This window comes from Dermacentor albipictus, chromosome 9, assembly GCF_038994185.2.
Source record: "Dermacentor albipictus isolate Rhodes 1998 colony chromosome 9, USDA_Dalb.pri_finalv2, whole genome shotgun sequence".
In the NCBI taxonomy this organism is placed as follows: Eukaryota; Metazoa; Arthropoda; class Arachnida; order Ixodida; family Ixodidae; genus Dermacentor; species Dermacentor albipictus.
In genome coordinates, this window is record NC_091829.1 from 31,247,665 (window position 1) to 31,354,030 (window position 106,366).

At 48.0% G+C, this 106,366-nt stretch overlaps 5 protein-coding genes and 1 non-coding gene across 7 annotated transcripts in view; 5 read left to right on the plus strand and 1 right to left on the minus strand.

Moving 5' to 3' along the window:
• Positions 1–2,334: 2,334 nt before the first annotated feature.
• On the minus strand, positions 2,335–2,406 carry TRNAC-GCA (transfer RNA cysteine (anticodon GCA)). The gene has a single exon. It is a non-coding gene; the product is annotated as a tRNA-Cys (tRNA).
• Positions 2,407–6,938: 4,532 nt separating this feature from the next.
• On the plus strand, positions 6,939–32,835 carry mei-9 (DNA repair endonuclease XPF mei-9). The gene is made up of 21 exons (XM_065445243.2): positions 6,939–7,192; positions 7,313–7,409; positions 7,581–7,663; positions 7,793–7,915; positions 8,009–8,066; positions 8,736–8,888; positions 9,732–9,845; positions 11,031–11,179; positions 11,967–12,020; positions 12,576–12,645; positions 13,736–13,814; positions 15,335–15,486; positions 18,026–18,226; positions 20,083–20,262; positions 21,293–21,430; positions 22,723–22,860; positions 24,339–24,425; positions 26,791–26,964; positions 27,463–27,603; positions 29,176–29,277; positions 31,472–32,835. The coding sequence occupies exons 1-21, from the start codon at positions 7,119–7,121 to the stop codon at positions 31,688–31,690; spliced, it is 2,586 nt and encodes an 861-aa protein (XP_065301315.1). The 5' UTR covers positions 6,939–7,118; the 3' UTR covers positions 31,691–32,835.
• Positions 32,836–38,983: 6,148 nt separating this feature from the next.
• Positions 38,984–42,831, plus strand: LOC135912721 (collagen, type I, alpha 1b-like). 2 transcript variants are annotated; one of them, XM_065445242.2, is made up of 2 exons: positions 38,984–39,141; positions 41,763–42,831. In XM_065445242.2, exon 2 carries the CDS (start codon positions 41,815–41,817, stop codon positions 42,766–42,768), a length of 954 nt encoding a protein of 317 aa, XP_065301314.1. In that variant the 5' UTR covers positions 38,984–39,141; positions 41,763–41,814; the 3' UTR covers positions 42,769–42,831. The 2 variants fall into 2 exon arrangements, with proteins under 2 accessions (XP_065301314.1, XP_065301313.1); XM_065445241.1 differs by lacking the exon at positions 38,984–39,141 and adding an exon at positions 40,977–41,135.
• Positions 42,832–47,978: 5,147 nt separating this feature from the next.
• Positions 47,979–66,379, plus strand: LOC135912720 (uncharacterized). Its single transcript, XM_065445240.2, has 3 exons — positions 47,979–48,609; positions 55,231–55,723; positions 66,038–66,379. Exons 1-3 carry the CDS (start codon positions 48,259–48,261, stop codon positions 66,292–66,294), a joined length of 1,101 nt encoding a protein of 366 aa, XP_065301312.1. The 5' UTR covers positions 47,979–48,258; the 3' UTR covers positions 66,295–66,379.
• Positions 66,380–73,324: 6,945 nt separating this feature from the next.
• On the plus strand, positions 73,325–87,448 carry LOC135912719 (uncharacterized). Its single transcript, XM_065445239.1, has 4 exons — positions 73,325–73,488; positions 78,697–80,236; positions 83,963–84,461; positions 87,257–87,448. Exons 2-4 carry the CDS (start codon positions 78,731–78,733, stop codon positions 87,283–87,285), a joined length of 2,034 nt encoding a protein of 677 aa, XP_065301311.1. The 5' UTR covers positions 73,325–73,488; positions 78,697–78,730; the 3' UTR covers positions 87,286–87,448.
• Positions 87,449–92,892: 5,444 nt separating this feature from the next.
• Positions 92,893–106,366, plus strand: part of LOC135912718 (uncharacterized) — a 16,692-nt gene continuing 3,218 nt past the window's right edge. Inside the window, exons 1-4 of the mRNA XM_065445238.2 lie at positions 92,893–93,067; positions 96,313–97,555; positions 101,678–101,985; positions 105,121–105,239. Of these exons, the coding sequence (XP_065301310.1) occupies positions 96,353–97,555; positions 101,678–101,985; positions 105,121–105,239 (1,630 nt within the window). The 5' untranslated portion in view covers positions 92,893–93,067; positions 96,313–96,352. The remainder of the gene's footprint in view (positions 93,068–96,312; positions 97,556–101,677; positions 101,986–105,120; positions 105,240–106,366) is intronic.

Here is a 106,366-nt window from a genome sequence, read left to right on the forward strand (position 1 = left end):
TAACTCACCACACATTAGCTCACACAGATGCAGCTCAGATAATTTCCTCCACCTTAATTTCGTATCAAACCAGCTGAAGCGAATTGTCACATTCCAGCTCAGGAAGGCCTTTAGTACACGTGTCGGTTTTTTTTTTTTTTGCTGAGTCTCCTACTTTGACAGCCATGTGCTTCACCTGTTAAAAAGAAACAAGAAAAAATACAGCTATAAAGATCAACTGGAATCCAGTTAGCATTGAAAGTTTTGCAACCAGATGATGTTGGTAATAGAGAAGTGCTAATTGGCTCCTAGTTTTAACCACGTACGGTTCTTTAAAACTGTCATAAACAGTTAAAGCAAAATCCTACAGCATGTCATGAATAAGACTTCGTGCCATAACTAACATCAATATCAGTTTCTATCTTGTAACTACAGCACACTGTTTGGTAGCTCACGCAAGCAAGAATACGAGCGAAAAACGCTTAAAAGATTTGTGACATCGTGACGTACACTCGATTCTAAGCTACATTGTCGCACGTCCTCTTTCAATGTCCAGTTATTATCAACAATGTGTTGCCCCTAGAATCCATTACTATGTCCTGCTGTGGAAAGCTTCTGTGGCGCCCGTGAGCACGTTGTCGGGCTCCACGGCAAAGCTGTGATCACTCTGGATGATGTCAACAGTATCGTCCACATCGCTAAATTCCTGCGCACCGCCACAAATGCCGCCACAAGGCCGAGCGAAAGGTTCGGAGGTGGTTCGGGAACTTCCACTGGCTGAAAGAATGTGGAAGCAACACCAGGAAGATTCCCTGCTTTAATATGAGACGGTTGGCAGTCACTCTCGACATAGAAGCCATGATGTTGACGCGACTGTAGAGTACTGGTCAATTGTGTTTCTCGTAATTCGGATTCACACTAGCCAGTAAACCGACGTATGCGTGTTGTTTACGCGAGCGACATTGAGAGCATAGCACTCGACTGCACTTTAAAAGCGGCAGGCTAACGCTACGAACGTGGAGGAATGCAAAATGGAACGATAACTTACTTTCGTGCTTGCTTTCCATGTAGCGCTTCCCGCCAAGCGTAAGCTCTAAAGAATGTGAAAAGCAAGGCTATCGCACCTGTGTCCGCAGGCCAGACTGATCAAAAACAGTCGTAAAACGACAACACTTACCTTCGATTGGAACGCAGACCGGCTTCATGAGCCCAACTTCGAAAACACTATTTCAAAAAGCGCGCGACACAGACACGGAGGACACGGGATGAAGATACGAAACCATGGACAAAGCAGCCATAGCCGCCTTGCCTAGAGTGTACCAGAATTTGCAGTACATAAGGGATACAATAAAATCAAAAGAAGAAGCTATCCGGAATGTAAGTACTAATAATAAACCTTTTTTATTGTTTTTGCCTCCCTATTTAGTATTAGTTATGTAATAATAGAGAGAGAACTGAAATCGAAACTGCTCGCCGCTTCTCCGTGAACTTGGCAAGTAGAGAGTGGTAGAAAGTATATGCACGCAGGTCTGTCACACGGACGGTTTCAAGCCCCTGTAATGTTTATCTACGCTGAACGTTTTCATGCGCCATCAGAACGTATAAGTACGTTGAACCAGTTTCGTGCGCAAGATCGAGGTATATATAAATGTGGGAATAAACGACCAACGTAGCCTATCGCACGATATTATTTAACGTATTGCGCTTACTAATGAATTAACGCCCGAACGGCGGGAAGATTTATATGCAAAATCACAGCAAATAAGTGACATTTTGTGTTCTCGCCTCCGTAATGCATGCAATTTTTGCAGGGTTAGGCAAGCTTAATTTGAGAGCGAATGAGGGCACGTCGTGCGTGTACTGGGATGGCACATAAGAATTCGTTTTAAACACTGATCGCTCAAAATTTGCGTGATTTCATAAAGACAACGGAAATAAGCAATATGCATTGATATGACTATATATATATATATTGCATGCAGCTGCCGATTCATATACTATTCTGGGACGTTCATAATTCATTGAACATCCGGCCGTTCCCTGAAGTCTATGAAACATCCATATGACTTCCTTTTTTTTTTCTGACTTGGGACTTTAGAACTTGCTTGGGATGTCCTTAGGACATTTGGTGTTGTCTGACTGACACACACACACACACACACACACACACACACACACACACACACACACACACACACACACACACACACACACACACACACACACCAAGGAAGGCGGTTCCAGTTCAGACTTGTTCTCTGAATAAAAGAGAAATATTAGCACTAGCATAGCCATTCCCGACCTTTCACTCTCATCGCAGAACATAGAATAAAAAAAATGCAAAGAAAAAAAAAGAGGGGGCACCCGGGTTTGAACCGGGGACCTCTCGATCTGCAGTCGAATGCTCTACCACTGAGCTATACCCCCAAGTGCGAATATGTCGGTTTAAATAACATCTTTCTAGTCGGGAGCTTTCCTCTTGCATTCCTTTTTTTTATATGTGAGGGTAGTTTGAACCAACAGCTTACCACAACGGTCATCCACTGACGAGCTCGGCCACTAAGTTTGCTGCCGTAAATAATAGGCAGTCCCGCACTACCATGTCCGGCACGTTGAACCTCCGTAGCTGACGCCGCGAATCGTTACAGCCCCAAAATGTGTCCTAAAACTCCTAATTACACAGTCATCTTACAAATGATAATAAGTTTGTTGATCAGTGATTAGCGATAATTAATTAGCGCATTCACGGACGTGGTGGTGGTGGTGGTAACAGTGTAGTAGTTGGTTATTGATCTAGAAAGAACCGCTTTTTTTCTTTTTTTGCAGAGCAAGTTAAGGCGCGCTATTGAAGAAGAAGAAGAAACTTTAATAAAGAATAGTCCGGCAGTGCTTGCTGTGGTGGCCTCAGGTGACGGCTCGAAGTCCTTGGACTCGAGCGGCATCTTCGGCTTGCCGGACGGCCCAGAGCTGGTCTGCCAGCTCTGAACTTCTGATAGCCGCCTCCCAGCGGCGGCGACGCCTACGGAGAAGGTCCCCGGCGGCTCCCGCATCCGGGGCGGCGTCGGGAAGAAGCGAGCTCGAGCCTTCTCCCACCCTGGCAACGGCCGCGATTATGGACGCTATTGAAAAGGGCTCGCTAGAAATGAAATCGCCCCCCCGCCCTCGCTCCCCATTCACCTCCAAGGAGCAGCAACAGCACAGAAGACGCAAGCAGTCGAAGCAGCACATATATGCTTTGGAAGCGTTTCGAAGAAGTCGCATAGCTTTCTCGCGAACTCTTGCCCGGATCGCATGCGTGTGTGTACAATAAAAAGAAAAGGTTACCCCTTTGAGGCGTAGCTTGTCACCAAACAATTATCACCATTCTTGCTTACCTTCGCTACTTTCCCAGTCGAGAATGTCACATTGACAACGCCTAGCTATGCTGTTTGTGACCTGAAAAATACCGGGTGCGCAGCGGTAAAAAAGGAAAGAATGTGGTACGGAAAAACAGATTTAATATATTGTTAGGGGGACAAGATAAGCCTCAAACAGCCGGTGCAAACTTTTCTTAGTGTGCATGGGTCCACTGACCCAATTTGAATTAATTCGTCGGGAAGCGTCTGGATATCCTTGCTGCTCGAGATGCGAGATGCAACATATATATAGGATTGGTATTTGAATTTTGCTAACATAAATACTTTGTTATACCACTGAACACACTGCTGCATGTCCCAGCGCGGATGCATCAAATCGTCCCTTGTCGATGAGGCTATAACTCCATACGATCCGGCGGGCACGTGGAGTGGTGCGAGCCAATGGGGCCCTGAACTAAGGGCTCCACCCTACGAGGAAGTCACCCCATCTCATTACAAATAAATGTTTTCTCTCTTTCTCTCTCCCTCCATACGAAGATGACCCGATTGCCTTAGTGTATACTCATGGACACGAAATTTTGAAACGAACTACCACATTTCCTCGTTTTCTTGCAGAAACCCTCACGGCGGTTCTGAATTTCAAACTGCGATGATAGACGAATAAGCATCTTTTAGCGATTGAAGCACATATTAACATTCTCAAAATACACACGGACACGAGGCGCCCGGCGACGATGCATTGTGCGCGGCATCCGCCTCGATCCTTAATTAATCTCCGCTGCTGTGAAAAATACGAATGGGACAGAGAGAATAGAAGCAGAGACGCCGCTTGTTGTGGTGCGTCTAAACCCCGTATTCGGAAATGCTTATATTGACTTGAAGCTCGCACTTGACTTGATATAAATGACGCCTGGTGCGAACGCGTCCAGAACGCTCAATGCCTTTCCTTTGGTGCGTTCACGACAGACGACATTCCAATCAAGTCAAGTTAAGCATGGGCTTCAAGTTAAGATGCATTTCTGAATACGGGGGGTAAGTGGAAATTAGCACTAAAACACTGCAATGCGAGCTAATGCACGAATGATGTCAAGGAGCAAACTTTAAGACATGCTCCTAGAACAGTCGTTCTTTTGGAACGCGTGCCTTCATCGGGCGTTCCAGAGCGATGGAACGCTGCCACAAACGCGCGAGCCCGCGCTTCGGGATTAGCATGGGCATTAGGTACGTAGTACATACATACGTCACCCGCGAGCCGGCGCCATCACAAAACGTTGCTGCGCGCTAGCGTCTGCACGCAGACAGCCGACGCTGGAGATCAAGCAGACGACGAAGACGACAAGCAAGCGGACGCTGCATGCCCGGTGTCGCCGGCTTCAGCAGAGGCGGCCGACTGAGGTCTTCCGGCTAACGAAGGGTTCACCGAGTTGCCGCCCAGTACAGGAGCGGCCATGTTGCGGATAGCGTTCCTGGCATGCCTGTGCCTCCAACAATTGCCTTCGTCCCACGCCGACGAGGTAGTGCTGGTGTCGCAAGCCCCGCCCGCAGCTGCGGTGGACAACCTCAACGGCACACTCAGTGCCGAAGTGCTCGCAGCCGCAGCGCTCGCCGGAGTCAACATCACCATTATCAACGGCACGGCCTACGAAGAGTACGAGGTGCCCGACTTCGCGTCGCTGAATGGCGGCAACAACGACTCGTTGGCCGCCATGCTGCCACCGGAGCCCGCCTTGTCTGGCGACAAACAAGGCGCACAACAGCCTTCGACATCTACTGCCGACGCCGTGGCTGATGCGGCAAAGGCAAACGCTGAAAATGTTCCAGTGATCGCGACAGAAGCGCCAGCCGTCGCGGCACCAGCAGACGCAGCTTCGCGTGCGCCCCTGGCCAAGTCCGACGACACCACCAGCGTTGCTACGACCACAGCGTCGACGACGCCAAGAGCGGAGGCCACGTCACTCACGACCGCCGAGACCACGATCACGACCTCGAGCGGCCCTGCAACGGTGAGGGTCGAACTGGGCCGCCTTTCGGTCTATCCGGTGCCTGCGGTCATCGAGAACTCCGGAGGCGTGGAACTGTTCTGCAGCGCGGGCTACCACGACTCGGCGAGCATCGTGTGGACCCTCAACGACGAGCCGCTCGAAGACGTCGTCCAGCGCTCGGTCATCTCGGGGCGCAAGGACTTCTTCCTCAAGTCGTTGCGCATCCAGGTGGACCGACTGGAGACGCTACCGGCGCCCGCCGGCAAGTACGTCTTCGAGTGCGTCGCCAGCGTCGACGGCAACCTGCTCAAGGAGCGGGTCGAGATCGACTCGCCGTACGGCGACTTCTGCCGAAACGACTCGGAGTGCGCGTCGCGCAACGCCGTCTGCGGCAGTTCGCTTGCTTGTCGCTGCGACGGCGGCCATCCCGTGCACCTCAACTCGTCTCACATCACGTGCCGGGCGGCCGCGCACCTTGGCTGGCCGTGCAGTTACGACGAGCAGTGCTCCTACGCCGCGAACAACTCGCACTGCGGCAGCAAGGGCGAGTGCGACTGCGTCGAGACGTTCAAGATTGAGACATCGCCGCTGGGCAACATCGTTTGCGCGCCCCGCAAGACGGTCAGCGGGCCTTGCAACACGGACATCGACTGCAAGGACATTGGAGCCAAGTGCAGCCCTTCGGGTACCTGCCAGTGCCCGCCTGGGACACTCGAGAACAACGGACGCTGCGTCGGGAAGCCGGCGGCCCCAGAAGGCCTGAACCTGTCCGCCCTCGTTGGCGCAGCCGCCACGACAGGCGGAACGAACGTCACTGCTGCCACCACAGCGACCGGCGCGTCGTCCGCCGCTGCAAACGTGAGCGACGCTCCGCCCGACTCCAAAAAGCCGAACTTGCCCGTGCGTATCTTGAAGGTGCGAGAGTTTCCCCGTGGGGCGCCGGTCAAGGAGCGTCCGAATGACACGATGGACACCCGGGCGCAGAGCCTCGACGGCGGCGTCGTGAAGGTCGACGTGCCCATGCACGAGAACGACACCACGCTTGGCAGCCAACGCATGCTGACAGCCGGCGGCTACAGGCCTTTGTGCAAGCACTCGGCGGTCATTCTGACTGCTGCCACACTTGCGTTCTCTGCGTTGATTATGCCATCGTTGTGAGGTTGCGCCGAGTCAGTAACGAGTCTTTCCTTGCCGGCATGCATTGAGTGTCTTTGCGTAGAATAAAGTTCTTGTGTTCCATAGAGGGTACGTGGACTCGTTTAGTGACGTGGCAGTACATGTGTAGTGAGGTCATTATCGCTATAAATTGCGAGGCAGATCCTGCATGCGAGAGCAGCGGCTGTGGCAAGAGTGCAAGGAACGTAGCCCACGATGCATAAAAATACTGACTTCTGAGAAGATAAAATAAGCTATGAAATCGCACATTACAAACAAATCTTCATGTTGCCTCGAATATTAATCTAAAAATAATTAAATATGCGCCAGCAATTACTGTGAATTCATGCCGCACGCGTCGTTTCTTGTAACGCCGTTAGCACACGGTAGCGCCGAGTCGGGTCGGCTTTGATCGAAGCTTTGCCTGGCCTTGCCTTGGCTTAAGCAAATAACTGGCTTGACGGCTTGACTTGGCTTCTGGACCAACATGGCGCCGTCCTGAGCGTCTGTCGCTCTTGTGCAGACATGCTGTAGCGCCGGTGTTTGTACGCTTAATTTCGTGATCAGGAAGCTACTAAATACTGCGATCACAATTCAAGTAACTGGCTTCTTCCGTGCACTGATAGTGAATTTATTTTCTGACACGATGTCTCTGCTCGAGTTTGAAACTCAAATGTTCTTGGACCTTCACAACGAAGACGGTCTGGTTATATTAGCTAAGTAAGCTGTCACTTTCTGTCATGTTCCTTGCCTGCTATGCGTTTTGCAACGAACGGTGAACGCTCAAGTTTTGCGCTTCTGTGGCTTTAGTGTAATGACATATTGCCATTATTTACGCAGGGGCCTTGGTATAGAGCGATTGCTGCTAAGTTTGATGAAAGTTCACAACGACCCCGGAAATCTTGTTTTAATATTGGGAACGACAGCCGAAGAAGAGGTAAGTGCCCGCGTTTATTCACTTTTGCAAAAGTTAGGTTGCCAGTGAACATCGTCTTGGTAAGTACTACCGTCGCTTGCGCTTCATGTTAGCACATAACCGCAATGGGCAGACACCAGCTAGCAGATTGCTGTAATGACGTAAATTTATTCTGCTTTCATTTTTTTTCAGGAATTTTTCATCAGCCAACTCCAAGCGGACAATGTAAACCCGCTCCCAAAATCGATAACTGCTGATTGCGGTACAAAGGAGAGGTAAGCAGAAACATCTCGTCTTCACAATAATGATCTTACGTTCTTAATGGCAACCAGTGAACGGTTCTTGGAGCTGAGTAGATGAGACGTCTCGATTCCACATTGAAATGAACCATGTTTTGTCTGCAGAACTGATGTGTACTTAGCTGGAGGTGTCCTTTTCGTTACGTCACGGATTCTTGTTGTCGATATGCTTATGGAGCGAGTCCCCATCGACCTCATCACAGGCATCATAGTGTATCGAGCTCACAAGTGAGTATTTCGTGTCAATTTTATTCGTACTGCTATCACATTAGGGTTCAATAATGCGAGTTCATTGAATATTTAAAAAAAAATCTATTTCAGGACGCTGGAATCGTGTCAGGAAGCCTTCATTTTAAGACTGTATCGACAGAAAAACAAGGTATGTGCTTCTTGAAAAAAAAAAAAAGTGTATCTGTTGTATGTGCTTATTGTGGGCATGAATATTTAGCCTTACTGTCTTTTGCTCTAGCACCAAATGTTGCATAATACTTTTCTTTCTATATATACAGATGAGAGAGAGAAGAATTAGAGGGACCGAAGGGCTCGATTTTTTTGTTAGTGACAATGATGTAATGCCAACTCACAATAAAGCCAAGACTAGGTTTCGTTGTCTGTTGATATCATATGGTTGTCAATATGTAAATAAGTTCTGGGAATCTCTGTAATTCTGCTTCAAGGCTGTCACGCAGAAAAGATGTTCGCCCAGCTCTCTACAGTGGATGTAATGAAAGCAAATCTCAGGGAGTCTCTTGAAATGCAATACATTGGGTTTCCTGTTCTTGCTTCTTCAGGAATTTCTTGTTTCCCTTTCTTGCACTGCGTTGGCAGATAGTTGGACGGCACATTTGCTATTCGCAAGAGCCCCCTTTGAACATAACTGATTTGCCCACAGAATTGAGTTGGTTTCTTTGTGGCTTCATTCAGTGTTTTAATACGTGCTTTATCTCCTCTGGGAATCACTAAAACATGGATGGGTGGTGGCTTATTCTGGATGGCTTGCAGAATGCTTCCTGAATTTTAAGCATTCGTAAACTTTGTTGCTTTGCAGAAAGGATTCGTGAAGGGACTCTCTGACAGTGCTATGGCATTCACCCATGGCTTCTCACAAGTGCAACGCATGATGAGGAATCTCTTTGTCAAGAAGTTGTTTCTGTGGCCAAGGTTCCAAGCCGACGTTATTGCATCCCTAGAGAAGAGAAAGGTGTTTTCTTTTATACAACATTAGAATGCTTTTTGAGAAAAATTGGGTTTTGTTGCTTTATCTTAGTATAGTGAATGTAATGCAACAGAGTGTAACATGAAATTGCCAAGTGCAGTACACTTTTATGTTGGAAGAGCTTTCAGTTTTATGATGGCTGTAATATCAATTCCTAGAAAGCAGGTGCCTGGTATGGCGCCACTTAAGCTAATGTTATCAGTATGGTAGACTTGCCAATAAGTGACAATAAGGAGAGGTGTAGCTATGGCCTAATGTTGGAAACACAACAATTTAAAGCTTATTTCTCTTCCTCTAGCAAAAATGTGCACATTTTTGCCAGCTGATGACTGTGCCAGAACAATTGGTTTGTAGACATCATGTTTGTCTATCCAGTCAACTCTGTCGCAGTGCTTTCAGTTTGACAGCAAAGAAGGCTATATTGTAGAGGAAAAAAAAAAAACAACTTGCTGAAATAAATAAGGTGCTTTTCTGTATTCCTTATTGCGATTCATAACCAGTAGCTTCATATGCTGTGTTCCAAGATGCGTGATGTAAACAAAATTTTGATGTCTCTACTTGTTCATGAATGCACACATCCCCTTTCTCATGTGACCTTGGTTACTTACTTTTCGTTGCATACCTAAATTTGTGTGCCTTAGCGTAAAATTTTCTATGGGGAATTTTGTTCTGATTCATGCTGTGAATGAGTGGTGTGCATCCTGCTTTTGTTTACTGCTAGTCGATCTTCTGTCAAATGTGAGTCTGACTTTGTACATGTTTGAGGGCTGCGCAAGCTCTACACAGTGAACTGTGACAAAAGGTTTCTTTTTGTTTCCACCTACGCAGCCAGAAGTTGTGGAGATCCGCGTTGGCATGACTCCTGCAATGAACATTATCCAGATGGCTATTCTGGATATTATTGCCAGCTGTGTCCGAGAAATAAAGAAATGCAATCCTTCGGTACGGTATGCATATGAGCTGCTTTAGTCAATTTCCAGAAATCAGTCCACTGCACATAAAATGTCTAAATTTGTAAATGAAGCAGTCTCATAGATGTTCGAAGACCTTGTCCTTTTACTCGCATAGGCGTCAGTTCTTTTTTCATATGCACACAACTGTTGAAATGTTACAGCTAACCATTAAGCATGGCTTTTGCAAAAGTTTCCAAATATGTCAATTTTTTATATTTTTTTGCTAAAATGCCAGCAAGATGCCATTGTTTAGTGCTCTGTGTGGAAATGATAGAGTGCCCGTGTTGTCAAATGTGTTGCATCTCAAAGCTCTGCCGCCAGAGCCATTGTATATGCAACTTATAAGTGCTGTGCGCTGCAACTGTTAGTTTTGCTAGAGTTGTGATGATAGTGCATGTACTTTGTGATGTTATCGCTCACTGCACTTAAGTTTTCTGATTTGAGGTGTCAAAATTATGGTGTAGAAGATGCTTACTGTAGATTGCTGCAATTTTTCAATTTCTGTGCTGGAAGTAATAATCATGTGTGAGAACATATAGCACTCAGAATTCTATGTGACACTGTTCTGTGCAGCATAGCTTGTCTAGTCGTTGCTGTTACATTATACAGTTGAACCTCAATAAATCAACACGTATACAACAAAATTATTGGCTGTAATGAAGTAAATCTAAAATAATTTTTTGGCCGATATACATGCATACGCTTATAATGAATATTGGTTGCACTGAAGGTATTTTCATGTGAGATGCGACTTCGTTATAACAACATTTCTGTAAAGGCACTTTACATCGTTTTATCTTGAATTTTTTCGGATTTCTGAGGCTATTGTTTTCATGCACATAGAAGACACCAGAACTGTTGGGTAAACAAGAACTGAAATTTGGACGAGTTTGGAATAATTCATACTTGACTTAAAGCGCAAAATATGAGGACATAAGAAGGAAGGCCAGACAGTATGAGCACTACTTCAAGCTAAAGTTTATTCTCGGAAAAACATGCCTATTTATTAGTCGACACAGATGAAAAGCAAAGTACATCATTGGTTGTAAAATTTAGCCGTGACATGGTGCTTTAAGTCAAGTATGAACATTGGGTATGTTTTGATCGCATTGTCTCCGAACATCTGCCATTATGCAAATCTACCTGTTTTGCTTGTACGCCATGTTTTTTGCAGCTTGACATGGAAGACATGACTGTGGAGAACACCATTGCAAGGTCGTTTGAAAAGATAATCAAGTTTCAACTTGATCCTGTCTGGCATCAGATTGGCCCGAAAACGAAGCGCCTGGTTTCTGACATCAAGACTCTCCGCACACTGCTACTGTGAGTTAGCAGCTCGTAAATCTGCACTGCTAACTTTGGCAAGGACTTTGGCTGTGCTTAGCATCAACTGAGAACATGTGCAGACATTTATCTAACTGTGCTGTACTTTATGGTGCGAGTTGTACAAACCTGACCATGGAGGTTACTGAACAAGCTTAAGCTTGTAAGGAAGCCAAGGACTACACTTTGAACCATGGAAAAGAAAATGACGGGCTTATTGTTAAGAGATAGAAAAAAATGTAGCAAGAGTTAGAGGTTGAATGCTGTGGGTAATATCCTAGTTAGGATTGTGATGAAAGGGTGTTGGGCAGGCCGCGGAATGTGTGAAGCAGGTAACCGTGGCAGATGTGGAAAAGGAGCTGTGAAAATCGAAACGATGGCAGGCGGAAGCACGTTAGGAGAGTCTTCATAAGAGGAGTAAAGCGCTAGCATTGGGAGCGTGAAATTTAGAGGGCATCCAACAATGGCAAGTGTGAGGTAGCAAAGCTGAAGGAAATGCTAAAAACTAAGGTTCAATGTGAAGGAACACGGGAATGCCGATTGACGACAAATTTGAGCTACCTATAGTACTAAACTGAGGCTGAGAATCTTTAAGCTCGGGGTGTTCAGTCTACTGCACGGAATTCAACTAGATTGTCTCAGCCTGTCCCTGTCTGAAGTTAATATGCTGACGAAACCACCTGAAATGCCCTAACTACCTCGCATTCGAAGTGTGTTTGCAATTCATTGCCACAATGGCAGGAAGGAGGCTTGGTGACCTTTTACATTGAAACTGAAATTTTTGCAGGTATTTGACACAACATGATTGTGTGACATTCTACAGCCTTGTCAAATCAATACAGTGAGTAGAACCTTTTGCTGCTTTTATGAAGGCAGTTACAATTAGCAACCTGTTCATTGCATTTGTCAAGCACTTACCATCTACTATGTAATTTTGCTTTTAATTACAGTTTGCTGTATTTTTTTGCATTGTTTAATAGTTATGTCATTGAAAACCAAATAATCTTATAGTGTGCTATCTTGCATTATTTCTTTTGCATGAAACTGTGGCAGCCTGATCACTGTGCAACCTTAGTGCCGACTACGCTGATGTGATGATGCTGATGATGCTGATGCGCATATCGGTGGTATGTCACATGACAACCACCTTGACAGCCTGCCTTCCATCTTCATGCCCAAAACTGCACTGCACTTTTAAATTGGTTGCACTAAAGAATATTTTGTTGTTTCATCAACTGCCTCGAAATTCAAGCGTTGTAGTGTAGTTATACCGTGTCGACAGTTATCCATTGAGATGGAAAGAAAAAAAAACATATAGATTTTTTATAAGGTGCAGCTCTCATGCTGATCAGTTTACTTACATGTATTTTGATTTTCGTGTATTTGTGATTTTCAGTGACAGTGCTGCAGCCACGACGCAAGTGTCTGACTGGCTTTTCTTGGATGCAGCAGAGACGTTGTATGTGGTAAGTCACATCGTGCTTTCTTCATTTATCCCCATCGATGGCAGTCACATTCTGATGAGGTCGCAATGCAAGAAGGCTCATAAACCTATAGTTAGGTGCACATAGAATGGTCAAACTTAGTCCTGAACCTCTAGTTATAGCATATTTCATAGCCTAATGTGTTGATATGAAATGTAGTATCCCATCAGTCAATGTCCTAATTTAGTTATTTCTTGTTTGGATGTTACATTCTCTCACAGCACTATAACTTGAGTGGCGACCTTGAAAAATAAAGGAAAAAGAGGTGTCAACAGAAATCAGTTGTTACCATATCATATCTTTGTTTCTACATATGTATGTCATTTAGTGTCCCCTTGTATATTCTACATATATGTATTAGCACGGCTGTATTCCTGCTTGCAACTAGGCTCCTTGCGACAAGGCTTTGGTTTGAAGCCTCACTGTAATTGTAGGGTCTCCTATATAGAAGCTGTAGAATTGGCGATTGCGCTGTGAATTCTGGGAATGCAGGAGGAAGTGGGGGAGATGTCAAAAACATTGAATAGGTGAAGAAAAACCTAAATACGTGTTTGTTAGCGTACGGTGTCAGCATATACCATGTAACATCACCGTGTTCAGTACTGATTCATGCCAGATTAGGATTATGCAGACAGATAATGTGAACATTGTTGGAAGTCTCCTAGAGATTCTTATTACTTCCGGTTTGCTGACTTGTGTCCACCTGGAAGTATTATGACATTTTTACTTCGTTAAACAAAGCTGTGATGCAGGCTAGCTGGTTTACAGTAAACACGTCATGAAATTTGGCAGCCAGTCTAGGACTCACGTCTTACATAAAGTGTGACTTTCTTAACATATTTGAAGTACTTTGGAGAATTCACTTGAAGTGCGTTGCATGCACTGCCTTGGAAAAAACAATGAGACAGTGCTGTGTCTGTCTCCTTCTTTGTCTGGTTTCCCATCATTTGCGCTGTTTTAATATCCCAAGGATGAAGTGATTTTCTGCGAACCTTGAGTACAGACACAGACGAGGGAGGGTTATTGTCATTGTGTTGCGTAAATCTATGTGCACTGTATCTTAACATTGCAGCAAGCAAAAGCCAGAGTATACGGCTCGGAAAAGCGGCCACGCAAGGATGACCAAAAGTCGAAAAGCACTGACAAAAAAGGTGAGCCTTAAGGCCTTTTTTTTCTGTCTTTGCTAAGAAAAACTGAAAGCAAGCTCTTACGCTTGAAAGAATGAACTTATAACTGGCACTTGCGGGCGTATTGTTGTCTTAGAAATGAGGCATTTGGCAACGTCACACTGGGGACAACAACATGGGGCAACTGTGGTGAGCAGGAAATGTGCATGCACATTAAAACCTCACCAGGTTTGGAAATTGCAGACAGACAGGCACAGTGCAGAGATCGTGCACTGACAATCACGTGTGCAAAGTATCAGACTGCCCTACGGTGTGTGAGCAGCTCAAGTTCAAAGGAAAGCCCGGATTCTCTTCCTCTCAGGGACCTAGCTTCCTGCTGGAGAATCGAGGTCACACGCTATAAATGCCTCTATGTAAGATGTGCTGCCTGCGATGTCACCAATTATAACATGTGACTTTTATAAATCGTTCAAGGCAGACCGCATAAACTGCCATTGTATGTGAGCTGCGCTGCAGGAAATGAAGGAAAGGTGAAATAAAAAGGAGTCAGTGCTTGTGATGGGAACGTGATGCGGTTCCTCGGCTTCGGTGTGGGAGAAGACAGGGAAGGAATTTTGCTTGTACGTAGATGCTAGTCAAGGCAGAGGGAGAGAGTGTGCATGTTGGCAATGAAGCTTGCCCCCTTGGCAGATTGGGGACGCAACATTTCAATTCCTTCGATCTCCTCTAACAATAAACCTGTTTGAAAAATTCTTGCAGTAAAATTACCCCTAGATGGCATGATGGCATTTTGTAGAAGTTCCAGTGTATAACCAAACTTTCAGGTAGTGTTTGGCGAGAGGCCCTTTAAAGAAGGCAGAGGTTCAGAGGAAGATGGAGACGAAGTGTGTCATGTTCACTTTTGATTGCGATTAGGCCTGATCCAGATCGAGCTTGATTGGGATTGAGTGCTGCTACATGGTTGCTCTCGATCGTGACTTTGCTTGATCTGGATACAGATAATTGCGATCCATGCATCACTATCGCGCTCCTCGATAGTGATTGTAGGCTGACGGCCATGTAGTTCTGAGAGTTGCAGATGATCGGCAGATGATAATAGCCTTACCCACAATACTAAACAAAATAATATTTTCTTAAAAATTAAAGGAACTTTACATTACAATTTTTACAGCATATCAGACAAATTTCATAAGTGCTTTGAATCCACTAACAAGATCTGGTGCACTCAAGCTCTTTCCATTGAACTGTGTGACAGTGATCATTGTTGATCATGATCAAGGAACTCGATCCAGATAGGGCTTGACTGCGATCGAAAGTCGCTGTGTGACACTGGTATAGCAGTGGCTGAACTTTGGAAGCCTCAGGGGAAACCTCAAAAGAAGCTGCCAAGGAAAGCAGTTATTTCCATGAAAAAGCCAAGTCCCCTTGTAGAAACGTTGGCTTCGTGTTTAGGCTTCCTTTGTTCAGCAATGGTGTTGTATAGTTTTGAAGAAGTAAACATGGGCACTGAGCGACTGGGAATAGTAAATTAAACCACCTTGCAGTGGACCCATCTTTCCAACCAGAGCACAGCCCGAAATGGGCTGCACTCTCTGAACTCTTGGCCGAGACAAGACAAGAGAACAAGGAGCGCGGAGACCTCAACACTGTTTTGATTGTGGCTGAGGATGACCGGACGTGTGGTCAGCTCTCAGAGGCAAGGTTTCCATTGTCATTATTGTCAGCTTCTTGATTAACCACAGCCCACGTTTATTAAATGCTTCTTAGCTGCTTCTCGAAAAGCTGTTGAGTTTGGAATTGCTATGGTAATATATTATTGTGGTAATGACGTAGCAGATGTGTTTTGAAACATTCAGTTGCAATTCAGCAGTTTTCACTGCATAACTTATTTTGTTTGGGTTATTTGTGCTTGTTTCGTGGAATTGCTATGGTAATATATTATTGTGGTAATGACGTAGCAGATGTGTTTTGACACATTCAGTTGCAATTCAGCACTTTCCACTGCATAACTTATTTTGTTGTTTGGGTTATTTGTGCTTGTTTGTGCTTTCTGTGAAATTGTGCACCGGGGCACTGCGATAGTCTGGATAAAATGAATGCAAAACACTAGCTTGGGCAGCAAATTGTGCATGAGGGAACCTACTCAGGCTCGTTGTTTCGGCAAGGTTAATTGTTTCACTGCACCAGATGTTCATGCTGTTGAACAGTATGGTTGAAGAGTTGAGCAGTTTGCATACCTTCTGCACATATCAAGCGAATATTCTAATAATACAAGTATACTTGCTAGGTCCTTTTACACTTATTTTTAATGGGCATAAAGGGATAAAAACTAAGCGGCAGATTGGGCTTGGTAATTGGTGATTTATGATTGTGCTATCTGTGTATCTTTCTTTTACATTGTGCCCTTGTGTGTGCCATCTTGTTTTATTTGGTAAAAAAGGCTGAAAGTGTTGAGCCCTATCCACATACCTTTCCAATTTACATGACAGTGCTTTCAGTGGAGGACGCTCTGAAAATGGAGTCTTGATTGAAATAAAGTTTTGTCTCTCTCTCTTTTCCAAAGTCCTTTAGTGTTCATCTTTAAGGAACTATACCATGTTGTGTGTACTTAAATATTCGCTGCCATACTTGGTTGATAATATGTATAGTACTACAAACATCAGTCCTTTTAATTAAGGAGTCAGAGATCTTCTTTTTTCTTTTCAAATCTTTGTTCTTTGAGTTAGAAAGCTGAAAACTTGTAAATATGTAGCTTTATGTGCTTATTTTTAATATAAGGTATATTTTTATTTATCTTGTGTGGTTCTAATTTTACACAAGTTCTCATTATTTAATTCTCTGAAAAGATTTGCGAGATATCAGTTCCTCATATCTCGTTAAACAGGGCGTCAACGGCGTCCACACGATTAATAGAATCTAATAAGCCCAACGTTACTTGTCACTCAGTCTACCCAAGAATAAAAGTCGTGAGACTTCGAAGTTGGCACTCAGATCAATCTTTCGTATTTAATTTTTTTGCTGTGCACAAAAATAGTTTGGGCAAGAGCCAATACATTTGAGGTTACATCAGTTCAGCACAATGGTTCACAATGTCTGTGGCATTCCGCTGCTGAGCTCAAATTTGTGGGTTCGGTTACCAGCCACTGTGACCACATTCTGATGGGATCAAAATGTAAGAACACTCGGGAATTTAGATTTAGGTGCACGTTAAAAAACCCCGGGTGTTTGAAATTCATTAGAGCCCTCAGCCACAGTATCTCTCATATCCAGATCTCTTGTTATAAGTCCAACCTCATAACTTAATTAAAATAATAATTCATGCGTGTCTTGCTCTATTGTAATTTCAGCAGGGGTGTATGAGTATCAATATTTTCGAATGCGAATCGAACATGAATACTTAGCTTTATCTCTAATTGAATATCGAATAATGATATGCACATGAATTTATTAGTAAGTTGGGCTGGTTTGTTATGCTGGAACATAGCAACTGCATTGACAATGTTAAAAACTAGACTAGTAAGCCGATATACTTAAACATCGTGTATCTGGCTCATGCTAATTTGGAAAATTTAGTAATTCCCTCTAGCTGTCCTTACTAGCCTGTGCCTTATTGTACCGCAATAAATGCCCGTAAACGCAACGACATTTGACCGTGCGCTAGTGGTCACTCATCGCGCTTTGTGTCGAGCAATAAGCTCAAAATTAGGGGTGGCTCTGGAAAAAAAAAAAAAAAATTGCATACTCGCGGTTCGCAAACCCGTGTGCCCCTTGCTACTGAGGCTCGCTTTGCCGCAAAGTTTAGACGTTTAGTGGCCAAGCGTGCTTTACAGGCGAAATTTTGCTAGCAGCACGAAATCGCAAAATTTAGCGCAAAATCGCCACAATATTCATAGATTAGATAAAAAAACAAATGCTGAGAACCGTGTTTTCTCCCGCACAGCCAGCAATACATTCGATTTGATTCAAATATTTGTATCCAACCGTATATTCAAACATTTCTGAATATTTATTTTTGAAACCGAATACGAATTTGAAGAATATGATATTCGACAATATTGGAACTTTTTGCCATATTCGCACACCCCTAAATTTCAGTACTTATTCACTTCCTATTACGTAATTTCAAAATTTTGTGTGCATTGCCAGTTCAAAGTGCTTTATGCTCAGTGTAAACATTGTTACTTCTTACACTGAAGGAATTTGATTTATGTTAAAATTTTCTTTTTATTTTACAGTACCTTTGCTCCGGTGCCGATTCTGTACTTTACAACCTCTACCGCAAGGCTGTTGGGGACAAAGACGGCATACAGCTTCCACCCCTGGGCCGCGGTGATGACGACGACCACGAAGGGCCTGGAAAGCGGAGGAAGAAGACAAAGAACTCATCACATGGACTGAGCGAAGAGAAAAAGAAAGGAAATCAAGACTCAGAAATGGTATTGCCCGAGGGGCCACTCTTGTTTCTGTCTTGAAAGCATAGGTGCGGCAAGGGCCTTCTGCCATGCCACAATATTCGTGTGGCGACACCTAATGACAAATTTCATTACAGTTTTAGTCTCACACGAGTAGGAGCTATGCGTGTGCAAACATCTTTTGGGCTCAAACTGCCCAAGTGCACAGTGTAGAAAGCCTCCTCACGTTTTATAGATGCATGCTAAATTTAGGCACTTGTTTTGTGTGCCCTATATATTTGACAGGCTCCAAAATGCTGCTCAGTTTTACTAAACGGGCATTAATTTCATTTCACAAGAACACTGATAGGAAACAACAGTAACGAAGAATGCTGTGAAGTGATTGCACATCAAAGTAATGCAAAGGTGCAGTATGCAGACCGAACGAAAGCATGGCTCACCCTTCTGGCTTGTCTTGGAAAAACTTGGCTGCACTAGCATTAATTCAAACTTTTGCATATGCAAGACTGTAATTGTTCAAGATGTGTGGTGTGCGACACGTGTGGAGTTTTTGCATTGGCAGCATGTGCACAGATTCTGCACGCATGAAACTATTGGTTGATCTGGAGCAGCTACCTCAGTGCATGAGTGATTGCTTGGATCACAATTGGATTACAGATATCCAAATCTGCCAGAAAAAGACAAAGTGCTCTGTGTTGGATCACAGCAAAAATTATGAATTGCAGCTGGTACCTAATTTCCTTCTTATGATATTCCTTTAGTTCATGTATTTTAAAACTTGCAGTTAAATTTGTGCCTCATGGTGTGCCAAAGAGAGATCATGTACAGTGAAGTTTGATATTGTGCCACTCGTGAGATTATCGACAGCGGAGGAAATTGACCCAGAATGATCTGTGAAAAGCAAATTACCGACCATGGGACACACAAAAAAGGAGAAAAAACAACCCTGCTCCAGATGAACCAGTGAAGTTAAATATATAGCCAGAGTGATAGATTACACTGTTGAAAATCTAACAGTGGGCCAGCATCACCAAGAAAGTTGCAGTTAAGATGTCAGATTTCTTGGAAACAGTGTTCTCATGATTGACTGTGATGCCAGCATGCACAATCATTATATTTTCACAATTTATCAATAGTCTTTAGCGGGTATTTCATGCCAAGATAGAGTCTCTAAGAAAATTGCATTTAAAGGTGTCAGATTTCTTCAAAAACCATCGTCTTATGATTGACACACCAGCGGGTACATTCACTATTTTGTCACCACTTAATAGTCGTTATGTAGACCTCTTAATGATTCGAGTAGTATTAGCACGTATATCTGCTCTGCATGTTTATTCTGGGAGAAAAACCTTATTCATATTTTTTTTTATGTTGACAACCCACTGCGTGTTGCTGCATGTAATATTTGTAACTGTAGTCCGTTAACATTGGCATCAAACGTTTTTGGCATGTGGTTCCACAAGAAAGCCTACTTGTAGTCCAGGTTTAGGTTGCAGCAAGCAAAACAATGCAACACTATGCTGGTTGCATAGATTTGTGCAGATAGCAAAACAGAAATCCAGGTTGTGTGCCCAGACTCTGGAAGTATTCTGCTTCTCCTCAGATACCGTGTTCCGTAAGCTTTCGACGTCAACTGTACATATGGCATAGCATACCTTGCGTGGATTTAGTATGGACAAAAATTGTTGCTGTAGCACAGATTGAAAAAGAAAATTCTCATCACTACTTTGACAGTATATAATATAAATAAAAGCTCTCTGAATGCCACACAGGCCATTCATGACGTGAGCTGCTGCTGAGTTATTAGTCATTGCATGGAAACAGCGCAAACCTTGTAAGGTTGCACAACACTTTGTTTTGCCATTTTTTGCATCATAAAGGAAGGATCTGACATGACGGAAACAGAGACTGAGGGAATGGAATCGCCACCCGCCTTTCCCAACACGATTTTCCACCCGCTAAAGTCTCCAGAATTCGCTCTGCAGCAGTTGCTTCACTCTGTTGAGCCAAAGTACATCATCCTGTACGATGTCAATATTGCGACGGTGAGAGAAATTGAGGTGAGTTAGTGCAGTAGAAAACGGTTTGACGGTTCGTCATTGTTCTCGATTACTCCAATGAGATGGGGCATTTTAGCATACCTGCCAACTCTCCTGAATTCTTCATAAACTTTATGAATTTACAAACACTGCATCAAGTTTTATGAAAAATTATTTCTGTCTGTGGGAATGTATTGCATGTTGGTCGCCATACCTTCTATTGCAAGTTTTGTGGTGGTGAAAAGATGCAATATGGGTACTTGCTTCAAGCAAGTTTATGCAAACAAGTTCTTGAAGTAGGTGAAATTAGCAACTGCTATAGAATAGTAAGCTGTTGGGCTAGTTGGTTTGACATGATTTTTGCAAAGGATAGTGCAGAAGCGATGTGGAAAGAAGGAGTGTCTTTCCTCACCAGATCTCCTTTTTCTGCAACACTTATGCGCTCCACTTTGCAAAAATTATGGCAACTGCTAAGTTGCTGAGAAGGTCACATTGATCTAGAAACAGTCACGTTTGTGTCCAAGATGTGTGCTCACGGCTAAAAAAAAAAAGTGCATGAAATCGCCGTTTCCCTTCCCTGCTGCCACAGAATTTTACAAATTGTATGTTCACAGTTTGGCAGGTGGGGTTTTAGTCATGTTCTTTGGCACTCTCTTTGTTGAGGAGTTGCTTCTAGAAAAACATATCTCTAATTGAGTGCTTTCAAGCAGATACCGAGAGTGCCTGGTTATGACTTTCTTTTTTTGTGAAGTAGGGCTGGAGATTTAAAGAAATGTTCAAGAATAACACGGTAACATTTAGCCATGATAAGATAGGATGGACTGCAAGGTTGTAAGTTTGATTTCTGGTTGTGGTGTCCTTCGAGATGTGAGGGCATGATACAATTGAAAAAAAAGTGCCCCTTTGAGATGTCAGCCTTATCATTGGTAGAATGCATATAAGCATGTATGTATGAGATTTTTGGAGTCTCGTAGTCAAACAGGACTAAGGCTGAGGAAGATAAAAAAGCATATATAAACATGTATATTCGAGGCATGCTTGTTCATTGCAGATGTACCAGGCCACCAGAGCGAAGGAAGTGCTACGCGTGTACTTCCTTATGTATGAGGATTCTATAGATGAGCAACGCTACCTCACTTCTCTTCGCCGAGAGAAGGATGCCTTCGAATTTCTCATCAAAGAAAAAAGTGTAAGTGCGTGAGCTTCTATTACTCGGGGTAGAGTCAGTGAAGTGTGTGCCTAGATAATGGGAAGCAGCTGAGGGCTTAAAATTATCGCTGTGGAAATGCAGGTATTAATGAAGGACATAGTTTTTAAACTTATAATCAGTAGTACAGCAATCGAGGGGTGAGTGAGTGAGTGAGTGAAACAACTTTATTTGGTCCGCTATAGACGTAAGCAAACTCAACGTCACCTGGCTAGGCCCACTCGGGGACCATCAGGTGAAACCTGACAGCCCTCTTGCGAGCCCTCTGGAGTGCCAGGATTTGAGAGGTCTGATCCTGGGCCCTAATTAGCTTCATCATTTCCTCTTGGTCGAAAGGGGGACCGGCAGAGGTGCAGCCCCACAGGACATGTTCGAAGTCCACATAATCACCACACAGGGGGCAGTCCGGGCTTGGGAATCCAGCAGTAGAAAATTCTCACTGTATTTACACACCAGAAATCCCACATGCTTCTGTCTTTTCAGTAACTCACTCTATCCTTCTAGGCCGAAAATAACTTCTCCATTCGGATGTGTATGCTTTAATCTACCCGTGTGACCGCACCCTTCCCCATGATCCTTTTAGCGTGAAGGAAGTCTCTCCCTAGAGACTGTAGGCTGGGGCAGCCCATATACTTTAAGCCTGAACTCCCATACCTGAATACCCTTTGAGCCGTACAAAGTGTTCCATTCTAGCATGTACAGCAGATGTCCAATATGCATTCATCTCACTCTGCCCGTGAAGGACAACTACATTGTAAATTGTAAACAAACTCTGCCAAGTTATGAAATGATAAAGCAGACAGTCATAAATGTTGGCTCATGAAGAATAAGTTCGACAAGCCACTGCTTTGAGTCTTACATCAGAAGGGTTTTAATTGCCCGTTAATCACGCAGGGTGGGTAGGTAAGCTATGGCATTTGTGTGCTCTGTAAACTTTTGCAGGGGAAAGCAGTATCTCTGGCCTCCTTGTGTTGCGAAATTCATGTTTTGCTTCGAAAGAGGGTTATCAACAGTGGTTTAGAAAATTACGGTGGTTTAGCTGAGTGGGCTGTGGTGTTCTGCTGCTTGAGGATGAGGTCAAAGGTTCGATTCCCAACCATGGTGCCCACATACTTATGGGGTTAAACACAAAAACGCTCATGTACGTATATTTAGCTGCACAACAGAAAACCTCAGGTGGCTGAAATTAACCTGAGGCCCCCCACAATGGTGTCTCTTATCGCATGTGCATTACTGTGGGACTTTGAACCCTGTGATTCGGCTTGATTTTGCAGATAATGGTGATACCAGAGGAGCAAGACGGGAAAGGAGAGTACCACCCTGACCTGGTGGATGACGTTGGAAAGTCGAATGAGCCAGCCAGCTCGCGGAAGGCGGGTGGCGCAGTTGTCCCCGTGTCAACATCCCGCAGGGTAGGTTTCTGCAGCGGGTCGGAAAGTCACACAACTAGCATTGCTCAAAGGATAGGAGTGCTTGGTGATGCCCTTGGGTGTTTAATTTCTGAAGTGTTTCCTGATAGTCATGTTTTTATTGGGGTCTCTAGATATTTCGGAATCTCTCTCACTATTGCCATAGTTCTTCGATACTTTTCTTAACTTTTCTTGCTGAAAAGATCCTTGCTACGTGAAGATGCCATCAAATCATTGATGTCAGACTGACTTTGATATAGTGTGGGTGTGAAATTCGAATAAGTGGAACTTCAGCCTTAATTTTCTCTTTTAATAATCAATCGTTCTTTCGCTGAAAAAACATAGTTTTGAAACAGTGAGCCATGGCTGTGTGTTCCTCTGTAGCATGTCTTAAGGCCAGTCCAGTCTTAAGTGAAATACTACATACCCTAAAATACCGTGGAAGCGCCCACCCTACTTTCACTGAAATTGGGTTATTCGGGATATGATTGCTTGTCCGGTCGAAGCAGTAAAAACCAAGGTTCCGGCCAACGTAAATCTTTGAGGCAGAGCTACGGTGGCTGCGGAATCGAAGAAAGCATGCTTATTTTCAAATGGTAAATGATGGGGTACACTGGCGCCTTACTCATCGTCACCAAACACAGCGAACGACTCTTCCGAGTCGGTGCAGAATAGGAGGTCAATGCATTCGTCGCTGACCCTCATGCAAATTGAACAGACCTGCGTGAATAGCGACTTCGTGCACGCTTTATCAAGTTGTGTCTCAAGAAAGCCTTGTGGCTAATAGGTTTTCTTTCAAGGACTGTTCGTTGTCACTCTGCATTGTCTTCACCCCCATCGATCTTTCCCTTTCCACTGCAAGGAAGTGAATATTCCCATCATCGCCCCTAGTGGTCTCATAGCGACTGTAGTGCGGTGAATATTTCCGCTGATGCTGGCACTTTGGAGGGGATGGGCGCCTAACACATAATTTTCAGAATTGTGCAGTTTTGGAAGTGTTAATACTGTGCACTTGTGCGAAACTTGGCACTTCCGCGGTATTTTATGGTATGTGCTTCACCTGGCTACTGTGCACACGAGCTGTGGCTACAAGCCACAGCTCATGAGTTCCTGCTTAAAAAGAGAGTGAAAGGAGGTTTATTTAACTAAACGAAAAAGGTCGGCCTGATCTAAAACTACTTGAGCCTCTATAGGGTCCTTCACAACCAAGAGTCTAGTAGCATGTTGCTCACTAGTTCTAAGTAGAGTGCGGATAGCTACTGAGAGGAATGTAGTATCATGCCACAAGAAAGCAATGCGGCAATTACTGCATCATACGAGGAAGTGTAGGAACACAGCTGGTAGGGACAGGGACATGATTCGAGATATTGTTGCTCGTGGAACTAAAAAATTCTGCCATGCAGTTGTCTGGTACTTGTGACCATATTGTAATGCAGTTTTGTGTGTCCGTGTTTCTCAGGTGTTTTTGTTTTCTCTTCTAGGTCATTGTGGATTTACGAGAGTTCCGCAGTGAACTGCCTTCTCTCATTCACAGGCGAGGAATCAGTGTTCAGCCAGTCACCATAGAGGTAATGCAGGACTGCTTCTGCAGCAGCAATCTGCATGAATTTGTTCGTGGCTTCCTTGCACACACTGAAAAGTCTTAAATTGATTCAGATGTACATTTAACCCTCGATATAAAAAACTTCACTGTAATGAAATTCTTTATATAACAAAGTATTTTGCTGTTTATAACTTCTTGTCCATAGAACGCCATGTATTTGGAACCTCAATAACAATGAAGTGTGTTTACACACTATTTCAATATAACTAAATTTGACTAGTGCCACGAAAGAATACCGAGAAAGTAATTGAAAGCTTCCGCAGAGGGTGAAATGGTTGAATTACAAGTGGCCATGCACCATGTTTTAGAGATAACCTGCCGCGTGTGCAAAGTGTGACCATGCCTTGACGGCATGGAATCATGTGCACTGCAGATTGTGTAATCTCGAGTTTCAGAGACTCGTTGAAGTGAGACACAGGGGAAGTAATAACTCCTCGCTGCCGCCGCTTTTTATGATAGTGTCATCCTACTACCGGCGACACTACTAGCTGCGGAGGTGGAGTGGACGCGAAAGCGTGGCAGGCTTCGCTTCGCACTATTGATGTGAAGATATCGTCGACACGGCATGAAACCCTAACCTTTGTTGCCGATTCTTTTTTCTCATGCAAGCTTGCTTTTACAATTGCCCAATAATTGAAAAATATTGTGGCCTCTTCCATCTAAGAAAAATTTGTAGGCAACTGTACTTATTTGCATAAAAAGTCAAATTTCAGTGTAACGAGATTTCAATATGAAGAAGCAAATTGTTGATTTTCCTGACTTCATTATATTGAACCTATAACTGTACTTTAAAACTAGTAAAACATTTAGTATTCTACATTGAAGATACTTAGGGCAAAAGCTCATTCCCCACATAAACTTCCCGCCATAATTGAATGCGACTGTGAGCAGTTGTATGTTACCAAATGAATAAACATCTGTTCCACACGTTCATTTCACTAATCTGTGAAACTCAACCATACCATTGGCCTTCTAAAAGATGAGGCCATCAAAAATTATGCACCTAATGAAAAAATTGATCACCGTCATCTGCTTTACATGCCATCTTCCATGTTGCACCATTCCCTGCAAGGTTTTTGAGACAAGGGGATAACCATGGAAACTGTATGTTGTCAGTAGTACCAGGTATACTGTGACACTGCTTGAACCTCACTGTAGACCTGCAGATTAGGCTACATTGTTATTGTGCGGTACACCTCCCCTGCCCCCCCCCCCCCCACACACACACAAAAGAAAGGTGGGCTGCGTTTTGGAAGACTTAACAGTATTCTTTTCTTTTCTTTCGTGAAATAAAAAAAAATGTGTGGTATGTGTTAATGTTAAAGGCATAGAGGCACAGAGAAGATGGCCCAGTTTTTCTAGTACCCACAAATTTTTGCAGAATTTCTGAAGGATCAGCTATTTTTCAGGGGTATCTCATTCCTTGTGTAACATTGCAAACTCTTATTTGCCCCATATGTATGACGTATAGAAATATGTATTTCAAAGGCAGTCACGAACAATAGCTAAAGTCCCCCATGTCAGCCTTTTTTCAAAAGGCAGGTCATGACAACATGGGCAGCACTGTCACCTGCTGCAGCCTTCCTAAACCAGTTCAGCATTGGACCCTTGTGATAGTAAAGTGCAAGAATATTTGCAATGCTGCATGTTTTTCACCTTGTTTCTTTGCACATGTTTTAAGATCAATTTCTTAAGAAGCAATTTGACAGTTGATACTTTGCAAAACTTGGCTGTTGCAATAGGAGCAGTTAGCAGGAATATGACTGCATTTGTTTATTTAACGAAAGCAGTGCAGATGCATTCAGGAACTTGAGTTACTAGCCTGCTTCCTTAGTTTATGCGGAAGTCAGCACTTTAACACGATCACTGTGGTGTGTCTCATGGATGGGTTATGGTCATCATTCTCCCAGTGCAGTTGTGCAAGGCTTTCCTGTAGCGCGCAAGCTACAGCTTTGCTAGAAATCAACAGAGGGGAGAGAAGATCTCGTTACTCCTGGTTGGACACATTATGGCAGCAGCGTTCTGGAACTTGAGAAAGTCTCAAAGGAGTACGGTTCCTCAGTGTCTCCACTGGTCAATCACAACACGCCAAAGCGATGTGACTCATTAGTGGGTCATGACATACAGGAATCGGGATTTCAAAACGTGCTTTCATAGCGAATGTTAAGAATGTTGAGAGTATATTCTTTGACACTCCTTCTTCATGGGGCATTTGGAAGTTCTTGTCGAAGTGTTTGTGAGTTTTTGTGCAGCACATTTGAGTGCCTGTACACAGGTATTATTAAGCCATATTGATTTGGTATCAACATTGCCTTTCCATTTCATCTTAGGTTGGTGATTATATTTTGACACCGGAGATCTGCGTTGAACGCAAGAGCCTCAATGATCTTATCGGGTCCCTGAACAACGGGCGTCTGTATAACCAAGCACAGGCAATGTGCCGTTACTACAAGCGTCCCGTTCTCCTTATCGAGTTCAATCAGAATCAGCCTTTCTGCCTTCAGGTGAGTTAGCTGGAGATTTATCATATCATTCTAAATGCTTAATTGATGAACACTGGTAGGTTCTTTAAAAGAAATGGCTCTTTTGCTCGGCTCTTTGCTGTTTTACAAGAACATTTTGCAGGATTTCACGTGTGCATTATATACAATAAGGTCATTGCAATAACTGTGTTGACGCCTTGCTACCTCAATGAAAAGCTGCGCATCTATCCGATGGGCTTATTTACGGTATAGCTCCAGCTGTGGTGGGGAAGCTGTGAATGGGATTGTAATATGATGTCCATGACATTGCAGGAATACTTCTTATACTTAATTAATTGTCATCATTATTAACTGAAACAGGTGCACTGTAAAGCACATTTTGCACGCTCCACTGGTGTGTCTTTATGTGTACCAGAGTTAATGCACTGAAAGTGAAGGCCTTAAATGAAAACAAAGCATATTGTATATTGCTTGCACCACGGGAAGAAAGGCTGACAATGCTGCATCCTTGGACTGCAGGGCAAGCACTTGCCATCGTCAGAGTCGACCTCGCAAAATTTCGTCTCGAAACTGATCCTGTTGACGATGCACTTCCCCCGCTTGCGTCTGCTCTGGTGTCAGAGCCCATATGCCACAGCCGAGATCTTTGACATTCTGAAGGTGAGAGAACTAGGGGTTCTTAATTCCCACACTAGGATTCATTTCCTCCTCAATTATGGAAGGAAGTCTGTGAAAAGGGACTTCCCACATGCATCAAACATGTGTATACTTTGTGGTGGCATTACATGGTAGACCTAACTGATCAGTATGCTTGATATAGCTGAAAGTTGAAAACTGAATTGGATTGTCTAAAACCTGAGTACACCAAAGATTCGTGCATCAATAATTTCTGCTTGCAAGGAACTGCTTTCTTCAGGTTCCATTTGTCCACTTTAGTGATCTTTTAATACACATCTTTGCTGTTACAAAGAAATCCTTAGAGATAAAATGTGCCTATCATCAGCATATGATGGATAGGCTATAAAACTGAGTGCTCAGGTTTATGTGTCCATAGCATTAGTAGAAGAAAGTATGACACGAAAGATGATATAAAGATATAAAGGTTGTTACAAGATTGATGGCAAAAACAAAAGAAATTAGAACTTGTGCATTTTCTTTTTACTGAACTCAATGTGGGTAAGGGACCATAAATACAAGGTACATCAAATCATCTGCTGGAACAACTACATGATATGTTCCTTTCTTCTTAAATTGTTCTCAAACTGGCATGCAGTTTCAACACATGAACTAGCCGCTAGGCAGAGAATAATTTGCTTCCTTACATAGTAAATTGTAACAGATTTGCATTTTACTTTCCACTTCGCTTCATGCACCATTGCGATGTTATTTGTGCTATGCATTACTTGCTGCATTCATCTCGCTTGCACTGTGGTCTTGTACACATATTCCAACTGCAAGCTGTCAAGTTGCATGGTACGCTGTAAGGTGCAAGGAAGCAAACTACTCGCAGGACAGGGGCCATGTTCTTGATCAGACCCATTCAGTTATGTCACTTTAGTCGATTTGCTAGGTCGGCACAAGCGTATGTGATGAATTCAATGGAACACCTCCCATCAGTGCTAATTTGATGTTGCATAGTTCTGGAGTACACACCTACGGGGCAGAAACCTGGAGGCTTACGAAAAGGGTTCTACTTAAATTGAGGGCTACGCAACGAGCTAGGGAAAGAAGAATGATGGGTGTAACGTTAAAGGATAAAAAAAGAGCAGATTGGGTGAGGGAACAAACGCGAGTTAATGACATCTTAGTTGAAATCAAGAAAAAGAAATGGGCATGGGCAGGACATGTAATGAGGAGGGAAGATAACCAATGGTCATTAAGGGTTATGGACTGGATTCCAAGGTAAGGGAAGCGTTGCAGGGGGTGGCAGAAAGTTAGATGGGCGGATGAGATTAAGAAGTTTGCAGGGACGACATGGCCATAATTAGCACATGACCAGGGTAGTTGGAGAAGTATGGGAGAGGTCTTTGCCCTGCAGTGGGCGTAACCAGGATGATGATGATGATGATGAGTTCTGGAGTGCATAGAGGGGATGGCCATGTAGTGTGAGACATTGCACTGGAGAATACGTCAAATGAAAGTGAAAGTGTCCCCAAAGGTTATTGGTTGATCAGGGATACACAAACAAATAAATGTGGCTGACTGTTGAGGTCCTTGTGTTTCTTTTGCCAGCACGGGAAGGAGGAACCGACTGTGGCAGAGGCACAAGCAGTGACGGAAAAGGAGCTTCAGGACAGCGGCAAGTCAAGTGACAAGTACAACCCTGCTCCACAGGTATGTAGCACTGTTGCCTTTTGCATGCTGCTGCATTCGCAGCTTAAAGTGATAGGCAGATATGTAGGTAAAAATATGCATAGGTACATAGACAGATAGATTTACTGGTTGGTTAGACTTATATGTTGCTCAGTGCCACTCAAGTGACCATTTAATATTGTTTCGGGGCAAAATAAACGTTGAACACGGCGCAAGCGGGCCATTCCGGCTGACGCGATAGTGGACTACGTCACTGCGAGCGCTTCTTGACATTGGCTCGATGCGAGAATTGCATACACAGTGGCCGAACGCGGCGATTAGCAGAATGGCACTGCGTTGAATATGTCTGCCTTGTCGGTACAAAGTTTTGGGTTCACAGGTCTACTTGAAATGATAATGCAATGTGGACCAACGGAACTGCAACAAAAGCAGTGCGTGTCTCGTCAATTGCGAAAGCATGTGCGAAGGTCGGGTTGATTAGCCGGCGATAAGCATGCAGGTTGCGTTGGATACATAGCTGTCAATTTAACCTACAGCTGTGATCTCAGGACCGATAACTTATAAGCTGCCCATATGAGCTGCAAACATTCTGCAATGGCCTGTAGCGCAGCTTGCATTCGCCAGCGTTGAATTTTCGTCACAGTCACACACCCTTGGCCGTTGGCGACTAAAGTTACAGCTTGGCGCTGAATCGACACAGATCTATCTGCAGCAGTCACATACAACTTGGAAAGCCGATAAACCATTTCACAAACGAAAACAAGTGGACGGGATTGCAAAAAAGTTGTACACACCGTACGGCGGCTTCTTGTTCCTGATGCCGTTTGTAGATGTACATCTGTATTTTCTTGTAATTTCGAGCAACCCATCACAAGACTAGCTTTGGATTTACACGGCCGGCGTGGAAGTGTCTCGAGGATGTCTATAGTCATTTGCAGTAATCGCTTATTGCGTGCCGCTCATTGCCCGATGTAGGGCTGCTAACTTGAGGAAAATTTCCCTGATTTAGGTCACTTTTCTGGTTTACGTGGGAATAAGGGAAATCTTCCAAGCTTTAGGGAAATCTTATACTCCGTATTTAGCAGGAATTTTGTAGGTAATCTACATTTTTTTTTTCCTGAGATAACATTGAATAATAGAGGCTATAGCTACGTTTGGATTATTCCCTCCAGCTGTATGGCAGTTTGTGGGGCATTCATCTGGTAACACTGGAGCACTCAAACGTTTTTCTGCAAAAATGTTGGCACGCAAGAAAGGAGCGTATTGCACTAACAAGTGAAACCCCGTCTTTGGCTTAGATAAAATGCAGCTCATCAGAACATGGTACTGCTTTAATAACTTTATGAGCACTTTTTACTATAGTAGTCAACCTAAAACAAAATGTGCATAAAGTGCTAATAAAGTTATTAAAGGTGTACCATGTTCTGATGGGGCGCATTTTATCTACGCCAAAAATGGGGTTTCATTTATTAGTTTGGATCTCCAGGTAACACTTCACCTCGCCAGATTTGCTTTGGCCACAATTTTAGCCAGAAGCAACAATTTTTGCAAAATTTACGTGAGGCTTAAAGGTTATATATTTATGTTTCTCATCATAAAAATGGAAGTGATGAAGAAAACCACGAATATTTAGTATACATTATTATTTGGGCAAGTGAAGGAAATTTCGGCAGAAATAGGGAAATTTCAGTCGTCTGGTAAGGAAATGCTCACTTTCCATGTTATCAGCCCTGGCTTGATGACAGTACCACATTTGCATGTTCCTGCATAAGAAATGCCTTGGGCATCACCGCTGACGTGCTAGGAGATGTCATAAGTGACTAGTGGCCATCCCCGAACGAGAATCCTGACAGTTCACGTGTGGTTTTTGTGTCTGATGATGAACAAGTGCATTGATTTAATAATTTGTATGTTCTGTAGTTAACTGCATAGAATAGTTCTTTTTATCAGTTTTATTCATCTCAAAACCAGGGGTCAACCTATTCCAGTTCTTACAGTATTCCAACTGGTCAATACTAATCAGAAGCCTTCCACACAATGGCACCTCTCATAGCTTGTATGTTCAGTAGCTTTTGAACATTATTTGCAATCAATTAGTCAATCAGTCTTGTAGTTCGTGTCTGGTATGGTACAGCCTAACTTGCTTTTCCACCAAAAGAAGCTTTTGACTGCAATACCAGCTACAATGCCTAAAGCTATTTACATTTGTTTCCAGGATTTCTTGCTTCATCTGCCTGGGGTCGGCTTGAAGAACTACACCGCACTGATGCGCAAATTCACAAGTCTTGCAGACATGTTCAAGGCTTCAGAGGAAGAGTTGTCATCGGCAATGGGGAACGCAGCCCAAGCCAAGGCCCTTTGGGACGCCATACACAAACCCATTGAGCAAAACCCACAGAAACCAGTGCCCCAGCGGAAGTTCCGGAAGAAGTAGCCCCGGCTTTCTATTTAAGTGTGTACATAGTGTATATATAGGATGGCTGGTGAAGTTGCGCAATGCATGTTCAAGTGGCCTTAGGTACTGGTTGTATCAAAATGGCATTGCTGCTGAATGTTGAAAAAGCTTCTGCTGAGTGGGACACAACATGTTGAATGTTCATAATGTGCATATGCATGTAGCCGTCACATTGGCTTAGCTCTCATGGAGCCAGCATTGCGACTCCATACCATCTCCACAGTGTGTGTTGCTTGCCTTTTGACATTTACAATCAACTTAATTACGGTGGGACCACTGTGAAAGGGAACACTTGACTTGCATTTAGGACCTTAAAAGGACACTATAAAAGAAAAACATTAGACTGATAAAGTGTTCTTTAAAAACTCTCCCTTGATTAATTTTGCAGTAAGGGGTTGTAAAATTTGCTTATGGAACATTCAACTGGTTCCTACAGTGCTCCAACACAGTTTGCAGTGATGCAGAGCTCTCTCGAGGTTGGAGCAAGAGGAAGCTTGCCCTGAGCCAAATGTTCAGCTGCTCTCATAGCAACCAGAAGAGCCATGTGATTAGGATTATGCCGGATCTTGGTTGGGCTCCCAGCTCAAACGTGAGAGCTCCTCTGAAGCACTCTGCGCTGGAGTGCAACGCTCTGAACAAGAATTTCTCTCAGCTGAATGTAAATGGCATTGTGAGAGCGCTCGAAAGTGACCAGTCGAATGTGCCACAAGGGCAGAACTGAAGATTGAAATTTAAAAGAGAAACTCCAGCACTGCTACATCAGTTTGAGGTCAAGGATGTCAATGCATTTTCCTGTACTGGGGCTGTTGTGGCAATGTGAAAGTTCTTGGAATTTGCAAAATTCGATCTCTGGCTGTTTTAGAACAGTGTACATAGTTCGTCTATACTGATAAAAAACAAGTTAATGAAGCTGAGTAGACGGCATCAAAATCCATGTCCTCACGGCAACCTGGTATGGGAACTTTAGAAGTCTTCTCTTACCAGGACCAGCCTAGACATAGCAATGCATCTTTGTAAGTGGACCTGTTTACTGGTGCAGCTATGGATTCTTTAACAGGCATCTTCACCTGGGCTTCATTTCTTAGCCATGTGAATAAAGAACTTCCTGTGAAGCTTTGTTCTTGGATATTTGCATGGCCAAATCAATACAATTAACCAGAACTGTCATCGCTACTGTTGTCATTGTGTCCGGACTGCCTTCCTTTTTGCCTCAGTGATAGTGTTAAATGTACATGGAGGATCAGCTGACGAACAAGTTCTCTCAGCTCTGCTACAGCAGCATGTCAGGATGTCGACGCTGGAAAGTAGGAGTGATTTGGGGCTTGTTACTTGATGGTATTGGGTCCAGCAAAATTACTAGCACTCTGAACGATAAAAAAAAAAAAGAGGCTCATTGTGTAACAACAAAATGGTAAGGAGAACTGACAATTCTGAGCTTATCTCAGTGATTGCTAGCTGAGAAGCGAGGACACAGAAATAGGCAAGTTTGTTCTTTAGACCAAAATTTAGGCATCTTAGAGGTTTGTTGCACCGAAAGGGTACGTAACAAATGTACTCTGTAGGAGTGTGTATTTCACATTTTACATTCTTGAGCACACATCCCTGGCACAAGAACGGGGGCCTATGTAGTGCAGCGTTATTGTTAGACGGGTGGCGTGGGGGGGGGGGGGGGAGGTTCTCATTTCCTTGTGCAGCATACTTTGCTGCATAGCATAAATAACACGACTCTGTCATGCGTCAGGATTGCCGTCATGGCATATGTAGGGTGGGATAAGGAGGGTGGGGCGGGGGGGGGGGGGGGCGGCGACAGGAAAGGACCCCTTTCTGGATCCACCAGTTGTAAACGAAAGTAGAGGTTTACGAAAGCTCAAGAGTTTCAGTGCGCAAATAAAGGTGCGAATTTGCAAAGCGGTCTGCCTTTAAAAACGGCTCGTAACTAGTTAGTGCCTTGGCTGCTATGTTGCGGTGATGTGGTTGGTATGCCAAACTGGCGCCGAGATGCTGTATCTATTAAATTTAGGCAAAATTGTGAGCATTTCATAAAACTATCTTTTGGACTCGGAAACTCGTGCCTGAAGCGAGCTTTCACCACCTCCCCTAAATGAAACCCCCAACATCGTCTGAATGCCAGGCGGCAAGGAACGGTGTGTTCCCAGGACTAAAGAGGTAACAGCGACGCCTCGGAATGATTGGAGTCCCCGAGAATGGGGAGCGACGATTCCAAGACGGTCACTTTCTCTGCAAGCGTCGACGCGCGCGTCATTTAGCAGCTAAAGTTGCAGCCTGCTCCGCACGTAGATGTGCTACTCGGCAGAAAGGACGCAGCGAACAAAGCACAGCGCCGCAGTCGTGAAATTCGCGCTATCCGACGGTTACCGTTCAGATTGTGGTTGGAAAAAAAAAAGAAAAGACGCTCTACGATGACAACCGAAAAGAGCTTTGAATGTCCAGGTAGAAGCAAAAAATTTGGGCTCACGCGCGTGCCAGAACCATGATCTGATTATGAGCCACGCTGTAGTGAGCATCATCATCATCAGTCTGGTTACGCCCACTGCAGGGCAAAGGCCTCTCCCATACTTCTCCAACTACCCCGGTAATGTACTAATTGTGGCCATGTTGTCCCTGCAAACTTCTTAATCTCATCCGCCCACCTAACTTTCTGCCGCCTTCTGCTACGCTTCCCTTCCCTTGGAATCCAGTCCGTAACCCTTAATGAGTATCGGTTATCTTCCCTCCTCATTACATGTCCTGCCCATGCCCATTTCTTTTTCTTGATTTCAACTAAGATATTTAACTCGCGTTTGTTCCCTCACCCAATCTGCTCTTTTCTTATCCCTTAACGTTACGCCCATCATTCTTCTTTCCATAGCTCGTTGCGTCGTTCTCAATTTAAGTAGAACCCTTTTCGTAAGTCTCCAGGTTTCTGCCCCGCACGTGAGTACTGGTAAGACACAGGGAGCAACTCGGGATTAATTTTGACCACCTGGTTCCCACGTGGGAGCGGCCCGCTTCGTGGAGATTCACGATCTGCAGGACTTCATTAAAGTTTTACCACACCATATCATACCATACCATACCATGCCATACCATACCATACCACACCATACCATACCATACCATACCATACCATACCATACCACACCGTACCATACTTGGGGTTGTTTAACGTGCACCTAAATATAGATACACGAGAGATTTTTTTTCTTCATTCTGCCCCCATCGAAATATGCGGCCGCCGCGGCGGAATCGAACCTGAAACCTTGAGCTCAGCAGTGCAACACCACAGCCACCGCGGCAAGCTACCGCGGCGAGTGCTGAGGTAGGCTGGCGCCACGTTGCATTAATTACGTCGTGCGGTCCATAGATAAGTTGCAATGTAACGGACGACAGTGTGAAAATCGCCCGTGACTTGGTATGCGTGCCTTTGAGTCGTTAACTGAAATCTTCGGAGTTGATTGCGGTAAGTCACGCGCGCCACCTCCGTGTTTGATTTCTATACGACTACGTCACATCAGCACGCTACTGCTATCATCACCTCGCGCGTGCAGGTGGATGGATCTGCTTCCCTGAGCAAAAGTAAACGGACTCGGGGACTCCGCAATAAAGCCTATTTTCTTCTCTCTCCTATGCGAATGCAGCTTGAAATTAACGACTGCAGTTTAAACCTTGGCGTTGCAACCTTTTCAAGTAGTGGCTGCATCAATTTCAGTTTGTGCGTCTGAATTACTATGAAATTAAGTTTTTTTTCCCCGGAGAGTCTGCAGTGGGGTCAGTATACAACTCGTATGGTGTATGTACATGGCAGTGATCGATTGAGCGCTGGCCTCAAAATAAAGGGGAACCACGGGGCCGTTTCCGACCTTTATTAAGCAATCTTGGTATATTTTTTTTACTTCATTTTATACATACGTTGTCTGAGATGAAAAGAGTAAAGGCAGATTAACTCCGCCTGACTGAAGTCCTTCGGCCCATACAAAGACCCGCGCTCGATCTTTCTGTCTCTTCTTGCGTGGTGTTCTGTTACCGATTTTTTTTTTTTTGGATTTAGCAATTCTCATGCATTTCTCAGTATCTAGCAGTGAGTAAGTAAATACATTTTTTTTACGTTTAGGGCAATAGCAACAATCACACAAGTGTAACGAATGAAGCATCAGCGTCGTGTTAGACAGTTCAAATATCAATATATACAAAATAAAAAAAATAGAAATAAACTAGCGCATGCCACACAGTGCACCACCGTTCATGACCAACAGACTACTCACCCGAGAGGTAAGCAGGATTATATTCGACACGAAAGAAAACAGCAAACGACAGCTAACCTTTACTTGTTACCATATTTATTAATAGTTAATAAGGAAGCTTAGTGCATGCCGCACGCGCGCTAACAATTCCAATGCGCATACCAGTGAAACTAACGGAAAGCGGGCTTCGCCGCACAAGAAATCTAATTGCAAGGTAGCCAGCTTTCAGTACCGGTTTTCCTTGCGATACGCGTTCTGGGAGAGCTCTTGAAGGTTTCTGTTGGTAAATGTCAAATAAAATTGCAGAATTGCTTCTGACCTAAATAAAAAAAAATGAGCGAGATGTTCCTTGACAAAGCTCAAATCAATCACACCAATATTTGTCCTACCTGAACGGCAAGCCTCAGATTTTCCTGTTGTTGAATTTTCGTGTTTAGTTTTCGTTTGCACATGACTCCTTGTAAGGGAAGCGAAAGATGAGAACAAATGCTGAGGCATAGGACCCAGCACTTACGTTCCACATGGCATGCTTATCAGAAAAGTATGCATCTGTTGAAGATAAAATGGGGGTTGAGGCACTCACTCACTCACTCACTCACTCACTCACTCACTCACTCACTCACTCACTCACTCACTCACTCACTCACTCACTCACTCACTCACTCACTCACTCACTCACTCACTCACTCACTCACTCACTCACTCACTCACTCACTCACTCACTCACTCACTCACTCACTCACTCACTCACTCACTCACTCACTCACTCACTCACTCACTCACTCACTCACTCACTCACTCACTCACTCACTCACTCACTCACTCACTCACTCACTCACTCACTCACTCACTCACTCACTCACTCACTCACTCACTCACTCACTCACTCACTCACTCACTCACTCACTCACTCACTCACTCACTCACTCACTCACTCACTCACTCACTCACTCACTCACTCACTCACTCACTCACTCACTCACTCACTCACTCACTCACTCACTCACTCACTCACTCACTCACTCACTCACTCACTCACTCACTCACTCACTCACTCACTCACTCACTCACTCACTCACTCACTCACTCACTCACTCACTCACTCACTCACTCACTCACTCACTCACTCACTCACTCACTCACTCACTCACTCACTCACTCACTCACTCACTCACTCACTCACTCACTCACTCACTCACTCACTCACTCACTCACTCACTCACTCACTCACTTCGCTTGCACCTCCTCTCAAGGAGGTGCAAGCGAACAAGCGAATTTGGTTGTTGTCCTGCAACCGATTATTTAATGCATTGTCTTACCAGCACCGTTAAATTAAGTTAATTAAATGGACAACGGGAAAGATGCCGTTAGCTTAGCGGCAGTGAGGTAAGATCAGTGCATAAGAAAAAAAAAGGGGGTGGGAAAGGCGGGGGTGATGACATGAACGTTCAGGTCAACAACATAAGACATGCAAGATAGTCTCGCACAGTCACATGTACCAGTCACTGAAAGTAAGCCACTATGCTGAAAATTACAGTCGTCGGCCGATTTCAAGAAGTCTAAGAGGACGTCTTAAACTGCGGCCTTCCTATCCATGTTTCCCCGCGATAGAATGGTCTCATAGACATCCTGGGCAATTCTTCTGCAATCGATATGTCACTTGGCTACTTATGTGAGGATGCGTATGTACAATTCTGTAGCCATGTTCTCGCCATTATTCGTTTTGCAGCAACTATTTCCGGCCCTTCAAACCAAATCGAAATGATGTTGGCAATCGTCGTCGATCTTATAGGATCCTTGTCCCCAGCTTCGTTCACCTGCCGAGCTTGGTGCGCAGGATGCAGGGGCTTCACAATATTCAATCGGAACTAAGACAAGGTGAGAGAGCATCTGGGGTTCATTGCAATGTACAATAAGGGCACTTGAGAATCCGATCGGATTGACACATGGACGCAGGAGTATTTTGAAACTGTGTTCGTCGTCGTCGTTGCCTTCTCTAAATTTCGGCACACCCATCGACTACGAGCCAACAACAACAACAACCGACTGCGAGCTGCTCTTTGGCCACTTCAGACCTTTGCGCCAATAAACTCCAATCATCATAACAGACTGCAAGGTCTGTTCTTCAAGCCAAAGGCGCCAAAACACAGCGCGTGGCTATCGCAGTGCATTGCTGAGCGCGAGGTTGAGGGTTCATTCCCACCTACGGCGGCCACATTCTGACGGGTACGGAATGAAAAGAAAAAGAAGAATAATAAAAAGAAAAGAAACCGCTCGTGTGCCGTGCACTGGGTGAACGTTAGAGATCCCCCAAACCCCCAGGTGGTCAAAATTAATCGGGAGCCCTCGCCCCAGTGTACGGCGTCCGTCATAATCGACTGTGCCGATTTCCGGACATTAAACCCTATAATTGATGCTTCTTTGAAAGCTCGATGACCACATTAGCAAAGAACAAAGAGTAAGAAAACGAAACTTTCTTCTTCTTTCTTTTTTCTTCACAAAAGTGACCAGATGGTTGCAACAAGAAGCGGTGGATGCAAACAGTGGGGTACGAGACACCGGAACTCCTTGGCAGGCAGTTTGAAGCGGAGTTTGAAATGAACTCGATCAACGTCTGTCCGTTTGTTGTTGTTGTCATGAGTGGCCGTGGAACATACCCACAGTGGGGGATTGGCCACGAATCGGGTGAGTGAGTGAGTGAAGAAACTTTGTTGTTAATGCCTGCAGAACGGTTAGCCTTCCCCTGTTAGGGAGGCGTTACCGTGACGCGGCCATGACGTCTTCGCGGCGTGTGGCGCCTCTACTTCGGCCGCGGCCGCACTATTCCCTTCGGTCGACCGCGCCTGCCCCTCTTTTGGGGTGGCAGCCTCCCTCCGGTTTCGCTCGCTCGTTGCCTTTCGAGGGCCGCCGAGATCTGCTGGAAGGCCTGGGTTTGGACATCTTGGTCATAGCACCTCGTTGCGGCTAGTTAAATTGGGCGACCTTCGGGAAATACAATCGGTCGTCGTCTTTTTCTTTCTTTTCGCAGCTTCACGCCTACAGCAGTGTCAGCCCCAGCGCGGGCGCCTCGCGAGCTCCATCACGAGCTTCGCTCGCGATCCTGCCACGGGCCGCCGCCGTCGACGAGGCACGGTCGACCGTTCCAGAGCAGCCTCCAGGGGACCGCCCATCGCCCAGGAGCCTCGCCTTGTGAGTGGGCCGTCTCATTTCTACGTTTGTTCCGCTCCGCGTAGGGTTCGGCTGCACGCGCACGACGCGGCCAGAACGAGCGCGCTTTCAGCAGTTTGAGCTCCCGAAACCACCCGGTCGAATCGGCATACCGAGGTCGAAACAAATGGCAAATCAGTTCTGCGGAATCACCGCAAGATGGACGAAGCGTTCGAGAAAGGCAAGATTGTCACCCACCCGAAGGTTCCCTCTGTAACTTCGTGCTAAATTCGGGTGGATGATAATTTCACCTTTCGTCGAAACGATAAGTTGACGTGACTGTCCCGTTTCGGTCACCGCCGATTGGCTAGAGCTGTATCAGCGAGAAGGGATACACTGACTGGGGGTCGCGTGCCTCCTTCTTGATGGTACCCGAGCCCAGCCAATCAGCACTTAAGCAGCTGAAATGTACACGTCCAATCGGCGGACACATATTACAGAATACCCCCCCCCCCCCCCCCTTTCTTTGTGGTCACAGCTATCGATGATACAGAACTCTAGCATCCAGAATCACGATTAGAAGAAAACGTTCAATTTGCGAGTTGCATTCGTCGAAGTCCAGGGCTTTCGGTATCGGCTCGTTCGCGGCCCTGGCGTTAGCTGCTGCGATTGGTCACCCTACCTTCCTTGCTTAGGAAGAGCTTTGCGAATCGGAGTGTCCAGAGTCCGTGCTCGTAAAGTTTACCGCAAGAGAGATTGGTCTGCGAGTGGCCGTTGCCTTGGCTACCGTCTCGTCGGCTGTCGCGATCGCTTGCCGTCACTTGCCGGCGACCGTTTGTTCAATTACTGGTTTCAGAACTACTGCTGAAGAAGTTTCAGAAGAAGAGTTTCAGAAGAGCTTGTTATTATGCGAAGCATACTAGCCGCACAACCACGCTCTTCCTTGCTGCGCCGCGCGCGGCCGCGTAGCTACCATATGACGTCATAACAGCTGAAAAAGCGGAGGCTCAACTTGTGCGCTCGCTTGCGGCCGCGTAGCTACATAGCCGGGTCTCAGCTCGTGCGCTCGCCTGCATGAGTTGTTTCTTCGTCTAGCCGAACCAAATATAGCCAAGCAACAGCAGTTCACCAGGCTAAACAGTGGTTCAACAACTAAAATAACGGCTAGTATGCTTCGCATCCTGGGCTTAACCTTAGCTAAGCCACAGCCATTTTTTTTTCGAGACCTCTTATCGCTTTGTATCGATCCTGTGATCCCTTTCACTCATTATATTAAGGCTGTGAAAAAACCGTATCGCTGTGATAAAACCGACAAAAGCGACGCAATGATCTATGGAAAGAAGAATGGTAGGTGTAACGTTAAGGGATAAGAAAAGAGCAGATTGGGTGAGGGAACAAACGCGAGTTAATGACATCTTAGTTGAAATCAAGAAAAAGAAATGGGCATGGACAGGACATGTGATGAGGAGGGAAGATAACCGATGGTCATTAAGGGTTACGGACTGGATTCCAAGGGAAGGGAAGCGTAGCAGGGGGCGGCAGAAAGTTAGGTGGGCGGATGAGATTAAGAAGTTTGCAGGGACGACATGGCCACAATTAGTACACATGACCGGGGTAGTTGGAGAAGTATGGGAGAGGCCTTTGCCCTGCAGTGGGCGTAACCAGGCTGCTGCTGCTGATGACGAAAACCGTAAACTACGGCGCGCATCTGTCCCGCCTTTCGCCCGCAAGTGCGCGAGAGGAAACGCGCGTCATCACTGTCATCGTCATCATCGTCACGACATACTTCGTCATTGTCGTCTTCCACTTGGGAGCCGAGGGCGCGGCACGCGGTCGCGCGCCTCGAGCCACCGGCAGGCACGCCCGCCCGTGAACCGCGTGGTCTCGCGCTGCAACGTCCGCTGCGCCGACCAGTCCGAACACTGCCATTGGAGCGGACGGTCGCGTTCGGCGATGCCTCCGACCCTATAGCTTGGGCCCAGCTGTCCTTCGGGAGGCTGGTTGCTTAGGCTTCCTAGGGTTCCCCTTCCATCCGGGTGAGCCTGCTTCGGCGTCCTTCGCCTCCTTACGCCTTGACGTTTTCCAGGGTTCGATCCTGCGACTGGACCGCCGCTAGCGTGGACCTCGCCGTCGGTTAGGCGTAGCGCGCGCGTTCGAACGCTCGCTCCCTCCTAAGCCTAACCAGCCTTCTAGCTAGGCGCTCTTTCTGCAGCCTTCCCTCGACGACTGCCTTTGCCATCCGTTTTCGACTGTGGTCTTTTGCCATCGCTAGAGCATGTAGCGGTCAATTTTAGTTTGCAATTTTCCAGCTCGCGTGCGTCCTTGAGGCTCAGCCAGCCCCCTAGGTAGCCCGATGCCTTTTACCTTCGCGACATCGGGCAGGCATCCCTTTTTTTCTCTCCCTTTGCGATAACTTTTAATTTCATTGCTATGACTCTTCGTCTTCTTTGCCACCAGTGGCCACATTGTCTGGGCGCAGTGCCTGGGTCGCACATGAGACTGCTTCTAGGTGAACGTGTAGCGAGTTGTACCACATGGCTCATAGCCGTTTTCACTGTTCAAGCACCCTTCTTATTTCACATAGTATGCATTATTCCTTGTAGGCCCAACAGTTTTTCAATATTTCCCTTGGCTCACTTGCGCCTGTTTTCCTGTGTGCGCAGCCGCCGCTGAGGCGATCCCTTTCATCGCCGCGGCCGCCTCCCATTCGCCACCATGCCCGAGGAAGAGGACGATGATGCGAAGAAGGGAAAGAAGAAGGGCGGCTCCAAGGGCAAGAAAGGCAAGAAGGGCGGCTCCAAGGACAAGAAAGGCAAGAAAGGCGGCTCCAAGGACAAGAAAGGCAAGAAAGGCAAGTCTCCAAAGGGCAAGAAAGGCAAGTCGCCCAAGAAAGATTCTGAGGGAGATGGCTCCGCGACCGAAGATGGAGGAGGATCCGGAGGAGGATCCGACGCTGGATCTTCGCCCAAGGCTTCTCCGGGCGCAGCCGCCGGTGGTGCTGCCCCGGCCGCGGGGGCCGGTGGCGGCGGGGCTCCCGGTGCGCCTGGCGCCGTGCAGCCGATGAAGATGGGCGGCTACTACAGCGAGGCACACTCCATGTACGATGACGGCTACGACGACGACTTCTACGTGGACATCACCTGCTACCCGCCGCGGAGAGGCGGTGGCCAGGCCCCGTCCCAGGCTGGCGGATTCGGCGGATACGACGACCCCTACGGCTACGGCCGCTGGGCCCCGCCGAGGCCCATGCAGATGCCCATGGGCATGGGCATGTGGGGAGGCATGCAGACCCGAGACGTGGGTCAGCAGATGGGCCCGCAGACCACCACCCTGCCGCCCGGGTCGCCGCCGATGGCCTTCAAGACGCCTTCGACTACCGTGGTTGTCAACATGAGCGGCGAGAGGATCAACCGCAGCGGGTCCCGGCCCATGTCCCCAATGATGGGCATGGGTGGCATGGGCATGGGTGGCATGGGCGGAATGGGAATGGGTATGGGCGGCATGAGCATGGCCAACATGTCTCCCGCGATGCCCGGCAACAAGTCGCCCATCGTTATGTCGCAGCCGCTGACCGGGACCGGACTGACGCCCCAGATGCAGCAGCTGCTGCTGCGAGGAATGCCCGGATACACGGCCACGGTTGTCCTCATCCTGGTGCCAAACCCTTGAAGAAAGGACCCTCGGCGGCTCGAGTCATTGTCCGAGCAGCAATAAATTCGCTCTGCGCTGCCATGGGTTTTGCTCGGTATTCTTCCCTTGCAGCACGTCCGAAAAGCACGCTTACAGCAGTGCTGTTGCGACGTAGTCGGGTCTTAACATAGCACCTAGTTATGCGCGCTATTTGCAGGAGCTGTGACGGTGCCGGTAAAACTGGCTTTTCACCCGTTTAAAGCGTCAAGTACGCGAAGCTGCGATAAGGAACAGGTGTAGGATTCGCACGTGCGCCTTTGTGTGTGCCCGTGTAAAGAAGGTGGCAACATAAATGTAAAGCGTCGCTTCAGTTCTCTGCCGAAACATTTGTCTATTGCCTACTGCCAGGTTCTTGCCCTCCCCCCCCCCCCCCCCCTCCGTTCAAGTGTATACGTCCAGGCCGGAACTTGGGAGCAGGAGCAGTGTAACTGGGCACTGCGCTCCCAAACAGTATTGCAGAGCTCCTACGTCGTTCCGTCGTAACTGGCTCGCCGATGATGGTGATCGTCCCATACACTGGCAGTTACCAAGCGTCGAGCGCCAGCACAGCCGGCCAAGCTGAAAGCCTCTCGGTGGTCGGCATTTTGCGTGTCCGTCAGTGAACAAAAATTATCATCATCAGCAATGGCTCGTATCTCCTTGGGCGAGCAGAAAAAATGGAACGGCTCATCCCCCTCGTAATGCAGAGGTTATACAAGCACTCGGGCAAAGTGAACCGAACAGTGCGTACATTCATTGGAATCGCGCACACAACGTACAGAACAAGGTATGTTTCAATACCGAGCAAGCTGAAAACGTGCATGTATCGTCTTCAGCAATGGCTCATACCCCCGCAAGCAAGTTAAAAAATAAACAGAAGGACGCTTAAGCTTCGCCTTTCAAAGTGGAACACGATAGCATTTAAAAATCCCCGACTGCTTCTCACGCTTCCCGGTGACTGCCGCTTATAATATAACCGTAATGTTTACCTGGAAACGCTGGCGGCTAACGCTATGCACGAAGGCGAGCTTTCTGAGGCGCGCCGCTCCTACCAAGCTGACCTCAAGCGGCAGCTGGAAAAAGGGCGTAATACCTCCGCAACGTGATAGAACATTACGTACACGAGTAATGACTTTCGCACTGTCGTCTTGAATAAGACTGCCTCAGTGCGTTGAAGGCCTCCTTATCCAGGAAGTGCTCCATTCGCGCGGCTTGTCGCAGTCAACCTGGACCCATTTTCACCACCCGAGCTGAATAAAAACCCGGGGAAAAAGGGTTTGCGTTTGAGTTTCCGCGTAGCAGAATTATCTTTTCGCGTGTGTTCGAACTACGTTCCGACGCTATCGTGCGTTGGAGGTTGTGTGTAAGTCGTGCTCTACGAATTTTTATTACGCACGTTGTACTTTAAGGACACCAACACTCTTTCACGTCAACGTGGGAATGTGCAGAACACGGAGAAGAACGCCAAACAAACGGCACGTGCACCTATCGAGCGGGTGCCGCTGCTGTCTAGCCCGGCCCTAGCTGGAAGATCGGCCACGACTGATCCAACGAGCTGAAGGCCCCAAGGCCCCTGCCAGTGGGGCCTTGGAATGAGGCGCAACGTGGAGGGCCTGAATGGATCGGGATTTGGATTGGATTGGAGCCAACTTTATTTATGCCCGCATTTGGGCGCGCGCGCGCCCCGACGAGGGCCTACGTCATCCTCGAAGTCGCCGTTACTCGGCGCGGGTCTCCGCTCGCCGTTGCCGGCTCGCTGGGTCCGTGCCTTTCGAGCGCCTCGAGGACCTGCTGGATGGCCCAGAGCTGATCGTCTCGGTCGTAGCTCTTCGCGGCTGCCTCGAGCCGCGGTGGGAGCGTTCTTGATTTTGCTTCTTCTGGATTTTATGCGTAGCATATTGCAATCACTCAGTTCAGCTCTTGGGCGCGGCCGCGCAGCCACCATTGAGGGTGCCATTGTTCATTGCTGCGCGTCTCATATGTGGGTCTATTCTCCTTTAAGTTTGCTATGTTTGTTATTAAGTTGCTTCTATTTTTATGCGTTGCATATTGCAATCACTCAGTTCAGCCCTTGGGCGCGGCCGGGCAGCCACCATTGACCTTTAGCGCAACCACGTGACGTGACGTCACGACAGCCGGAGGAAAAGCTGGGCCCCAACTCGCGCAATATGCAACGCATTCTTGGCTTAACCAAGCTAAGCCTGGCCATTTTTAACGTAGTCCCACAAGATGTGCTTGTAGTCTGCGGTCTCCCTCCGGGACCGCAGACTTCACGGGACGATTTTTCTCGCACGGACATCGTCGTCGCCGACGCCGGCGCCTGACTTTCTGCGACATATGGGGCACTTTGCGTTGAAGTGACATGACTCGTACCCCCGTGAGTAAGCAAGGAATGCAATGGCTCGTATCCCCGTAAGGCAGAGAGCACGAGCGCTCAGCAAAGTGAAGTGAACAGTGCATACATTGATTGAAATCGCCCATACAACACACGGAACAGCGCACGTTTCAATAAAGAACAAGCACAAAACAGGTATCCGAACCATCAAAAAGTTTGGTCAGTTTAGCGTACGATAAAGCGGATGAAGGCGACAGCCAGCGCGCCCACGAGACATTCATTAAATTACTTTGACATTCTCATTCGAATGCGCTATTACTTATTACTGCTTGTTTCCTCCCACCAAAGTTCGTGGGTTCCAGTGCCTGAATCAACAATACGTTGATTAACTGCGCCTTAATTAACACTAAAGGCCGTGTGTTCGATTCTCAATTTTTGTGCCACTGAATTTCCCGGACGGTCAAGTTTTCGACCCGTGAGCCATCTAAGGCTTTCGCCTTAATAAAGCATTGCATATTTCTCTCGGCAGTTGTAGTGGTGGTTTTGCGACAGCTTCGGTGGACACCCGCTTTCGCAGGATGACGAGGCACTTCTTTAGGCATGCAGTTATCCGAGAACAGCATTCCGGATGCTGAATCGCGTCAAATGACGCAAATGTTGACCAATGCGGATATGAAAAAAAACTGCGTTGTAGCTGATATCGACTTGTTCGTACACCAATTTGCACCGACTGTAGATGGTTTTTCTGCCCTACGCGGAAACCGCAAGGGTGGATGGATATAGAAATAATTTCACAGTATCCAGCAGTATATGTATTATACCAGTACTGCTGTAGTAGCTGGAAAGCTTCGCTGGACAAAATTCGTTTCGTAAGTAGTACCGGATACCGGTAGAACCAGCAATATGCCGATGTCCAGCAGTACCCTGTAAAAAAAAAGAAGGAAAACTCGCACGACTCCTATCCGATGATCTCATAGGAACATATTGGGATCCCATTTAATAACCTGAGTGACCCCATATATCATATTGGACAATCCATCGAAGAAAAGAAGAACGAGACCAAGTCAAGCTACTGACTGCCCGACTCTTGGCCAATCCCCGCGAGTGGGTAAGCGCCAAACTCATCAAGGACATCATCATCATCGTCATCTGTATATTGTTAATTCCCTTGCTTCTTATACGCCTAATTTAAACACCCGATTCATGGCGAATACCGCGCTGTGGGTATGCGCCACAGTCACTCAGTTCAATAACAATTTTCTTTCTGGGATCCTTCCCAAATCTTGGGACTGATTATGATTTCGCGGTAACCCATAACCCTACATACACTGGACATGGGACTACTGTCCTTATGGTGTCTTTATATAGCGTACCCAACATGTGCACGTGGTACAATTAGGTACGAGGCATACGGAATGTTTCGATGCAATTAACATTTTTAGCGTACTTAAGGCACATCCCGATTTCTGTTTATCAAACCGTTGTCTCACCAACTTGGGTCACTGGGCAGTCTATCGTCTAATGGGTAGAGCGTTCGGCTGCAGTGCTGAGAGCACCGGGCTCGAAACCAACCGTCGAATAAACTCGGGTCACTGGATCATGCCTCAATGAACACTCAATGAACACTCAATGGGAAAGGAACTCTGGCTGAATACACGCATGGCTTCATACTTAACGCGTCTCCACGCCGGCAATGCGGTGAGTCTCTGCGCTGCCCCAACGCCAATCGCATGAACGTCGACATTTATCCTGAGATGAGTACTGCTGGAATTTTTCTATAATGCTAATACCAGAAACGCAAGCGCTGAAAAACATAGACATATAGATAGTACCGACCATATATACATGTTTCTTTCTTCCACAGGGACATTGCGCAAGGCTTATGCGCAGAAAAATGACTAGCAAAATGGCGTCACATAAATGCATGCAGTCCTGTTTAGATGTGCGACTCCTGTGGGTGCGAGGAAACCATCGAGCACCTATTGCGTACCTGCCCTCACTACGACGTACGACGCCACTCTCTGCAGGCAACTTTGCACCGAATGGACTCAAGACCATTCAGCGAGTCAAGGATACTCTGACCGTGGCCACACCCGTCACTGGCACGAAAAGCGATTCGTGCACTAGTACAATACTTGAAGTGCACCGGCTTAAGAGACCGTTTATGGTGTCCCTCCCACACGCACTCTGTGCTTACACCCTCCCTTTCTTCCCCTCTTTCCATTCCCCTTTCTCCCACCCCCAATGTAGGGTAGCAAACCGGGTGCTCGTCTGGTTGACCTCCCTGCCTTCCCTGTCCTTGCTCTTTCTCTCTTGACACATTATCAACTTGCTCGGCGGGCCTTTCCGCTACCACACCCTAAACTTAATAGACCACAATCGTCGGCGTTTCGCATGCTTCAAACGGGGTCATTTCCCTCCAGGGGCAGATTCAGTCACTTCGCGCCTAATGTAGAACCCCGCTGTCCAGACTGTGGGGAGGCGTACTGCTCCTTGTCCCATATGCTCTGGCAATGCCCTGCGTTACGCAGCTCATCGCTAACCACTCTAACCGACTGGGAGGCAGCCCTTAAGAGCGGCGACCGCTCAGAGCAACTACGGGCTGTCCAGAGGGCCTGCGACAGGGCGGAGGACCACGATCTTCCGACCCCGACATGGGTGCGGCCCGCGACGGCTACGGGGACTCCCTGAAAAGGGAGGTACCCTAACGCCGGTTCCTCAGGACCATTAATAAAGTTCTTTGTCTGTTTGTCTGTCTCTCTCTCAGTAACAGCAGAGCACCAGAGCCACAGCTCCGAAAACCACCTCAGGAGACTGTTGCAGGCCGAGAGCGGTGTCCCAAAGGGGACGACGACGACGAAGTGAAGCGAGCGGCGATTCGACAGCGTGCAGCACGTGCACAGACGACGCACCCAGATTGGAACAAGATTCGCTGAAGGTCGGACGGCGGATCCGAGGTTCCGTTCCACTGACGCCCCGGGCAGCAGATCCGCAGCGGTAGTCGAGAAGCGGACCCCCACCGCACGCTTTCTCCGAGACCGCGCCGCCGGACACTCCTGCCGCCGGGTCCTCGCGCAAGACCAAGCAAAAAAAGATCGCGGGGAGCGGCTACAGGTGAAGCGTCGTAACGCGCAAGTTCTCCCCCAGGCCCGACCATGCAGAACCAGGTGGCCGCCCAGCATAGCGGACCAACGCCTGCGGGCTCGCCTACGCCTTCGCCCGGAAGCGTGCCGTTCGGCCGCGCCCCTTCCACCACCGTCGTTGTGAACCTGAGCCGGGAGAGGTTGAACCGGGGCGGGGCCCGGCCCATCTTCCCGTCCGTCAGTGCGCTGCAGAACATGCAGCGCATGCAGCAGCAGGGCATGCTCGGCATGGGGCAGCAGCAGCAGCAGCAGCAGCAGCAGCAGCCGAACCTAGCCCAGCTGCAGCAGGCCGCTCTGCTTCAGCAGGCCGGAGGTCTCGGCGGGCAGCAGGCCTCCCTGGGCGCCTTGCTTTCGGGTTTGCAGGTAACTTTTCAATCGCACGACGGTTCTTAGCTGCCCCAGTTGGTTCATACTTTTCCCCAATTCAGCCGATACTTTTTCTATTTTGAAGTAGTTCCGCAATTATGGTGTTTGGGCTGCTGAGCACGAGGTCGCGGGATCGAATCCCGGCCACGGCGGCCGCATTTCGATGGGGGCGAAATGCGAAAACACCCGTGTACTTAGATTTAGGTGCACGTTAAAGAACCCCAGGTGGTCAAAATTTCCGGAGTCCTCCACTACGGCGTGCCTCATAATCAGAAAGTGGTTTTGGCACGCAAAACCCCAAATATTATTATTAGTTCCGCAATGTGTGGTCTTCTTTCGTGCATCGTTCCCCCCCCCCCTCTCCCAAACAGACTGCCCGCAGAGTTCAGGAAAATATCAGCTGGGTTGACCTGAAATTTTCGTACGAAGCCAGTAGACGGCAAAGCACGCAGAAGGGGCAGAGGGAATGAGCTTATAAAAACTCAGGGCCCTGCCACTCTGTGAAGGATGACCAGCGAAGCTGTGTATGTGGGCCCCTTAATGACGAACCGGCGCCTCCGCCGCGGGTCGGCCCGGCATTGCACTACCTTTGGGATCGGCCCACGTATGGGGAGTGCTTAACGCCTGCGTCACCTCCGCCGCGGGTCGGCCCGGTATTGCACCATCTTCGGGATCGGCCCACGTATGAAAAATTGTTGGCCTAAGCGCGGAAGCGATCCGCCAGATCCTAGCCATAGACATCTTCGCTGTAATTGTACTCGTCCAATAATTCTCATACGCCTGTCGCGGTGGCTACGTGGCCATGACGTTCTGTCCCTGAGGTCACCTTTTAAGCCCACGTAGCAAGCCAGCCGGGAGACAATGCTTTGAGAAAAGGATTCGGCTTAGTCTCGTCAAAGGCAACTCCTCATGCCGTAACGTTAGCTCCAGGCTGAGGCTTTCCTTGTCCGGCTAGTGTTTTTTCATCTCCATCTGCTTGAGAACCCTTTGCCTTGTTCGAACTTTTCAGCCGAGAAGTTTCAAGTTAATTATAACAAAGTGTGAAGAAGAAGACGCGCCTCGCGGCACAGCCGCATCGCCAACGCGCGGCTCGTCTCGGCTCGCGCTGTTGATTGCTGGCGTCCGTTTGGACAGTGCTTCGGGCTGCTTCGCCGTTCCCGGTTGCTGTGCCGTTACATTAGGAGCCGCCAATAAACCTTTTCTCAATTGGTGGAGGTGCTGGGACTCAAACCCCGTCGCTTGAAACCCTGGAGCTGAGATCACGAACGCTACCACCCGCCATGACCGACAGCTCCTCCCAAACGGCGCCGACGCCACAGTCCGTCACCTGCACCGGCGTTCCACGACAACGGGACCCCAAGGTCTTCAGCGGTGCAGACGACGAAGACGTTGAAGACTGGTTTGCGTCGTATGAACGAGTGAGCGCACACAACAAGTGGGATGATCCCGCAAAGTTAACTCACGTCATCTTTTATCTGGCTGGTGTTGCCCAACTGTGGTTTCACAACCACGAAAGTGACGTGCCCACATGGTCAGTCTTCAAGACAACCTTTACGGAAGTGTTCGGCCGACCCGCTGTTCGCAAGCTCCGTGCCGAACAGCGCTTGCGCGCCCGAGCACAGCAGACGGCGGAAACGTTCACAAGCTACATCGAAGACGTCGTGGACCTTTGTAAACGAGTCAACGCCGCAATGCCCGAAGCTGAGCGAATTCGCCATATACTGAAAGGCATCGATGACGGCGCATTCCAGATGCTCCTAGCCAGGAATCCGCGCACTGTGTCTGAAGTTGTCAGCCTGTGCCAAAGTTACGATGAGTTGAGGAAGCAACGCGCTTCGACTCGGCGTCCTTTGGGAAGCGACGACTTGTTGGCGAGCCTTGACAACATGTACGACCCATCCTCATTCTTTCAGCGGGTCAAGGACTTTGTGCGTGAGGAAGTTGCCCGCCAACTTTCTTTAGTCCCCTTCACTCAGGAGCCCACCTCCCGTCTTCCAAACACGCTCCGCACCCTCATTTCTGAAGAGGTCGCCCAAGTTGTCCCTTCCGCACCACATCAGCCGCCTGCAGCCGTGAATCTCAACTCTACGCGGGCAGTGCAGCCTGTCGCCACGCCTATCACCTATGCGCAGCCAGTCCTGCCTGTGGCCGCGCCTCTTACGTACGCCCAGGCAGTACGCAGGCCTCCACCGGCGTCTTTCACGACCCAGTCCCAACCGCTGCCACCGGAAGCCCATGCTACATCTTGGACCGCACCGCGAGCTAATCCTTGGCGGACACCTGACAACCGACCCATCTGTTATTCTTGCTGCACTCCCGGACACGTCGCCCGATATTGCCGCCGTCGTCCTCACGCGTTCGGCGACGCCTCGCGGCCCTTCCAGTACGGCAGCCAGCCATTTCGCCAATACGCCGCTCCTTCCCCCCAATCGTATGCTCGTGCTGACATCCCAGAATTTCCTTCGCGTCGCTCGCCATCCCCTCGCCGACGCTCGCTCTCCCCAATGCGTCGGCGACCCGCACCACCTGACCAGGAAAACTGAACGTCGCAGTTCAAGAGGCAAGAACTGCGCCCCATTCGAACTGTCAAAGTCCTCGCGCCTCTCCTGCTAACGTGGTCGAAATTTGTGTAGAAGGTGTTCCTACATTCGCTCTTGTGGATACCGGCGCAGCCGTTTCTGTGATAGCCGCCAAACTGTGCCGTTCGCTGCGCAAGGTGACCACGCCGCTTTCTGGACTGTCGCTTCGTACGGCAAGCGCGCAGCCCGTCACTCCGCACGCAGCCTGTACTGTACGTGTGCTTATTCACGGCATTGTTTACATCGTCGAGTGTATTGTTCTTCCCACCTGCTCGCATGACGTCATCCTCGGATGGGACTTCTTATCCAGTCATAAAGCCGTGATCGACTGCGCACGCGCCGAAGTCGAATTTTCCCCTTGTGACGCACCCTTGGACGAAGATTGCGACCGCCCTTCTAAACTTACCGTGCGCGAGGACACAGATATTCCACCTGGCTCCTTCGCCCTCGTCCCCGTCTTTTGCGATGCCATCGCTGATGCAACGGTCCTCTTCACGCCGTCCGACGTCTTCATGAGCCGTAAATCTCTCCCACTACCCTTCGCGACGCTTGACATGGCTGGCGGCTGCGGCAATTTCTACTTTTACAATCCCCTCTGTGCGCCTCTTACGTTGCTCGTTGGTGAATGCCTTGGCTTCGTGGAACTCCTCGACTCTTCGTCTTTGGTTGACGTCCCTGGAGACTCTTTTGACGTCGACCCCGGCCAAGCATCTTCGATGTCCGCGCTTGAAGAAACGTCCAGGGTTGCGTTCTCGCATGCCATCGCCGATACCCTTACACCTGCCGAACGCGCCGACCTTCTTGATCTCCTGCACAAATTTAGAAGTTCATTCGACGTTTCACAACCTCACCTGGGCCGCACGTCGGAAGTGCAGCACTACATTGACACCGGTTCACATCAGCCGTTACGTCAACGACCATATCGCGTCTCTGCCGAAGAGCGTCGTGTCATTACCACCCAAGTCGAAGATATGCTGCGCCGTGATGTTATTCAACCTTCGCACAGTCCCTGGGCATCTCCTGTCGTTCTCGTTCGCAAGAAGGACGGGTCTATTCGCTTTTGCGTCGACTACCGTCGGTTAAACAAGGTAACGCGCAAAGACGTCTATCCTTTGCCGCGCATCGATGACGCCCTCGACAGTCTTCAGGGCGCAGAATTTTTCTCGTCCCTTGACTTACGTTCAGGGTACTGGCAGGTCCCCATGGCGGCGGCCGATCGCCAGAAAACCGCGTTCATCACACCTGACGGTTTATATGAATTTAAGGTGATGCCTTTCGGGCTTTGTAACGCCCCTGCCACCTTTGAACGACTCATGGACAACACGCTGCGTGGCCTCAAGTGGTCTATATGTCTGTGTTACCTCGACGATGTCGTGGTTTTCTCGCCTGATTTTCCTACTCACCTGCTCCGCCTTAGACAAGTTTTGACCTGTCTAACGAACGCTGGCCTTCAACTCAACCTCAAGAAGTGCCGCTTCGCCGCGCGAGAGCTCACCATTTTAGGCCACGTTGTGTCCAAGCACGGCGTTCTACCCGATCCTGCAAAACTTCGAGCAGTCGCTGAGTTTCCGAAGCCTCAGACCATCAAAGAACTTCGAAGCTTCGTGGGCCTATGCTCATATTTCCGGCGCTTTGTTCGAAATTTCGCATCGATCATGGCGCCATTGACTCAGCTTCTACGCGGTGACGCCGCCCTCTCCTGCTGGTCCCCTGCATGTGACTCCGCCTTTGCTACGCTGCGTCGTCTTCTCATCTCCCCACCTATTCTTCGCCATTTTGACCCGTCAGCTGCAACTGAAGTACATACAGATGCCAGCGGGGTCGGTCTCGGCGCCGTACTCGCCCAACGAAAGGCGGGCTCCCCCGAATATGTAGTCGCCTATGCGAGTCGCACACTGACGAAGCCTGAGGCCAATTACAGCGTGACCGAAAAAGAGTGCTTGGCTTTAGTATGGGCACTTGGCAAGTTCCGACCATATCTGTACGGGCGCCCATTCGACTTGGTCACAGATCACCATGCGCTTTGTTGGCTCGCCAACTTGAAAGATCCCACTGGCCGCCTAGCCCGTTGGGCACTACGCATCCAGGAGTACGATATTCGCGTCGTCTACCGCAGTGGACGCACACACTCCGACGCAGATGCCTTGTCTCGTTCACCTTTACCTCCAGACTCGACCTGCGCAACAACTTCCGCACATTCCGTGTCATCTCTCGACATGGACTCCTTTGCAACCGCACAACGTCGTGACCCGTGGGTCGCTTCTCTTTTCGACTATCTTTCTGGATCGTCGACCATCCCTGTATCCCGAACCCTCCGACGCCAAGCCGTTCATTTTGCCATTCGTGACCAGCTGCTGCACCGACGCAATTACACTCCTGATGGTCGTCGGTGGCTTCTGGTGGTTCCCCGCAGCTTACGGTCTCAAATATGTGCCGCTTTCCACAACGATCCGCAGTGTGGCCATGCCGGGGTCTTCAAGACGTACGAACGAATTCGCCACCGCTACTACTGGCGCGGCATGTACAATTTTGTACACAAGTTTGTTCGGTGCTGTCTTGACTGTCAACGCCGCAAATCGCCGCCTTTACGCCCATCTGGTGCCTTGCAGCCGCTCCCGTGCCCTGCCACACCCTTCGATCGCGTCGGCATCGACCTATACGGCCCGCTTCCTATGACACCAGACGGCAATCGGTGGATCGTCGTTGCTATTGATCATTTGACACGCTACGCCGAAACTGCTGCTTTACCAAGTGCTACAGCGCGGGATGTAGCCTCTTTCGTCCTACATCGCTTCGTGCTTCGACACGGCGCACCTCGGGAACTCCTCAGCGATCGAGGTCGCGCCTTCCTCTCCGAAGTCGTCGAAAGTTTGCTTTCGGAATGCCATATTATTCATCGGACAAGCACGGCATACCATCCACAGACTAACGGGCTCACAGAGCGATTTAACCGCACACTTGGTGATATGCTCTCTATGTACGTGGCGTCTGATCATGGTAACTGGGACCGCATCCTTCCATTCATCACGTTCGCGTACAACACCGCGATCCAGGCCACTACGGGATTTTCCCCTTTCTTCCTCCTGTATGGCCGCGAGCCTACGCATACCATCGACACGCTCCTTCCATACCGTCCTGACGCCTCCGAGTGTCTACCTGTTTCCGACGTCGCCCGACAAGCCGAAGAATGCCGCCAGCTAGCGCGCTCCTTTACGGCAGAGCAACAGCAGCGCCAGAAAGAAAACCGCCTCGACACGCATCCAAGCACGACCTACGCTCCAGGCGTTCTTGTGTGGTTGTCGGTCCCTTTCCAAACGCCGGGGCTTTCCTCGAAACTCGTCCCAAAATTCGAAGGGCCTTACCGAGTCTTGGAGCAAACATCCCCGGCGAATTTTGTCATTGAGCCCCTGTCACCACCTGAAGACTTGCGCCGGCGTGGACGCGACATTGTCCACGTCTCTCGTCTCAAGCCCTACCACGACCCTCTGCCTCCCGATTCTTAAGGCGCCAGGATGGCTCTTTCTGTCCGGGGGGAGATTGTGAAGAAGAAGACGCGCCTCGCGGCACAGCCGCATCGCCAACGCGCGGCTCGTCTCGGCTCGCGCTGTTGATTGCTGGCGTCCGTTTGGACAGTGCTTCGGGCTGCTTCGCCGTTCCCGGTTGCTGTGCCGTTACATTAGGAGCCGCCAATAAACCTTTTCTCAAAAGAAATATAAGTTTTCACTAAGAGTGACGTGAACTCAAGGAAAAAAAAAACTGACTAAGCTATACTGCACATCGCCTTTACCTGTTTGTGGTACGGGCGCCCTCTTTTAATCCGAGCATACTTTCTAACAACTCTTTCCGAGAAGCGCTGGGTGAGGTCGTTTAATGGTGGTGACCCTGTGGGTTTGCGATGTGCTGTGTGATGGGAACTGAACTGTTGGACCAATGACCGTATTTTGTAACTTGGAGAAATCGTGATTGGTTCCGAGTACTGTGCAATGGTGCGTCGTTCGTCTGATGTCTACCGTTTTTGTTCTTCAATTTGCCACGGCAGGGATCGCTGGGTAGCCTACAGGGTTTCCAAGGGCTCCAGCAACCCATCAGCGGCATGCAACAGAGCTCACCTACTCTCATGGGACAAGCCACGATAGGAATGCCTCCCGGAAACATGTCCCTCGGCCTCAATCTCGGCATGGGAATGCAACAGGGGCAGCAGCAACAGCAGCAGCAGTACAACAACCTTCTGGCGCAGCAACAGGCAGCCGCCAACCTGCTGGGAAATCAGCGGTCCAGTTTGCTGGGCGTACAGCAGTCCAACGTGCTCGGTCAGCAGTCCAGCTTGCTGGCCGCTCTGCAGAATCAGCAGCAGAACCGCATGCTGGCACAGCAGGGCTCGGGCCAGCTGCTGGGCATGGGTCAGCTGGGCGGTTCCAGCCAGATGGGAATGATGAACACGCTGACCGGATCGGTGTCGTCCAACCCGCAGTTGGGACTGCTCAGCGCCAGCCTCATGTCCAGCAGCCCTCAAATTTCGCAGCAAAAGTCACGTGAGTACACACCGTGCAGTATTTGTTGCGCGAGTGTACAGGCCGATAACGGCGTCCGGGACCTTGTCTGTGCGTTGGCGTTGATTAGGCATAAGAGAGAAAGGAAATGAGCATGGAGGAAGGAATTTGTGGAGATCATTCGAAGCCAAGCGTATGGGCCCAACACGCGATGACATCAGAGCGCAGGGTGGGTTTTAGTGTTTCCACTCTGCACGCAGAGCTCCGACACGGCATCCGAATAAGTGCGCATCGATTAAAAACTACCAGGAACTAAACACTCCCTGGCAATATGCCCAGTCTTGGAGGTCACCTGTTGGGCCGGTTCCGCGAGCGAAAAAGCGAAAGGAAGGGATTCACGGAGAGTTGACTTGCAGTGGCCGTCTGCGTGATGCGGTGCTCTGTCCTATTGTTTATTTCCTTTCCGCATGCACCTCTTCGGTCCAGGGTGCTCGGCAGCGACGAGTTTAGTAACTTCGCGATACCATTCGACTTGTTGCGACCGTGCCCACACAGAGAGCGCTGCTGAGAACCAGTCTAGCCACTTTCACATAGCTAAACACGCAGTTACGTTTTTGACTCCTAGCTTGCACGTTTGGATTGACAAATGCGATCGCATCACAAATTCGTCAAAGTACCGAGAAAGGTGGACCGTGTCTCCATTTGCGAACCTATACGCTGGGGAGCAAAACATATTTGTTACATAATTGGAGAAGCGAAATCTTTATGTGATTTGCGAAATTGGCTAGGCGTACAAATGCAGGACGCACTTAAGTTGCTCAGCCTACAGGTATCTGCACCACGTGAGCGAGGAAGCATCGCATAACTCATTTCTAGCATCAAGTAAGAAGCGGGACTTATTAATATAATTACTCAACCTTGCTTAGGCGCTCTTCATGCCACCGGCAGTAACGGCATCAAAAACACAGAGAAGATAATGAAACGCAGAAACACCGAGCAAGAACACTTTTGCTCCCTCGTAATAGTGAGTCCATCGACAACTGCCGCTCACGAATCCAACCGTGTTATGGACCCGTGCGTTAAACTCTCTGTCGAGGCTGTCTCAGCGCCATTTTGAAGTCATTACCGAAAGAACGTGTGAGGAAAGTAAATAGCTCGAGACTACGGCGCCCGGAGCTGCATTTCTCCTCACCTTGTGAGGGGAAACGCAGTCCCGGAAATCCGCAAGCTAAGGCGCCTGTACATGAAGCGTGCTGTCTCCGAGAAACGTCTTTTACTTAACTCACTCCCATGTCAGAATGAAGGCTGGTTGCAGGGGGTGTATTGAGCTAGGGGACGGGACGAAGGAGACGCAACACGCCGCTGTAATATAGACCGAAGCAGGCACGTACCCAGGATTTTTTTTCGGGGGGGGGGCCCACCACCTCCATTATCATCATCATCATCATCGTCGTCGTCATCATCATCATCGTCATCACCACCACAATCATCATCATCATCATCAGCCTGTTTTATGTCCACTGCAGGACGAAGGCCTCTCCCTGCGATCTCCAATTACCCCTGTCCTGCGCCAACCGATTCCAACTAGCGCCCGCGAATTTCCTAATTTCATCGCTCCACCTAGTGTTTTGTCGTCCTCGATTGTGTTTCCCTTCTCTTGGTACCCATTCTGTAACCCTAATGGTCCAATGGTTATCTAACCGGAGCATTAAATAACCTGCCCAGCTACATTTTTTCCTCTTGATGTCAATTAGAATATCGTCTATAGCCGTTCGATCTCTGATCCAAACCACTCTCTTTCTCTCTTAACGTTATGCCTAGCAATCTTCGTTCGATCGCTCTTTGCGTGGTCCTTAACTTGTTCTCAAGTCTCTGCCCCATATGCACTGGCAAAATGCACTGGGAAATGCACTGGCAAATGCATTGGCACTGGACATTTTGCACTGGCAAAATGCACTGATTGCACACCTTACTTTTCAATAATAATGGTAAGCTTCCAGTCAGGAGCTGGAAATGTCTGCCGTATGTGATCCAACCTATTTTATTCTTTCGTGAATTTCCTTCTCATGATCAGGGTTCCCTCTGATTAATTGACCTAGGTAAACGTACTCCTTCACAGTCTCTAGTGGCCGACTGGCCATCCTGATCTCTTGTTCCTTTGCCCGGCTATTTATCATTATCTTCATCTTCTGCATAATAATATTCAACCCCACTCTTACACTCTCTCTGTTAAGGTCACCAATCATTTGTTGTAACTCGTCTGCATTGTTGTTGAATAGAACAATGTCATCAGCAAACCGAAGGTTGCTCAGATATTTGCCGTCGATCTTTACTCCTAAGCCTTCCCAGTTTAATAGCTTGAATTCTTCTAAGCACGCAGAAAATAGCTTTGGAGAAATGTCTCCCTGTCTGACCCTTTTCTCTATAGGTATCTCACTGCTTTTCTTGTGTAGAATAAGGTAGCTGTAGAACCTCGTAGATATTCTAACGCGAAAGACGAGTCATTAAGACGAGAAACTATTTACAGATTATACCGACAACAACGGTTGCAGCTGTTGTTGTTGTTGTTGTCCTGAGTGGCCGTGGCACATACCCACAGTGGGGGATTGGCCAAGAATCGGGCGGTTTAATTAGGTGCCTAAAATAATAATGATAACAAGGGAGTTAACAATTTGGGCGTGTGAGTTTAAAAGTAAACGTTTTGTGCTTGGAGAAAAAAAGGAAATAATCATATGAAAACCGGGTATAAGATAATAATAATAATAACAATAATAATTAATAAAAGATAAGAAATAAAAGAAAGCTATGGTTGGGAAGGAGAACGATCAATCTAACATGGAAATCGATTAGTTTCGATGAGGTAATTTTGGATCGCCAAGCAAACATTTCTGTGGCTGAACCCAACAATGGAGAGATAGGATAGTGCCTGTGATCCTATCTCCAAAAGATAGGATCACAGGCACTGATAAAGTCAGACCAATAGAGCGAAGCGGGATTTCGAGTAGTCGTTTTCTTATAATAGAAAAACGTCTGCAAGAAAACAAGAAATGATCGATTGTCTCCGCTTCGCCACAGAATGAGCATAATGGGGAGGGGACCAGACCAGACCTGTGGAGGTAGAAGTTCAATGCAGGTATACGGCAGCGCAGCTTCGTGATGGACACTTCAATTTTCCGTGTTCGGCAAAAATTTCTGTTCCAAGGGTGCAGGAGATGTCCGTAATCCACAGAGTTAGTAATTGCGGAGCCTGATATTGACTGTATAATGATACTCCTGCGAAATCTAGCTGCAGTTACATAAGCAGTCAAAGGGCAGCAAGGAATGATGATGATGAAGCAACATTTGCTGGGCCCGAAATAAATCGGTGGTGCACGCAGGCACCAGACGGGGTGGTTCCCTAGTTACGGGACCCATATGTTTCCAGCAGCTCCTGGCCCCTGTCCGTCAGTGCGAGCTGAATCGGTAGGGCGGGGCTGGATAACAAGGTCTCCCATCGCTCAAGGGGTTGGGGTTTGGGGGTGTTGGTGGGAAGGGGAGGAGGGGGGGTCTTGAGCTCTGTGCACTCTGCCAAGACGTGCGGCAGGGTGCCCTTTTCTCTTCTGCAAAAAGGACAGAGCATATCGTATTCCGCAGGGTACATGCGGTTCATGAGTACGGGGTGCGCAAGCGATCCCGCCTGCGCTCGACGCAGGATCGTCTGTTGTTGCCTGGTGAGTTTGGGGTGCGGTTCTGGCAGTCTGCACCTTTCCTCTCGGTACATCCGGGTAATGTCCCGAAAGCTGGTAACCGGGTGCGGTAGCTCTTCCGGCTCGTGCTCGGCCCGGATCGACATTTCTCGGGCATGGTAGTCGGCGATGGTGTTGCCTGCTACCTGCGAGTGAGCCGGGACCCACACGAGCTCTATGGCTCTTCCCGGAGGCTTGTGCTTGGCTAGAATGGCTCGGGCCGCGGAGGAGATTACCCCCCCTGCGGAAGCTTCTGTAGGCTGTCTTTGAGTCGGTGACTACGGTGTCCACGCTCGGCTGTGCGAGTGCGAGGGCCACGGCCGCTTCTTCGGCAACTGCGGGGTCTGTTGTCTTCAGGGACGCGCTGACGATCAGCCTGTCTTTTGATGTAACCACCACCGCGGCACGGTCACTGTGTTTTCGGAGCGAGGCGTCCGCGTAGAGGACCCTGGGGTTCTCTTCCAGTTTCCGGGCTAGTGCTTTAGCTCGCGCGGTGCGCCTCTCGTCGTCCTTGCCCGGCGTCATGTTCCGGGGAAGGGGTTTTGTCTGAATGATCGTTTTCCAGTCTTCCGGAAGGGCCATCTTGATGGGTACTGGCTCGATCTGCCATCCTATTTTGCGTAGGAGGGCTCGTCCGTGCACCGTGTGACTGAGCCGGATTCTCTGATTAGAGAGGTGGGCTTCGATGAGCTCCTCCACAGTGTTGTGGGCGCCCATGTCTAGCAGTTTTTGAGTGGACGAGTAAATAGGCATGCCCAGTGCTTGTTTCGTTGCCTTACGAAGCATCGTGTTTAGGGTGTCCCTATTCGCCTTCGTCAGCTGGAGATACGGCGCGGCGTAGGTAACCCGCGACACGACGAACGCGCGTACCAGGCGCATGGCATCGTCCTCTTTAAGTCCTCGGTTTCTGTTAGATACCCTCCGAATCATACCAAGTATCTGTTCGGTTGAAGTCTTGATTTTTGTGATGGCGGCCTGTGCCTTTCCGTCGCTCTGAAGTAGTAGGCCGAGAATCCTAATCTGCTGTGTTGGCTTGATCGTAGTTCCGGCGATGGTGATAGTCACGTTCGGCGGCAGCTCCTTCTTGGATTTTCCCGGTTGGATCATGAGCAGCTCTGATTTCTGGGGAGCGCAGCTCAGTCCAGCACGACTTTGCGTACTCGTGCACGGTCGTTGCCGCCCGCTGCAAGACTTCCTCCATCCAAGCATCGGATCCGGCTCGGGCCGTCCACACCGTAATATCGTCGGCGTAGAACGCGTGGTCCACGCCTTCAATTTGCTTGAGTAGATCGGCCAGGGGCAGCAGGGCCAGATTGAAGAGTAGGGGCGACAAGACCGATCCCTGAGGGGTGCCCCTATCGCCGAGTTCGACAGGGTCCGACTTCTCTTCCCCTATCCTGATGGTCGCCGTTCGGTTCGACAGAAAATCTTTTATGTAGCCAAATGTCTTTCGGCCACACCGGGTTTTGTTCAGATTCTGCAACACGCTCGCGTGGGACACGTTGTCAAATGCTCCCTTCAGGTCGAGAGCGAGTATCCCGCGCGGCGCGTGCCTCGTTGCCGGCTTGACGACCAGTTCGTGGAGTTGGAGCATCACGTCTTGGGTGCTGAGATGTTGCCTGAAGCCGTACATCGTCTCTGGCATCTGATCCGTTTCTTCGAGGTGCTTCTGTAGCCGGCGAAGGACCATGCGCTCCATCACCTTCCCCACGCAGGATGTGAGGGAGATGGGCCGCATGTTGTCTATCGTGAGGGCCTTTCCGGGCTTTGGAATGAAGCGGACCTCGGCGTCCTTGCATTCCTTCGGCAACTGCGAGCTCTCCCAGGCTTCGTTAATGTGCTCTAGGAGGCCGCTGGCCGCTGTACCGCTCATGTTACCGAGTAATTTGTAAGTTATGGCGTCCCTGCCGGGTGCACTTCTCTTGTTACTGTCATCTATCGCTGTCCACAGTTCCGTCATGGTAAACGGCCGGTCCAGTTCTTCGTTGGCGGGTCCTTCGTACCTCTCGGGCACCGGGTACTGGCCCTTCTCTGTCTTTAAGTACTTGGCCTTCAGGTCTTCCAGGAGCCTGCGGCCGTCTCCCTTGTACGTGTTCAATACTTTGGTGAGGTTGCGATTGGTCGCAGTTTTGCTACTCAGCGGGTCGATCAGATGCCTCAAGAGACACCACGTCTTCCACGTCGAGAGCTTGCCCTGCAGGCCGTCGCAGGTCTTCAGCCAATTTTCCTTACATAGTTTGGCCGCGTGCTCGGCGATCTGTTTGTTCAAGACTGCTATGCGCTTGGCCAGTTTTCTGTTGTGTCTCTGACGTTTCCACCGCCGCGTTAACGAGTGCCGGGCCGCCCACATGTGGGTCAGTCTGGCGTCCACGTACGGTGTCTGCGACGTCGTTGCGATTTCTTGGGTAAATTTATCGAGGGCCTTCTTCTGGTCCCTCGCCCATTCGGTGTAGGTCCTTTGTGTTTCAGCTTGTCCCGATTCTTCCTCGGACGCCTCTTGTTCTTGGGTAAACTTTCGCATCTTGTCCCAATCTGTGATCCGCGCCGTCCCCAGCACAGCCCGGTATCGGAAGCCTCGGATTGTAATGCCGATCACGCTGTGGTCAGACCCCAGGTCAACTTCTTCGCTTCTCCAGGAGACGTCTAGCGTGCCTGATAACCATGACAGGTCTGGCGTGGTGTCCCTCGCGGCACTGTTGCCTCTTCTGGCATCGAAGAATCGGGCCACTTATCGATGCCTTGGCTAGAGAGTCTGCAATTTCATTAATGATTAGTCCTTTATGGCCGGGCACCCAAATCAAACGCACGCTTCTCAAGTAACCAGGTACCAATGATTGAAATGTCCTCATCACGCGAGAATCACTAGAAGCAGTAAGGGATGAGCACAATGATAAAGAATCAGTAACTATCACGGCTGACGTAATTGATGGTCCTAATTTGCGTAATGCCAGCACCACGGCCATGAATTCGGCTAAAAAAATCGGCATGAAATCTGGCAGCCGAAGAGAAAATGTCCAATCGAGAATCGGGGAAAATATTCCTACACCTGACTTTTCTTCACATTTTGAAGCATCTGTAGCAATTACAACGTTTGTTTGAAGGTTTTTCAGGTGATCTTGTAATATACCGTCTAGAATACCGTGTGGCAGTAATTTTGCATTATTAGGAAAGATGTCATCAAATTGAATATCCGTGGCAACAGCTCTGTCGGTAATAGGAAGAACATCGCATATGCGCACGCCCAAAGAGTCAAGTAATTTTTGCACGAATATAATTTGCGGGTTATGTAGTCGCGGCCAGATGACACCGAAAAGCAACGCAGGTTGTGAAATAAAGATTATTTGGGAATGACGCAGTGGTGATTCGTAAATCCTTAAGAACGTCTGCACCGTGAAAAGCCGGAACCTGCACGAAAGTGGCGGAACACGGGATTCTAGATAAAGAATAGCGCTGACCGGTTAGGTTCACAGCGCGAGCCCAGCTCGTTCTTCCTTCTCTTTTCTGGAGTGATGGCGCCTAAGCGCCTCGTTCAAACAAACAGATACCTCACGCATGTAGCAATATTTTCCAAGCTTTTTACATAAGCGTTCTGTACTCCTCGATTACGTAGTGCCTCTAAGATTGCTGGTATCTCTACTGAATCAAATGCCTTTTCGTAATCTATATAAGCCACATAGAGAGGCTTTTGTACTCTGCAGATTTTGCGATAACCTGGTTGATGAGATGGATGTGATCCATTGTAATGTATCTCTTCCTGAACCTAGCCTGTTCCCTTCGTTGACAAAATCCAGTGTTAACCTTATTCTATTGGAGATTACTTTGGTAAATATTTTATATAATACTGGGAGCAAGGTAATGGTCCCATAATTGTTCAATTCTTTAGCGTCTCCTTTTTTTGTGGATTAGTATAATGTCTGCATTCTTCCAGTTTTCTGGGACCCTTGCAGTCGATAGACACTTCGTATAAAGAGCCGCCAGTTTTCCAAGCATTATGTCTCCTCCATCTTTGATTAAATCGACTGTTATTCCACCTTATCCTGCCGCTCTTCATCGTTTCATGTCTTGCAGGGCCCTTCTGACCTCATCGCTAGTTATAGGAGAGTTTCTGTATCCTGTTCATTACTGTTTCTAAGTGAACTATCGTGACTCCTCTGGGTACTGTATACAGGTCAGCTTAGAATTTTTCCGCTGCTTTTACTATATCTTCGAGATTTCTGATGATATTATCCTTCTTATCTTTTAGTGCATACATCATGGTTTGTCCTATTCCAGGTTTCTTTTTTACTGATTTGAAGCTGCGTTCATTTTTTACGGCTTCTTCAGTCTTTCTCATGTTATAGTTTCAAATATCAGTTATTTTTGCCTTGTTGATCAGTTTTGACAGTTCCGCGAATTGCGTAACGCTGTGCGGCCGCCAGTCTCATATAACCGCGTAGAGCGCAGGACTCTGCCATTCTAGACGTACTGCGCTCACTGCGAAAGGTTAGAAAAACACCCGCATAAGCACAGCACAGAAGTGGCTACGTGAGGCGGTTCGACCGATAGCTGTAGAAGCGTCATTCAAAACAAGTAATCGTTCTCCACTTCCGGCGGCCTTTTCTCTACTTCCTTTTTAAATAAAAAGATGTTGATCCATAAATATTCTCATAAACAACGGCTAACTTTTTATTATTCGCTTTTGCTTGCAGCTTGGTTGTTGCCTTGGCTCTCCCTTAGTAGATCGCTTAATTTCTCAACTCCTTGCGATTTTTGTTTCCAGTTGCCAATTTTGCACGAAAGGTGCTATACAGTTAGGGAAAAACAGGAATTTAAGAATGTGTGAGGAGTGGTGGCGTGGGTGGGGAGGGGGGGGGGGTATGCCACTTGATTTCGGGGGGGGCCCGGGCCCCCCCGGGCCCCCCCCCTGGGTACGTGCCTGGACCGAAGCCTTACTTTGGTATGCCTCTCAATAAGCATTGACAACAGTGTAACAGATAACGAGGGATGGGCAGAAAGACAGATGCGTTCTTGCCTTTAAACGTGTGGCATGGGCTAGAAAAAACACTGCCAGCAAAGGCGCTGGCTGGTGTCAAGGCAACACAGGGAGGCAAACAGCGCTCAGGACAGAGGCAGGTAACGTACGCAAAACACCGTGTCTGTATTTCTAATTGTGTTTCGATCGTACTATATCCGTAGTATATTTTATTTTTAGAAACTATTGGCCGTTATGTTATTTATTTACATTGTTGTATTACAATGTATTGAGTGTACAATTAAGTGTTCATTACTACTTGCGTGATATCGCTGGGTACCAAGCCTTGTTGAGATATTGGGTAACGAAGCAGCGGATAGATGCGCATCAATGGCAGCGTACAAAAACATTCAAAATACAGCACTTCCATACAAAGACAGTGTCAATGCGATTCGGAAGGCCTTGACGTCAGTATGGCAACGAGATCGGGACAATTGTTTAAGCAACAAGCTACGTCTAATTAAACCCGTAATTGGCTAGCGGAAATCATGCAGTCACCAGCAACGGTTCTACGAGGTGATCTTGTGTCGACTTCGAATTGGACACACACATATGACGCACAATTTCCTTCTCCGAAAAGAAAACCCGCAAACTTGAGAAAAATGCAACGAAGTTCTTGCAGTCATGCACATCCTAATAACATGTCCACACATCGACACACTGAGACGGAGGTTTTTACACAGCCTGTATAATTTGCAAGCTCCATTACACCCAGCCCTATTACTAGCAGATGATCCCTTAGTGCCATTTGCCAACCTGTTCGACTTTTTAGAAAAAAAGCTGGTTATTTACGCCAACTATAGTGTAATGCAGGTTTACCTGCTCTAACGTTCCGTTTTATTTTGTCTTGTGACTGGCGCAGCATGGCCTTAGTTGCCTTTGTGCCATTAAACCCAAACTAACTAACTAACTAACTAACTAACTAACTAACTAACTAACTAACTAACTAACTAACTAACTAACTAACTAACTAACTAACTAACTAACTAACTAACTAACTAACTAACTAACTAACTAACTAACTAACTAACTAACTAACTAACTAACTAACTAACTAACTAACTAACTAACTAACTAACTAACCAGCTAACTAACTAACTAACTAACTAACTAACTAACTAACTAACTAACTAACTAACTAACTAACTGACTGACTGACTGACTGACTGACTGACTGACTGACTGACTGACTGACTGACTGACTGACTGACTGACTGACTGACTAACTAACTAACTAACTAACTAACAATATCGCTTGACTTGAGGAACCCCAGGAACCGAAATTAGGGGTGTGTGAAAATTTCCAGGAGGGGAGGGGGGGAGGGTGGGGGGCGTCGAGCAAGAGTGGTAGTCACGTTTTTCTTTATTTGTGTCGTTGAATGTGTCGCGTAGCACTAGCACCACTTATGGCTCCAAATCTCCGTGACAAAAATTACGTAATGCAATGTTAACCTTACGTGATTAACCCGGCCACCTTTGCTCAACCGTTTTTCCCTTCGGTTCTGCACGCACTTACGGCTCCAAATCTCCGTTACAGAAATTACGTAACGCAATGTTAACCTTACGTGATTAATCCGGCCACCTTTGCTCAACGGCTTTTCCCTTCGGTTCTGCGCGCAGAAAGCACCTTCAACGCCCTCATGCCGGCGTCCCGCGCGTCGAAGCCCCTGCTCCAGGCCATGGAGACCCTGCAGGGTGGGGCGCCGGGCGTCCAGGGCATTTCGGGTTCGCCCGCGCTCGTCGGCACGCCGGCGCCCATCGTCATGTCGCAGCCCATCACCAACGCCGGGCTCGCGCCGCAGATGCAGCACCTGCTGCTCAAGGGCCTGCCCGGTTACACCTCCACCCTGGTCCTCATCCTGGTGCCCCAAGATTAGCGAAGCGATCCGCCGTCCGCCGCGCGCAAACCCCCACCTTTCTGCAGAACCAGCGGCAATAAATTCTCGCACGAACTTTCCGCGACCTGTTTATTTATTTATTTATTTATTTATTTATTTACTTATTGGTACCTCAAATACCCCATTTGGGGTTTTACATGAGGGGTGGGCCATATTTAGATCATATTTTCAAGGAATGCCTTGAACGAGGAATGACTGGAGTGGTGCACCGCTTCAGCAGATAGATGATTCCAGTCTTTCGCTGTTTGAACGAAGAAAGAGTTAAGATGAGCGGAGGTGCGAGCTGGAGGGAGATAAACAGCCTTTGAATGGCTATGACGGGATGAAGTGCGATGCGCAGGCGTGACGTCGGTCTGATGACGTAGTGAGTTATAAAATTTGTAAATTTGGACCCACCCTATACTGTCTTTACCTATATACGTTTACACCGCGGCTTCTCACTCGACCCGACAGAGGCCGGGTCGAGTTAGAAGTTCGGGCTCGGACCCACCCGATTCGACTCGACAGCGTTCACACGAACGTCGTACCTGAAGCGTATAGAGATTGTTGCCAATAGGCTGCGTCCGGTTAAAGGCCGCGAACCAGCGACCTGATCTGGCCGCGTTTACACGCGCGCAAATCGATCGGGTTGGGCCAACCTATACACCGTGCGGTCTGGGTGGCCGAGCCTGACTCGACACCTTCGCTCAGCGTGAGCGACTACGCGAGCGCGACAGACAAACCTGAGCGGGCTCGATCGTTTTTTTCTTTCCGGTTCCTGTAAACGCCCTGCATAGTCAATTGAAAAAAATTGACTCGACAACTTCAAACGGGGTCGTTATTCACCCCGGTGCTGATGAGGCACGTGTGTCCAAGTGTTTATGAAAGTGATCTGTGTTGTGTGTGCCGAAAGGAAAGAGCCACTGCAGCTCACATCCTTTGGGACTGTGCTAAGAATCCGCATGAAGCTGCAACAATAACAACGATCCAGCCGCGGCTCGAGGCTGCAACGAGATGCTATGACCAAGATGTACAAACCCAGGCCGTCCAGCAGATCTCGGCGGCCCTCGAAAGGCAACGACCGAGCGAAACCGGAGGGAGGCTGCCACCCCAAAAGAGGGGCAGGCGCGGTCGACCAAACGGAATAGTGCGGCCGCGGCCGAAGTAGAGGCGCCACACGCCGCGAAGACGTCATGGCTGCGTCACTGTAACGCCTCCCTAACAGGGGAAGGCTAACCGTTCTGCAGGCGTTCACAACAAAGTTTCGTCACTCACTCACTCGCCATCCCGGCCTTGAGAAAGAGGATGTCCAGCGATGATGATGATGAAAAACTTTATTTATCCCTCTTTAAAGGGAAGGGGGCAATGAAATAGAGGGTGGGGGGAGGAACTACTTGAAGTAGGCCTCCTTTATCCTCTCAGCCCCACTCCAGGATGGCCTCCTGAAAATGTGGGCCCGGAGCTGCAGCGCGTTAGAGTAATGGTAGCGATCCTATTTTAGAGTGATTGTACTAATGGAAGTAACTAATGGCATCACGCCGGCGCCCATAGCGGTGCTGCAAAAACATTGAAATCAGTTGCTAAGCTGGTTATCTTATATAGGAAAGGCTATAGGGACGTCACTCCCCACGTCGCAACCTGTCATCGCCGTGGCAGCTTGCGCGACAATTATCTTTACGGGGAAACGTATGCGGGGAGCGCTGCTTGCTTCGAATTGTTATCAGGAGAGTCTTATCATCTTTAATCGAGCCTTCTACTGGTACAATATACGCACAATTATTTGACCTTAGAGTGTCCGTTATCAATTACGTGGTTCGGGTGCTCGCCTTGAGCTTGTTCTTTTTTGAAGCGTATACTGTTCTGTATGCTGTATGCATGATTCCGAAGAATGTATGCACTGTTCACATTGCTGAGTGCTTGTAGCCTCTGCCTTATAGGGGTACGAGCTATAGCATGTTTGCTTGCTTACGGGGGTATGAACCATTGCTCTGCAGCTGTGCACTGCCACTCGGATCGGCCCACCATTGTTTTATGTCGACGTTACGCGAAGAAGAAATCCCGGGTTCCTGGCCATAGATAGCTTCGCTGTGAAATCTATAGCGTGTCAAAAAACGCTACTATGAGCTTTGCGCGGTATATTAACAGCGCTTAAACCCGAATGCCAAGGTAGGTATCAATCTCTGCGCATCAAAAACCTTTGGCATTGCGGAACTGCGAACAAAAGCGGACTGCTGGTATTTCCTTTTGCGACAATAATTCATTGTAATTTGTTACCGAAGGCTTTCCCACCCTGTAGTTGTGTATGCTTACGCAAGGACTAGGCACAAAGTCACAACGTCGTTCGGAGGCTGGTATTGCGCAATTAAGGAATTTCTTTCGATTTATTCTATTCGTTATTACTGTTATTCCCCCTCTCCTCTCATTGTGCTATCGCACGCTCCTTGGCGAATCTCCCACTGTGGTAGATTCATTATTCATCATCATCAGCAGCATTATCACAATCATCATCATAATCATAATCATAATCCACCATCACGAGTACGACCGGATAAACCCAGTGATGACGTAGGAGTGCCGCTAGAGGCCACTGACGAAGCGTGAGAACGAAAAAAACATTTGACCTTATCCAGGTCCTATTAAAGATAAAGTTTAAACCAATTCACGCACTTTCTTTTCTATTCTTGTGTTTTACCAACACTTGGAGCACTGCGCTACGTTTCAGTAAACACGAAAAGATCGCTTGACACCTCTCTGGAAAACTTCGACAAGGGCTCAGCTGATTTCGCCGAAATAATATTTCCTGCCAGATGTCGCACTCGGACTGTTTGCAGTCCACTGTCCGGATAAGGCCCATTCCGCGCTCTGCAACTCTCTCTCTCTCTCTCTCCTTCTTTCTACTCAAGAGAAAAAAAAGTTTGTTGTTTGCGAGTGGGCCGCAATGTCACTGTTGCCATACTTCATTACATTCGGTGAGCCCGCACGACTAACTTGAACGTCTGCATGCAACACTCACGAACAGCGCCGAGTGGTTTGATAGACGAAGCCGAGCGAGAACTCATTATGTTTCTTAATCTCATTTATCTCGTGCGGGCGCATCGGTTTGCAGGCGGAGGCGGTGCTTAATTGACTGTCGCGCGGAAGGTCTGCTTCACCTGTGCACGCAACGAGCCCGATATCAATCCACGTATTGCGTGCTACTGGCGCTTCTTTGGAGCGGTAATAATGAAGGACAAAAAAAAAAGAATAGATGCTGGGGCTCAGTCGAACACACACACACACACACACACACACACACACACACACACACACACACACACACACACACACACACACACACACACACACACACACACACACACACACACACACACACACACACACACACACACACACACCAGTGCTCTTTGGCTCTTTGTCTCTTTGGTTTTCGTTTTTGTACTGGGATCGGTCGACGAAGCTGTCCCCGAGCATACTTGCTTTGTCAGTTTCCTGCTATGGACAGGTTTTGCGTGTAAGACGGGTACAAGACTGCATGTGTCAGTGAGCAAGTCTCTGAACTATTATTTACAGACGGCTTCCATGTGGTCTTCCAATCTATTCTCTTTTTTTCTATAATTGTCTCAAAACAATCGAACCTTCCTTTTTCTCAAATGCCAAGTCTTTCGCAGCATACATGCCATCACTGCTTGTGGAGGCTCCTTTTCTTCAATGTGTGTTAATTATTATCGCAGGTATTGCTCTGGTCTCATACGGCGCGCCGCCACCAAGTAAGCCCTTCAAACACGTTTGCTTAACTGGGATTTCCTTTGTTGTGGACACCATGGGGCGCGATAACGTAAAACTATTCTAAACTGTTTGTATTTAACTTCTGCAGTCAGCCCTTCCCGATTGGTGCAGCATTATTTAGGTCAACCCAACTTCGCCTGTCATTCGCGCGAAGTTACGAAAAAACCTCCACAACTCCCCATCTAATATGACGTGTACACACTGACTATGAATGATTAGACCAAACAAACGAAAAAACACTTGAAACACAAGAACCTCCCCCCCCCCCCCCCTGCACTATATCTCCTTATATATAAGCACGTTCTTTAACAGTATTAAACAGTTGGTAGATTGCGCTGCGTCCGTCCACGTCCTGTCCTTCCTTAATATCGTGTTTGTAAAACTGAGCGCAATATAACCATGAACGTTCACCAACTAGCCCCCTTCATTGCTTTACTTTTTCCTATCCTATAATGAAAGCAGTGGCAGTATGACGTGGTCGAGTCTTTTCGGCACGTTCACGACATCCCTCTGACAGCTCTCCTTCGCTGAGGATCAGTTTAGGCGGTATGCGTAATCTTCCGTTGCCCGCCGACGCAATTTTAGACCAGCCACCGCAAGCTAAGCATTGGGAAAGGGGCCAATCACAGACGCCGACACCAGCCCTCCTCCTCCGGTTATCTATATTTTATCTGCGCTATGTCGGCCCCACCGATACCCTTTCCACTTCTGCGCGCTCCTCGCCTCTTGTCAGCCATTTAGATAGGAAATTAGATAGGAAATTAGATAGGAATTAGATAGGAATTAGGACTACCCAACAGGGTAGTCGAGCTTATTCGCTTTGAAAGCAAACAAAGGGGACCTCCTAGAAACGAGGATAACGTTTGATAGGGCGATTAAAACGACGCTTCGAGTCACCACCCGATGCTTGCATCGGCGGTTATACGTAAGTTTGACGTCAGGAGAATATAATAAAAACTGATTGAAATAGTTCAGCGCTGTAGGGCCCCAGGACTCGCATTCACAGAACTTTACGTTTGAGAGTGAACTTTGGCATTGGCTGCCCAGCATCCGGATTGGCTGGAATTCGCTCTAACTAATGGTTTCAGCGCAAGACCGTTTCGTGAAGGGGGGGGGGGGAGGGCCTTGTACGTAAGTACTGTTTGCCCAATGAGCGGCCGTATTCGCTGATATGGCCAATTTTGCGATTAGCTGGAAAGATATCTAAGGAACAGTAGTATCTACAGAACGTTCTTGGGTGGGAAACCGTTGTAGTTTTACGTTGTAGGGCTCCAAGGCCCGCTTTCACAAAGCTTCTCGTTCGCAAGTGAACTTTGCCACTGGCTGTCCAGAATCAGGATTGGCTGGAATTTACCCTAACGAACAATCCCTGCGTAAGACCATAGTGTGAATACGGGCCTTGGCACGTAAGTGCTGCTTGCCCAGAGGGCCAGCCGCCTTCGTTAATGTGTCCAGTTTTAAGATTAGCTGGAAAAAAAGCCCCTATGAACAGTTTTAGCGTAAGAACTTTCTTGCGGTGTGAAAACCTGCCCTCGCAACGGGTAATCGCAGGTGGTACTTGGGTAAGAGAAGTTTTGCGAATACTGACCAAGTTTTTAAAGAATGTAGCGTCTTACCGTGGCGTTATTATATTGTTTCTTGAGGGAGCTGGGGGGGGGGGGGGAGGCTAGGGAATTACGCCACAAATTGTAACTCTAATAGCGGCACAAAAAGTACTTTTTACGTTAGCATCATTTTACTGGCCAACTACCCATCGCGGGTACATATGATGATGATGATGATGATGATGATGATGATGATGATGATGATGATGATGAAGCCTCAATCAATGGCACAAACCCACTATGGGGGATAGGCCACAAATCGGGTGGTAATATGATTGAATAAATAAAAGAATTTGGTTAATAAATAACTAACACAAAAAAGTAAAATAAATATATAATCCTAGATTAAAAATAAATTGTGAATACATGAGTAAGGCTAGTGATCAATGAATACAATTGCAAGCCTTGCGTTGATAGGAATACTTAAACAAAGAGAGAGAATAATAATAATAATAATAATAATAATAATAATAATAATAATAATAATAATAATAATAATAATAATAATAATAATAATAATAATAATAATAATAATAATAATAATAATAATAATAATAATAATAAAACATAAACTCAAACTTGAGTAAGCTAAATTTTTGAATAATAATACTAGAAGGCATAGAGTTTCTCACTATAACACCTAGAGGGTAATCTGGCGCCACCGTCTATGGGAGTTTCTTAAGGGGGCACCGTGCCGTCATGGGAATGACGGGATATGTGTCTGCAAGGCTCGTGTTGGCTGGTGTTGTAAAAGGCTTCGTCTAAAACGTGGATATGGCTACGCGAATAACGCGTTCTCAAAGTAAAATCTTCATAATATGTTTCCATTCACGCATATTACATCTTTACTCACCCACGATGCATGACCAAGTGAAGAAAAGCCAGAACAGACGACCAACTGTTTCAAAGCGAGCGCGAACCTTGTCGTCTGTCCTCCAACTTTAGCGGCCCGCTGATACTTTTTACGTAATATGTACTCATACACACAATAACAAGTTCTCATAATTAAACAAAACATGTTTTCGCGTAATAATAAAGCTAAAACAACTTTTCACGTGCTGTTCTAGTAGAAAATAAATCATTGTGACAGACGGAACGGTGCTTGCCAAGCGCGTCTTCAAGGTGTCCTGTCTCTACGAGCACGATGCCAATCCGAATCCACAATATACCGGCATTCCCATGCATACCACAGCGCAGCAGCGCCAGAGTTCCCTCTAGGTAATGTAGTGAGAAACTCTATGCTAGAAGGATTTAAACTGTGCATTTGTGCTTTTACTTTTTGAATTTCCTAGACTGAAGTAGAAGTAAATAAATTGTGGAAACTAACAACTATTAACAAGGCATTCTTTTTGTCCCACATAGAAAGTTATAAATGACTAGGCAAACGTTCCTGTGGCTGTAGCCCAATACTGTTGCTCCAAGGGAGAGAATGGCAGTGCTGTTTAAAGGCAATCCTAAATTTTGAAGTGGGATTTCTAGACATAGTTTTCGATGAGCAGAAAATCGCCGACAGGATCATAAAAAGTGATCTATAGATTCCGGTTCATTGCAGAGGTAGCATAGAGGGGATACCGCCAGACCACACCTGTGCAAGTAAAAATTAAGTGTTGGAATAAGCATAGACGAGAGAAGAAGAAGCGTCTCGCGCTAAGCTCAGGCGGAAGGAAGGGGTCAATCACCGTGCCTCCAAGTGCGAGAGAAAAATTCACCTCCGGCGTATCAACGACGCGACGCGTCATGACCTAACGGTGGACCCACGGTCCGGGCCAGGGGAGACCAGCACGGGACTCGCTTCACAAATCGGGTCAGTCTATCCGTCGTTTGCATACGATGAACTGTTGCATGGCGACTACACGGCGCTCGCCTGACTATAAGCTCATTACATTTGAGACAACCAGCCAAATCAAGAGATGTGAGGGCTAGTGGAACATCGACCGCAGGCAGGAGAGAAAACAACGTAAAATTTCGAATAGAAACAGCGAAATCGCTCAGTTATTCTGCGGTTCAGGCGTAGCGGCAAATCGACGGGCTTGATCAGAACTTCGACGTGCAAGGCCCAGTTTGTCGCAGGCGAAGACGGGGTGTACTTTGTGCGTAATTAATTCAGCATTTTTTTTGCCACCAGCTTAGGAGCTCTGGAAAGCGGTGCCCGCGGTGCAGTAGGCGTTCGTTGTCACGTGGTACGTGCCGCCACTTTTGGGGCCCGTTGTGACAAAGAAGCTGCCATGCCAGAATTTGTCTATGTGTAAAGTCTTAAAGAAATACAGCTTTAACCGACTCAGGTGTCGAGTCTACAACTTACAGCTCCAACTCACCATTACAAAAATATCGTCGCAATTTTTTAAAGTGCACCTGATAATATATCCGAAGCTGACAAAAGTGACGTATTGTACAGCTCTGCGAAATATAAACCACTAATTTTATGGTAGGGTGTTTATAAAACATTGGTAAACATTGTAATAATTTCTCGTGAGTCGTAAATTTATAGGTTAAGTTTATCCGCATTAGATGCGCTAGTAGATGCAGTTTACAGAACCGCGATGTCAATTTTCGTTGCAGAGTTGTTGGATTTGTAAACTTCGTGCTTTTTATTATTCTTTTTTTTTGGAGTTGCCAAATTTCGTCAATTTTCGTAAAGCATTTGAGGTCCTAAGTCAAGAATATGCTTCCCGCAGTTGCTAGAATTTAACAATTTCGCTAAAATTCGACAAATTTTGTTTAAATCCGTCAAGTGGTTTTCTCACGAGGGACATCATTTTCTTTTTTGTCATTTACAGACGTTAGAATGCGACAATCGGAGTTTGCCACGAGCTAAAGCTTCCTCTTAACACAGGGTCCCGGTAGTCGGCAGTGTTTTGAGTGTTACGCCTGGTTTCTCCATTTGAGTTGACTACAGGGACAATCGTGCCGCAACTGGCAATATTTTAGACAAGTTCGCTGGACCTGTCAATACCGGGCGTCTTTAGAAAAAAAGAAAATCGTACGATTCACAAAAATTACAGCTTTCGTTTTGAACAATTCACAAACCGGGTGTTTGCAAACCATACATCATTTTTTTTTTTCAAATCGTGTCTGCCAGATGACCCGTCGAAGGTGGCCCTGCGGTGTGTCCTGCGTTGGTCCTTAGGTGGTCCCCACATGGTCAAAATTAATCCGAAGTCCCCCATTGCGGCGTGCCTCATAATCAAATTGTGGCACGTAAAAACCCAGATTGAATTAATTAATTCTGTGGCAGATAGCGTAATTCTAGCAATTGAGCTGAATTGTTCAAGGAGGTGGACGTGCACGAGAAATCTAAATTCACAATGTAATAATGACCAAAAAATTTACTAATTAACATTCGCATTAATTACTTCACGACGCGTATTGCAATTTGCGAACTGCAGCCGGTGCGTTTCGCAAGGCGTATCCACATAGAAGACATTTTAAGAACGACACCAGCTTCGATATGTTCGTTCGCAGATTGTGTGACGAAATACAGGGGGCGTTCCAGTTACTTCTTGCTTTCAATGCATGAAATGGCGGTCTTGTTGGAGAAGTAACTGGAACATTAGTGAATAATTAGCGGTCGTACCACGGCGCATATGTCAAAGCATGTGCGATCCATGGAATCCGTTCCAGGGGGATATGCCTCGCAGGCTCATCGGCTGTAGCTCTTAACTATGAATATGTGCCATAAGATCATTAATTTTAAAGTTAATCAGAAATTTTAATTAGTATTTATGGATATGGATTTACTGTGCGCTATCTGCCACCGGCGATTTTCCAACACTCTGCATAATAATAATAATAATAATAATAATAATAATAATAATAATAATAATAATAATAATAATAATAATAATAATAAGCTTTATTTTCATCAAAACGATGGAGGGACTGTGGGCAAAAGCTGCTGAACAGCTTGACTAGGGCCCACAGTCCCCTCTACAAGGCAGTACAGGAGCATACATGATACATACAGAAATCTAACAAAAGACAAACGCAAAATTGATTCGATTTAATGCATTACAAGGAAATCAATATTAAAATTGTTCAAAGGCATAAAATACCACATGGCGCAGTTCGCGAACTGTAGTACGACCTAAGTCAATTCCACATTTATTCAGATTACTAAGAAGTTTAGGCAAAATATACGACAGTGTACCCATAAAATAGTCAGCACGGGGAGTGACCAACTTCCAGTATTCAGACTGACGTATAGTATAGGATGTGAGCTTTATTTCCAGCTTGGCTAGGCTGCGATAGAAATTTCGATTTTCTTTTAATTTGCACCTAAAGGCAACAATCGGTCTATAGCTGTATAATTTCCAGACAGGCATTATATCTGCTTTAATGAACAAAGTCTGTGTATGAGCATTGTAGGTGACATCAAAAAGACCCAGTATAACTCATACCTTATGCTATTCACTGCATGCTTAGAAGTATTCAAGCTATTAGACGGGGGAAGGCTAAGGAGTGCAATCAACGGCGAATATCTCAGCAGCCTTCGGTTTGCAGGTGACGTTGTCCTGTTCAGCAACACTGGGGATAAATTACAACACATGATTGAAGAGCTTAACCTAGAAAGTGTAAGAGTAAAAATTGTGGGGTTTTACGTGCCAAAATCACTTTCTGATTATGAGGCACGCCGTAGTGGAGGACTCCGGAAATTTCGACCACCTGGGGTTCTTTAACGTGTACCTAAATCTAAGTACACGGGTGTTTTCGCATTTCGCCCCCATTGAAATGCGGCCGCCGTGGCCGGGATTCGATCCCGCGACCTCGTGCTCAAGTGTAAGAGTAGTGTTGAAGTATAATATACAGAAGACAAAGATCATGTTCAATAGCCTGGCAAAGGAACAAAAACTCATGATCCCCAGCCAGCCTCCAGAATACGTGCACCGGAGTACATTTATCTATGTCATTTACTCGCAGGAGACCCTGATCACGAGAAAGAAATTTGCAGAAGAATAAAAATGGGTTGGAGTGCATACGGAAGGTATTATCAAATCCTGACTGGGAGCTTATCACTCTTGTTGAAAAGAAAATTTTACAATAATTTCATTCTATCTGTGCTAACATATGGGGCAGGAACTTGGAGGGTAACGAAGCATCTCGAGAACAAGTTAAGGACCGCGCAATACGCCATGGTATGAAAAATGTTAGGCGTAGTGTTAAGAGACGGGAAGAGAGCGGCGTGGATCAGGGAGCAAACAGCGATATCCGATATTCCAGTGGACATTAGGAGAAAAAATAAAGGAGCTGGACAGGCCGTGTAATGCGCAGGGCAGATAATCCATGGAACATCAACGTTACGGGATGGTTGCCAAGGGAAGGGAAGCAGAGACAAGGACGGCAGAAAATTAGTTGCGGCGATGAAATCGGGAAATTTGCAGGCGCAAGTTGGAATCAGATAGCGCTAGGCGGAGGTAACTGGAGATCGCTGGGAGAGGCCTTCGTCCTGCAGTGTACATAAATATAGTCTGATGATGATAATGATAGTACGTTGTGCCCAGAAAGTCATCTCGTTTCTGCTGGCAGCGCGCATCCTTTTGTTGAATGCACGGAGCGACCAGTGAAATACAGTTTTCAAATTGCGAACTTTCAGAAGTGAGTTAGAGCTGAAAGACATTCACTATTCACGACCCAGGGTTACGAAACCAATAAATTGCGGTTTCATGTTCATGGGACACATATCATCATCATCATCAGCCTGGTTACGCCCACTGCAGGGCAAAGGCCTCTGCCATACTTCTCCAAAAACCCCGGTCATGTACTAATTGTGGCCATGCCGTCCCTGCAAACTTCTTAATCTCATCCGCCCACCTAACTTTCTGCCGCCCCCTGCTACGCTTCCCTTCCCTTGGAATCCAGTCCGTAACCCTTAATGACCATCGGTTGTCTTCCCTCCTCATCACATCTCCTGCCCATGCCCATTTCTTTTTCTTGATTTCAACTAAGATGTCATTAACTCGCGTTTGTTCCCTCACCCAATCTGCTCTTTTCTTATCCCTTAACGTTACACCTATCATTCTTCTTTCCATAACTCGTTGCGTCGTCCTCAATTTGAGTAGAACCATTTTCGTAAGCCTCCAGGTTTCTGCCCCGTAGGTGAGTACTGGTAAGACGCAGCTATTATACACTTTTCTCTTGAGGTATAATGGCAACCTGCTGTTCATGATCTGAGAATGCCTGCCAAACGCACCCCAGCCCATTCTTATCCTTCTGATTATTTCCATCTCATGATCCGGATCCGCCGTCACTACCTGCCCTAAGTAGATGTATTCCATTACCACTTCCAGTGCCTCGCTACCTATTGTAAATTGCTGGATGAGGATGATGAGGATAAGGATGAGTGATACTGAGCGCAGGCATGGTTCGTTTAGTAGCGACCTATGTGCAGACCTGCGCTTGAGAAGCTGATTTCTTATGAATGGGCACTGCGAGCATCTCTCTTGAAACGGGGTAATGGCGGATGCCACCAAGCCTGTCAATTTTTTTCCTTTATCTGCGCCTATTACTGGCCTTAGTTACCCACGTTTGTGGTTAAAAAAATAATTGGTCACGAAATAATTTTATTTCCCCAAAATCTATTGTCCCCAACTTTGCGCCACTAATACTGCAGTTGTCGTCTTCTATTCTCCACCTCAGATTAACTAAGCCTTTTTATCCCTAAATTCCATTGCTTCGGACATGCTTAATATCCCCTTATTGACCACTGGATATTGCGACATGCCGACACCCGCGATATCTCCACATGCTGCGCAAGGACCACCGTAGTTGGCAAACTCTTTCCTCCCATCTTTTTTCTCCAGTTTCTATGATAGATGATCATTTATTGGCATTCCCTTTGAAACGGGCGGTGACAAACAGTCACCTAGCCTGCTCGAGTTAATCAGGTACGCTATAAGTGATGTTCATTCTAGCATTTTTGCTTAATCTTCTTTTCTCTCCCCTCAAAACTTCTCCATCTACCTTGAACCATTACCTATGATTGCAACCGATCCAATCTTTCCCTCCTCCTTAACAGCGCCTCCTAGAGGAAGAGCGGCGAAGTATACAGCATGCCGGAGGAAGAGGAAGACGACGACAAAAAGGCCAAGGGCAAGAAAGACGACAAGAAGGCCAGCAAAGGTAAAAAGGATGGCAAGAAAGGAGGCAAAGACAAGGGAGGAAAGGACGCCAAAGACAAGGGTGGCAAGGACAAAGGAGGAAGCAAAGGCGGAAGCGTCAAAGCGAGCGGCGCCGAAGTGGGTGGCAACAAGGACAAGAAAGAAAAACACCCCAGCAACAAAGAGTCGATCAAGAGTCCCCCGCAGAAATGGGAAAAGGAACCCAAGCTGGGACCCAGCAAAGAGTCGATCAAGAGTCCCCCGCAGAAATGGGAAAAGGAACCCAAGCTGGGACCCAGCAAAGAGTCGATCAAGAGTCCCCCAGAGAAATGGGAAAAGGAACACAAGCTGGGACCCGAGAAGGACAAGCCATCAGAGAAGGGAGGCGAGAAGCCGGCGGAAGGAGCCAAGGATGACAAGGCCAAGTTTGCCGCGATATTCAAAGCCGCGGAGGAGGCCAGTAAGAAGAGTAGCGGCGCAATTCCGTCGGCTTCGAAGGAGAAAGCGGGCAAGCCCGAAGGCGCCGAGAAGGCTGAGAAGTCTTCCATCAAGAGCGCCGCGTCCGTGGAGAAGACCCTGACGGAGACATCGAAGACCGAGACGAGCGACAAGTCGTCCGTGCGCTCCGACATCAAGAGCGAAGTATCCGAGGTGGCGTTAGACCTCAAGAAGAAACCGTCCGTCAAGGCCCCCAAGGCAGACGAGCAGGCTGCCTCGATGACCGTGGTTCGAACGCTGACGGCCCGGGGTCCGGTGTACGCCGAGCACCACTACGACGACGAGACGGACTACGACGACGGGAGCCGGAACTACATCGAGATCCAGATGTTCGGCCGTCGACACTCGGCAAGCCACGTCGACCCGTCGTCGCAGGGGGGACAGGCCTGGAACCAGTGCCACTACGACGCGGCGCAGCAGCCGGTCTCCGAAGCCCTCGCCGCCCAGAGGACGACCGTCTCGTACGCCGGCTACGGCTCCGACGCGGGACACGTGCAAGCCGGCAGCCGCTGGACGTCCAACCAGCAGTTCTTCTCCGGCGCCGATCCCGGAGGCGAGCAACGCGCTGACTACGGCGACCTCACCGTGTCCGTGTGGCAGGCGCCTCCGCAGCAGCAGAGCGACTTCTGCCGCGACGTGGCGGGCGTGCCGCACACGACTCAGTACACTTCGCCCAGGGAACTCAGAGCAGCTGCTCGCCTGGAGGCGGCGAGGAACGCGATGGACGCGGCGAGGAATGCGATGATCGCGCACAAGCTCAGGGAAATGCAGCAGGGTCTGGCGGTGCCGCTGCCGGACGACGCGGTGACCACGGAGCGCGTAATTTACGAAGTGACGCACGGTCGACCGAGTAGCCCGGAGTCGCCGGCGACACCGCCGTACCACGCTTCCAGCGGGCCCCTCGTCGTACGCAGTAGCCAGTTCTACGGTGCGCCCGGCGTCAGCCAGGCCATTGTTCGAGTAAGATAAGCTTCCGTCCTTCTGCACCTCTGTTAGTTGCGATCGCGGAACCAAGCGACTCGCCGGGATACGCGCACGAGGAAGCGCAAGAAGCGAGAAATCAGGCGGCGTCAGGGTAACAGGCCCCGAGCCATGCCTTCACCATACAGAAGCCGCGTAATCAAATCGTGGTTTCGGCACGGCAAATCACCCAGAATTCAATTCGATTCAATTCGACGATTCAGAAGTACGCTCGTTGTGTTGCTGCTTTTTTTGGCAGTGATGGCCTGGCCCTATACGCAGAAATGACCTACTTTCTGAAAAATAGATGCACGTATACGTCACGGTGTCCCCAGTACTGAGTTGAGGTTGTCAGCGTTCGCACAGACACTAATCGAAGCTTCAAAAAAACTGGCGTCAGAGTGTGAGACTTTTATGAAGAAGAAACATTAGTTCGAGCTCTTAAGCTGTGATTTATCTTATTGAAATAGGCATTTATACAAAATAGAAATACTTGCATTAGGCAACCAGGGGACCGAGCTGAATTAAATTTGCCGCATATAAAATAAAATATAAAGTTCGAAGTGACTGTGCAGGGCAGTCATATTGTTTAGAACGCCAAATATTATTAAAAATGCTTAACATTGACACAATTAAAAGAATGAAAAGACCAAGCCATAAGTTTCTTCTTGCGCTATGTACGAAAAGACAGGGACAGTAAAACAGGAACAAACTAATGGTGCGCAAATTCACAACATTCGTTTCTCATTCTTTTCCTGTCTCCGTCTTTTCATGCACAGCACAAGAAGAAAGTCTGAACAGCCACGAAGTAGCCGATTCCATCGCCTTTTAGAACATGTCATAAGGTTCGTAATAAAAACAAACGTTCATCTATTTGAGCAAATAAATTGAAAAGCGTGTTTTTTTGAGAACTTAAGCGAAGGTATGAACTTTTTTACGTGATTAAAAAAAATTAAAAAAAATTATTGATGTATTTCGTCGCGATATACGGTGTATCAGTTTTGCTCTCTCTAAAGCGTCATACTAGAAGGGTTTTACAAAATAATGTCTGTTTTGATTGCGGCATTAGACTTATAAACTTAACATTCCGGTTCAAAGGCGTACTGTTATTTTTGCCAGTTTCTGTAGGAATGTTGAAAGCCTAAATAGAGCGTCTGCCCCCAAGAGTTGCATGAACGTGTTGCGTTTCCTAATGCAAATTATTTTATTCAAGTAAGTTCACTTTTGATGATTCGAGAGCAAATATCTGTATTTAATAACGAAAAGGACCAGCATGCACGCAATGCTTCCAACTACAGACGCGAAACAAAGCCAGTTTTTTTGTGAGCACAATAAGATTAGGAAAAGGATCAACAAAAACAGGAGACAGCTGCGGTGCTGCTTGCGCGGTACGGTCTTCTTTTTAACGCGATAGCGTTAAGGAGCTCGTGTCGCAGAAAAGCCGATGTCGTCGGCGTCGGGTGTCGGCGTCGGCGGCGTTGACCGTGAGCGATAAATCACGGCAGGCGCTTCATAAATAAAAAGCAACTTCCAAGATTGGCCCGGTGGGAATCGAACCCAGGTCTCCGGAGTGTGAGACGGAGACGCTACCACTCAGCCACGAGTTCGATGCTTCCAAGCGGTGCAAACGCGCCTCTAGTGAATGCGGTGTTGCCTTCGAAACGAGCCGTGGAAAGTTATACTGCGGTGTATATCGGTAATTATGAACATGTAACGTACAGAAGTCACAATTACACGAGTTGCGAAGTGCGTTTCCGCTGCATTACTTCTGCGCTTTCCGCACACGCAGAGCCATCTTGCGGCAAACACAGAAGACCCCCTCCTCTCAATGTACGGCGCTGCCCCGACAGGAGGCGCGCCGCGCGCGCATTGGGACCGCTGCCAGGCGCGTCGCGGGACTCCCTCTCCCCTGACGACGCTTCGCCGTGCTTCCGGTTTAGATTACTATCTATCTCTCTGCCCGTGCCGATCACGACGTTTGGCTGGCGTAGATCGTTTCCCCTCCGAGACACCGAGTTCTTTGGTTCGTTTCGTTCGCTCAGGCGCACGTTTCGTTGCCGCGCCAAACGCTGCGTTGCTCGACGCTCACCGCGTGATAGGTGGGCGCTAAGTCCGATGCGGGGCGCATCGTAAGTGATTGCTGTGCCGTAGCGCATTGTCTTATACCCCTTGGCGGGTCGACGGGAACGCTGTCGCGTCCCACTCTTGAAGGCGAAGCTTAAGCGTCCTCCAATTTTTCCTTGCGTCCCTTAACTGTGTCAGCAAATATTGCGAGTTCCGCAGCATATAGAGGTAGTCAAATTTGACATGGAATCTCGCATTATGGCATGATTCATAGACTTAGAATGAAATGATGTGGGGCAATCAATCAATCAATCAATCAATCAATCAATCAATCAATCAATCAATCAATCAATCAATCAATCAATCAATCAATCAATGAATCGATCTATCGATCGATCAATCTGTTTTCAACACACCTATCCTCTTTACTGACTGTGCAACTCTTCCAACTTCACGAAACATCCGTTATGTTTAGAGTGGCAGTAAGTTGAGCAAGATGGACCGCTTGGCGTTGCCTTTCCTTGAGCATGCGCGGTAGACAGCGTTGGTGTGCACTCTTGCCTTTCAGTTACATGCATCCGTTGCGTTTCCGTGCGAAGGAGGTGGCTGGGCTTAATTAAAGCTGTTTAACCAGCTTTCTTGCCTTTCGTGCCTCGCAAGAGTGTTGCAAAGTATCTAATTCACTTCAGTTCGCTTAGCCCGGCAGTGTTCAGGCCTCCCTCCATATCTTTATGGAAAAATAAACTTGATTTGCTTAACTAATTAATTCGCGGCACACATCGCAATTTCCCAAACCTTCCCGAACGTTGTCGCCGACTCTGCAGCGAAATATTCTCGCCTAACATTTCGTCCACTATAACGCGGAGCGTGTGATGAAAAACGTGGCCTCCTAACGGCGGAGACCAATGAGAGCGGCTCCTTCGGTGACGTGCGAGCGGTAAACAGCTGTCATGCGGACCCGCCCCACCGCTCGATGCGTACTCGTGTCTGGTCTCAGCCGGACCGCTCGTTTCGTACTTTCGCCGAACGACTGCCTCGCTCGCTGCAAACCGCGCATTCACCCGCCACGTACAAAAAAAAAATGGCTGTGGCTTAGCTAAGGTTAAGCCCACGATGCGAAGCATACTAGCCTTTATTTTAACGCGACAGCGTTAAGGAGCTCGTGTCGCAGAAAAGCCGGTGTCGTCGGCGTCGGCTCAGGCGTGCGGCGCTTGCTCAGGCGCACATTTCGTTGTCGCGCCGAACGCTGCGTTGCTCGACGCTCACCGCGTCCGATGCGGGGCGCGTAGTCGCTGCGCCGTAGCAAAGCCACCTAGAAACAGTCTCTGTAGCACGCCGCAACCTTCGCTTCTCATTCCAACGAGCAGCTCTGTCTCCAGGAGGCATCTCACCTCGTGAGTGTCTAGAAGAGGCAAGCGCAGCTGCTTATATACCGCCGCGACGCCGCGAGCGACGGCGCGAGTTGGAGCCCCGTTTCTCCTCTGTCGTGACGTCACGGTGTCACGTGGTCAGCCTTGAAGGCGACGCCGCGAGCGACGGCGCGAGTTGGAGCCCCGTTTCTCCTCTGTCGTGACGTCACGGTGTCACGTGGTATTGAAGGCGACACCGCCGCGCCTGAGGAGCTGGGTTGAGCTCTAGTAATATGCTTCGCATAAAACGCAGCACGAGACGCGGCAGTCGAGCGCCACGCGCCTCCAGACCGCGAGCCCCCCACTGCAAGTGCGCGCCGACAGCAGCCACGGCGCCATCTACAGCGCGGCCCCCGGCCCGAGCTCGATGCACGGAAGCTCGCACGGCTTCCGCGGCCCAGCCGCGGCCCAGCCCGTGTCGCTCCGATTGAGCAAGAGCGTCGGCGGCGTCGAGCCCCTGCAGGCCAAGGCGGCGGACATCATCAGGCAGCAGGCGAGCATCATCGAGCGCCAGTCGAACATCATCAACCGGCAGTCGAGCATCATCGAGCAGCAGCTGAACCTGGTGGACGCCACGCTCAGAGGGGGCGTGGCATCCGCGGGCGGCGCCCAGCACCGGGAGGCGTACCACGTGACGCAGGTCGTGCCGCAGGAGTTCGGCGTGCCGGCGCTTCCCGGGGCGCAGGCGGAGGGCGACGCGTACGACGACGACGAGATGATCGTCAACGTCGAGGTCGTCGAGACGAATCGAAGTCAGTTCGCAGGCGTTTCTTTCCCCAAACTCAATCGAAGTCAGTTTGCCAGGAGTTTCTTTCACCGAACTCAATCGAAGTCAGCTTGCCAGTAGTTCTTTCACCGAACTCAATCGAAGTCAGTTTGCCAGGAGTTTCTTTCACCAAACTCAATCAAAGTCAGTTTGCCAGGAGTTTCTTTCACCAAACTCAATCAAAGTCAGTTTGCCAGGAGTTTCTTTCACCAAACTCAATCAAAGTCAGTTTGCCAGGAGTTTCTTTCACCAAACTCAATCAAAGTCAGTTTGCCAGGAGTTTCTTTCACCGAACTCAATCGAAGTCAGTTTGCCAGGAGTTTCTTTCCCCAAACTCAATCTAAGTCAGTTTGCCAGGAGTTTCTTTCCCCAACCTCAATCGAAGTCAGTTTGCCAGGAGTTACTTTCACCGAACTCAATCGAAGTCAGTTTGCCAGGAGTTTGTTTCCCCAAACTCAATCGAAGTCAGTGTGCCAGGAGTTTCTTTCACCGAACTCAATCGAAGTCAGTTAGCCAGGAGTTTCTTTCACCGAACTCAATCGAAGTCAGTTTGCCAGGAGTTTCTTTCACCGAACTCAGTCTACGAACCCCGCGTTGCAAAACGTTCTCCAGCGAACGTGACACGTACCTATCGTGATTAGCATTAATTTCTAATGTCGTTCTTTTTGAAACGAGGTGGCGGCAAGTAGTCACCTAGCATGCGTGAGCTGATAATCACCGCCATCAGCCTAGTTTTCTTTAATATGTCTAATGCAAGGCGAAGACCATTCCCAGCAATCTACAATTACCCCCTGACTTGTGCTAGCTGATTCCAAATTATGCCTGCAAATTTCCTAACTTCACACACCACCTAATTCTCTGACATCCTCGACTGCGCTTCCCTACTTGTGACAGACACTCTGCGACTCTAGTTGATCACTGGTTGTCTGGCCTAAGTCATTAGTCTAAATTGCCTGCCCAACTCCATTTTTCTCCTTTTGAGCCCTACATCCGCGCTAGTTGATACGGCAAGATCCTCTAATAGAATAACACATAATAATAATAATAATAATAATAATAATAATAATATTTGGGGTTTTACGTGCCAAAACCACTTTCTGATTATGAGGCACGCCGTAGTGGAGGACTCCGGAAATTTTGACCACCTGGGGTTCTTTAACGTGCACCTAAATCTAAGCACACGGGTGTTTTCGCATTTCGCCCCCATCGAAATGCGGCCGCCGTGGCCGGGATTCGATCCCGCGACCTCGTGCTCAGCAGCCCAACACCATAGCCACTGAGCAACCACGGCGGGTGGAAGAATAACACATACGACGGGACAATCGAGTGGAAAGAAGCACACACATCGCGCTAAAACATCATCGCGTTTTACGATTGGATAATTCTTCTTACAGAATCTCTAAAAATCGCATCAGGTGGTACAATTATACTCATAGAGCTGGATTACTCGAGCAGGTGGACATTGCTTGCACGAGGTAACATAATTAACAAAAGTAATCAAATTTAGTTTTTAGCTAAATAAATTGGGGCACACATCGCAATTTCCCGAATGTTCCCGAATGTTGCCGCCAATTCTACAGCGAAATATTCTCGTGTAATATTTCGTCTAATGTAACGCGGAGTGTGAGATGAAAGAAGCAAGCTGCAAAGGGCGGAACCCAATGAGAACTGCCCCTTCAGTGACGTGCGAGCGGGAAACCGGTGTCATGTGGACCCATATAGTTTCTCACTACATTACCTAGAGGGAAATCTGGCGCTGCTGCGCTGTGGTATGCATGGGAATGCCGGTATATTGTGACTTCGGATTGGCATCGTTCTCGTAGAGAGAGGACACCTTGAAGACGCGCTTGGCAAGTACCGTTCCGTCTGTCACACGGATTCATTCTCTACTAAAACAGCACGTGAAAAGCTGTTTTAGCTTTATTATTACGCGAAAACATGTTTTGTTTAATTATGAGAACTTGTTATTGTGTGTACGACTACATGTTACGTAAGAAGTATCAGTGGGCCGCTAAAGTTGGAAGACAGACAAGGTTCGCGCTCGCTTTGAAACAGTTGGTCATCGGTTCTTGCTTTTCTTCGCTTGGTCATGCATCGTGTGTGAGTAAAGATGTAATATGCGTGAATGGAAACATTTTATGAAGATTTTACTTTGAGAACGCGTTATTTGCGTAGCCATATCCACGTTTTAGACGAAGCCTCTTACAACACCAGCCAACACGAGCTTCGCAGACACATATACCGTCATTCCCATGACGGCACGGTGCCCCCTTAAGGAACTCCCATAGACGGTGGCGCCAGATTACCCTCTAGGTGTTATAGTGAGAAACTCTATGTGCGGACCCGCCCGACCGCTCGATGCGTACTCGTATCTGGTCTCAACCGGACCGCTCGTTTCGTACTATCGTCTGCTCGCGTCTGGTCTCGCTCGCGCTTGTTTTGTTTGCTTGGTTTGGTCTCGTTCGCGCTTGTTTCGATTGCCATGGTTTGCGATTGTATTGTAATCTGATTGTATGCTCAACGCGATTTGTGTAGTACTTTCTGGAAGGGCACCAGCGATTACACTGGAACCTTCGACGAGTCGTGTTTAAAAGCGGATGTGCTTGACCGCAGATAAGATTTTCGACTGCCGCCAACTCTGCTACATGTCTCTCTCTCTCTCAAATTCTTTGCCTCAGTATGTCGTGAAATGAAAACACGTGTAGATCGGCGCTCAAATTTCGCCATAGGGAGTATTGTAATCGTCGGTGATCTGTTTTCTTTTTGACGCTGTTCTTCCAGTGTCCAGGAACCCTTGGAACCGTCGCTAATGACGCCGGCAGGAGCGTAGGGTTCCACGCACCTATCCCCATCCCTGCACCGGTGTTGGCGCTTCGGAACAAACGAAGCAGCCCGTTCACTCGCTCTTCACGAGCATCATGTTGCAGTTTTTTTTTATTGCGTTCGAATAAAAATTCGCTTCATACAATGTGTCCTGGTGAGTCGGTGCACCTCTCAACCACACGCTGAACGCCAGAAAAGGTCGGACTGTGAACGAGGAATCGCTTTGGCTGGACTAGAAAAAAAGTTTGCACCTTTGGGCGAGAAACGAGCAAGACGAGAACGCTGAAGCAACATTTCCTGCCGCAGACGCTAAGCAGTGAAGGTTTAAAGCGAAGATTTATTCTGCTCTTATTCTTCTTCACTTTGAGTGAACGGCTGTTTGGTTTGATCGAACTCGGCCGATTCCGGAGGCAGTGTATAAAATGCAGTGACGGAGTGGGCCGATTCTGAGACCGGCGCACGTTGCCTGTCCGCTGGAGGGCTTTCGTGTGGTTTGAAACACTGGGCTGGTTAAGGAGGCAGCGCTACGTCACTGCATGGACTGGCTGTACAGGGAAATTGTCGATCATTACAAAGCCGAAAGAAGAATCTTTACGCCTCCGCATCGATCTCTCTCTCTGGAGGACGCTCGCATTTGGCGGCGCCTCCAGGGAAACAATAATACATCACCACATTGCATCTACTTAACACAGACGAGGGACTATAACGACGCCCTCTGCAAAATTTGTAAGCAAAAAGGTACGCTAGACCGTTTAATATGGGAGTGTGCTGGCTCCCCAGGGGGCAAAGGAAAACATTGACAGTAGAGAAGCCTGGGAGGCCTTGCTCCAGAGCGAGGCTGAGGACGACCTGCGTCGAGCAATCCGCCTGGCCGTTGAGGCCGTGAAGACTCACCGTCCTCAACGCGTGGGGACTGCTTCGTCCTCCCCCCTACCTACGTGTAGATTAAGAGGCGGGCACCCCAGCTCGGTGGAATAATAAAGTTTTCAATCAATCAATCAATCAATCAATCAATCAATCAATCAATCAATCAATCAATCAATCAATCAATCAATCAATCAATGCCTGAGAGCATTAGCCAATAGATGTTCTCGGTGTGCTCACCAGTGTACTCTAGCAGGTTTATTGCGAAGCTATTGCTTGACACTGACAGTCATGCTCCGATAATATCTGCGCTTTTTTTTTTAAATACATTCTGCCCATTTGGTCAGTTGCAGCTTCCACACAGCCCGTGAGCTTAGCCACGCCCTTCTGCCTCGTTGGAGTAAACCGAAGTAGATGGTGTTGCAGTATAGATTTCAAAACAAAAATTGAGCTTTGTCTTTGCTAGTTGAGTAATGAGCGGAGCAGATAGTGATGGTCTATTTCCTAGGGAAGGGACACGATAGCGTGACAACATAGTAGATGGGGCTGTGAGATTAGGAAACCTCCCTCATAGGATAGGTTTGACTAACGCAGACGAGGTAGTCGAAGGTGCCTTCGAGAGAGCTTTTTTTGTGTGTGAATTCCAGGTAGTGAACTTTAATCTGCTAGTGATAATGATGATAATAAGACACTAGTCGACTACATTGAGAAAATTTCATGCCTCACTTGCCAACAAATTCAGTGACGAGACAAGGAACTGGATTAGAATGCCGAATTAGGGGAAGTGGTTAAAGAGTTAGGAAAGGTAAAATAGTCCTGCACGCGAATGTGGAACGTAACCACAAGGGAAACGCTTACCAGTATCTCCCTGCGAATTTTTGCAGAGATGATTCGATTATTCAGTGTTCCTGGCGGCTTCCAGCGAGGATAAATTTGACTTCACTCTGCCATCTGCCACCCTTCTGATAAGCTCATATATACAGTATGTTTTGTTTTAGCTGCACCATTTTTTTGAAAAAATTTCCAGTGGCAAATAGCATAATTCTAACCCTTGATATAGATTACTCGATAAGGCGGCCATTACCTCTGCGAGAAATACAAATTCCTAATTGAATAACTAAGATAATTACGCCAATGAACTTCGTAATGAATTACTTTACGACACATATCTCAATCTACGAACTGTAACTACTGAGCTTGCAAGTCATATCGACTTGGAACGAATTCTGAAGATGGCGCTGGTTTCGAGATATGCGACGTCAAATTTGCGGTAAATATGCGCTGTTGTTCCACTTACTTTTTAAAGAAAACGTTGTTTTACGCATACAAGCACAAAAGTAACTGGAACGCCAATGAATTTCGTCGGACACATTAAGAAATATCCCGAAGCTGGTGGATCCTCAGAATTCAATTCTAAATGGATATGCCTGGTGAACTCGCCGGCTACAATTAGGATATTTAAATATGTACCTAAAGTAATTATTTATAAAGGTAATTAGCATCATCACGTTAAATTCTCACTTAAGCATCTTGATTTCTCGTAGAAGAAATTACCACCTCATCGAGTAATTTAAATCAAGGGATACAATTGTGCTGACAGCCATGGGCAATCTAAGAACAAAAACTGGCGCAGCTAAAAAACAAAAAACAAAAAAACAAAAAACAAGAGACAGCTTGTATATAGCAGATTCGATCACACCGGGAAGACGCTGGTTCCATGCTCGTTTCAGGGCCCAGGATACATTTTTTCTTTAAATGCGAAGCCTTGTTTTTGAGAAATCCGCATGGTTTCCCTATGTAGCTCATTACTGACAATTCTGGGTCCTTGGCACTTCCTAATAGTACTACTTAACCTAACGTTAACAGTACGGGCCACGATACAATTTCTACACTACACCAGACTCGACTCAATACTGCGACTCAAGTATGCTGCTGTGTTAACGACTTGCATTCACAGAACCTCTATTCTTGTCATCGTCATCGTCATAATTTAATTTTTTACATAGAGTTACTATACTAACTATACTATACTAACTCTATGATTTTTTCACTCTAGATGAGGCCCGGAACGGAAGGCATCGGGAAAAAGACGATTTTCTCGACCGCGCGTCTCGGCTTATTGTGATCCGGGTTGCCTCCGAGTACGCGTGTACGGTCTTTAACGTAACTCGATCCTTCTTTAGCTCTGGGACTAGATTTTCATGTTGTTGACGATGCAGCCGATAGCAGGCCCGCAGGCTAACGTGCCAACCTGTATATCGCCACCGTCTTTGAAAACGATGATGATTATGATGTTCACTTAAATCTTCATCAAAGAACGTAGCCGCACCTTATGCCCTTTTATTTTTGAAAGCGAATCTACATTTAAGAACCCTGCCGTACTTTGCCGACTGTGGCTGGTGCTGGTGTCGTTGTTTTGGCGAATAGCTCACACGCGGGTCAACACTCATATAAGGCATTGAATTACAGCTAGCTGTCCATACTACTTCCAGATGTGTGCCGGAGGCTGGCTCTGTTATCAAAGAAAAATGCGTAATGAAACAACAAAGGGTACCTAAATATAATCGCGGCAACAAATACAAGCTTTCGAGCGCACTATTCCTTCGATAAAGCAAAGCTTTTTTTTTGTCTTCTTTCTCGTTGATTGGCGTTGGCCGGGTTTCTCGTCCGGAAGAGTAGGCCGATCTTGGACGCATTTCCCGCTGATCGTGTATTTGAAAACTGGGCCGATCCCGCAGGCTCAGCGTAATCCACGTCCGTGGGACGCGAGTCACGTGAGCTGCTCCTTGCCAATGAGGCACGTATACTTGTTATGCAGCGAAATGGGGTGCAGATGATAACCAGTTTTACCGCGCCGAGGCTTTGCATAAGTTACAGCACGTGATTAGATCCGCCAAACTTTCTTTATTCCAAAGCATTGTTGTCGAAGGTAGACCTTTCTTACAGCGAAGCTGTATACCTCTAACGTCCAAGGAAATTTTCGTGTCGCTGTGGTAAGCAAAAAAAAAAAGACTCCCCGTACGTCGGCCGATTCCGAAGATAGTGCAATGCCGGGCCGATCCGCGGCGGAGGTGAAGCAGGCGTTAGACACTCCCCGTACGTGGGCCGATCACGAAGATAGTGCAATGCCGGGCCGACCCGCGGCGGACGTGAAGCAGGCGTTGAGGGGCCCACATACGCAGCTTCGCTGGTCATCCTTCTTCACAGAGTGGAGGGGCACTGAGATATTTTTCTGCCGAGTATATGCAAGTTTTCGTGGGCCCGATGCTGAAGTCCGTGCACTCTAGCACAGCGTCACAAGTAGTGACCCAGGACTGCACTGGGAGCGCACAGCTGCTATCAAACACCCAGATAGCGGTCAATGTGAACTTCAGACGTGGTAGAAAGCCGATGAAACAACGTGCAATCACTTATCGCTCGACACGCCCGTCCTCGGATTCTAGGCACTGCGAGTCTGGGTTCTTTTACAAGTGTGCACTGACGTCAGCAATGACGCACATTGGGCTTGCTCCGCCCTAACCAGTGAAACCACCAATGAATGACGTCACAGGTGAAGACACTGTCGAAGCAACAGTCAGTGGACCAATGTGCGTTGAGTAAAGTATGCCAAGTGATGTGCATATGTGTAATTGTAAAGCTGTCTCTTACAAAGCAAACGTCATTAGACATTAAATCTTCAGAAGCTGTGGTGTACGTTTTGCTTCAGCAAATTACGGCGGTTCGTGAATGCCCTTCTACTACCAAAGAACAGTGCCTCGCTTTAAGTAGCCCTCAAATGGTGTTGTTGCTGCCAAATCTTTAATCTCCCATATGATGAACTCAATGTCGTTCTTTCACCATGTCATATTATATACGTTTCTCGAAGCCACCCGATTCTTGCCAACTCCTCGCCCCCCCCCCCCCCCCCCCACCCTTACGGGTATGTGCCGCAAAACTGTCGATCGTCGTCGTTGTTGTCCTGAATGATTGTGTCGACTAATTAATTTCCTAACGCACCCGATTTCTCGCCTAAAAACAAAGGTTACGGCGCTAAGCAGATGAGGACGAATTGAGTCACAAACGACACGTACGTCTCACTTCTCTTCTCAGCGCCGTAACCTTTGTTTTTAAGCCATGAACCAACTAGCTCAGCAAGAGGTTTTGTTAAACTGATTCCTGGCCACTTGTCTATAGTGGGTATGGGTCACTGTTGGAAACAAACAAACAAACAAACAAACAAACAAACAAACAAACAAACAAACAAACAAACAAACAAACAAACAAACAAACAAACAAACAAACAAACAAACAAACAAACAAACAAACAAACAAACAAACAAACAAACAAACAAACAAACAAACAAACAAACAAACAAACAAACAAGCAAACAAACAAACAAACAAACAAGACCTGCCGTGGTTGCTCAGTGGCTATGGTGCTGGGCTGCTGAGCACTAGGTCGCGGTATCGAATCCCGGCCGCGGCGGCCGCATTTCGGTGGGGGCGAAATACTAAAACACCGGTGTACCTTAGATTTAGGTGCACGTTAAAGAACCCCCAGCTGGTCGAAATTTCCGGAATCCTCCACTACGGCGTGCCTCACAATCAGAAAGTGGTTTCGGCACGTAAAACCCCGGAATTTAAATTTTACAAGCAAAACGATTGAGGCGACTACCCACCGTTGGTCGACTGGCCATGAATCAAGCGGTTAAGCTGGGCGGCAAGCGAGGAAGAGGAGGAAGCGGTGGCTGTTCGCGCGCTTCCTGCGCGTGTCCGAGCCACGCAGGGCGCGCCCGGCCCGTGCCGTATTCGGACGAACGCGACCGCCGTCCAGGTCAGCGGGGCCCACGCAGGTCAGCAGGCACCCAGGCCCCCGCCGACTTCGACCACAGCCTCCGGTAGGAACCCCCCGCCCGCTCGCCCGAGGTAAGCCATCGCCGGCTTGATAGGACGCGGCCAGTGACGGCTAAAGGGCCGCTACCGCGTAGCCCTACTCGCTGTCTTCGCCCGCAGACACGGGTCCAGGTTCCGTAGACGTTGCTGCGTGCTTTGCCAAAGCGTTTGAAGCCGCTCTTCTCTTATCCACATCGTTTCGAAGTTGGCGCAGCCGCTGTTCTTGCGTAATGAAGCGCTGTGCGTTGGAAGCTTTCACCACGCATCTGACCAATCGAGCAGATTACATTCAGTTCACGGTTGAGATGGGAGACTGACCAGAAATTGCGTTTTTTTGGACGTATTGGTGAAAAGGAGCCCATGATGCGCTTTCTTTCAACGCTTCCAGAAAGAGTACCCACACCGGCCGCTACCTGAATTTGTCTGTACACCCTGGCTCTCTGAAGAGGTCAGTAGTTGCCTCCCCGTTGGGCCGTGCGAGCCGCAAGCGCACGAAACCTGCAGACTGAAATTCCGTCGTGCAGACGGACCGGGAAGATCTTTCGGCGAGCGGTTACCCCCCCTGCGTTCATGAATGCTGTAGAGCACCGTTTGTTCAACCCTTTCCAAGCTGACACAGCCCGTCCAAAGAAACGCGCTTCCATTCCTTACGTGGCCGGCATAAACGAGACCTTATCACGCGTGCTGCGTAAATAGACAGTTTTAGTTACACGTACGTAGAGGCTTTGCGTACGTAGAGCTCCTTCAGGAAGCGCGTGTCCGACGAACGTGTCAGCAGTGCGCATGCGTAGAACGTAGCGGGCGCACGCGCGTCTCACGGACGTACGTGAGATTCAATTCTTTGCGTGCGTTTCTTGCGCACGTAGACAGCTTCGCGCGGGAGTTCCGCAAGGTCACGAACAAGCGATAGCGGGCCGCGCGAGCGCAGACGGCTCGCATCGAAACACGGCGACAGGGTTGAATTGGCTACCGCCGTGTTCACATTTCCCGATAGATGGAGCTACGGGGTCCCTCTTGGCGTGCGTCGCGTACGTGTAGCTAAAAGCGTTTCAGATGGCGTGCACGTAAGGTACGTGGGCTTTTCACGTTTGCGTACGTGAAGCCTCTGCGTACGTGTAACTAAAACTGTCTACTGTCTAATATGACGCTTAGGTGGCTCACGTTCCTGTGCGCGAGCTGAGGAATGCACTCGTTAGTGGGAAGGACAAGCTACCGAAGGAAGCCTTTCCTGGCGTTGTTTACAAGATAGCCTGTGCGGATTGCGATTGCGTCTACACAGGGGAGACGGGCAGCCTTAAACAGCAGCTGCGCCAACATCAAAACGATGTGGATAAGAGTGCTTTCAAATGCTCTGGCAGAGCAGGCAGCAACGACTGCGCACAATACTGACTGGATAAAATCTAGCCTAATCAGCTAGGAAAGAAACTGCAACTCACGTCTGTACCTAGAGTCTCTTGAGATACAATCTCGGAACACACGCTTAATCTAAACGAAGGAACCCTGCCCCGTCTTACGCGTGGTGCTTGCGCCACATGCTAAAACCTTTGTAAACAGGCGCTTACCTTTTTCACCCCATTGGGAAAAAGACTTCCGTATGGAAGCTGAAACGTCTTGTCTTTTAAATAAGCTTACTTGGTCGGTGTACATCTTTCTGCGTCAAAAATGGACTTACCAACTTTTCGGCGAAAAGAAAAATATTAACACGGCCCAGAAGTTAAACTATCGTGAAGGGTGGTTGTGACGTCATAAACATCATGTGCGTTGGATTAGAAAGCAAACTTTAAATGAAGCATGTTTGGCCCTAATTTTCTCAGGAAATTGTCACCTTTCTTTTCTCTACCGAAGAAAAAAAGCTAATTCTTTCAGAAGATTAACTGTATTAGTGAAAAATACGGGTGTTATATGCTATGTATACGTTGACGCATGTGTATATTTCGACGTAAGCGTTCAAGATAGCCTTAACAAAATAGCCTCCATACGCGCTTACGTCAAAGGCGGGTGTATTGAACATGGGCGAGGCGCTCGTCCGTTCGCACCTTTCTGCAGCTGTTATCATAGACCGACGACAAGAGGTCACGTTACCTAGCGATGTGACTCTGCTCTCACTTAGTTTCTAAATGGAGACGAGTTCTTTTTTTAGGCTAACGCGGCAACCACATGAAGCGTACTTCATGTGGTTGCAAAGGGCATCTACCGCGCCTCGTCGGTGATCGCTTTGTGCCGCTGTAACACAATATCCTCTTGCTCGTACTCAGGAGCGCTGAATCAATTTCGACAATTGTCTTGGTGCGGAGAGCGCCCGGCCTACATAGGGACTACGCCGCTGTCGCACCAAAAGCGCGCGCGGCGCGTGGCTATCACTTCAAGCGCCAACCACATGCGCGCGTTTTTCACGTGCTTCCACTCTAACGAAAGCGAGGTAGCAGCATCGCTATCGGAGAATAGACTTCATATATCCCGGAAGGCTTTCGGAGGTTTAACGTGCGGCCATATAAATGCCCCCGTCTAGGTCTGAATAACATTTCTTTCCGCCCATGCACCTCTTGCAGCAACGACATGTACGCGTGCGGTGACGCGCTTCCACTCTAATGAAAGCGAGGTAGCAGCATCGCTATCGGAGAATAGACTTCATATATCCCGGAAGGCTTTCGGTGCTCTAACGTGCGGCCATGTAAATGCCCCCGTCTAGGTCTGAATAACATTGGTTTCCGCCCATGCACCTCTTGCAGCAAGGACATGTACGCGTGCGGTGACGCATGGAAAGAGCGTGCATATGGTTAGTCGCAATGCGATGAAGTTGAAGAGCGACTGAATGGGGTTGGAGGAGCGGTAATGCAATGTTTCGGCCTTCTCTACTTCAATCGAGTTCGCATCAACCACCTGCTATTCTCAACTATAACTAGCACGTATCTGTCATATTTGTCGCTTCAGGTCAATGCACCTACTCGACGCCTCCCGACGTCCGGTCTTGAAGTTAGCATTACAGGTGCTTTAAGTTGTGTCGCTCTCGGCGCTTACGTGTCGTTCTGACATTTTTGTCCTTGTTCTATGCGGAGGTTTGTAGCCGCAACGAGGTATTGCACGTGACTGTAGCTTGATAGAGAGACCCCGGCAAACGCAGTTCAACCTTGTTAACAACGTGGGCACAACCGCCACACAAATTTAGATGCTGCCTTGTTGCGATAGTGGCAGAAATTCCGCACGACTACTGCTTTAGAACTGCTTGGACCGGCGAAATATTGAAAACTGTCCATGGCTCCTCTTGATTTATTTCCCAGGTGTGATTAGCTCGGCGAGCGTCTAAATCGATCCCTGAGCATGCCAGAGGAGGAAGACGACGACGAAAAAAAAGGAAAGGACAAGAAGGGAGGCAAGGACGATAAGAAAGACGACAAGAAGGACAAGAAAGGGGGCAAGGACGACAAGAAAGACAAAGACAAGGGAGGCAAGGACAAGGGAGGAAAAGAGAAGAGCCCCAAGAGCCCTAAGACCCCCAAGAGTGCGGGCAAGGGATCTGCGAAGGGATCGGTGAAGGGCTCTCCCAAGTCCGACAAGTGCGTCGAAGAGTCTTCGGACAAGAAGACCGAGAAATCTGAAAGGTCCGACAAATCCGAGAAAAGCGAGCGCGCCGAGAGACCAGACAGGCCGAGAGAAAAACACCAGAGGCCGGCGCTGGGCCCGTACAAGGCGCCGCCCCCGTCGGAAACCATGCTTCGGGCAATGGCCGAGCCGGGACCGGTGTACGCCGAACGGTTCTACAACGACGAGTACGAAGACGAACAGCAGGGCCGAAACTACGTCGAGGTGCAGATGTACCAAAGGCGATCCGGCACCAACATCAGCGAGGCCGAAGGAGGAGGGCACTGCATGGGCGGCGGAGCCCGCGGCCAGACCTTCTACGTGGACGTTCCACCTCCGCGGCCGCCGAGGCCGCCCGCGTTCGACGAGTACTACGTGGACGAGCAGCCGCCGCCGCCGCCTCCCAGACGCGAGCGATCCGAGCGACTGGAGCGACGACCAAGCATGACTCAACAGTCCGTCTTCTACGACGAAAGCGGCGGCACCCTGCTACGCCAGCGCCAGGACGCCTACTTCGACTACCCGGAGCCCGTCGGCCCGGCGGGGTCCGTGCCGCGGCTGGAACCGCCGCCGCAGTCGCGGCGTCCCATCGTGCTTCCGCCCACGACCGTGGTGGTCAACCTGAGCGAGTCCGGCGCCCCTCCCCCTCCGGCCGTCGGACCGCCGGCGCAACCCGGGGGTTACGAGAGGCAGCTGGCCACGGGGGCCTCCATGAGGTCCCGCGAGGAGTTCCGCAACCAGCAGTCCGACATGCGCGTCCGCAACGCGCCCATGTCGACGCAGCTGACGCAGCAGCTGCGCGACATCGCCATGCAGTACCAGAGGCCCTTCGACGAAAACGTGGTCTCCTCCACCGAGCGCGTCATCTACGAGGTCATCCGCAAGATGGAGTCCACGTCTTCGGAGACCAGCGAGGAGCGCCCACCGGGAACGATAGTGCGGGTGAGGCCGATGGGGGGCTGCATTTAGAGGTGTTCGAATATTCCAACTGCGAATGCGAATCTAACGGGATAGGAATCGAGTCGGGTGAGCGCTGTTCCAAATGATTGATTCGGCTGCAGGAGAACCGATAACAGAAATCAGATAACGGAAAGCAATTGGTTGCTCAGTCAAAAGCTCCTGAATTGACCCTATGTACTTTTGTCAATGGCAACGCATGCATGCATTTAATAATGTAAATAAGTGTGGCAATTCTACAAGCGAACTTCCCGGAGGATTAATTTGTCATTGTTTGCATTTGGCTCTGTTTAAAAAGATACAATAGTCGATGATCGGAGGTAAGTTTTCCCAAATATACGTATTCGATTCGATTCGTACATTTGGCTTTTTGAACGCCCCTCGCCGCAATATGTAATGCTTCTTGTTTTTCTTTCCGATCGTCGACCTCGTTTTGCGTCAAACTGCTGTCGACATAGAGGCAGCGCCTGTTCTTCGTTATAGCCAATCTGCCCATGTTATGCTCGGGTACCTGTCTCTTCTACTGGTCGTTTCAGAGAAGTATGTGAGGAACATAAACATTGCGAGGTCTGCAAATTAAAAGCGGGACTCTAGCGATAACATTGCTATGACACCTTGCTTATCACCGCGATAAAGCTTGAATGCTGTCTCGCTATCTTGCGTGACCTTTGTCGGAGCGTTGAGATGTCCGAAGATGCAAATAAACAAGTGCTCAGATATGATCCAAATGGCGCTTATGACCTCATGGCACCGCGATGCCACAAAACAGGGCTTCATTCTTAGGCATAACAGGTATTCAATCTTCGGCAAAACAGGTGGCATGCTCGCGTCCTCTAGTCTTTTGACCTTTCGATTCAGCTTGGATACGCTAGTCACGGTGTTTCACGCTCGTACGAGCTAAATAATGGCGAGCTTACGTCGCTCATACCTCAGACACACGGACACTACAAAGGCCTTCGGACTTAGGGGACATCTACTGGAGTAGCATTCACGCGAGACGAGGCATGACAAAGGGATATTTACTTTTCGGCGAATGTCCCTTGGGGAAGCGGAGGTAATCCAAACAACTTAACGGCCTAAAGGGGTAATTCCGCCTCCCTCCTCACCTCACCCCCCCCTCCTCCCTCTGTGCTCGGCCCTTCTGAAACACAAAACTTAACGAAACACAATGCGCCTTGTTAATCATTTCAGTGCTTGCTAAAACAATCTTATAGCTAGAAGTGACGCAGTATGACCAGATATTTTTTACGTTTCATCAGTTAAAAAAAATTAGTGCCATGCATTTTGCTTCTTTGCTTACCGAAAACATAGAGAGACCGCGCAATACCGTGTGTCGGCGGCGAAACTCCTTTCGATAAGGGGTCCTTCACTGTAAAAGAAAGATCCTTACCTCGAAGGCCTTTAGTTCGTATGTGTCGGGGGTATAAGTGACGATTCTGGCCCCAAGTGCCGATCTTCTAGTGATCTCGCTTAGCTCTTGAAAGGGGCATGGTTTACGACGTGAGTTACAGTCGTGGACCGTGGGAGACCGTTATAAGCAGGACCAGTCCTCGTTCGCCTGAGCGAACGCCTTGTCATCACTCTGTTGAGTTTTACCTGAAGGCAAGTTGATATTGGCTTCTAGCGCGAAGTGAAACACGGACACAGAAAGGAGCAGACAGGACGAGCGCTAACTCTCAACTAAATTTTTATTGAAACGAAGAACATATATATAGGTGATTGCAAAAACCGTAGCATCAGAACATGACAATGTAAAAGCATCAGTTAAACATGTCAGTGGGTAAGGAAGTCAAAGAACAAAAAAAACAAAAATTATTTCAGATTAGTACACGTATTGCGAAGGTACTGGAATTCGCAATCTAACAGAGACAACGAAGCATGACTGACACAAGTGTCTCCTAATCTTTTTATGTGGAAAGCCTCGATAATTTCCCTCGTGGTTTGGCATCTGTGTCTAGAAAGAATTTTTGTGTCTTTAAAGAAAGGCTTGCATCCACAATCGAAACAATGTGCGGCTAAATGTGATGCGTTAGGGTTGTTTAGTGAATGTTTGTGTTCTTTTAGTCTAATGTTAATGCATCTACCACTCTGTCCAATGTAAGCTTTCCCACATTCGAGTGGAATCTGATAAACTATGCCCGTGCTGCAAGGCACTAAAGGGGACACATGTTTAACTCCGCAATCATCTTTTCTTTTTTTGCCTTCCTGTTCAAGTCTCCTATTTATCAAAGGGCACATGCTAGCCAACTTTCGTGGGGCCGAGAAAACGGTACTGACGTCATACCTATTGGCCACATTCCTTAGACCATGTGATAATCTATGAACGTAGGGTACTACAGCAAACTTTGTATCTTTTTTCTGTTTTTCTTGTTTCTTACCAGGGCTTTTAACCCATTTTACAAGTTTTTCGCAAGTTAGTGATAATAGATGCACGGGATAGGTCTAAGGAATGTGGCCAATAGGTATGACGTCAGTACCGTTTTCTCGGCCCCACGAAAGTTGGCTAGCATGTGCCCTTTGATAAATAGGAGACTTGAACAGGAAGGCAAAAAAAGAAAAGATGATTGCGGAGTTAAACATGTGTCCCCTTTAGTGCCTTGCAGCACGGGCATAGTTTATCAGATTCCACTCGAATGTGGGAAAGCTTACATTGGACAGAGTGGTAGATGCATTAACATTAGACTAAAAGAACACAAACATTCACTAAACAACCCTAACGCATCACATTTAGCCGCACATTGTTTCGATTGTGGATGCAAGCCTTTCTTTAAAGACACAAAAATTCTTTCTAGACACAGATGCCAAACCACGAGGGAAATTATCGAGGCTTTCCACATAAAAAGATTAGGAGACACTTGTGTCAGTCATGCTTCGTTGTCTCTGTTAGATTGCGAATTCCAGTACCTTCGCAATACGTGTACTAATCTGAAATAATTTTTGTTTTTTTTGTTCTTTGACTTCCTTACCCACTGACATGTTTAACTGATGCTTTTACATTGTCATGTTCTGATGCTACGGTTTTTGCAATCACCTATATATATGTTCTTCGTTTCAATAAAAATTTAGTTGAGAGTTAGCGCTCGTCCTGTCTGCTCCTTTCTGTGTCCGTGTTTCACTTCGCGCTAGAAGCCAATATCATGTTACCGTACCAACTCGCCCAGCTGTCTATCCTGAAGGCAAGTATAACGCAAGAATATAGCTTGTTTGATAAAGTGAACGTCTGAGAACACCAAACCCTATCATTTGCCGTGAAGCAAAAACCAGTGCTGCAGTCCTGGACTGCAGCACTGGTTCAGGTCACTGGTCAGGTTCACCGGTCCAGGGCAGCAATGCTGCCCTGGACTGAACTGCAGCACCACTCTGCCTGCGCTAAGGACGCACGCAATTACGGTCCAAGGAATTTCACCTTAAAGAGTCGAGTCGAGGCGACTTAGCGCTGTTTGGTAAATTACGAAGCTCAACGTCGTTGACTAGACGAGAGAGCACAAAAGTGCAGTGTCAGTGTCACCCGTTCCACCGAGACGCTTGAGGACGTACCCTGCCGTTCTTAACTGCGACTGCCCAAGTGAGTAGCTGCTAGTTTACGCCATACTTTGCTTGTCCGAGTAACATAAATGTTTCGAAGAACTTTTTATGCGAAGCATACTAGCCGCACAACCACGCTCTTCCTTGCTGCGCCGCGCGCGGCCGCGTAGCTACCATATGACGTCATAACAGCTGCAAAAGCGGAGGCTCAACTCGTGCGCTCGCTTGCGGCCGCGTAGCTACATAGCCGGGTCTCAGCTCGTGCGCTCGCCTGCATGAGTTGTTTCTTCGTCTAGCCGAACCAAATATAGCCAAGCAACAGCAGTTCACCAGGCTAAACAGTGGTTCAACAACTAAAATAAAGGCTAGTATGCTTCGCATCCTGGCTTAATCTTAGCTAAGCCACAGCCATTTTTTTTGTTTCGCGTCTTGTTCCGTCAACCGTTCACGTTGTTTTCTAGGAACCATGCGTAGGTTGCAACTGGCTCGCGCGTTCAAGGACTAACCGGCTCCTCTAAATATGTATATTTTTTTGCGTTCGCCGAAAACCGCGCGTCTTGCGGCCTCTCCTCCTCGGAACAGAACCAGGCCGCCGGGGGTATGTCGCCGATGTCGCCTCCGCAGCGCCCAGCCATGTCGCCGCCGCAGCGCCCAGCCGCGTCACCGCCGGGCATGATGTCCCCGGGTATGATACGCGGCCCGCCGATGGGCATGATTCGCTCGCCCATTTCGGCGGGACCAAGCCGCGGGTACCTGGTGCGGACGCCCTCGGGCCCACTGCGCATGGCCACTCCCGGAACGCCCGGCATGTACACGCCGCGGTGGACCTCCTCCTATTGGGGCACGCCACGAACACCACGAACACCGCGAACACCGGGCGGCAGGTCCAGGTAAGTGCTGCTCCAACACCTTCGCTTTTCTGTTACGTTCTTTCTTTCTTTCACGCACGTGGTTTTCCCACGTGGCACTGCTCCTCCTCCTTCGCTTTTCTCTTACGTTCTTTCTTTCTTCCACCTGGTTTTCCCACGTGGCTTCCGGTAGCGACGGCGCATTGGCATTTTTTAAATCCTCTCCTTCGATCGGGGCTCTAACCCTAATGCTTTGACCAGCTCGAAGGAGGTGATGCTGGCCACTGCCATGACCATCCAGGTCATCGCCGCCATCATTTTCTTTATCGTATGTGTCCAATTTACTGGTCGTTACCGCAATTTCGGCAGCTCGGACATTGTCTTTAGACCCCTTCCGTTCGTTGCATAGGCCTAGCGTGGTGCTCGACCCGTAGTGGCCTTGGCTCCTGCAACTGCGGCTACTATGAGCACACAGTTAATGCTGTCCTTTTCTTTTTTTTTTCGTTATATGTACACTCGCTCCTTGTTCTTACGGCAATTTTCGGCTTCTTCGACATTGTCTTTTTGTCACCGTTGTCTCATTGTCAACATTCTTTGTTGGCTAAACATAGGGTAACAGGTGACCAGTTCGGTTAGGTGGTCCTGGCCCCCGTCATTGACTACTGCTTATTATTTCGACCTACCCATAACTGTTTCCTTTAAGCAGTCGCTATTCGCAATCTTGGCAGCGCGGACTTTACTTTTGCATACTCTTTTCGTCCATGGACTTGGCCTTACCGTGGCACTTCTTTAAACGAACAAAGTACCCTCTCGTCGGCCAATATCGCTCCGATACTGGCTGCCTCCTTGCTTTTTATAACGCTTGTTAACTGCTACTGTTGTTTATTATTACCTACAATTTTGGTCTGTCGGACACTGACTCTTTGTCGCCGTGTCTGTCGACTATTACCTTAGCCATTTTGACGCTAGGGGAGCAAGTCCCGGCTACCTCATCTCTTTCCCATCTCCTTTTTGAAGTTACACTTTGTGTTTTTATAATGGACAGGCCTATCACAGCTTATCTTTCGTGTTATCCGCAAAGAGACGCTTACGGCTAACCCTCCAGTGGGATATGGAAAGATAACCGTAGCGTCATGTGTGCTGGTATAAACTGACATATCCGATACAAGAAAGTGCCGCTAACTCGCCAGGGGAGACATTGTGTTCAATATAAGTTCACTGTGGCATACGGCTATTAATACGTTGCTTTAGATGAATTTGCTCTTCGTTGTTTTCCTTTTCAGGTTTTCTTTTTTTTTCATTTCCGGTTTGTCGCGGCCGCCTCACGCGCAAGCTCGCGCGAGCATGCGCGCTACGAAACTTGACCAGAAAAACGCGCGGAGTGATACGTTTCGATTACCGAACTTTTTTTTTATCGGTAGCTTCCATAAGTGTTGCAAGTCAGGTATGGAACAAGGCATGGGACGTGAAGACAGCGTATATCTCGTAGCCTTCGTCTTTCCCACAGACTATGGCTTATTGCATGAGCAGAGCAATCTTTGTTTCGAAAAAAAAAATGGCTGTGGCTTAGCTAAGGTAAAGCCCAGGATGCGAAGCATACTAGCCTTTATTTTAACGCGACAGCGTTAAGGAGCTCGTGTCGCAGAAAAGCCGGTGTCGTCGGCGTCGACTCAGGCGTGCGGCGCTTGCTCAGGCGCACATTTCGTTGTCGCGCCGAACGCGTCGTTGCTCGACGCTCACCGCGTCCGATGCGGGGGGCGTAGTCGCTGCGCCGTAGCCCATTGTCTTACACCCCTTGGCGGGTCGACGGGAACGCTGTCGCGTTCCACTCGAAGGCGAAAGCTTAAGCGTCCGCTTTGCAGCTGTTATGACGTCATATGGTAGCTACGCCGCCGCGCGCGGTGCAGCAAGGAAGAGCGTGGTTGTGCGGCTAGTATGCGTCGCATAAAAGTCGTTTTTATGCCACAACGATTGTGCAGACGCGCGAGGCGTATTTGCGCCGTCTCCGTTGTCGCCGCCGTCGTCGTCGTCGTGCTGTCCTGCTATTGACGACGCATGCCAGACCCTCGCGTGGAAGCCAGGGTGGCGTTCTGGCTTCCACTACTGGCATGTGTGCTGTGTGCGCACACGCAATGTAGTCTTAAGAGAACATTTTCTTGGCCGAGTTGGTTCAAGATTGAGAAGGAAAAGAGAAGTGCGAAAGAAACAAGGATGAGTCCTGTGTACTCGTCTCGTTCCCTGGTTCGTTCGTGCCGTTCTCCTTCTCGACATTATGTATTCGGGGAAACAAGCCAAGAATCAACAGCGTTACGCGCGCACCGTCACAACTAAAACAAAACTTGCGTAGACGCACCGGCCTATTTGATTCGCTCGTTATACCTGACGTCAAGCGGTTTCGTGCGCGCGTGAAACAACCATTTTCTCAGTACAGATAGCTCGTTGTGTCACTGGTTTCAAGTTGAAACCCTGAACGTCTAGGCGTATTTTATAAAAAAAGAATTTTGAACCAAATTCCGAACCACGCATACCCAATCAATCTTCTAACCTCAGAGACATTGTCTTTCATTCTTTATAAAGTTATTCCCCGAAATTTTGAGAACGGCAGCCCACAATAACTGTAATTAAAAAAAAACACCAACAGCGCATACCTTTTATGTTAGCTATACTCAGACTGAAATATAAGTGCGAAACAATACCAGGAGATCGACCCAAGCAAGAGGCTGTGTCTCTATCAGAAAGCTTCCCTTCGTGCATAGCATTCCCCGCCAGCGTCTCCCGGTAAACGTTACGGTTACAGAAGCCGCAGTTGCCTGAAAGCATGAAAAGCAGTCAGGGGCCTTTGAATGCTATCGCGTTCCCCTCTTACGGGTGAACGTTAAGCGTCCTCAAAATTTTTCCTGTGGGGTCATCTCGAGGCGCAATCCAACTGTGACTCCTGCAGCGCCGCTGGCATGCAATTTGATTTTTTTTCTTAGAGAAATGTTTACCACAATAGAGTGAAATACGTTTTACGCGTGGATCATAGTTCTAACCCCTGTGGATTGTATGCTATGTCCGGAAAGCTTAAAACTAAACAGAATAAATTACAGCTGTCTACGCACCAGATAGGGGCTGTACTCCAGAATTTATATGCATATCATCCATTGACAGTTACCGCTCTCTTCTCTCCCTCTGCAGGAGGCGCAACGATGGCATGACCCTGTTCCCTGAGCGTTCCCTCATCATGCTCCTCGTCTTCCTGTTTCTGTTCGTCCTCGTTGTCGTCATACTGGCCATCTCGGGCATGACTTTTCCAGGTAAGACGGGCCCATAATTTACCTATGCCATTTCCTTCACTCGCTCCAACCAAGTCACTCGCTCGCTGACTGACACTCAGTCACTTACTCACTCACTAATTCACTCGCTCGCTGACTGACAGACTTACTCACTCACTTCATCATCATCATCAGCCTGGTTACGCCCACTGCAGAGCAAAGGCCTCTCCCCTACTTCTCCAACAACCCCGGTCATGTACCAATTGTGGCCATGTCGTCCCTGCAAACTTCTTAATCTCATCCGCCCACCTAACTTTCTGCCGCCCCCCGCTACGCTTCCCTGCCCTTGGAATCCAATCCGTAACCCTTAATGACCATCGGTTATCTTCCCTCCTCATTACATGCCCTGCCCATGCCCATTTCTTTTTCTTGATTTCAACTAAGATGTCATCAACTCGCGTTTGTTCCCTCACCCAGTCTGTTCTTTTCTTATCCCTTAACGTTACACCCATCATTCTTCTTTGCATAGCTCGTTGCGTCGTCCTCAATTTGAGTAGAACCCTTTTCGTAAGCCTCCAGGTTTCTGCCCCGTAGGTCAGTACTGGTGAGACATAGCTATTATACACTTTTTTCATGAGGGATAATGGCAACATGCTGTTCATGATCTGAGAATGCCTGCCAAACGCACCCCAGCCCATTCTTATTCTTCTGATTATTTCCGTCTCATGATCTCGATCCGCCGGCATTAGCTGCCCTAAGTAGACGTATTCCCTTACCACTTCCAGTGCCTCGCTATCTATTGTAAATTGCTGTTCTCTTCAAAGGCTGTTAAATATTACTTTAGTTTTCTGCAGATTAATTTTTAGACCCACTCTTCTGCTTTGCCTCCCCAGGTCAGTGAGCATGCATTGCAATTGATCCCCTGAGTTACTAAAATCGCAAGTTACTAAGGTATTCTCCAGTAACTTTTATCCCCAATTCTTCCCAATCCAGGTCTCTGAATAGACCTCACTCACTCACTCACTCACTCACTCACTCACTCACTCACTCACTCACTCACTCACTCACTCACTCACTCACTCACTCACTCACTCACTCACTCACTCGCTCGCTCGCTCGCTCGCTCGCTCGCTCACTCACTCACTCACTCACTCACTCACTCACTCACT

Excerpts from the sequence above, each read along its gene's own strand:
- mei-9 (XM_065445243.2), top strand. The coding sequence starts at position 7,119 with ATGTCTCTGCTCGAGTTTGAAACTCAAATGTTCTTGGACCTTCACAAC. Across the intron at positions 8,889-9,731 it reads CATCCCTAGAGAAGAGAAAG|CCAGAAGTTGTGGAGATCCG; the intron begins GTGTTTTCTTTT and ends CCACCTACGCAG. Across the intron at positions 18,227-20,082 it reads GAAATCAAGACTCAGAAATG|GAAGGATCTGACATGACGGA; the intron begins GTATTGCCCGAG and ends TGCATCATAAAG.
- LOC135912721 (XM_065445242.2), top strand. The coding sequence starts at position 41,815 with ATGCCCGAGGAAGAGGACGATGATGCGAAGAAGGGAAAGAAGAAGGGC.
- LOC135912720 (XM_065445240.2), top strand. The coding sequence starts at position 48,259 with ATGCAGAACCAGGTGGCCGCCCAGCATAGCGGACCAACGCCTGCGGGC. Across the intron at positions 48,610-55,230 it reads CCTTGCTTTCGGGTTTGCAG|GGATCGCTGGGTAGCCTACA; the intron begins GTAACTTTTCAA and ends TTGCCACGGCAG. Across the intron at positions 55,724-66,037 it reads AATTTCGCAGCAAAAGTCAC|AAAGCACCTTCAACGCCCTC; the intron begins GTGAGTACACAC and ends TTCTGCGCGCAG.
- LOC135912719 (XM_065445239.1), top strand. The coding sequence starts at position 78,731 with ATGCCGGAGGAAGAGGAAGACGACGACAAAAAGGCCAAGGGCAAGAAA. Across the intron at positions 80,237-83,962 it reads TCAGCCAGGCCATTGTTCGA|CACGAGACGCGGCAGTCGAG; the intron begins GTAAGATAAGCT and ends CATAAAACGCAG. Across the intron at positions 84,462-87,256 it reads GGTCGTCGAGACGAATCGAA|TGTCCAGGAACCCTTGGAAC; the intron begins GTCAGTTCGCAG and ends CTGTTCTTCCAG.